Raw genomic sequence first — 106,025 nt, forward strand, 5'->3', positions numbered from 1 at the left:
CCATTATCCGGCCGCAGGCACCACCGCCAGGTTCGACTTCCACATCAGCGTAGGCGCCGTGCTTTGTATCTTATGACGGACGGCCCCCGTCGGCAACTACGCTAGAATAATTGGTCCTGAGCAAGGTTGACCTCTGCGAGGTAAGCGTGAGCCGGCTGCCCCGCCCGTGCGTGCCCGAACCTCAGGATTCTCCGCAGGGAGGATATCATCGACGCCGAGCACACACCGTCGTAGGCCAACATACACGCCTTTCGCACTTCCTTCGAGGCTTGTGCGCCCTCGCTGGGAGATCTCCTTCAGCCTGATCCTGTGGCTATGCGGCTTCGGTGTGTCACCATATCACCACCCGCGCTGCTCAGATGGGAGATGGAAAGCTTGGGGAGGCTCGCCGACGTGCTCCGTGCTAGCATGGAATACCCGATGTTCTTCTAGCGATATTCCCGAGGGGACAGCCCGATCGTACCGTGGTAGTATTCGTTCGAGACTTAGAACATGTAACATATGGCTCCTAGGCTGTCAAGCTTGAGGGAGTCGAAGGTGGAGATATAGTCGGCAAGTGAGACATCATAGGCCGAAGCGTTAGGGAATAGCATGCATCGGCTCGGGAGGTTTACGGTATAGGCGTCATCACTGCTTGGTTGGGGGGTGGGGGGGTTTCGAATTCACACCGGTAACCTTCTCAAACGCACGCACAACCCTAATTATCACTAATAGCCTTTGACTCGCCTGAGCTTTGATGCTGCTATCCGTACGTCGTGTGGAAAAGGAGGGGAAAGAAAAGGATAAAGCGGGGAGAGTCCCCGCACAGGCTAAAGGGGGAAAAAAAGGGGAAGAGAGAGAGAGAGGAGATCATGCGTGCGCAGCTTGGCTAGTGCTGGGGTGAAGCTGTATGGCCCGTCAGCTGACAATGGCTTTCAACTCACTGGTGGCGTCCTTAGCCCTCCTAGGGAGTAGTCTTTCGTTCCTAGCAACCTCGAGCGCTTTAATCTTGATTGGTCTTCACCATACTCGACGCCGGTCTCTACGACACACCCTCGTCCTTAACCTCATGGTTGCTGGTAAGGTGTTCTCCTATCAACGTCAATGTTAAGCGGGATGAGACACTAACCAAGACGACCATCAACGCAAAGAAGTCATTAACTCAGCTAATAACACTATATCGGGGATCATCTACGTTAGGGACCAGGAATTACAACGCGGAATAGCGTGCGTCTTGAACGGCGTGTTTAGTCAGCTCTCAACGCAAGCATCCGACTTTCTCCATCCTCGCCATCGCTATAGCCACGCTTCTGGTGATATGGCAGAGAACAAGTATGGCGGACAGCTCATCACTTAAGAGATTCTCAATCTGCTGCTGCGTATGGCTTATTCCGATTACTACTAGTGCCTTGGCTGCTAGGATCGGTGTGATAGAGCCAGCTGGCGGGAACTGCTGCTGGATTGCGCGGGACCGGCCCAACCTTCGACTTGGCCTCACCTATGTCTGGCGTCTGTGGATCATATCCACTACCGTTTGCATCTACACTTTCGTCTGGTGCTATCTCAGCCAACGTCCTCGCCCCGCCGCTAGTACGTCCTGGCTTTCGTGCGATACCGGATCACTAACAGTACGCCCGACGACAATGGCCATACTCGAGCCACGAGGAAGAAACTTCCCACCAACCAGGCTTATGTGGGGTACGCCTATGAGGTGCTTGCAAGACAGCCGGGCAAAACGTACGAAGTGTTCCCTTTCCCGCGCCTCAGAGTACGCTCTAACTAGGTATTTAGGAGAATCGGATAGCAGATGCGGCAGTGCTGCTGATGATCAAAGTGGGCAGCAAGCTGGGCCGTTGGCTCCGCGTGCTCCTTCCGCGGCCAGAGTCCACAAGGAAAAGAAGCCACACACGACGGTACGCTCGGAGACGTCGCGGCAGAACGAAACCAGTCCGGATACGAGCCAGGTATTCGGACCGAGGGGGGCGGGCATTGGTCGATTAGGCACCAGGGAGCAACAAACACACGTTAGGGCATTAGGTGAACGACGTCCTCTACAAACTACACAGGCACTTACAGCAACGCTTCTTCAGAGAGTCAGGGACTGCTCAGATTTCACCAACGGAGAAGATACTGCGGAATATAACAGCGGAGGTGGGACTGCAAGCCAGTCATGTATTCCTCAACCGTGGGGAGCTTCCCGCCTCCTGGAGTACAGATGGAACCCCAGCAGAGACACCACCGTCGCAAAAGACGGTGTATCGTCAAACGTCACGGCTGCAATGATGGCTAATCTTTCTACCAAAAAGCAGACCCAGACGTCAGAGCGGCGCATTAAGCGCATGATACTGCTGAAATCCTGTCCTATCTTATACATAATTCTCTGGATGCCCAGCCTGTTGAGCGGAATCATAGAGACTTCTGAAGCTAAGACGTTTAGCTCGGTATCAGCAGCGCTGCAAGTCTCCAGCCAGTTTGTTGGTCTTGCTAATGCAGTGACGTACTGCTTCCATGAGAGCGTAGCGTGTATATCATGAGATTGTAAAAGTTATTGATCGCATCAAAGGCTGTAAGCATAATGGTTCTTTCTTTCTTCTTTCCCCCTCCACTCCCCTGGCTGATTTGCTTTCGCGGTTTCCTAATCTACCTTACTAACCAAGCAACCAACCAACCAAGCCACCAGCCAACCAGCCAACCAATTGACCAAGCCCTCACCATTCTCTCAACAGAAAGAAAAGAAAAGAAAAGAAAAACGGAAGAGTCGTTACAACTACGTGGGGTTGGTTAATATGTGCATAATTTACTTGTTCTTCGTTTTAATATTGAACCTCTCATATGCTTTTGCCCCCTTTACCTTCCTCTGTATGTGGCCGGCTTGATTCTCATGATAGGTCAGTATTAATATCTTGGGTGTCTATGATTAAAGCAAGTGTCTGTCTATGCTCTCTATCATAAGTTAAAGAGATGAAGAGAGTAGTCAAGTACACTAAGGACTTAGCACGTGAAGCCATAGTGGCCTTGGATAACTCTAGTACCGCATCGAATGAGTATATGAGGTGATTTAGCTATGGATAGTCTCTCTAATTATGTCTACTGCTCCCCTTAGTATTATTGCCTTATACTTAACTTATTTTCAAGAAGAAATAGGGCGCTTACCACAGCGAGACCAGATGCTAACGCTAACAGAATCCAGCTCTTCGTAGTAAATACTAGCAGCTTCGAGGTAATGGAAAGATGCCTCCAAGCACCCTCAGTGTTACGCCCACACCTACACCCAGGGGCTGACCACGAAGCCATCACAACAACTATCCCTATGAGTAGGGCCCAGGAACAGGGACGCCAGGATAACCAGCTCTCAGTCCCGGAGTCAGCCCTACCACGGCTGATCGACCTAGTAAAGGCTGGGGCTACAGCCTTACCTACTCTAGGGGAACTGCCCAACCCAGCAGAGCTGGACACCCTAGCTGCCCAACTGGTCAGCCTCTTCCATACAGCTATTCAAGCTGTAGGCAAGAGACGGACTAATCAGGGTAGGGGAGCCCCCTGGTGGACAGAAGAATGCTCAGTAGCCCACCAAGCTGCTATTAAGGCTAGGCGCCAACAGGCCCAAGAACCTGGGCTGGTCATACCTCCCCCTATCCTAGAGGAGCAAAAAGTCTTCCTAACAACTGTGAGAAGGGCGAAACGCACCTACTGGACTGCTAAGATCGAAGAGGCTAAGACAGACCAAGACCTATATAAAATTATAGGCTGGCGGAAGTCTAGCCTAGCAGTTAAAGCTCCGCCTCTAATAGTGGAAGGGCAGACGATCAGCAATACCCACGATAAAGCCCAAGCCTTGCGAAAGGCTCTACTTGAGCGATTTAGTGCTACAGACGACCTATCTGGGAACCCTTTTAGTACCCCAGTGGTTGTAAGTCGTATTATACCCTGGCAGAATACAGTTAGCATAGAGGAAGTACGCCAGGCTACTCTGACAAAAGCTACAACCCCTGGGACTGATAGGATTACTACAAAGTTGCTACAATGCACCTGGGGATTAGTAGCCAAGCCTATACAACAGCTCTTCCAGGCCTGCGTTCAAGTAGGCTATTTTCCTAGACCCTTCCGCAATGCGGAAATTGTCATGACCCAGAAGCCAGGGAAAACAGATTTCTCTAAGACTGGGTCTTGGCGCCCAATATCCCTGCTGTCCTGCTTAGGCAAAGGCTTAGAGCGGCTGATAGCAAAGAGGATGGCCTACCTTACTATCCTAGAAGGGGTTGCCAGCCCACAGCAGGTTGGAGCCCTACCAGGGAGGGCTGCAGTCGACCTGACAACCTGTCTAACCCATGAGATTGAGAGGGCTCTAGATACAGGGCTTACTGCGACGCTAGCAACAATGGACGTCAAGGGGGCGTTTGATTCCGTCTTACGAAACCGACTTATTGTCAGGCTACGACAGCAGGGCTGGCCTAGTAGCCTGATCAGACTGATCTACACCTTCACCTCTAGCCGAACAGCCTGCGTCAGGCTAGAGGATACTACTACAGAGGACTTCCCTCTATCCTGTGGACTACCGCAAGGCTCTCCACTATCCCCTATCCTCTTCCTGCTCTATATAGCTGATATCCTAGCTGATGATCGGAAGCTACGGTTTGGCTATGCAGATGATATAGGCTTAGTAGCTACTAGCCCCTCGCTAGAAGAGAACGCTACAGCCCTAGGCCAGGAGATCAGTAGCATCCTCAGCTGGGGAACAGAAAATAAAGTCGCCTTTGACCCAGCTAAGTGTGAGGCAATCCACTTCAGCAGAAAACATCAACAGACAACAGACCTACCAGATATCCAAGCCAGAGGCCTAACTATCAAGGCCTCAATAAAGCCTATAAGATGGTTAGGGGTCTGGTTTGATAGGAGACTCACCTTCCAACACCATGTAGGAATAAAGGTAGCAGCAGCAAAGAAGGTAGCCTATTTCCTACAGCACCTTACAAACACAAAAGGGGGGCTCCCAGCAGCTGCAGTTCGAAAAGCAGCTATTGCTTGCGCCCTCCCAATAGCCCTATATGGAGCTGAGACCTGGTATGCAGGCTTGACCAGACCAGCCCTGAACAGCAGCACCAGTATAGTCGGCACAGGACAGAAGGGTTTAGCCTGTAGAGTCGGAAGAGTTATTACAGCAGCAGCAAGGGCTATCCTACCTGTCTGGAGGACCACACCAACCAGTGCCCTCATCCGAGATGCTGGCCTACCAACAGCAGAGGTGGCCCTTGAGGCAGCGCGACTACGCTTCGCTACACGCCTACAGAAGGTTGACCAACAACATCCCTTGGTCCCAAGGCTTCTACAGCCAGGGCGGCAGCAGACCAGGCTCCAAAGAACAGCTGGCCTCTTACCTAGGTGCCCAAGGCCAGCACTCCTACAGCCGCAATACCCCCTAGGGTCTCACCACCCTATAGTCACACAGACGAAGGAAGCAGCAGCAAGGATCTTCCAGGCCTGGCTTAAGACTGTGCCAGATAAGCATACTATTATCTACTCAGACGGCTCTAAGGCCCCTGATGGCGCTACAGGGTTTGGCTTTGTTATATACCGTAAGAACAAACGTATAGCCCAGGGCTGCGGCCGCCTCAGCTTAGCAGAAGTGTTTGATGGGGAGGCTGAGGGGGCGAGGGCAGGGCTCCGACGGGCCCTCCTTACCTCCCAGGGCCAGCCTATACATATCTGTATCGATAATACCAGCGTTATCCAGGGGATCCGAGGCAGGGTCCCAGACTCCTCACAAGCGGCCTTCCTTGAGATCCAAGAGGCAGCTAGGACGTATGACATACGAACCCATTGGTCCCCAGGGCATGAAGGCATCAAAGGGAACGAGGAAGCAGACAGCCTAGCCAAGGAGGGCACAACCATGCCAGCCCCTAGGGGCCAACTAGCCACCCTGTCAGGGATCAAACGGCTAGCTAGAGAACGTATATGCCGCCAGTATAGAAAATGGTGGAAGCAAGATGCAACACCCCGCTATACCCAACTAGGGCTTAAGGCTTCCCTTGCCTGCCCCCCTGAACTAGCCCTGCCACGGGCTATACTCCATCATCTCCTAGCAGCCCGGTCAGGCCATGGAGACTTCGAACAATACCATCAACGCTTTAACCATACAGAAGCACTGCTTACCTGCTCCTGTGGGGAGGCAAAGGAGGCAGACCACCTAGTCTACTGCCGAAAGACCTTAGCGAGGAGGCTTCAGTGGCCCACCCTCCACCCCTCTAGTCCACAGGAGCCTATAGGACCAATAGGATCTCTGGATCGATACTACAAGGGGCTAATCACTGATCATGAAGGCTTCCAGGCCTTTCTCTGCGTGACAGATTTCTTCCGGAAGATCTGCCCGCGGTACTAGGGCCTAGGTCTGAACCTAGGCCTTAGTAACGAACCCCCCCCCCCTCGTAGAGGAACTGACGAGTATAACGGAACCAGGGAACCAGCGGGAACTAGGGACGGATAGAACACATAGTAGCCTATGGGCAAGATTTGGAGGACGTTAGGAAGAGGCGTGTACTGTAGAGTATATAGCTTGAGCCTGCGGCCCTCCACGCCATATACCCCTCGGGAGGTCGGCCGCAAGGGCGGCTGCGCCCTTGCCGCCACGGCGTTAAATACAACAACAACAACAACAACAACAACACTGCGATAGACGCAGCTGAGACGAAACGCAACGGTTGTTCGGTCTGTTTCCAAACGGACGATATCTGGATTGAGCTGCAATGGGCGGCGAATGCTAGCAAGATGGTGGCTTTAATGCGACAGATAGGGAAGAAGGGTGGAAGAAATTATTAACAAGATATGGGGAGGAAGAAGGGCACGTGGTTACTCCATGAACGAGGGTACTGAGATTGGAAAGGCAAAAATGAATGCAGTTTGAGGGTAGTGTTCCCAGACTGAAAAGTGCAAACGTCATGTTCAGCGACGGTAGAATAAATAAGCCAGAAGTAGCGATCAGGCTTAGCATGCTTCTGGGTATTATTGACGTGTCTTTTGCTGCAAATCTGTATAGGTGTAAGACTGTGGTAGGGAGTGAGGACGTCGTATGAGTGTAGATCGGTTTCTACCGATTTCATTGGCCACGAAATGGTGTGAATGGTATCACGACCCACCGCAGCTACATAAGGTTCTTATCCGGTTAAGGTGTCGGCTCCTTCGGGAACAGAACGGTGTCGGGAGTTGTTTGATTGAGTGGGTTTCGAAAACCGTACGTGACGAATGAAAATGGTTAAAAGGAGCGGCTGCGGCTGAGACGTTGGAGATTGTGAACATGGGATAGTGATCCCTGAGAGCTTGGCTGGAGGGGCAGCAAAAGCAATAACTGGGAACCATTTCGGGCCAATCATTTCGGTCATATCTCAGGAAGAGAAAAGTGGAAAGACACGGCTCTTTTGGGGTGGTCTGCACACCTACGCCACCATATTCAACACCAATTAATCCATCTCGTCTTTTCGCAAATGGTTCTTCATCCTAGTTTTATCCATTAATTACTATAATACACTACACCTATGCACTGCTGCCAACTCATTCTCCGCGGTTTCAAGCGTATGTGAGAATAGACTACGGCACATATGTGTGGTGGCGTTACTTAGCTTCAATCTGGGGCTTTTGGATGGCTTTTCGCATATCCTCTGCGTGCTGAGGTTATCGTAAAGCAGGTTGCTAATCTCTATGAACCTCTCAGTATACTATAGCGATGACCTGATGTACCTCGCCACACTGCGGAGATTCCTCACTAGACCCCTCTTCCTCTACATTCCTCAATCCTCTTCGGCGTTGCGAATTTCAATTTAACGATTGGAACTCTGCTGGGGCGTCGCTTGATGAATACTACGAGGATAGGGCCGCACCTATCATACTAACTGCGTAGCCAACGGATTAAATACACCGCTATTCTTAACCTTTTTCGATAGAACATTATAACATAGACGGATAGAGAGGGCCTTCAGACAGGCACTGTTGTTGCTAGCGATGTGGAATATTACTGCCACCCTAACTCGTTCTAGTGTCCTGATATTGTGGACAGGTAAACTTACCTCATCGTAAGAACGAAGTTCTTTTCGACCTAGGCACTAGGTTAACAGTAGAAAATTCATTGTATGATATTCGGTTGACTCGATTGTTAATGAGGTGACGTATTAAGATAGTAGTTGCATAACTGTTAGGCGAGATCTACATATTAAACAAGAAGTAACTCTATCTGGATATATCCTATGTCCTTCTTCTCACGACCAATCGCAAGCTACATTCAAGAGGGTCTTCAATCACTGTAGCATGATGGTTCTGATGATCGACAAAGTCTATACAATAACGATATTATACTACAACTTCATATAGAAGGGTTGCTATGCTCACGAATCCCTTTCTCCTGCTGTAGGGGTCGTACATGACAGCTCTGGTGAGTAAGGTACAGGTGTTATGGGAATCTGTGACTTGAACGAGACGGACGACTGCGAGGACCCGGGTCCAGGTGAATGGCAATCGCCTTGTGCAAAGGAGGTAGTGGTGCAAAATAGTTCAGGAGAGGCCTTGACGCATTCTCGGAAAGGGAGGGAAGGGCATTCTGCAGTGTCAAGAGCTTTACCTAACCTGTTAGCAAGTCCATTTTTAATATGAACTCTAATGTGAGTTACAAAAACATAGCAAGAATGCATTACACATACCATTTATTTGCATCATTGCTCTAGGAAGAGCTTCGCTGTCCCTGGACGGTGGGTAAATGTGAGGGATTGTCGACGAAGATATCTTGTTGATGGGATGAGATAAAGTAGATGGCGAAGTAGTGGGACCTACGCCGGCGGCAGGAGACGTGGGACCTGCAGGGGCTGGTTTGGAGATATCTTTCGAAAACGATAAACCAGGGCCGGAGTCTGTGCCGGTGCCATTTCGTGCACTATCGACAGGCGTTTCGGGTTCAGGTGAGGAAAAAGAAGAATATTTTGGATAGATGTAGTCGAGGGATAGGTGACGAATGTGACGGGAGGGGGAGAAAGATGGGTCTGGTGAAACTCTGGGAAGTGGTTTTTGTCCAGACGGTGGGGTCGCAGTGGGAGGACTAGCCTGAGGCTTCCGCGACCGACCGCGTCGGAGCTTCACATGATGACCAGTTTGCTCCAGCGGAGGACGCTTTCGAGGCCGACCACGTCCACGCTTCGGCTGAGGCGTATCTTCGGGCCTCAATGGATGCTTCCGCGGACGACCCCGGCCACGCTTCAGCGTCCCCTCTGAGGTGCCTGTCATGGTGATGTTGATGTATGGATTTAGGAAGGGATGCTTGATATTACTGATAAAAAAAGTGAAGGTTGATGTGGAATTAGGATCACATCTTCATCAGAGGAATGTACTACTTTATATAGAAGAAATAAAGGCAGTAGAACTTGAGATAGTCCATTCAATACAAGGCTTAAAGTCACGGATTTCTAGGGTGAGACCACGGTTAGGTTAGTGTGATGATTTACATCCGGAACGGAGACCGCATACGTGGGTTAGCCAATAAAAACGGTAACTTGATCACAACACCGAAAATGATTATGCGGGTTTCAGTGTGGGTCAAATAATACCACAACTATTGGTTAGACATACCTAGAGAACGTGAGGGGAACAAGGATTATGGGACTGTGGTGTAGCTAACAGGTTCTATGAGTACCTGTAGAGGAGTTTAGGTGGGCAATCTCTGTGTAAGTATATTGGACTTACTGCGTCGGTCTAGTTCGTGCGATATCAATTATGAGATAGATGGAAAAAATCTAGAAAAAACAATGGAAGATGTAGTTTGTAGTCATCATGTAGCTGAAGCTCTCTAAAAGCGTGCATCGCAGACATCAGGACGTCGAGTACTGGAGTTCATACGATTGGAATTATCATGAACATAGATACATGTATCTAGGGCTATTATGCAGGTACATAATGACTTGTTAATGCCTGGGCTGAAGGGGTATTATAACCGTTTCTAAGGTGGGAATCTGGTTACTGTGCTGGATTGCGTGATTCGAGTTAAGAAATGAATGTGTGATTACGTACAAGGTCACTTGTGAGAAGGAAATGTATCTCAAGGACCGTTTTTACTATAGGCGAACCATTTTTTTGGTGTTGTACCTTTTCTGATAAGAAACCAGGACCGTGCGCAGATTTTTTCGACCAATCCTGACCAATTGTCAAACCAAATTTGGTTTAGGGATTAGACTCCTAACTGTTAGGCTCAGGGTTATACTATATATAAGTCTAATCCTAAACATATTCCTTTATACCTTAGGTCGATCTGGATCATTCCGATCCAGAATGATCGTTTAGCCCCTAAGTCGTGTTGGATCATATTGATCCAATATGATCGTTATCTTATCGTCACATGACTTGGACTATAGTTCTTCTGTTACCGAGTGAGTCCCTGTTGTTCCTGTGATCCTGCAGTACAAATGTCCTGTCCTAGCCGCCCGACGCCCAAGTGGGGTCGGTCAACTGTTATCCATGCATAACAGGTCGTAACACTAGGTTTATATTTAAAGCGTGAGATATATAGATAGAGTGTTAAAGTTAAGCTAATAGTTAATTCATATTGCCTTCAGTAGGTAGCTATATAGATCAGTCTTATATACACTATAACAGTATACTTCCTAGCGCTCACACGCATATCGGCTGTGCATAACGCCTGGCAGATGCTTGCAGAGATAGTCTCACATAGCTTGATGAACATGCTGGAGCAGCCTGATACTTTAACAGATGATGAAGTGAAGGAGCTGGCCTGGGAGTAGCTTGGCAAGGAGACGGCAGCGGGAGATGGGCTTTTGAGATATCGAGGCGGGCGGGTTGGCTTTGAGTCTATCTGATAAGACCTCCATTGGAAACGTATTTTAAATCTTAGAAAGCATACTGTTCTTAAACCAGTCCAGTTCGGAGTGATGTGCCACGCTCGTTTTTCCGCCTAGCTCATTTCTGTGCTTAACCTGTTGCTCAATGCGCGCCTTGCCCTTCCAGCCCCATGCTTCGTCTTTTTCCGTTCCGTTGCTTTGACCTTTGAGAACGTTACATATGTACTGGCCGACAATAGGCATAAATCTTTCACACATTATAATCAATCTCTGAGTCTTATTACACAAAAGATAACTCACTTGTAGCTACTAAAGTTCCCCCCAGCCGCGATATGCAAATTCTGAAGCTGTGCGTGTGGATGTCTGGATAGCAGCCAGTCGCCCGTCGGTGTCGCAGCATCCCAGCATATCCGCCATCGGTCTGGCTTCCGCTGTGATACGAAGGCTGGCATCATTGCCTTCAGTAAGCTGTCCATCTCCTTTTGAAGCTTTTCTGGGATATTGTTTTGGCCCCGTAACTCGGGGACAGAGATCCGCTGGCCGGAAGACGTCGTTTGGGTATTAACGAACTCTGTGCGCAGGTCGTTGATCTTCAATATGCGATTGTCGGGAGAAGGTGGAGTCAAAATCCCCCAGCCTTTGTAGACCAAGATGGGCAAGTTGTCTGCACACATCATTTGCGTCTCTTGCGATGTCAGCGTGTAGTAGGCCGACAACCTCCCCACTGCTTTCAACTGTCGCTCAATGCGGTCATCGACCGCGACATCGAGAGTGTCTTCAATCGGCGCGAGAAGTTTGCTCGTCCAGGCGCCGGTTGCCAGTACAATTTTGTCGGCTGTTATTTGGTTTCCGTCTGCTGTACGGACACCTATCACTCTCGTTCTTCCTGTGTCGAGTTGGAGTTCCTCAACGTCGGCAGTCACTTTCTGCACGCCTCTTCTCTCAGCAGCTGCCATGAAGCTCGAGGTAGCAGACGCAGCATCGCACCATCCGGCTTCCGGATTAAGGTAAGCGTCGCCCACCTCAGCAGTGTCTATTCCCTGGAACAATTTCCAAGTGTTCCCCACGCTGGATACATCCACGTCCCTAGTATAGTCCGAGCCTCGCAGTCGAAACGTCCGTCGGACAGCTGCCGTAAACTCGCTGTTTTTCTCATCAATGACCACCCAACCCGTTTTGTGAAAATGATGGCCCAAGTCAATGTCCCAAAACCAAGGATGGATGGCTTCGTTGGCGAGATTACAGTACAAGGGGCTCACGTAGTCTGTACGAATGATGCGGTTGACGTCTATAGCGGCTGCAGGGCTGGGGCCCGGGGACGAGGCGTTCCAGCGGTCGATTACGGTAATTCGGCTTGGGTTATCGTAAGACTTTGCCAGGTGATACGCAGTGGATGTGCCGAAGGTTCCAGCACCCACAATGAGAACGGTAGGCTCAGTCATGCCTAAAGTTCGTGCCTGGAGTACTGAAGTACTATAGTATGAGAACAAAGATGACGTCGCATGAGGAAATCCCACGCTGGAAAGCTGCCATAACTTTATAATTCCCAGGTCGTACACAACTCTCGGAAATGCGGCATTCGGCTTCTCAGATTCAAGGTCAATGGCGTCTTCCCCGCGTTTGAACCATGAGATCTCCCGGCGTCCCCGCAGGAAGATCGCGGGGTCAGTCCCTGAGCATCCAGTACGGATGCGGCGGGGTAGCCTTGGAAAGACACTATTGAGTCTGTGTGAAAGTTAGTGAAACCTCATTGCTATCGCGGTAACCTTAACAATAGGCAAACTGCCGATTGTCAACGACATGTATCCTTGTAACTGTGTCACTTTGGATCATAAGATGAACCTCAGCTACGTACCACTGTTAGACGTCTCCAGCCGGATAACTAAGCTAGTAAAAATCCATGTTATCGCTTGGCGTTCGCAAGAGGCTTTATCTCTAAAACATTGAAATTTCTGGTCATGTAATAAGCAGCCTAAGTCATTACAAAACATTAAAGGTCGATTTGACGTGATATTAGTTGGTTAAGATGAGTTTTCGTTTCTTCGTCGTCCTAACACCCTATGTATTAGATATTGACCCTTCCTCTCTGGTAACTACTAAGTCCACACTCCTTTTAGAGTACCTATTATTCTGTGGCATTTGCTCTGATAACCGTTTAACTAAAGGGTGTACTTTATATTCATAATACTTAAGTAATATTATATAGCAAAAGCACCAGTGCAAGGGATTGCTTCATTCATAGTGGATCACATTCAAATTATGCTATGTGACGGGTGAACATTTCGCAGACGTAGCTCGCACGAACCAGGATTTGTCTTTGGACCAGACACGGTGTAGAAATCCGCGCCTGGTATTTTTGTCATAACAGTGCCCTAACCATTAGTTTTCCAAGCCCGAGTTGACTCCCTAAGTAAGCAGCAGAACAGCGCATCTAACCTAGTTGGGTCTTCATGTGATGGGAGCTGAGTTTCATATCACTCATAGTAGCATTTTAGAAAGCCAGGGCGGTGAGCCTTCGTGTCTGAATACAATGTAATCAGGCATACGATTATCGTGCCTGAGATTGCCACTTCTCGCGCAGTGACGTGGCTGTGTCCGTCCGCCGCTGACAGAAGCCCAAGTCCTCGTAGTATTGCCACGTATCCCGCCTCAAAGTGTATTATTTCTATCAAAGAATTGCTACGTTCTCAAGGTGACGCGCGGCCGCAGATGTGTCTACTGCATACGAACTTACCTGCATGTATTGTCTGATATTAATTTAGAAAATGGCATGGCGGTGGATAGTATCTCTCTCCGGATGACCAAATCAATGTCGGCACCGTTTATCAAGACAGGGCGATCTGCATGTGTGATTTCTTACCGCAGAAGAGTCATTTCCCCGTTTCCTTTATCGCTCACGGTTTACTTGTCAGCCTGTACTAACCCGTCTGATTCTCAGTCCATTTCGGGTAATTCTGCTCGTCTCGTCATGCATGTGGTCATCCTCGGCCCGTTCACCGGTTACGTGTTTGGAATTGGGCGTTGCATTCGATAGGGAATCATGCAAGACGTTCGACTTTATTGATCCATTCACAGGCTAAGACGGTTTTAATTGGACTCGTCAACTCTTGGTTAATATAGAACTGCAGGCTCCGTACATCTCAATCTGCATGTAAGCGCCCTCGGCCCTTCGTGATATCTTGATGTGACCTCAACAGTTGAGACGCACCATTCATCCGCCGTAAATTATATTCTCATACCTGACAAAATACACAGGTCAGGGTCTGTGATTACTGCATTGTCGATCTCGACGGACGAGCTCGGGATGACTGCATGCGCGTACCCAATGAGGGCCCATGAGTGGGGAGTTAGGTAGCCTCGTTAGACCGCTGTCTGATAACGGCATTGGAACCTTGTGTCGGGATCAGAGTGCCCGTCTGCCATAAGCCTCCAGCGCCCCTATGTATCATCATGCGAAAAGTCTTTGGAGAGAAGGTCTCTGAACAACCACACAGATTGTTGCTTCCATCCTCTCAGCCGTAGAGATGGCCCCGCCGAAAAAGAGAATCATTTTCCTGACAAACAGTGACTATAGACAAGCTAACGTTATTCTATCCGTCGCCCATGCTCTGGTTCCTAAGTCTCAGGATCTCGAGGTTCACATTGCATCGCAGGCTCGTTTGAAGGGACCGACATCCCGCCTAGTCAAACAGCTGACTGCGGACCTCGGCTCAGCGGCGGTGGACGCCGTCAAGTTTCACGAGGTGGCTGGTTTGTCACATTTCGACTCTGTCGATAGACCTGGAAAGACTACGATGGAAACTTGGCTGGTGAACCCAAACTTCAGCAATGTCACTCGCAATATGCTCAACATTGCCGACCTTGCTCTTCCATGGAGCCCCGAAGAGTTTGTGGAGATCTATCGGGATCTCGAGCGCATTTGGAACGACGTTAAGCCAGATGTCACAGTTGCACAGGCATTCTTCGCGCCGGCACTCACCTTTTGCAACCGCATCAAGATGAATTGGATTGTACTTGCTCTAAACACGATCAAGGACTTTGCTCTGCCACTTCAGCCAAAGATGGCAATGCTGTGGAAGTATCCTGTGTAGTAATCATCTTTCATGCTTCTGCATGCATTCTAACGACGTTGGCGTGAAGCATATGCTCGAGCTTGCCGTTCCCAGTCCCACTACACCTCATTCCTTTCAATGTTTTCTACAACGTGTTGGCTGGCGTGACAGTCTCAACCAATAAGCGGCACACTAGAGTCCCTGGGTATCTGCATAAGGTCATTGGTCCGGACACTCAACTCTTGACGATGAACCAACTTGGTTTGGTAAAGGCACCCCCCGAGGGTCTTCGTCTTCTCGTGGCCAATAGCCCAGACATCGACTTCCCTTTCGAAGTGCTCGCGGAGTTCATTACCCCTTGCGGCCCCATTACTCGCGCTGCTCCAACAATATCAGATACCACACAGGATCCCGAAACGTCAAGTTGGCTTAGCAGAGGCCCGACAGTCTGCATGAACCTAGGCACGCATCACTTCTTTGACGTTCCATAAAGCCAAAGAAGTAGCCCTAGTATTCCGTCGCCTATTCGATCTTGCCAAATGTTCCGAGCCCTTGGGCCAGGGCAACTTGCAGGTTCTATGGAAGATGCCTCGGAAGACTTCAGACGGAGATGATACCGATCCCTCAAGCACCGATTTCCTGGGTCCTTGGAAGGAGATCAAATCTATTCTGAGCCCAGAAATGGACAACGATCAAATCCGCATCTTAGACTGGATCATCGCCGAGCCGAAGTCTGTCCTTGAGTCAGGAAACGTGGTCTTGTCAGTGAATCATGGCGGCTCGAACTCATTCCATGAAGCATTGTGGTGAGTCTTGTTCAATCCCCGATGCATAACACTTCCAGTTGGGATAGCTGGCTAATGCTTGCAAATATAGCACCGGTATACCCCAGGCTGTTTTACCTGGGTGGCCAGATTGCTACGACTTCGCTCAGCGTGCTAAGATTCTTGGCATAGGGAAATGGGCCAACCGTAAGGCGAAGCCACACTGGAATGTGGAAAGGAGAATCGTAATGTAACTCAACGGATTTTCAATCCAACGCTGGTTGTATTATCAAGAAACGAAGCACTTTCTAAATATGAACCAATTCGGATGCTGGTTTCACGGACGATGACCGTCAGCGTTTGGCATGAGCACGTCTATTCGGAATGGCTTTGACAGGCCGGAAGCCATGGCTGCGAACGTCTATCAACGCGCGCCAGTTATCCCACACATTACTGCCCATATATGCGCCTGGCGATATTCATACAATATCATGTCGCTGATGTGCAGGCTTACAATACGATGCCAATGGTCACATTGTGAATGTTGTGTCTCCCATATTCTGGAGATTTTGTGGTGATCGTGAGCTGTTTAAGCTACGGCTTCGTATCCCGAGCGGGTGTTGTGTGCGGCGCGATTCGAGAACAGCCAGTAGATGATCATGCCGATGATGGGGAAGAGGAAGACTACCAGACACCACAGGACCTTGTGGCTCACGGGACGGTTGGACTTCAGAACCTCGACTGGGAAGGTAGTTGTGAGTATATTGATCGACCTGTATCAAAGACGCAGGTGGAATAACTTACTGAAGACAATGATATCCAGGACAAGCACAATGAATCCAATCACACCACCACCCGTTCCATATTGCCAGCTGTTCTGCGAAGTTGTGGACAGGGTAGGGTCAAGAGGGGCGGCTGCTACCAGCAAGGCGAAACAGAGCTGGAGGAAGAGGCTCGGGGAGAAGACGGTCTGAAACATCGTGTCGGTTGACCTTGATCTGAGTTATTGGGATTTTCTGTCGTTTCTGGGGTCGAGTATTGGCTGTGAAGGCGGGGTAAAGGCGAGAGATGTGGTGTGCAGCTCGTGTCGAGTTGAATGTTGCAGAACAACGCGTTTAATACCAGGCGGCCGCTGAGCTGCTCGTGACGTCATACGCTGGCGTTGCGCGTTGTCGTCTGACCAGCCTGTTCTGTGCGCTAGCCCCAGCCAGGCATCCTGTACCACAGCGCAACGGCCGGTGATAGGCGGAAAACGCTCTGCTGACCCAGCCCCCGACGGCCTTGGCTGCAAAGTGCGTCAACCGTGCAGGCAGGTCTCAGTGACGTACCTTGGCATTTCGACCAAGCAAGATCGAGATGGAGGCACTCCGATCCAACGGGGAGCACAGCAAAGGTTCAACGGGCAAGGAGTGGAAGCATTAAATAATAAAAATAAAGTCAATTTCATTATTAAGATTATGATAAAAGATTGTCGTTATGAAAGATTGTCGTTAGTGGCTTCTCGTCGATGCGTTATTCCTAACACCAGCCTATTATGTCTCAGCCTAATTCCCATATTAATCTTCCATCCACATTAATTTCTTGAGTCGTTGCCGAGAGAATAAAGTCTCATTATGTTGCGTTCAGAAGTTTTGCTTTGCTGATTGTTCGATTAGACGCCGTAAACGGTGACTTGGGCCCGGATGAGTCCCTGAAGAAGGTCGGTAACCTGTTGAAGAGTGGACTGGATTGTAGGCTGCACTCGCTGGAGAATAATGCTGACTGCACCGAGGAGGTTGCCGTTGTTGTTGAGGGTAGTTGAGAGCCAGTTTTGGACAGTGCTGACCGGAGTGGCGGTGCTGCCGGTGCTGCCGGTGCTGCCGGTGCTGCCGACCAAGCTCCCGCCGAGAAGGTTCTGTACCAACCCAAGAAGACCACTTCCCGATGCCGTAGTAATCGCGGGCTGGGCGGCCTGCAATTGCCCCAACACCTGGGGTAACAGAGCCTGGTAGGTGGTGAGAGCGCTGGCAACCTGAGCAGCTTGGGCTTGCGGAAGAGTGATGCCTTGGCTGTTAAGAGTGGCAAGCTGGCTCAAAGCAGTGGTGTATGCAGTCTGAAGACCACCGTTCCCAGTGAGCGATTGCAGAACAGGTCCAAGGACTCTGTTGAGTAAATCGTTGACATTGCTTCCAGTACCAGTGGCCTGGGATTGCAAGTTTGCCGAGTTGAGCCCGGTAAGGCTGACGTTCAACTTAAGAAGCTCGTTGTTTACAGCTCCCAAACTCTGCACCAATGAGTTGGCCGTTGGGCCAGTGCCGAAGAGACCATTAAGGATAGAAAGCGGGAGTGCTGAGGTTGCAGTGGCAGATGCAAAGATGGCGAGGACGTTGGTGAAACGCATTTTGAAGTATTCGGCGGTTATTTCGAGTGTTTCTGGGCCAAAAAAGATCGGAGTCAAAAGTGTCAGGGTAAGATAGTGCAAAAGCTTGGATGTGATGATTTGTTGGTGTTGAGTTGATTGGATTGTGGTGCAATAAAAGATTTTTTGGAGTGAAGCATTTGGTCGCTATTTATTATTTTTCGCTTAATGTATGTTGTCTCCAAGTCGCTGCCATCGTCACATTTGCCATTGAAGCCTTCGCCGCAATGTCTCGCCGTGTCTCACTTGTCACTGAATCACTTCAGCGTTGGGATTTCTTACCCTGAGTTTACCGACTACTCGGTTGCTGTTTCTGGGCTGGAGGGGCCTTTTTTCCTACGCAAGAGGCGGCCCGATTGGGGTCTTCACCGTTTTCAGATTACAGCCAAGGGATTGAGACCCGCATTCAGCCATCCGTAAAGCAAAGTCGAGGTGTGGAGTATCCGACCCATAGACAGGACTTAGCGTTGAATTGAGTCTGGACCTGTCTAGGCAGATGAGAGATTCCAGGTCGGGGTCTTCTCCCCCCGTTGTTCGTTTGTCGTTGGGGTCTCAGCCTGCCGTTTTCGTTTTCCAGCCCACCGCCTCGATCCTTCGGCCCGCGAGGGTTTGGCTCCCGATGCAAGTCAACGCTAATAGTAATTTGCCTCTGCCGTCATTGGGGCTAACGAGATGCTGCTAGTTTGCCAACAAGAAAGCCGTCGGATCCGTCAAGTGATTGAAGGCGATATCATCACGCAACTGGCTTTGGACTCCCAGAGCCGCAAAGCCAAACTCTCTTTGTTGATAACTCGGCAGAGCGACTTGAAAATGCTTTGCGACTCTTATTACCGTCTTCGTCCATCCATCTTGGCTCTTTCGACAATTTGATAATATGCCATTACGCAAATCCATTCTGCATTCAGACAGGTGCCAGCTATCACATTGACTCGAAAGATCCACTTTCGAGCAAAAGATTGCTGTGCTTGGCATAGTCGTCTATTAGCTGAACTCCAGCGTAGACTGTGCTGTGTCCACGTCAGCAGACGGCGATGTCATTCATGGATATCTAGGTCTTCCCCAAAAGGTCTCTATGAAGACCCCATGCCGGGCCGGACCACCATCATTCTCATTTTCGTGAGATTAGTCACACTCAGTTATTGCTAGCAACATGGTGGACGTTTAGCTGGTGCTTTATATCGTTTTTCACCATCCTACGCACCAAGTCGTCAATTTCTTGAGCTGTACTGAGCTCTTTGGCATTCCAATGGGTCAAATTAAGTTGCAGTTCCTCAATGGATGTGGAACATAGACTGAAGATGAACTTCTACAACCCGAGGCCTCGCAACCACTCAAATACCAACAGGAACCGTGCGGTCGAATACAAACATATGCGCTGCAACGATGAGAGCCCCAAATGCTTCGCATGCACAGATGGCTGGACGGGATGCTTTCGCGCAACTAGGAAGCTACTCTGGCTATCTTGTCTCCCAAGGGGTCATGCTGGTAAGACGCTCAAGACTTCAAAATATGCACACGACAAAAGCCCCGGTGAAGTGAAGATAGTTGGTTTTCACATGACCTGCTCTTTGTATTACATTAGATTATATTAAGCAATAGCTTTTCTCAGTGTGTCCATGAATCTCCACACATCGTGGAATGTGCAGTAGAGAGGCACTGGAGCCACACGAATGACGCCCGGCTTTCTCTTATCACACACCACGCCCGCGGTCGCAAATTCATCGACTAAACGATCCAACAGCCCGTCCTTGAGCAGTACGCTAAGCTGCGCACCTCTCTCATGTGCATTACGTGGCGTAATGACGCGGAATGATGGCTCACTTCCGGTGTCGTCCGCGAGAATACCATCAAGTAGGTGCTCTGCATATGCCGTAAGAACAAGAGACTTTGTCCTCAGGTCAGACATGGACGTCTTTTCGAACACAGACAAGGCGCCAGAGAGCGCGGCAAGGTCGAGAGCCGAAGGGTTCGACACCTGGAAGCCACCGGCGCCTACTGTGGGCAAAAAGTTGTTGTCCATGTTGAACCGCACCGACTTATCACCTCCGTACCATCCCGTCAGTCTGTGACGGAACCTGGGCTTGCCTTCACTTGTGTCAACCTTCCCATGTCTCTCATGGACGAATGCACCAGCCATGGCACCAGGACCCGCATTCTGGTACTTGTAGGTACACCATGCTGCAAAGTCAACGTTCCAGTCATGGAGCTTCAGCTCGACGTTGCCCGCGGCATGTGCCAAGTCCCAACCGACCACGAGTCCCTTTGACTGGGCGTATTCGGTAATGCGGGGAATATCGAAAAGTTGGCCACTGTAGTATTGGATGCCAGGAAGTAGAAGCAGGGCTGTCTCTTCGGCATGCTCATCAATGGTCTTCAGTATCAACTCCGTTGAGATGTAGAAATTCTCGTCGGGTTGGATCTGCACCATCGACTTGGCCGGGTCCAAACCATGCCACTGGATTTGAGACTCGATAACGTACTGTTTCCATGTGAGTATTCACCTGACAGCTGGGTTTTAGGAAAGGGACGTTTCTTACATGGTCGCTAGGGAAAGGCCTCCATTCCAGGATTATCTTGTGCTTCTTCTCTGTCGGGCGGTAAAAGCTTGCCAGCAGAAAGTGCAGGTTCGCCGTCAAGGTGTTCATCATGACAACCTCTTCAGGAAGACCGCCCACGATAGGTGCGCTCTTCTTCGCAACATCCTCGGCCATGTCCTGCCAGCAGACCAGAGGTGAATTGCCAAGTCCATTGAAATGGCCGTTGACGCCGATCGAAGCCCATGTCTCTAACTGAGCATTGACATATTCCTTGACTGCCTTGGGTGGGACTCCGAGAGAGTTTCCGCAAAAGTAGACAGATGGAGTATCGTCATCAGCCGACGAGGAAACACCATTGGCGCCGTTTACGTGGCCGTTCACGGCCTGCTTGTCTGTCGAGGTCGTTAGAGCCCTGTCTCCCACAAAACTCTCATATGAAAACTCACTAGGGAATGTGCCGTTCAACTCCTTCTTCCTCAAAGAACCTTTGGTTGGGATGATGAACTCATCGCGAAGATGCCTGAGCTTGTCTTGCGCATCGAGTTGCCGAGCATACTCGGCAGTGTTGGCATTCGTGGGGAACTTGGCTGGATGGCCGGACCGGATCTGCTCTGCAAAGGCGGCAAACTCCATGGTGAATCGTACGAGAGATTTTGCTTTTGACTGCTTGATGAATCGAGAATTCACAATTGTGGCACAAGCTGCACGGTAGCCTGGGCGTTTTCCTCGTCTTTGTACCCGACGCCGCCCCAAGACCCCCAAGATAGCGTGCATCGTCATTCCGCACACCTGACGCACGGCCCCACCATCTTCCGCGATCCGTTTCCGTCTCCGATTCATTACTTCCGCATGTAGCCGACGGGTCTCGGTTTGGCCCACTTACACCGGATAGGATGACGAGATCCCTCAGTCGGGTCCGCGACAAATGGACAGGTGATAGGCGATGGGAACAGTTTTGTGGAAGACGTTGAGGAAATACTTCTTCATCTAGTTGTTCCCTGACTCGCATTGACCTTGTCTTTCTTCTCTCCATCACAGCCAACTTACTCACACTCTAGTCAGCCATTCTCGAAGCTTTCAATTTGACTTCCGTCTCTTCTTGTATCGCCTGTTTCACAGTCTTCGCTAGTTGCAATGTCGCCCCACGCTCTCCCAGTGTCAGCAGAACAATCGCCGGAAGACGTGTTTTCATTCGAGAAATATGCTATTACTCAGAACGGTTTCCTTCCCGCAGACGCGCCGCTCAAAGTGCTTCCGAATTCGTACTATGCACCATGGGAAAAGATCATCCAACATCTCCCGCAACTGCTTAAGGCTGGGAAGTTGCGACGAGAGGTCGATGCTCTCTCAGTTTTGAGCACAGACAAGCTCATGGACGAGGCCGAATGGAGGAGAGCATACGTGATCTTGACCTTCTTCACGCATGCCTATGTTTGGGGTGGAGAAAAGGCCGAGGAGGTAAGGAAGTCGTGGCATCCAAAACAGGACCTTTCTAATAAGTGCCTAGATTCTGCCCACCTCAGTCTCGATTCCCCTCTTGGAGGTTTCCAGGCATTTGGAAGTCCCCCCGGTTGCCACCTACGCTGGTCTCAATTTGTGGAACTTCTTATCGACTACCGACGACTTTACCGATCTCGAATCATTGGAATCCCTTCACACTTTTACCGGTACCAAGGATGAGGCTTGGTTCTACCTAGTGTCGGTAGCTATGGAGGCACAAGGCGCTCGCATTATGACAGATATGTTGAACGCCCTGGAATCAATCAAGACAAGAGACTACGCCACAATCACTACGGCTCTCGAGGGCTTGTCCGAAAATATCCGAAAGATCGGTGCTCTGCTGGAGCGCATGTACGAACACTGCGATCCGATGGTTTTCTTCTATGAAATTCGTCCATACCTTGCCGGCAGCAAGAATATGGCAGCAGCAGGGCTACCGAATGGCGTGTTCTACGACGAAGGAGATGGTCGTGGTAGCTGGCAACAGCTCAGAGGTGGCAGTAACGGCCAGAGCTCTCTCATCCAGTTTCTCGATATTGTCATGGGTGTGGAACACAAGTCGGAAGGCAACAGCAACCCTCACGCGAGTAAGACCGCACCCGCTCAGAAGGGTACACCCGCATTTCACGAGGAAGTGCGTGACTATATGCCGGGTCCTCACAAACGCTTCTTGGAGCATGTTACTCGTATGGGTAGCATCCGCGAGTTTGCCAAGCTCCCTGCGTCCACGCCGCAGCAGGAGAGATTTCGCGACGCGTACCAGAACGCGACAAAGACCATGACGGAGTTCAGAAACAAGCATTTGCAGATCGTCACACGGTACATTGTTCTGCCATCCAAGAAGGCTTACACTGCCGCCAAGGTCGACTTGGCCAGTGCTTCTGCTAGCAAGGATGACCAACTTACGGGGACGGGCGGCACAGCATTGATGCCGTTTTTGAAGCAAACGAGGGACGAGACCTTGCAGGCAGGGCAGCTGGATCAAGGACGGAAGAAGTGAATTTTGCTTTGAGACAAGTTTGTGATATCCATAGAGCGATTGACGACATCAGCATGGCGGTTTAGACAAATACCAAACTAATGCAAGGGGATGAAGAATTCTGTTCCGCGTGTAACCTGGATGCTCCATTCAGGAGCTAACTGGTCCACTAATGGGGAAAGTTGCATCCGAGAGGCGTTCTGGGTTGTGTGGGCGGAAGAGGGCTCGGATGTCGGAAGTGTCTATGCTCTAGGACCCATGCGAGCCCACATGATCCGAGGAGCATCGGGTTATTCAGGAAGGGCGAATCGATCACTAGCATGTCATCGGCCATGTGACATCGATCATCCATCATGACCAATCAACTTGTTTAATGCCTAGTTTCAATGAGCTAATCTATAGTTGAGTGCCACGTCTCATTTGTTGAATTAAAGGCACGGCTGACATGCTTAGTGAAGGCTCAAGTCTCGTTAATAAACATAAGTCTTTTCACTCATTACTAATTCATAATCCGTCGCGTGGATTCTGACAAGCCAACCATGTACGAACGTAGAAACTAATGACCATTTCGATATTCAGTTCCACAGTCCCCAATGTCTGTGAATAGCCGTCTGGTTCGCACCCGATTGGATCCAACGGCCATGATGTTGATTCTATCGAGATCCCAGTCGCTCAAAGTGAATTCGAACGTCGCGAGGTTTTCCTCGACATGGCTAGAAACCCCAAGCCGTGTCCCTACAATGATCGCTCCGACAGCCGGCTGCTGGAGAACCCAGCGAGCTGCTACATTTGAAAGACTCACCCCGTGCTCCTGGGCCACGGTCGAAAGGATCTCTAGCAAGTCCTGGAAGTCTCGCCAGGTTCCCCAGTGCATGATCATGTCGTGATACTTCAGAGGGCGGATCAGCTAAATCCTAGGTTTCAAATGCAATTCTCCGTTCTCCTCTGCTTACCTTTCTTTGCGACGGCGTCAGGTTCGCTGATTCTGCATAGATATCAGGGGCAGGTTTCCCAAGCCACTGAGACGATAAAAGTCCGCCACACTTCTGAGATTCGTCATCTTGCACTGACACGAGGGATGTCCAGAAACTATCAGGCACTTACCAGAGAACCATATGTCAGGAGGTTCAAACCGTATCTTTGGCAAACACCGGCCATCAGGTGAAGTGGTCTGGAATCGAGCACCGAAAACTAGAGGTTTTGGAGCGTTGGCATGATCTCGAAGAAGTCAAAGGCAACACATGGGATCAAGACGAAATGACAAACCTGAACTTGATTTGACACAACTCCGACAGAGCCTGTTTTTGCTATCAGATACTCGCAGGCTTCAACAGTGTGCTCCGCATCGAAATTGCAGAGCCCGATCGTTGATATCAGGTTCGGATGGACTGCTGTCAGACGGACTAGTTCAACCAGTATGCTGAGATGCTGTTTTGAAGAATAATAATGCAGCGATGGTATGAACTACATGTAAATAGCCACAGCGTAACTCGGGTCCGAACTTACGTCGTGCCAGTGAAGCTGAAGCAATTCAATCCTGCCTCCAAGTCGTCGATACCTCTCTTTTACAGCATCGAGGACAGATTTCGCTGTGACAGCCTCCGTGGGAGGTGCAAATACGCACCATTTTGTTGCAGCGAGAACTTGTGACCTAACACTTGGCGACAATCGGTTCCTGAAGGCGCCGTAGACTAGCTCAGCATCGCCCTAGAGACATCCAGTCAGTTTAGGAAGTAGGGAGACTCGGAATAACAAGAACATAGTGATCAGCCATGTCAGCTGCCGTGAAGCCCGCCTGCACAAGATGGACCAGCTCTTCTTCTTGCCTGCTGGTACTTCCGCTTCCCCACGCTGCGGATGAAAGCTGCCACAGACCATTCAATACTCTCGGAAACTCATACGGCCCAAGATAAAAGGTCTCAAAATCAGGTTTAGTTGCAATTTTCAATGACATGAGCGTCTTGGCGCGTGACCTAGGAGCTGTGGCCGACATGCATTCTGGGAACAGCGCCACAAAGGCGTCTCTCACCTGCCGCTCACTGCGATTAAAGGGGTATTCTGCACACTCAGAGTCCTTACTATCATGCACCCGCTTGTAATTCTCCAATGCAGGAATCAGATGGCGGAGTTGGTGCTCAAGGTCTGGCTCGGGACTTGGTTGAATCTCCTTCAAAGCCTGTATGGCCTGGACGATGTCGCCATCAATCATCTGTAGCGAGGATTCTAGAGCCTCTGCTGGGTTCGGATTTTCGTTTTTCACGACAGTCATTGCTTGGATGATTTTTGCGAGACTTTTGGCAAGTAAGCAGAGCCTCAATAACATACACAGCAGATGGAACTTACTTTGGCAGCGACTGCTTGGGTAGTTTGGCAGAGAAGAGGCATCTGTTCCAATTCAAATAATCAAGAAATGACCGAGAAAGCCCGCCGTCATCCCCCAAAAGTGCATGCATTCGTGGAAATGACACAGGAGATTCAACTAATCTGGTCTGCACATGCTTCACGAAGATATTCTGTGTTGAAGGGCCTTGGGAAATTACTAATCGCAGGGACGATCGAAGCAAGGCCGTTGTTACTTGTGACGGCTGTCAGTACAGGCGAAGCTATATTCCACTGTCCGGCATACAATTTGAAATGAGAACGTCGTCCATCATGGTCCTAAAAGCACGAACTCAGTCATTTCTTCGAAAAGGCCATGTTTTTGAAGGTCCCAAGGTAAGGCATGAGAAGAGGAACAGATGCACTCACACATGTCCAGCCATGGTAGGCCGTCTTCCGCCTCCGGGCGGTTTCGGATGTGCTCACGTAACAGAATGCGTCGACGTTTGCGGTCTACGGGTCATGAGAAACACACAGCATGCGGCTGTGAACGGCCGGGTTGCTGGAAGTATTACAAGAGCATCCGTAAGCCGAGTCGTGTGTGGGCGGCTAAGGAAGCGAAGGATCCGAGGATCAAACTGGGGGTTCGCGTTTCGACATGGGAAGCACAGTGCATCCGATAACGTGTCCTTTCTCGGAACTACTGTGAGCACTGCCGTCATGAGTTGCTCACGTACACCATCCTGGAAGCCCGACAAGGTTTAGCGCCGCAACAGTTGCAGTGCGGAAAACCTTGACCCCTCGGCAATTGGCTTTCTTGCTCCGCGTCCGATCTTCCTTCTTCCGCGATTCGACTTTACTTCAAGGGACATCGGCGGTTGCACCAGAATGGACGATGTCTCGGTGCGGGAGGCATCACCGCACACTTATGTTCGCACAAGGGTCGCGAATGCTTGCGATAGCTGCAAAGCAAGAAAAGGTACCTGCCCCTAACATTGTGCTTTTCTGATGCTGCTCAAGTCCTACGGCGAGCAGCACACAGATGCAGATGGCAATTGCAAATGGATTCAACGGCTATGTTGCTAGGACGCACTCTGCTTGAGACGTTATCTCTGATAAATCAGGGCATGTATCTAACCACGAGAATAGTCAAATGCGATGGAAAGTTGCCATGTAGCTACTGTTTGAGACGCCAGCGTCCAGCAACTTGTCGATACTCACCACAGCAGAGACGAAGAGCTCCCGCGCCAACTCCAAGAACACCGTCACCGTCTGTGCACAACGGCGCCGATCAGGCCCATGTTGCGACGGAGGCTGGCCACGATTCCTTGGCGGAGGAGGAGACAGAGGTTCCTCGTGAAGCGCGCCTGCTGTGTGATGCTCAAGGCAAGCTAAGTATGTCTCGTCTCCCCTAATTTGACGTCTTCACGAGTTAATGAGACCTCGCCAGTCTTTATTGGAGATTGTGCGCCATTATCTTTCTTCCAAACAGTACGGCAACTTGTCCACACTCGAGTAGACCCTCAGGTCTTCGCTCATCAAACCGAAAATCCCTCTTTTCGACCACCTGCGCATTATTCCGGCAATGGCGAGCCTGTTCTTCACCCGGCTACCATTACTCAAGCCATTACCACGTACCGTGCCGTTGTAAGACTATTTGAACTCCACTAGCTTGATTTCCAGTTGACCGATGCTTTCACTCCAATGCAGACCAGTGGTTTGGTTGACCTGTTCGATGACACTCGTCTCGTGAACGAGGTGTGTGCCTGGGCTCAACAAGACCATAGATCGCAAGACGTTGCTTCCGCAGCTTTCTACCTAGTCCTTGCGATAGGATATCAGTCTGCAGAGGAAGATCTGGCATCTTCTTACTTCGAGTATGCGCGCAACACTGCACTTACCAATCTCAGTGGCAACATCAACGTCCCAACTATCCAGACCTTTATTCTAGTTACTCTATACATGTTAGGCTCTTGCCAGATGAATGGGGCATTCTTGTTCTTTGGTTAGATAACCCCAGGCATAAACCTTAACCAAGAAGTCTAGACTGATACTTTTTGAAAAGGAATCGCGGTAAGGGCGGCATATTCAATCGGAATTCACCGTACAGAAATCAACTCTCGCTTTGGGCCCGACATTCAAAGACAGCGGTAAGGCAACTTGATAGGACCTGTCTCCTTAACGACTTGTTGCGCTGACAAGACATGACCACAGAGATCGTCTTTGGAAGAGCTTGCGTGTACTGGACCTCTTTCTGAGTACATCCATGGGCAGGCCCCCAGCAACGTCTGATGTTGACTGTAGCGTTCCATACCGCGGAGCGGACGATACAACTGGACAAGAAGCATTCGACCTTCTTAATGCCTCAGCTCAAATATTTCTCATCACTGAAGGTATTGTCGTCGAAGTGTATTCGCGGAAAAAGGTCTCCTACCAGTTGACAGAGGGTATCTCAAGACAGCTGCGGGATTGGTCTGTCCGGTGGCTCCAACGTTTGAAAGACGTTGTGTCCAAATCGTTGGACGGGGAGGACCCAAGCAAGGTCACCGGTGCTAGCCAAGTATTATGCTCATACTATTACGGTAAGCTCGTCGCCCGTCGACGGCTGAGTCAGTTCACAGCTTAACTTACACTTCTCAGCTGTGATTCTAGTCTCGCGACCATTTCTTATGTACGAGCTTCACAAGCGCTTGACGGAAGGATCCGCTGGTGGCTCGGCCAGTCGATCTGGTCTGGTCTCTGGCAAATCGAAGCTCGCCGATGCTTGCATAGATGCCGCAAGCTTCATGGTCGACATACTGGTTGGCTTGACTGAGAGGCAATACTTGAATGGACAAATGCCACTTATCGTGTGAGTAATGCGGCTTGGATTTATTGTTGCACGACGCTAAAATTGAAATAGGTCGTGGCTTTTTGCGTCCTCCCTTATCCTGGGTGTCGGTCTACTGGGGTCCTTCGGCCGCATCCTCGAAAAGTACACCCGGAACGCAATCATGGTGCTAGAGCATTTCGCAAAGAAGGATGCCCATGCTTCGCAGTACTCTCTTATTGCAAAGTCGCTTCTCAACGCTGCACTAGATTACCTCGAAAAGAAGGAGCTAGAGGAGCGTCTTCAGAGGACGGAAAGCTCGTCACAGCTGTTTGGGCTAGTACCGCGGGACAACGTGGACTCTGAGCAAATCGCCCATTCTTCTGTTCATGATGCTGTTCCGGGACTGGGGCAAGACCGCCAATCGGCAGTCAAGACCAATCCCGTCTCTGGCTTTTTGGGCCTAGGTTCGCCGTCTTTCGCAGACATGGATACCTCGTTTTTGAGTCTGTCAAATTCGCTCCCGAGGACACCAGATTTGTCAATCCTTGACGGGAGGAATGACGGAGATCATGGATTTGGAGACCTTAATTTGTTCCAGCTTCTCGATGGGGACGGCCACATCGATCTTGGTCCGTACATATAGACTCATAGTTCAGACCTTCCAACCTGAAAAGTCAAAATAAGCTATTGTTACAGCCTGCTTTATGTACGGCCGAAATTAGCAAGATTTGAGCATCAGATGACCGTGGATGGGGGCTCTTAAGTGATGTATGTATTGGCGAACTCCTGACTTTAGCAAATCTTGGCTCAGAGCCTGTGGCTTAAAGAGGCCTGGGCTGCAAGGTCTGCTGTATTTTAAGTACATTTGGTACGAGCAATACGAAAAAAGAACATCCAGCGTGATTGGTTTTGCTCATGTCGCAAGCATGGCACTGACTCTGTAGATTTGAACAGAGTTTAAGCGAGACTGCGAGAGAGCTTTTTGTCCGCCGAAGTGGGTTTTTGCCGATCACAGACGACAAGTCAGGGCAAGGCGACGAAACCGCAAGCCGTGCCATGCATATCAGAGCACGATTGACTCGACAGCATGCATAGTGATGGCACTGGGCAGTTGCAACCAGTGTCTATAAAGAAAGACAAGCTTAGGAGGAAAGTTCACACGGGTTTCAAGTTGGCTGGGTCTTGCCCATCCGTAGGTGAGTCGTACGCATCAATTACGGTGATTTCTCGCTGTTTTCAGACCGCCGGCGGAATCCATTACAGTGCAATTAAGTAAGGCAAAGTTTTCTTGCTTGCCTAGTAGTTCATCTCTTGGGCATGTTTCGCCTAGCCGTGGGGATTACTGGCCTTCGAAGACAAGCAGACCTTGAACAGCCGACCGCCCTGTGGCCACGGACCTGGTGCAATCCCATGCGCCATTTGGTCCTCTGCGCAGCAAACCGCTACAAAGCGCTGGGTTCGGTTCTGGTCTATCGCTGCCAGAGACCAGGCGTTTGATCTAATTGGGAATTGCGCCATAGCGTCACTGTGTCGTACGCGCGCCTGTACTGAGACAGGCATTCGAAGCCGAGCGTGCCGCCGAGCTAGGGCACTGATTGGACCTTAAGGTTCCCAGCCCCTTTTTCAAAGATAGAGGCTTGTAGGCAGCCCATGTCTACTACTGCACTGCGTGCACACGACAGCAACGCCCAAAGTTGCAGCATCTAATGATACGCACACCTACATGTGCGAGAGCAGGAACAGCAAGGAGAGATTCCTGCCTTGGGAAATATCGCCTATCGGACGATCTGTGACCGACTCCCGACCGGCCTGCTGTATATACCCGTCCCCGCTGTTGGCAAGCCGGATTACTCCAGATTTTAGTCGGTGTACTCCTTTCTACGCGTCGCTGTCATCGTTGACGTCCTGCGCGCCATGTCGGCATCTCCATCGGAAAAGTCCTCGTCCAAGTCATCGCGGCCCCTGGCGTGTGTTCTATGTCAACGCCGCAAGGTCAAATGCGACCGGAAATATCCATGCTCGAACTGCATCAAGGTATGTCACTCTTACCCTCGAGCTTCAAGTTTCAACATCTTGTGGTTCGCCGTCAACGGCGGAGCGCTGTCTTTTGCCCACCTTGACGCGCAACGATTCGGCCGTGTCGCCGCTGGTCTTTTCACACCGTGCCCAACATCTTCCCCTCACGATGAAGCTTACCAGTCACGGCACCAGTCCAAAGCTACGTGCAGCCCTAGCATTCCAGCCCCAGTGCGAAAAAGGAGACGTCCAAATGCAGAGCTCCAGGCGAGACTCGCGCGATGCGAAGAACTCTTGGCCAAATATGCTGCTGCAAGTAAAGAACCCTTGGACCACGAGAGCACCATAGCACCGCCTCAAGCATCCAGTATTCCTTTTTATGAAAACATTCAGATCAACTGGAAACCCGCTGGCAAGGTGATTGTTGAGGATGGCTCTGTTCGATTCATTGACAACTTCCTCTGGGCAACGGTGTACGAAGAGGCAAGTTTTTCCACTGTCATCTGCTTACTACACTGGCTGACTGATGACCTGCAGTTGCGTGGGATGAAAGAGCTCGTCGAAAAGGAGGATGAGGGGCAAGAGCCTGAGCCACAGCATGAATGGGATCCCGGAGCTTCCATGCCCGATTACAGCGATTACTTGCTTGTAGGCGGCGATTCTCCTGTTGATCAGCACCCCGACGATTTGTATCCCACCGCAAGTCAAATTTTTCGGCTCTGGCAGACCTTCTTGGAAAGGGTGAATTCCCTAACAAGAATCGTACATGCCCCATCTTTGCAGCCATTTGTTGTGGAAGCCGCGAGTGGTCCTGGACATCTTCCGAACAATGTGGAAGCCCTGATGTTTGCAGTTTTCAGCATGTCAATTGTCACCTTAACTGAAGGCGAGTGCATGGCGATGCTTGGCTCCTCATGCAATGCTGCTTTCCGGAGATTTTCGACCGGGGTCAGGCAAAGCTTGCTGCGCGCCGACTTTCTCAAGTCGCACGACATAACCACTCTTCAGGCGCTCGTGCTTCACATGGTAAGCCGCTCTTCAGTCCCAAGCTAGATGTTTACTGACTTCGGCAAGATGTCGATCCAAGGCCGCTGTAACATACACGGAGCTTGGATCTTGAACGGCATATGCGTGCGAATTGCGCAGAAAATGGGTCTCCATCGAGACGGAGAGCTTCTCGGCCTGCCCCCATTCGAGACAGAGATGAGGCGCCGCATCTGGTGGCAAATATTCATGCTCGACTGCAAGTTTTCCATGATTTCCGGTTTGAGCCAGTCACTGCTCCCTCGTCCGAGCGACTGCAAGCTGCCGAAAAACCTCAACGATGCAGACTTGCATCCGGGCGCTACAGACAAGTATCAGGAGCGTGAGGGTCCCACGGAGATGGTGATACCGCTGTTGGTCTTCCAGATCGGGCATTGCATCCAGCAGCAGCCTGATATCGAGGCTCTGATGCTGTACAACGAACTAAGTACCCTCAGCTCGGGACGAAAGAGCAAAGTTCAATCGGCGCAGATCAGCTCGTTCATCAAACAACTCCAAGACCGGTTGAATGGAGTTTTGGAGAAGAACTCTGACCCATCTGCAGGCCCAGTACACGAATTCGCCTCGCTTTTGAAAGCTCTTATTCTCCAGAAGGTCAAAGAAACTACACGCCCTCCTCAGGAACAGCCAGAATGGGGAAGTGAGATCTTGACGCCAAAGGACAATCTCTTCAAGTGGTCAGTCATGACTACTGAGCAGAACGTCAATGCCTACAAATCAAATAAGCACCAAGGTTTCCATTGGTTCCTGAAGCTTCTTTTCCAGTTTGATGTGGTAATCTTCATGGTCGGTCAATTGAGTCAGCGAACTTCAGGAAATCTGGTTGAGCGCGCCTGGCAACAGATCCCGGCGGTTTATGAGCATCACCCGGAGTTCCTTGATCCCTCGCAGGAGTACAACATAGCACTCGCCAAATTCGTATTGAAGGCGTGGAAGGTGAGAGAGGACTGTCTCTGTGCCGAACATGGCATTCAGCCAGACGAACCCGCCTATGTCACAAGAATCCGCGAGATCATGGTGCCTCACTGGAGTAGGTCATGGGCTGGTACGGAACCTCCGTCTCATCCCGAGGGAAGACATACTGCCATAGACCATCATCAAGGAGATCATCCTCCGATGGAACATCTTTTTCAACGATATCTTGGTGCGGGGGCGTCGTCTTGGGACCCTTTGACGATGCCAGATCAAGAGATCATCAACCGCCAACTGTCTTCGTTCGAAGGCCTTGACATGACAACTCCAACAGGATGGTAGCAAATTGCGTTGATAACCAATAAACCTTTTATATCGTTCGTCATCCAGATACCTAATGAATGCTTCAATTTCCAAGGTGCCCGTCAACTGCTTCGAGGTGGATGTTAATGGATCTGGCAAATTATTGCGCTAGAACCACACTTGACAGCGGTCGTATGCAGAGTTACGACATGCAGGCGAGTTGGCGCTTATATGTTGGAATCTGTAACCAGTATTTTTGCAAATTTCGTGATCTGAACGGCTCCTTATTGCCACTTAAGGCCGAACCTTTCTCAGTGAGAAGTCGGCTCGGTTGAGTTCTAGATTCCGATCGGTTCTCGGGTCAGTTTGACAGCCCGAGACAACGGAGCCGGGCAAAATCTTGGACACGAGCACACGGCCAAAGCTTATCATGCACGACATCAAAAGTGTTTGAGTTAGAATAGACATCCTTCAGCAAACTCTTTATGGATACAGCTATCCAAATACAAGTTCTTTAGACCGCGGGCTAGCTTTACTCCTAAGGTATTCTTAGTTCTATCTTATATAGTCTTTTACTATTGCTCCTCGCAAACCTTGCCTCTGTGAAACAGCTCCTCGCCTGACACCTTATGTGACATATTTCAGGCTAACTTTATTCGCCGAAAATCGTACAGACCTACATGTAACGCGGAAACAGCCCGTCTGGAAGCAAGATTGAGGCCTTAACGGGTCTTGGCGGGGATTTAATAGTCTTCCTCTCTGATGGTCCTGGAGCAATTTCTGCGCATCAGATGTGTTTCGTATAGGGATCGCTCAAAGGCGACGGTATCATCCTGTCACAAGCTGTAATTTTATGTGAAGAAGAAACATTCGTTCTTGCAATGTGTGCTTTGAACGACCTCAGCATGTATAAGTGCATGCTATTAGACCACATAATGTGGTGTATGGCGCAAAAAAGAATATTCTCGTTTATCTTAGCGCCTCTTTCAATCACACTACAGTAACAAATAAACACACAAGTGCTTCTGAAGTCTGCCTTGGTTGATAATTCTATCTAAGGTATTACCTGCAGACGCCCTAACTACCTATAATACTGAGGCTAGAACAGATGAAATTAAAATTTCAATAACACCCAGCTTGAGATATTCACTCCTTATATAACACTGAACGACTGATCAATTTTGATCTATAAAATTCGATAGACGGCCCCAAGTCTAAACGTTCAGAACACCTCTCAGCAGGCTTCTTGGTCTAAGACACTGTATTCCCTATTCACTCTCTGTTGGAAGTAAGGTGTAATTCAGCGAATAAATAACCATCCGCGGTCAGTTCAATCCAATTCCCAGGTTCTGTATGTTGCCTCTTAGATCTCCTATTCAACTTCCGACTCAAATTGAAACCTCAGTTTGAACCGCCATAGGGGCACAGCGCACCACAGTGTGGCGCGAATTGAAATCTCAAATGATTTGATTATGCTACCATCAAATTTATGGCCTCTACTTCATATTCGCATCAGCATTTACCTCCACAGACTGTTTTGTGGCTGGGCAGCATTTCGTTCACGCAACGGTTTTAAACCGAATAATGTCGGCGCCTGCCGCTAAAATCTCTTCTTCGGTTGACCTTCCGCTACTCATGATCACTCTGCCACCAAGGCGTTTAAGGCATCCCTATTTGGAGTAGCCTCCGCATGTTATGTATTCTACGTCCCAACTCCGACATTCATTCTCTTGTACAAATCCCATTCTTGTGTTGATAAGAATATCCGTCGAGTGCGAGCGAGTTTGCCGATAGCACACGGCTCTCGCGAGAAGCTCTTTCGGAATCGGCGATTGGAGACCAAATAAATCAGAACCAACTCAGAGACCATTCACTTAGATGTGGCACCCGCCTAGATCGACAAGTCTCCCCTTCCGGGACCTGAGATTGTTGATGCCTGGACGAAGTACCGGACAACCGCTTCATGTGCACAATGGCAGGATTCGAGGTCATTGTTCTTCACTACGGAAACAAGGTTGAACGACGTACGACTATGGAGCGCCAGCGCCACATTTGCGGACTCGAATGTTTGGCACCGGGCAATGCTACATACCAGGAATAGCTCAACAAAGGGGCATGAACGGGTGTTGACTCTCATGTCGAGAAGGCCTGGTGCTCTCGGGCGAATCGAAGTTTCGAACTTCAGGGTGTGCAGTGAACCATCTTGCAGACTCGGTCAGCGCCTTCCCTTTCCTCGGGTGAAATTATATTGCCTGACGTAGTCCCCCGGCTCGACATGGTATTCCGGGGGCGGGTCGGCGCCGCTAGCGAATGCAGCCGCGGGTACGACGTCTCTTCTGGGATCGAATCACCGTTGGGTATCCACAACCTTGTTCAAATCGTCAAATCAGATGTGCATGTTTCTCACGTGCACCTTGATGCCAATGTTACGTTGGGCGCACCGGCACGCTTGTCCGCGCAAGTCCATCGAACGTAAACAACACGATAACAGCACGTGCCCGGTAATGACCGGGCCGACGATGAGGGAGACATAGTATAATTGAAGAATGCCCTGCCATGACTCCAGACGCAAAGATGATCGTTTCTAGCCAGCCCTTCGTACCGCCAGTCAGGAAGTAATCAAGATCAAATGGCCATCTCAAAGCTCCGTCTCATTTGCTTCGCCGCTAGCTTGGTGAGCGCCAACTCGCGCTTCCTTGCGCCGGTTCAAGACATTAATCTTCCGGCTAGCGAGACTGCTGAGCACCCGTTGGAGCACCTCGGCGCTAATGGCCCTTGGTATGCAGGTATGTTGTCAACTACCTCGATCGATGCCTTCTCAGGCGTTTCCATGTCATCAGACACTGATCGTTTAATGGTCCAGGACCAAATGTCAACGAAATTTCATCGGATATTCCGGAAAATTGCTTCGTCGACCAGGCAGCTTACGTCTCTCGGCATGGCTCACGTTATCCCGATCCCGGCGCTTACAACGGCTGGGTGTCTATGCAGGAGCGAGTCAGTCAACTGAATCCTTTGCACCCCCAGCTACAACTAACAAGCTGTTTCGTAGTTTCAAGCTGGAAACTACACGGCCTCTGGTAGCCTAAGCTTTCTACCCAATTGGCGTACAGCTTTAACTAATCCTTCGTCTCAAATTGCCAACTTGAGCCCGACTGGCTACAAGGAAGCGCATGACCTGGGATACACTTTGAGAACAAGGTAAATGCCGCAGTCTTGCACGCAAGGAAAGTTTGCTGACCTGGAAAGATACCCAGATCTCTACAACGAGGGCGAAGAGTTCATGGTCTGGGCCAACAACTATTCCCGAGTTCTACAGACTGCGAAACTTTTTGTCCGTGGCTTTTTGGGGACCAACGCCACCTTGTTCGGAGATATCGTATCAGTCACTTCAAAAGGGTTTCCTGGCGGAATCGGCGATTCTTTGGCCCCGTCGGATATGTGTCCGACGTTTGCTGACACGGAAGGCGGCGACTACGTCTCTCAATGGAACGATGTCTGGATCCCCCCCGTCCTCGAGCGCCTGCAAGCCTTGATCACCAGCAATCTCACGCTCACCGAGAACGATGTGTCGCAAATTCCCTATCTGTGCGGATATGAAAGTCAGATCACCGGCCGCCTGTCACCTTGGTGTGATATATTCTCGGACGAGGAGTTCCTCCAGTATGAGTACTTCCAAGACCTGCGTTACTACTATGGAGTTGGTCCTGGCACGGACATCCCATCCAAGATGATGACGCCGTACTTGAACGCGCTTATGGCCCTGTTTGGCGAAGGCCCTTCCGTAACCGGAAAACGGACCGACGGAAGCACGTTCACGCTACCGAAGCTCATTGTCTCTTTTCTCAACGATGGACAGCTTAATGAGCTTGTGACAGCCTCTGGAGTTATGGACTCCCAAGCACCGCTTTCTCCCACTGAGAAAGATGATGACCGCGCTTGGGTCAGTTCTAGATACACCACGATGCGAGGTACCATCGCGTTTGAGCGACTTAATTGTGCTGTTTCTGGCAATGGCACGTATGGAAACGCTACTCACGCCTCTCCCCCAGTCAAGAGATGCTCCAACTCGACTGCGCCATCTCCTCCTAGCGGATCCCACAACGCAACCTATGTTCGTATCCGTTTGAACGACGCCGTTTACCCTTTGCCTTCTTGCAAGAACGGACCCGGATCTTCATGTCTACTGGAAGATTACAGGAAGTACGTGTCCAACAAGCTCGACTCCGAGGGCAACTGGATCACGAACTGCAATGTTACTGCTGCGGGGGCACCATCAACCGTGAAGGGAGCAAGCTTTTACACAGACTTGACCAGCCCGTGGTTGAGTCATGTGGCTCCTTGAAACTCTTCATATTTGAGCGCGAGTGCTTCCGTTGACATGAAGAGGTGCTGCCGGGATGAAGACATGCTGCACCATTAATAGTAATTGCTTAATATCACGCTTCCCATGATCATCATCTCAGACTATGTAATGTAAACACTCATGGAAGGTTCAGTTATGAGCAAGACATAGCACCTAATGACTAAAAGCCCTCGCTGGCCAGCAAACGTTCTTCTTCAAAGCCTTGACTGGCCAGTTCAAGAGTTTCTGACGTCTCTATAGCTTCCGACAGTGAAACCCATATAGTTAGGGAAAGCGCCCTTGTAATACCAACGTACTAGGTACGGAAAAATACCGCATAGCAGTGTGTTGTGGTTTTACAAGAATAAGCAAAGCCCGAAGGGCAATGTCTTGCTTTTGGGGTCAAACGCCGAAAGTCCTTGCCACGGTTGGTTGATAAACTGGCGCATAAAGCCAAGCCACTACCTTACATGTGTAAGTGCGAGAGGGCCGCAATTAGCAAGGGCTTCGCAACGAAATGTCAGTTTTTTTCGGTCGAAGAGGCTATTTTTCTGTCTACATGGGATGTTATATTGAGTGCCTTGCTGAAACCCCTTTCGGTTCACTCCTGAACCGACGTAACTGAACCAGTGCGACATCTCGTGTCAAGTCACTCTGACTGGAAGTTGGCGAAGCCCTTCTGGTCTGCTTCTCTGCCGAAGGAATAATGTTTTACCAACGTTCGCAGATCTGCGCTGTGAAGGAGCCAGTTGCTGAACAGCACCAGATTTAGTTGCGTCATTGTTTACACTGTCGTTATTCTAAATCACACGAGGTCGCAGCTTGGCGGGGAAACAGAAAACCAATGAAGTAAAATTGCTGTTGATCACGACGTCATTCAGATGCTATGAGATGACTGACGTATTTCACGTTCCAGATGGCTATAGATTATCAGGCTCATCTTACTTCAAAATTCGTCTATAGCATACTAGTTGCAAGGCCGTTGCAAGTGGCTTCGACCCATCTTCGAGATGCCCTCTGTTCGACAACCCCCTCAACTTTCAATCTGCGAACCTCCTTCGCCGTCCTTCACCTTGCGCCGTCGACGTCTCGTTCTGCAAAAGGTCTGCGAGGGCTGGACCTGCACATGTTCGATACATCTTACGCTATCGACATGTGGCAGACGTTTGACTCGTCAAGATCCTTACAGAACTTCAGCACGGAGAAGCAAGCGCAAAACGAGCTCAACTCTAATTATCTCCTTCTATGGCAAGGCAAGGAACTACTCTTTGTGTGCGTGGTAGCTGAAAGCGACGGGTTTCCGGTGAACTTGCCAGGGCTCGTTGACAATTGCACGTGGGCGCCAAGACAGAGAAACGCTCGTTGGATGGTGGAAACTGCCTCCGATTAGCTCCCATCTAACTTCGACATGGGTTTCTCTAAAGTATATTTCGCGGTTCTTGAAACGCCGCAAGAGACATGATGCAAACCGTGACTTTTAAACTTTGGGCTGCGCACGTCTTCCCCTCGAAAGCTAGGCCGGGCGGGATACTTCACACCAGCATGCCCTTGTTAACCGGAGCCTATTTTTCTCTTCCCCTCCCAAACAACGAAATCCAAAGACCGACCAGGAAGTTATTTAGCCCATCAAAGACACAAACTGGACAGAAATCGCCTGATCTTGAGTGCGGTCGTGGGCAAGGTTTTGCTTCCTCAGGAGTTCCGTGGGGCAGCTAAGCCTTGCGAGTAGCTCGCGTCTAGCCAATTTCATCCCTGACCACAAGGTAAAGGCTTCCCAAATATCCTGTGAGCCTGACTAGTTCACGCTCTCCTCACGAACTCTGTCCATGGATAGAGCGGAGGGGTCTCCATCCGCCCGCCGCAGCCAATATCCGGCACCCAATTCGCAGATCTTCAAAAGTAGACTGCCCCCTTATGTCATAGCTTGATATTTGACACACTCTGGTTTTCTGCCCAGCATCTCGACACTTTGCGCCTAATCGTCATATCTTTCCATGGCGTACCCACGTGCGCAGAATGATGGATTGAACCTCCAGTGCTCCTGGGACTTGGGGACGTGAAGTGCCACTACCTGAGAAGCGACGAACGACTCTCACGCGAAACTGATCCTTCCGCTCGGAAACTTCCCATGAAATCCAGAACACAGTAGTGGAGTGGCGGTGACGGGAGCCTACCAAAATGGCAGACAGCTTGGTGGAACCACTCATCGGTGCTACTGTAGCTATGATGTGCCTTACGACGCTGGTCATATCCGTACGCGTAGGCGTCAGGGCAAGTCTGAGGACATATGGACTCGATGATGGTAGGTAAAATCCTACCCTGAAGTCCCGAAGTGCTCTCTGACAAATCGTTTTAGTCCTTATTGTTACAAGTTGGGTATGTGGGCGTGCCAGCGCGGCTCTCGATCAGTGGAGACAACGATTGATTAACATGTTTCCAGGTGTTCACCATGTCCATGTGCATCCAGACTCTTGTGTGTACGTAGGGAGTGTTCTTTGCTCTTGGTGGAGCGGAAGCTAACTCCGGGACAGCGGCTCATGCAGGCTTTGGCCGCCATCATCAAGACGTCGATCCAGTAAATTACGAGCGATTCCTCAAGGTATGTTCAGACCATTAGAATTGAAGCAAGTGGGCTCGTCCTGACTGCGGTGCAGTTAACGATATCGACATCTTCAACGTACAGCTACGGTCTTGCGCTGGCTAAAATGTCTTTTGCCGTGCTTTACATCCGAATGCTTCCCGAGAGACGACTAATCATCGTCAACAAGACGATCGTTGTATTCCTGTGCTGCCAAGCGATTGAAGAAAGCATGATTCCAATTTTCCAGTGTCACCCGATTGCGAAGGCCTGGATTCCGAGCATGGTAGGAACCTGCCTGGACCTGCCTGTGCTGTGGTGGATTGGCGTAAGTGTCCGCTTGCTCATCAGAATGATCGCTTCCGTCCGGATGCTGATAAAACATACAGTTTGCTTTCAACCTTTGCACGGACTTGATCCTTTTCATTCAACCGATACCGTTCCTTTGGAGGCTTCAGTTGCCCATCATCAAGAGACTTGGTCTCATTGCGATGCTATCACTTGGCTTGATGTGAGTCAAGTATCCATAACTATCCGCCTTCTGGTTCGACACTGACGAGTTTTGTAAGGGTCTGTGCGATTTCTGTTATCCGGATGCATTCCGTGACTGAAATGGGTCTCGATGATACCCACGACCTTGCCGTCCCGATTATATGGTCAGAGGCTGAAGTCAGCACCTTGATTATTTGCTCCTGCGTGCCTTTTCTACGAAAGCTGGCCCAGAGGCTTTCTTGGTACCAACGAATGTTTGAGACAACCAACCACGACTCGCAGCTGCCACCGGTAGAAACTATAGGCCATGCTAGGAGACGCAGTCCGTTTGGGTCCAAAGAAAATGGAAGAGGGAAAGACGTGTTCGGCGACGATTCAGGGTTGACGGGATCAACTCTCACATATCCCATGAGCGTTCTGAGCCGGCCAGCGAAAGCATCAGATCCGACCAATGACGACATGGCAGAGATCCAACGCATTACGTCGGCAAATATGGAAAATCCTATCCCCCGGCCAGATTCCAACAAGGACCTCGAAGCCATTTCCGAAGTCATACAAACGCCACCGAAACTACATAGTCCGAGCAGTCCGATAAGCGACTCAAAAAGCGTCAAGGCAACATAGAATAGATACCTTTCACTAGACTTGAGTATAATCTCAACATCAATTCAATAATATACAATCAACACATCAGGGCTTCTTTAACCTGCCCATAATTGTCTGCCCTCAATGCCTACGCACCGGGCACTGCTGTGTAGTTAGAGCCGAGAACATATTCATACCGCCGGGGACTGGCCGTCTCGGGTGAAGGACTTTCGGAGTGGGGCCGATGAAATCGGGCGGTCATCACGGACCCCATCGGCGCTTGTCCTAACCCAAAAAGTCAATGACGTAGGACACTTATTTGGCGACGTAAGTGCACAAAGCCAACCAATCCAGCCAAAATCATGAGCTCATGAACCTCTATGGTATCCGGGAGCGTCGGTCATCGGCCAATTGGGAACACCGAACGTGTCATCGACATACTGGCGTACAACAGAAATGCAAGCAATCATCCATGCCTGTCTTGTAACCTGAATAAGACCACCACAATTACCCCTCTACTTTTTCCCAACACCTTGCTGTATTCTTCCTCCACCACCCAGAAGGAATATCGTATTCACCTAGTACTGTACATTAATCTCAATGATGGGTATCTCACTCTCAACCGCCAGGTGGCTCGCGCCCCTGTCGTTTATCGTCGACTTTGCCGCCCAGAATTACGGCATGCTCAGCACCCCTAATATGAAAGATGTCCATGACGCGAACCTTTCCTTCTTCTCCCCGCAACCTTTTTTCATCGCCGGCTTCTTCTTCCCTCAGCAGCTGTTCCAGCTGGCGTGGCTCTGGCGCCTGTACAAGGCCGATCCGAAGGCGGAGCAGATGGACGCCGACGTTTCCACAATGGTTGACTTTGCACCGTTCTATGCTATCGGGAACTTTTGCATCGCCAGTGAGATTTGCTCGTTTCCAATCATTTTGAGAGCAAGACTGATATAAAACACCAGCTTGGATGATATTTTGGAACAATTCGGATCTGAAGACGGCCAACATCTTTGTCGTCATCAACAGTCTCGCTCAGCTTTACTTCATCTCCAGCCGCTTGCCGAAAATGAACACCAAATCTGTCAACTCCGTCCTCACTCACATCGTAGCCAAGACCTTTGCTGGAATCGGCGTGCTGGACCTTCTGCACAATGGCTCCGTAGCCTACTTTGTCGGACAACAGCCGTCTACTGCCGTGAAAGTGCTTACGGGCGTTGGTTTTGGCCTTCTGGCGACTGCTAGCGACTGGATATTCGGCGGATGCCTTGCTTACGACTTGGTTGCTATAAGTGTCGGTCAAAACGCATATGGAAACGTCAGTTGGAGTAGACTCCTGGGCATTTATGCGGGAGGTACGGCGGCCATCGTTGGAGCCAAGAACCTGTTGAGGTAAGTTAGATCCTTCTCAAGCATCCGGTTCGAGGGTCAACTTACTGATGACCTCAGACCCCCATACGTCAGCCAAAATACCGAATACCGTCCTTTGCAATGAGCAGGAATGATTTCATAGGAGGCATGACGCGATGCGAATTTGGATCAACCTGTACCAGTTCATGTGTACGGATGGAACTGAAGGATAATCCATAGCCACAGGCGAGGTGGAGTGTTGCAGGCATTACAAACAAAATGATCGACAACGCATACTTTCTGATTTGGCTCTTCATCATTTCCCAGGTTGTGACCCCCGCCCTCTACGTAAATATGGTATCATGCTTCGCAACCTCTTCTCTATACCAAAACGCCTCTTGTACATCTATCTATACGTCAAGTTGCTTTTGTCGGCGCCCAGTTGCCAAGCCATTCCTTGGCCTTGTCAAGATCTCCCGAGGCTGCCTCACAGGCCGCTACACACCACTCGAAATCCCACACTCCTTCGCCAGCCAACATCTCTGCCAACTTCCTGCGTCTCTGGGACCCTTCGTCGACGCAGAAATGCATCGGCTCTTGCAGGTTCGGAATGCTCTGCACCAGAGGCTTCACGAGCGGAAGAGCGGCTTGCGCGCTGGCTCCCTTGGCCTCCAGCCCTAAATTGGCTCTTCCTGCACGACACCACTCGTTTCCACACCACCTTTTACCACAGCCGGTCATCAACTGGCTGAGATACCTTCGCTCGATACGACGCTTGAGCGCCTTCCCCTCAGGGTCGTGCATGCTCACATACAGAGGCCCGAAACAGAGGGAGCAGAGGCCGAGATCATTGCCAGGGCCTTGTCCCATTGCGGTTCTTGCTCCGACTGTACCCGTTGTGCCCACCCCATGAAGAGTCCTGCCACAGTTTGCGTTCCTGCAGATGTCGGGCTTGGGACGAGAGACTTTGTCCAACTCATGATGCTTCATATGCGCCGCCATGTCGCGCATACGAACAATCTTCCCGCACAAGTGGCAGTCTGTTGTGCGGGCACCGTCTGCCAGCTCGTGAGCCGTAAGACCGGATAGAATAACCTCTGCAGACGGGTTAAAGGGATCCCCCTCTTGGGGCACTTCGAGATGGCAGAATTGGCAAAGGATGAGTTTTCCGGGGCATACACTCGTACGATGCAGTGCTAGCTCTACTAAGGACGGGGCCTTGTAGTTACACGCATAGCACTCCCGTTCAGTGTGTCGGATGTCTTCGTGCTTCGCCCGGCTGAATGGCGAGTCACCGAAGGCGTTGTCATTCTCGCAGTGCCAATGCGCCTCCCAATCAGGCGAGCCCTTCTTGAAAACGCGTTTGCATTTTGGACAGGTGATGTTGTTTCGCAAGCAGAAGTTCTGATGCAAAATGATCGTCCGCTTAGGAACCCATTGCTGGCAGTTGTCACATTGCTCCTCGTCCGGCGACCTGACATCACCGTTAGTCAAATCAATTGGCCCATCCCGAGATCCGTCTTCTGAAGCAGCCTTTGCCCTTAACGAGAAACGGACCGGCGAGCCGGAGGCGCTGAATGACGGGTACGCATGCACCGAGATGAGGAGTTCCTCTGCGTTCTCGAGCTCAATGTTTGTGGGTTGAATTGTGATTGACTTTTTCCCGTCGACTGGAGGATCGAAGTTTCCAAAGACGTGCTCGGAGTCGCGCGGGAGAGCACGTTGCCGAGTTGACTTGGGACTGACGAACAAATCCACCGCATCCTCGTCGGGCAGATTCCCAAGCTCGATTGTGAGGGGCCGGTTCCGGTCCCAAGACGGAAGCTCGTAGTCGACATATTCGTCAGGCAGGACCTGTCCATCGACATTCTTCCACACGTCGATCTGGCCACCTTTGGAGCTGCCATTATCTGTCCCAGGCTGGGCTTTGGCCATGATCTGGCGCATCGTTTCCCGCGCCTGCTCTTCGTTCAGGGCTTCAATATCAACCTCCAAGTCTGTATCGACCACGCATATACCGTCGCCGTCAGGAAGAAATTTGTCGACTAAGAACTTGAATTGCTCGCCTTTGACTCCGCGGACGGATAAGATGGTGTCTTTGGTGAGAGTGGTGTAGCTTTCACGAAATTGTCTCTCGAGTAAAGACTTCCAGTCATCGGGATTATAGCCAGCTTCCAGAGGTCTGAGGCGAACGTAGGTGCCCTTGGGCAGCTGCTTCGCGTGGACAGTGACATGAGGTTGAGCATCGTGGTCCATCTCGACTGTCAAGTCGACCGGTTTGCTTCCGGTACCATCACTGTTGAAGTCAGAAGGGAGTATGCCCAGCGCGTCCATCAGATATGATCCAAGGGCGGTCTCGCCTTCCTCAGCCGAGAACTCGCGGATACCGGCATAGACGACGTTTCCATTCTTTTGGTTTACCAGGCGGAACATTAATGGATTCGGCAATTGCTGAGAGGTATCTCGATAAGCGGCTTGGTGCTGGCGTGCGTAAGGGTTAAACGGATCGTACGAGGTGAATGACGAGTTGGAGGGCGCGGGCGGTCTCGGGGAGGCTGCAAGCAGTTGCTCGAGGGCGGATTGTGGGAGTAGGATCTTGTCGCCGCGGAGATCCTTGGAAGCAGATTTGATGGGTGGGAGTACAGCGAAGGGCGCCGACCACTGCAGCTCGGGTGATGGTTCGTCCATGATGCGCTCGTCGAGTCGTCGCTCGGTTTGTTATCTTTTCGGGGAGGACGAGATATGGTCGGGATGGCGAAGTGCGAGTCGGCTTGTTGTGTTTTTGGCGGGGTGGAGGGGCAGAAATCGACAAAGTGGACGCAGGGAAGAGTTGTTATTGCGGTTCGACATGACCGTGACAGGAGAGCTTTTGGCAAAGAGAATGCGCGACCTTATCGTCTTCTTGGGCGGTCCATCCGAGGCTGATTCAGGTGGTAAACAGCATGGTGATGCGGCGAGATGATTCAGCACAATGATGGGTTTCTTTGGGATTCCACCACTGCAGAAATTGGGTGCCATTCGTTCGGCCCTGCCTTCTGGAAATTGCCGAGCGCAAAGGCAGGCGGCAGCAGGCACCAGCCACATTACGTCAAAGGCCAGCCGCGCCATTATCTTTCCCATCTGGGCCAGCTCGCGCCACACCTTATCTCCGTGGCTCACCGCCTGCAACATCTGGAAACGACCCACCCAGTCAGCATGGACCGTGCAGCATGGAGCACAGACCCGACTCCTCGGATCCGGGGCTAGATTGTGCCGGACGCCGACTTCCGTGAGGTGAGTGGCTGCCCGGGAAGTGTGGAAATTTAGTCGACGCCACTTCCTCAAGCCACAGCAGACTGGTGCATCCATTGTCCAGAGTCTTGTCCAATCAGACTCTGGCGATAACCACAATGTCTGTGACACTGGGCATTGTGGTGCAATGACAGCACCGCAACACCAACCCCCCTTCCCCGAGGACTCCGCGGCGCACGTCCATTGCCCAGCAAAAATAAAACCAAACAAAACAGATGTCACCTTGCTGGTGTCGACGATTGCTATCTTAAGCTGAATCATGATGCGCAGTTGCCAAGAAGCTTCACGTCCGAATCCAGCTACCTATCCTCCACTATCGACCAGAACAGAAATACTAGAAACGTCAAAGCTACCGAAACAAATGTGGTCAAAAGCCCCGACTGCCCCGACTCCGGACTGCAACTCCGTGACCCCCGGAGCAGGCCTGGCTAGCGGATCAACGCGCCGAAACACTCCCCAAAATAGGCATGGCGAACCCCCAACATTCACTGAGGTGTGGTGCTCAGCTGCTGCTACTGCTGCTACTGCTGCAACATGCCGCTGTGCCCGACACCTCATCCCACTGAACAACGGCGCCGCCCAGGGAATCATCATCCTGCTGCTGTATCCGTAACAACACCAAGAGCAACGTGATCAAACCCGCCAGCAGATTGAGCAGTTCGTGTCGACAACCGAGCAAGGGGCATCCCACTGTGGCGTGCCGCTTACCCCGGTTTACTGGGTTAGGTTTGGTGCGTTGTGGTGGTGGTGGTGGTGGTGGTGGTTGTGGTTGTCGTTGCTGCTCTGGGGTGCAAGAGAGATGGCGCCAGACATCGTCTGCCCTCAAATCCAGAGCGGAGCGGCAGCCTGAAGGCCCCCATGCACTCCCCTCTTTAGTCCGAGTCAAACGAGTTTAGAGACCAATCAGCACTTGAACCCTACTCGAGATGTTGATCTAGGTAGGTAGTTCCGGCAGAGCTACCCATCGCCCGTCACTGGCTGCATGACATGAATCTCAAAGTCAAGAGATTCCCCAGCCGCCGCTGCATGTAGGTATTTCGGTCGCCAATACCGAATAGCGAGCGGAGGAACCTTAACCACGGGGCGGAGGGAGGGCAGCGGACTGACTTGCCTGCAAACACGTCAGCCAGGGCAGGTTTAAGCGGTTGGAGCGGCTAATTTGGACATGTAACACTTTCAAGACACGCCCAGCTCGAACACCTTCATTGGAGCTTGGATCTAGTTTTTCCCCCTTCTTCTTCTTTACGCGGCATCTAACAAGCCCCAAGGACCGATGGGACGAGAAGAGTGTACGCGAAGGCCAGTAGCTCTAGCCTCCAGAGTCTACTAAGTAGTTGAGATGGGTGCCCAGCCGAGCCAGGGAGACCTGCCATCCGCTCTCTCCAATGGTCTGTCTCTTTTAGCCGTACGAATCTCATCTTCTAATGGCAAGCGGCCTCTGGTTATCTCGGGCCATCATTCGCGGATATGCGTATCTGGGCTCACTTCCTACAGCCGCCAAAAAGACAGATGCTCATTTTTGATGGGATCTTTGGGTGCACCGCCGCGCCGCCTGACCTGTTGCAGCAGCATCTGCTGCTGCTGCCCAGTGCCGCCTCACCTCATCTCAGCAACACACCTCACCACCTCTTCCCCCCTTTTCTCTCAGTGGTCCATGTATGCCCATCCCATCAGTCTCATCCACGCCCATCCTCGCCAACTTTTCACCACCCCTTGCCGTGTCCCCCCATCTGTTGCCTCACCTTTCGGTCCGTTCCATACTCTTGTTCTGTTACCGTTGCCGCCACTCTGCTCTCCTAGTGTACAGACAGCGACTCTTGGCAGCATAACTATGAGCATGCATGGCACGGAGACTCAGACAGAACAGCTTCGACCTCGACGTGCCAGCGCAGCGGACCTCCTCTGTTGCTCTGCATCTGCCAAGACCGCACCAGACGGCGGGTTGAAGCTCTTCCGTTTCAACCGCACTATCCTTTCCCCCCTTCTGCTCCAATGGCCCTCAATGACCCCATCCACTGGACACGGCCGATCCTTCTTTCAGGGTCCGACCCAACCGGGCCAACCCCAGATACTACTACGCTACCACTTTCCGCCGACGACAACACCTGCCCTGCTAAGGAAGGCGACATGTCACTGCCCGTTTGTACCGGGGTACATGTGGAATCCTCCCCTGCAGCTCTGATGCGCGCCTCTCCTACTCACTCTCTTCTTCCCCCTCCCTTCCATAGAGCGATTTCAGCGTCTTTGCGAAACATAGCAAATGGAAGTACAGCAGAGTGGAGGGCATGCCGCGTAGAGTACATCAGTCAGGGTATCATCTTGGTGGGCAACTTGGACGTTCATCCACTTGGATCTTAGACCGGTCTAGCCTGCTGGGCTCTAGCCCGCCCGTGCTGCATCTCTCGGCGCATCTTACTGAAGGTGCGGTCGACCCAAAGTTCAAGGTCCAAGGTCCCTTGCTCGCAGTGTACATGGCCTTGCCTTGCTTGCGCGCTTCACGGAGTACCTCTTCACCGCAAAGCTACCACCCTCACCCTCACGGTCCAGAATAGTAATTTACCGTAGCAGATGGATGGACACTCCCACGTTTCTTGTCTTGCCTTGCTTGCCCCGGACACTAGCCCGCCGTCCGCATTTCCTGTGCCTGACAAGGTTCGAATGGCGTAGATATTTAGACCGACACGTCTTCCCTCGAAGATGTGTCTCTTGACATGGTCCTTCACGTCAACTAACACTAAGCAAAGCTCTCAACACGTTCAGCCCCATGTAAACAAGTCGCCGCCAACGTCACCGTCCAGAAGCCGAGACCGAGAGATTGCGCGCCAGCGATCCCGCCCCGATCACCCTTCGAGACGACGGACATCTTCGGCTCTGAGGTTGCTGTTGCATTCTCTTTCTTTCCCTCCAACAAAACACCACAAGCAACACACCTCACCCTCCAGTCTGATCGCCGTAAGCCATCGTGGTTTCCGGCCGTCGCATAACACCCAGAACCTCAGCTCCCCCAAATCACCCCATCGCGCGCGTTCGCCGTAACATGCTCCAGGACGTCGACGACGCCTACACGCTTTACGAGAACCCACCCACAAGTCTCATCAATCTCCTCTACAATCCTCTCATCCTCGCCCACACAGCTCCCCATCTCTCTGCCCATGATCGTCTGAGTCTCGCATCCACGAGCCGAAGCTTCCGAGATCTCGTCACCCACACTCCGGGCGTGTTCAGACATCTCGACCTCACCCAGGTCCGCACAGCGCAGTTTGACATTGATGGTATCGACCGCGGTGGCGAAGTATGGCGCAACGTTCAACTTGACGAGAATCTGACCGAAGATGAGTGCGTTTTTTTTTTTTTTTTTTTTTTTCCCTATCTTTCTTTCTCGTCCTTTTCCCAGTCCAAGAGCTTCCTCCGAAGCTCCGAACGGCACTTCAACGGCCGTTCAACGGCGTCATCACCGGTCGCAAAACGGCCTCAGTCTCCACTGCGGAGGATCGCATGACACTTGAATCGCAAAACTCCAATACTGACGCGACGATGCCCCAACAGCTTCTACTCTGGCCCGCTGAGAGGCATTTTCTCGAGCATCCGCCGCCGAAACATCCTTCAAGATGTGCAGACGCTAGTCCTTGATGGCCTGTCCGTCACCGCGGAGCTCTGCCACGAAATCATTCACGACCCGAGCTACAGTGTTCGCATTCTCTCCGTCCGCGGCGCAAAGAACCTCAACGAGCGCAGGCTCTGCGGCTCCCTTCAACATGCCTGCAGGCCCTCGCGACCAGAGGGTATGCCCCGACTGAAGGGCCTGTACATCTTTGGAGCGCCAGACAGCAAGCTGCCCCCGATGACGGCATCAGGCGTCTCGTCTGCCGCTGCGGTCTCGGCCGCCGCGCAGATCAGCGCAGGGTGGAATGCCAAGTCGCAGCAGGCGTTGAGCTCCTCCCTTCGCAGCGAGGGCGATGAGTGGTACCAGAAAAAGGGCCGCATCATCACTCGCCCGCTCGTTGAGGAGTGGGCCAACACCCTGGTCGACTGCCACGGTATCATCGCCTTCGATGCCGTACCGTGTTCCGGACCTCATCATTTCAACTCCCCGGCCTACGGCAAGGTAAGGGTTCCGGGCTCGGCGCGCCACTGGGCCGTCGCGACCGTTGCTCTAGGCGGTTGCGCCGGCTGCGGCGCCGCCCCCGAGGGAATGACTATTCACAAGGACACGCCGGCAAGCCATCGCCTGCTTCTGGCTCCGCCGCCCGTCTTGACGTCTTCGATCAAGGCGGCAACGACTCCGCAAACCGGGACCGGCTCGACCTCGACCGACTCGTTCGTTGCGCGATGCCTCGATTGCCTCCGCGAACGCTACTGCGCCGGCTGCAACAAGTGGTGGTGCGAGGAGTGCTATCAAACGCCCAGTACCGCGATCGAGCTCGCCGAAACCGATGTGATCATTGTCGACGCCGAGGGAGGTGCCTGGGTCCAGCATGAGGAGCAACAGAGCCAGCCCAAGATCAAGGTACGAAACGGCATATGCTTCCCGAAATGCACCGCAAGCGAGGTCACCGATGCGCTACGCTAGGCCGGGCCGGACGGTTTTCCCTATTCTTGTCCGGCGTAGTCTGCTCCAAAGTGTATGCCACAATGCTGTCTATGTTCCTATGCATCTTGCACCTGCTTGCTGAATTTGCCACCGTCCACAAGATCGCTGGATATTACGATGCTAACCGAGACCGATATAGGCTCGTATCACTAAGAGTTGCTGGGAGTGCGGAAGCAATGTAAGTCGGAACCGTCGTCGTCGAGTCTAGACTTAAGGCTTCTGCCGATCATGGACCCAAGCTGACGACAAGAAACAGTGTCACGATTGCATCGAACGCACCCAGAGGCTCTGCAGAGGCTGCTGTGGCGGCTACTGCCTGGTTCATAATGAGGGCTCGACCTCAACTTTCGTAAGTAAACCCCTCGGCACTCGTCGTTGCGTGGCCCTGCTGACCTTGGATATCCAGTGTGACTGTACAACAACCCCTCCACCTCGCAGAATTATAAGGAAGCAACTGACGTGTTTGCGCAGGGTGTTCAAGCCGAGGACGCTTCTTGCGACACCTGTAAAATCATCGATACGACCCGGGCCCTGAGCCCCTTGCCGTGTAAGCGACAACCCATTGAAGGGGAATGCTTCCCAACGGAACCAATCCGAAAAGGCCTGTGGTTCCGGTTCTGATCTTTTCCCTTCTTTCCTGTGCCAAACATCTCCACTCCGATATGTCACTGGGACGTGACACTGTTCTCCCTCTCATTTTTCTGGCTCATCTCAAGGCTGGGCCCGTGGGCCCGAACTTTGGCGAATGCTTTCGTACCTGGCTTGGTTCCCCTCCGGCGGTGGTTGCAGAGGACGTGGGTTCTCGTCAGCGAGCGGTGATGTCTTTCTCGTGAGATACCCTTCATTGATGCGAAGCGTTTTCAAGGCGTCAAGTGCCAAGACCTATCGATATAATAGACTATCTTCTCAATTCTATTTTGGTCAAATGTGTCTTAAATCCTTGACTAGTATCTCTCCCTTTTGCAGTGTGACAGTCCGGGATGGTAGGTTTGTCGGCATTCTTCTGGGCATGAGATGGTACTAGGCCGCTTCGACCCTTCCCCCCCGCGAAAGAATTGCAAGTGGTAAACAAGGCAGACCTGGGTTCATCACGAGATATTAGGAGATGTCTCGGGCATTTGGCTCCAACTGACAGGGCTTACTGGGTGTGGACTCGAATGACTTGGAAGTCGTCACGGAAGGTCGGCGTAGCGATATGGATGAGGCTTATACGATCATGCCCTCCGCCATGTCTGTCATGACCAGCATCACGGGGTGGCTTTGACTCACATCGCTGCTGACGATTCCTATGATGGAGAGTCGGTGAGGATTGAAGATCATATATCGCATCAGCCTGACAGACCGGCGACCTCGGAGACGCCGGAGAAGGTTCCTTTTCATATCCACGTTACGTGGCGGGTAGCCTCATCCGCACTGTTAATCCAGAAACAGGGAAACGGCTCGCCTCAGACACACCAGGCTCTCAATGTCACGAGTGGCAGACCACAAGGTATACGACGGCGCCTCAGCGTGTACAAATGCTCATCTCGCCAGGAATGGGTAACCTGTCAACAACACTAAACACACACTGATCAGCAGGTGGAGTCTTTCGTACTCAACATCTTGCACTCTTCCACAAACAAATTACAGCCGAACACCGACTTGAGTAGCGAAAGACCCGTTGGTTACACCATCTTACCCGAAGAGCACCTAAGTATCCGCTTCCAATTCACCTTTTACCGAAAACCGAGTGAGCTTCTCAGGTTGCCCTAAGATGCATTTGCAGGATAATCCCATCAGCTGGTTCAAACCCTTTTCTTTCACGGTGTCATCAGATCATTTGCTCAAGGGGAGACTTATCCGCAGTACTGCGCAGCAGAAAAAGCAGTGGAACAGCTGTAAAAGTAGGGCGTGCACGGCTGTATCATCTCCAGTCAGGTCGACCGCACCCCTTGAGCTACATACCGGGATGTGACATGGCTAACCACTTTACCATGGTCCCCGTGTGCTCCTCGCTGTGCAGATGGCGGGGTGGCGAGTTGCACACTCGCCTCGTACTGAGCACCGAGAGTTCAGGGTCCTAGGCGTCCAGAGTCCTCTCTACTTCCAGGGTCTCGCGTACGACAGACCTACAGGAGCGATCGAGATCTCTGAGGAGAGCTCTGGAGGATCGGTCATCCTCATTCGTCAGCAATGGATGGATTCCTTGATCTTCAAAGATACAGAAGGATGAGAAAGTAGCACCTCGTCGCCCGAATGAGTGTGTCAGTGGGTTTTGTGCTCCGTCCGGAAAGCGTTCCGGTGTTTTGATTCGACGTCATTGAGTCTGCTTGAGTCTCTTCGCTCCCCGCGCTTCTCCCCCTCGCGCAGCTTCCATTGCTGAAGAGCGCCTCACGAGGCCAGTTGGGGCTCTAGTAACAACACAAAGCCGTCTAGGACATAGTCAGGGATCGCCTGATAAAAGGTCGCCTCGTCCTAGTCCGCCAGAGGACGAACGGTCTAGACGGGATATTCACGATTGAGTTGGTCGCCTTTCTGGTCGCCTTAACCTTGTTCACTTCGTCCAACATGATCGCCGCTTCAATGCCGCCAAAAACAGTCTTTTTTATCATTTTTGGGCTACTCGTAGCGAGTGCCATCGCCACTGACGAGGTTCTGTACCCGGATGTTGTCAAATCTCTGAAGTCCAGCCCGACGGAGCTCGACAAGCTCAAGATACTGCCAGACGACAAGGATTGGACTTTCAACTACTTTTCGCATGCATTCCACACCAACAGCCCCGGCGGTGTGGTCAACGCCAACGCGGCCACTTTCCCAGCAACTGTTGGCAACGGCATGACCATGGCCTGGATCAGCCTCGGCCCTTGCGCCATGCTGCCACCTCACTACCATGCCAGGGCTTCCAACTACGTCGTGTCGGTTGAAGGGACTACCGAGACATACATGACTCTGGAAAACGGCGCACGCGTTGTTAAGACGCTGCTGGAGCCTGGAATGATGACTCTTTTCCCGCAGGGGAGTCTACATACTATGTCCAATACTGGTAAGTTTCCGCTACTGAGGCAATGCGAGAACAGAGACTAACCATGTGTTCTTTAGACTGTGGAAACGCTACCCTCATCTCAGCTCTCAGTTCGGAGGACGCCGGGACACATAACGTCGCAAATGGCTTGTTCGATCTCCCTCAAAGTGTGGTTGCCGCCGCATTCGGAGGGAATCCTCTGTCCGCCAAGTTCGTCCAGCTCAGACGTGACATTCCGGCTGTCGGTACTGGCGCCTCTATTGGGTCTGCCGAATGCCTGAAACGATGCGAGGCTCAAGGCTCCAAGTAGGTAGTCTACAGTATGACCTCAACCCTTTTTACTCTTGAATGCTTGGGCTGACGATCGCGCTAGGTCATCCATCCAACCCTCCATCAAGTTCTTTCCTCGACCGCATGACATCGGATGGTTTACACAGCACCAGAAGTCTCTTTGGGAGGTATCGTTCGGGTGGTGGCGCATTTGAGATTCCCAAGACTGTTCTCTTTGTACACGCATAGCAGTTGGTTGTTTTTGATTCGTAGACTTATGCATCGGGGGTATTCAGCAGCTGGTTTACGCCAGAGTGAAGTGTTCCTAGGGCGGTTTTTTGAGAGGCATGTCCTTTTCGACAGTAGGGTTACCGTAATGTATCGCAGAGCACAATGGTTTATTCGGCTGTGCTTCCTGAACCGAACTTTCGAGCGATCCAGGCCCCGCCGTACTCTTCGTACTCCTGTTTTGTGGCAGAGTACTTCAAAATGTCGGGGTGCTTCGCCAGGTTGGCACCGCCGTACCAGGTGCTCGTGATGGGGTCGACAGGATGTGCGACGCGGACAATGCAGGCGTCCGGAACCCTCTTAACCAACTCCTTCTCGAGTCGCTGGATGAAGCCCGGGAATAAGGCATTGCCGCCGACAACCACAATGTTGGCCAGCAGACCTGGCCACAGGCCAATGGGCAGCTCGGAGAGTGATTGCATGACGACGTCGGCAAGACCGGGCTGGCGGAGGCCAATGTCAGAAGGTTGGAAGAGGAGCTCAGGTACGGAGAAGCGTTCGTTGCGCAAGGTAAGAACATCCTCGTTGTTGTCCGCTGCCGCCTTCCTCTTCGCCTTGGTATGATTTGCCGGGTCAAAGTCTCGGACGATGCCCTTGGTACGGGTGTGAAAGTCAGGCAGGACGTAGTCCTTGGCGATGCCCGCCCCGGTCATGTATGGCTCTCTTTTCTCGCCTCGGGTTCCCTTCCATGTCTTCTCAAGGTCACCATTGAAGTCTAGCGAAACGTAGCTGGCTTGTTCTTTGATCTCGTTGACGATGTAGGTGTCGTTTCGCATGTCGTAGTATCGGAGGGAGAGAAGGCGGGTGAGGTAGTTCGTCAAGAGCTTCCCCCCTACGTCGAGTCTGCGAACGGCCGACTGAAGGGGCCGACCGTTGAGGAGAGGAGTGACGATGGTGTTGGAGTAGCCCGAGTCGATGAGGAGGACGACTTCGGCCGGAAGCTGCGGGACAGTGTTCGGGTCTCGAGGGGTTTGGAGAATGCCTTGGATATCGTGGTACGCATTGAACGATGCACCTGAAGCTAGGCAGTTAGCTCATGGCTGACCGACGCCTTTGGGCAAGACATGGAACAGTGGAGGGACTTACCTGTGCCTCTATAGAAGCTAGCGAACTGGTACTCCTCGAAGACAACCTGGTCGCAGTTTGACTGCAAAATAGGCAGTGAGTTGGGCTGTTCTGTGAGCAGCAGCCTCGTCTCGGTCGGGTCGCACTTTTGCGGCGCCTTGTCATCGAAGAATTCGCGGTCCCAGATTTCCTTCTGGGCTTCCCAATTGACGATGAAGCCCTTCTCGACGGGTCTGCGAAACTGAATTTCTCCGAAGTCTCGGCATTTCTCGAGGTCTGACGCGACGTAGACCTTTCTTGCTCGATCGCGGGCGATGCAGTTGGGGATGATTCGCGGGTCTTCGGTGAGCTCGTCGGAAACGAAGCCAGCCTTGATGGTGGACGCGCCGTTGTCGAGGACGAGCGTTCTTGATGGAGGGGTGGGGCCCGAGGATTTGCTTTTGCGACCACCCGCCATCTTGACGATGTGCGTAGTCGTGAGCGCTGAAGCTGGAGATCGGTCGACGCGCCGCGTTCACCGCAACCTGGGTTGGCTTAAGCCGGGCGTGGAGAGAGCCGTTCGGTGTTGGAGCAGTTGGAACAGCAAAAAGTTCATCGTCGACTCCAATTGGCCACTCACCGACAGGGATACTGTGTGGGGCTCCGGAAGTGTCTCCGGACTTTCGGTGTGTCGGTGAGTCTGTCACAGCTGGTCCCAGCTGCCGCGGCAATCCTGGCAGATGCCCGTGCCCAAGCCGCCCACCTTAGGTACTAAGGTATCACATAAAACCGAACCCAGTACATAGTAGTGCCATAGTATTCGTACAACGCATAATTACTGCGTATAATTCGACGATATTGTGCACTCCGTTCTTCCTACGGCAAGTGGGCATCATGTAAGGATCTGGCACCCTGGCAAACTTTCTTCATGCTCGCGCCGCGGATTGGGCTCTAGCAGATAGTGTTTTGTAACGGAATGCAACCCTTTTTAACGGAAGCCAAGCCTTTTTCTCTAAAAGCGAGAGCGAGAACCACGTTACAAACGTCGGACGGAACTTTTCCTGTCCGATGGCAGGCGATACGTCCGTCTGTGTCTTTCATGTTGGTCGGCAGGTTCCGAACATCCACCATCTACCCATCTTTCCACTTCTCAACAAACCACTGCCGAACATTTTACCGTCGAGAGCACCGGGACACATGTTCAATCGCAGGGCTTTTTTGAATGTCCTTCCGAAGCCCTATTACGATGCAATCCCAGCATAGACCGCAAGTCCCGGAAGCCGACTCTTTCACAGCGGCCGTGAGGCTTCCATCTCTCTCGTGCTCGTCATGCCGACGTCGCAAGGTTTGATATTAGCCATTCTCTCTTTTGGTACGCTCGATGTGCCAACTGAATGATTAGGTAAAGTGCGACCACCGGAAACCAATATGCTCCACCTGCGAACAATACAGCCAAGACTGCGTCTGGCCTCAAAGAAAGAAGAACAATCCTCAGAAAGAAAAGACGTTAGTCACCAACCTGCCTGCCTGCTTGCCTATCTTACTTTCCGCGTATCCTAAAACCACAGCTAACCAACTAACCTTGATCGCCCCTATCTAGAGAGAGACTCTATAAAAATGTCACTGCAAGACTAGCTTAGATAGAGCGCTTAGTTAAAGACCTGCAGGAACTATAATTAGTTTAGGAGGCCCAGCCTTAGGCTATAAGCGAGGCCTCGTTAAATAGCGCCACTACTGACCATTCCATATAGATAAAGACGTCGCTAGCATAGAACCCACCACAGCCTGATCTAAGTCTGATATCCCTACAGCGCTACTCACTAATCAATTAAGCTAAATCTAAGGGTTAAATTTAACTAATTAACTTACTAATCATAATAGTTTTACTTAATTTAACTATTTTGATTAGTCTTAAATATAATTACCTAAATAAGAAGTTAGTAATACCTCTTTGTTACGACCCGTTATGCATGGATAACAGTTGACCGACCCCACTTAGGCGTCGGGCGGCTAGGACAGGACATTTGTACTCTGCAGGATCACGGGAACAACAGGGACTCACTCGGAATGGAAGAACTATGGTACGAGTCACGTGACGATAAGGAGGACCGACAAGAGATAGGCGGTCCTGACTTAGGACCGACACGGAGAAAGCGGTCCACACCTGGGGACCGCTCAGAAAGACATGGTCCTCAGAATAAGGAAATTACCTTAGACTGTATATAGTATGACCCTGAGCCTAGCTTATGGTCAGACTTCCATAGCTCTTCAGCAATCAACTTAGTATTCATCCTCACGGATACTCTCAGCTTACCTTCACTGCGAATCACTTAGTGAGTCTAAGACTGATCACCTTGGCCTCTGAAGACCCAATCTACTACAGCCTACGAACTACGACCTACGACCACGACCTAGTGTACTGTTAGAATGTATTAATCCCCAGCTTCTGTTAGCAGACCCTACTGTCGGATAGCTGACCGTAACACTCTTATAATAATTTTAGAGGGTAGAAATATATATTATATAATAATCTAAAGCTATATAACCTTCTTTAACCCTTCTATTTAAAATAGTAGCTATTTATAGTAATAATACTACTTTAAATCTAGTTCTAGAGGTATTAAGTTTTCTTAAACGTTAAGAGTATTATTAATATCCTCTATAATATTAATAGAAGCTTAATAAAGCTAAATACCTTCTTATAGTTAGTTATTATTGTTAACATATAGCATTCTTTTATAATAATAATAATAATAATATAAGAATAATAATAACGCTAAACTTACTTTAATATTCTATATAAAATAAACTAATAAAGTTTAAGGTATAAATGTAAGGGGCTGGCCCCTAGGCTTGTTCAACATAGAGGTGCTGTCGATTGACTATTCTAAGCTGAAGAAGGAAGAAAGGACTTTACAAGAGTAGGCACCTAACAGCAGTGAAGCAGGCCGGGTTAGGCGGCGTACTGCGGCAGAATGGTGGGTCCAACGGAGCCAGATCTCAGTAACTGCTCCGGCGAAGCCGGAGATATCAATCCGGGCTCTAGCCTGTGACAATAAAACCTTACATAAAAATACTTGATTTATTATAACTTATAACTATAATATTGATTATATAATACGTATAGTTACGTAAGCACCTTATGTAATTAGCAGTTTAGCAGGTTACGTTTCAGGTTATCTTTCCCCTCACTTTTCCCTACTAGAGGATGCAACCTGCGAACAACAACAACCAGACTCATCACAATACATCTGTTCCCTTATTCTTATCTATACAATTAAATGCTCATAAATGCTCAGAATTATTACCTTTTATCATAACATTACCACATCTATAACCTTATACTATATAGGCGCATATACCACGCCCCTGAATACGCTTATACCTGTGTTAACAATTATTATTAAAATAGTAAAGATATTAAAAATAAGTTTACTAAATATTAAGAAAGTCTATTAATATAAAATCTATTATCTAATATAATTAGTAATAAGCTAAATAATAGAGACATAAACATATTACTTAAGCTTATTAGCTTTATTAATAATAATATTATAAGCTTTACTATTTAACTATTGATAATGTTTAAAGTTTTTAGCTTTTGAAATAATAGTAATTAATGTAAATATAGCTTATAAAAACTATAGATAAAGCTATAGATTAGCTTAATTAGATATATTAGTATATTATTATTATTAGTACTTATAAAGTCTTTTTTAAGTATTATAGACTTATCTATAAGTCTCTAAAATATTCTAACGTTTTTTAAGCTATTATAAACCTTATTTAGAATATCATATCACTATAGTAGCATAGAGAAGAAACTTTATAAACTTCGTATAATATTTATTAAATACTTATTAGCTATGAATAATTAATAAATATAAATATCTATAAGAGTTAAACTTAATGTTTTAAAAAGTTAGCTATAAGTAGTTAAACTAAAAATAAATAGAAATACTATTAATTAATAAGGTTTATAATACTACTATTAAGCTTCTCTAAAACTATTATAATATCTTTATCAATTAAGATAATTATAATAACTAACTCTAAGATAATTATATAGCTATAAAGTTAATCTTTTTATTAATAAAAATATTATAGAGCTTATATTAATCCTTAAGTTAATCTAAGAGGTATTTTATACCTATTAAGACCTTTTAAAATTAGCTATACCTATTATCCTTACTTTAGCTTTTATATCTCTTAATCTATCTATAGAGTAGCTTAAATATATCGTTTAGCTTTATAAAGATCTGTCAGTTTTTATTAGAGAGAATATCTTTATTTAAAATACAATCTATATTATTAAAGAGACCTAAAGTACAAAAACTATAACTATTAATTTAACTATATTTAAGTAAAGCTTATTTAATTATATTATATATCAAGTTTTATTAAGTAGCATTATTTAATATTAGATTTAACTTTTAAAATAACTCTTCTTATAAAATAAAAGTAGCATTTTTATGTATAACTTTATTACTAATAGCTAAGAAGCTTTTAGATTATTATAGCGATATTTTAATATATTTAATAATATTTTAAAACTTTCTAATAAAGCCTTTCTACTTCTACTAGGTTACGTTATTTTAAATTCTTTTAGTATTAATAAAATAGTTAAATGCTTCTTTAAATACCTCTTTATTAACGCTATAAATAATAATATAAATAATAAGGTTAAAAATATAACTATAGTATTAAATTTAGCGTCATTAAGCGTTAATCTTAATATATAAAAGTGAGTAAAATAGAAAAAGAGCTTTAAAATAAATATTATTATTTATAGCGTTATGAAATATAGCAATACTAACCTAATTAATTAGGTTTTAGTCCTTTAGAATAATATAAATAGTATTAATAACATTTTTATTAAAGTAAGCGCTAAGTTAATAATAAAAAACTAAAACGTATTAGGTCTATTTACTTAATTAATTAATAAAATAGCTAAAAATAGTAATAATAATATATTGACTAGGGGAAGTTTATAGATTAAATGATAAATAAACCTTTATAAATACTTTCTATATCTCCTCTTTAATTTATTACTTCTTAAAGTTATGAAAATATTATAGTTAATCTTTTAGTAATCTCTTAACTAATATATTGAATTATAAATATTATAATCTAAGAAACTAAATAAGTATTATATATATTAGTTACTAAATATTAAGAAAAGGTTATTAATATTAATAAGAAAGCTTATAGCTAGCTTCTTAATCTAAAAAACCTTACTTTAAAATATAGTAATAGAGAGAGTATTAGTATTTAAAAAGAGGCTTATTATTCCTAGAATTATTACTAAATATATACATAATATAAAGCTAATTTTTATAAACATAATAAGCAGATTAAAAATACTTTTTAGTACTAAATATAATAATAGCATTTTATAACTAGGTAAAAGTACCAGCTTTATTATAATATTAATAAACTTAATAAATATCACTTAGATATATAATTCATATATAAAAAAGTAAAATAGAGAGTAAGTAGATAATAAATATACTTCTAATCCTACTAAAGAGGATTTTATAAATAGAAATACCCTTATTTTTAACTGAAAAGGTTTAGCTTTAGTTATTTTTCTTTAAAGAAGTATCAATATTAATATAATATTAGCTTTTTTAAATAATATAAAGTAAAGCTTTAAGAATAGTATACCTATTTAAGTTAATAGTGAATATATTACTAATAGTTAAAAATACATAAATCTAAATAGTAATCCCTTAAAGAAACGCTTCATAGCTAATAAAGTGATTAATATATTAAATTATATACTAATAGAGGTATTATATTAATAGATAAAATATTAAAAAAAACATTTAGAAGTATATAGAGGAAAGACTTAGAAGTGTAAAAATAAGTATAGTAGTAGTATTAATAGTAATATTAAAAAGAAGTTAATTTTAAAAACTAATAAAAAGGTTAAAACTAAACTTTTTTTAAGCTTTAATAAAAAAGCTAAAAATATATTAATTAAGTAGTATAGTAAAAAGCATATTTCTAGTATTTCTAATACTTCTTAATAATAAAGCTAGTACTATTAGAAAGTATTTAGCTCTATTTTAGTACTTATTAACTTAAAAGTATTACTAAATAAATATCTATAACTACTTATTCTTTTTTTTCAAAGATATATTATAATAAAACTTAATAAACTAGTAATAAGTTTATTATATAGGGAATTATAGAGATATTAGTTTAAAACTAACTTAAGTTATTAACTTTAGTATAAAAGGTCAAAGGATTATAACCTTAAATAGCTAGAAAAAATAATTAAGTTAACTTTTTTAACTTTTTAATAAATATTTTTTAAAATCTTAATTAGTCTAAAAGCTAGATTATATTTAATCTAAGTAATATTAGCTTAATTAAGACAGTTAAATCGAAGGTCTCATGGATTTATCTAATTAACTCCCTAAAAGCCTCTATTCAATTAGCTGATTAATTAATTTAATTAATTAGGCTTAATTGACGAGTAGCGCTGCATCCCCGTCAAGCACAACTTCATCTGGGCCGAAGCTGTTCCACGCTGACGCTATGCCCGAAGCTGCCATCGGCGCCGGTGGTACGTATCAACTTCTTGAACGTCAGCTCAGCTACGTGGGAACTAGTAGTTGACCAAGCCAACAGGTTCTTGTTTGCTTTTCTCGGCCGAGGGCATGGAGAAGATTGACACGCTGGTTGGGGACAAGCGTTTCTCTGGCGTTGCCTGGGGACTTCTGGACCAAATCAATAGCATCCCGCCTCAAAGAGCCCTCAACTATGTTTCCACAGCCACTGACTCCTTCCCATCGGACTTTGTTGTGGCGGAATGCATGAAAGGTATGCTGCCTTATTCAAAACCAAACAAGTCATCAATTCGACTGATCTGTTCGCGTCCTAGACTTCTTCCTCACTCTCAACCGGCACATCAAATTCTTTGATGAGTCGTCAGTCCGCACCGCGGTTCAGTCGTATCTATATGGACAATCGTCAAGCAGCATCGGTTGGAAGATAGTCCTATACACCATCCTCCTGCACCCTCATCGAAAACGAGATTTGCTCCACGGCACACGAGAACATGAGAAATATTTGCATAATGCCATGGCCCTCATACTTACCGCCATGCTGCATTCACCCTGCCCCATGACCATAGGGGCTCTCCTTGCGCTGGTGAGTCTGTTATCCCGCGGTATTGAGTTGCAGTATTGATGATGCAGGTGTCTCATTTCATTTTTACCGCCGAAAACCACATTGCCGTTTCTGTTCTGGCTCTAGCAACGCAGTCACTCTTTCTAGGAGGTTACTACCATAGCAACCATCCCGGCCTAAGCGACTCGGAAATCCAACATCGTCGGCGTCTTTTCTGGCAAGCCTACATCTTTGACCATGACTTGATGCTACGGATTGGGAAGCCGCCTCTAATCACTGATAACTTCCTCGTCGACTTGCCCGAAGAGTATCCCTTGGACTGCTATGGCTTCTTTTACTATCCGGGCGACGTCGTTCTCAACTACTTTCGACAGCAAGTCAAGCTAGCACAAATCCAGGGCCGAATTTACTCAAGACTGTATCTGAACAGCCCGACGTCAGCGACTGCCCTAGAATCTGAAATTGGCCTTCTGGATAGAGAGCTTCAGGAATGGCGGGATGGTATCCCCGAAATGATTCGCCCGAAGCAGTCAGGTGCCTCTCTGGATGATGACAATCATGCTAGATTGATGGCATTGAGTGTCTTGCACTTCGTGTACTTCCAGCTGGTGGTAGCTGTTCATTCGGCGACTCTAAGAATGTCATTGTCTGCGCAGGACATGGACTTTCTGCGCCCAAGCGTTGCTATCTGCGTCAATGCTGCTCGTGGGGCTGTATCCCTCTTGAACTACCACCACATCGACCATCCCTTCACAATGTCAGTAGCACCTCAATGGATAGACTGCCCGACCATACTGACTCAGGCCAGATACCTTCTTTATCAGGTAGCTTGGAGCGTCAACATTCTCTTCATCAATATCATCGAGAACAAGACGTGCGCCACAGCGGCACAGGATATCGAGCTGATCAAACTCGTCCTCTCGTTCTACGAAAGGTATGACGTGAACCACCAGAAGATTGCCTCCTACCACATCATCAAGGCATTGTACGAAGTAGCAGTATCTGTTGTCGTGGATCCACCAAACGCGGTGCAGGAACCCCTCGGCACAGCTCTCAATGGTCTGAGCTTGACCATGGACAAGCGTAATGGAAATGAAGAGTCTGTGCCTGTTCTCCCGGTCCCTGAAGCAATTGACCAGGACAACTGGGAGGGCATATCCCACGGTAGCCATAACTGGCTCTCGGCTGGATTCTTGCAAATAGTCGATTGGAACTTGCCACCAGATAGCATGATTGATGGCAATCTGTGAGGCAATCATTTACGTACATGTATTATCGTAGCTTTATGTACAAATACCACTGTAGTATGATTCTTTGGACCACCCATAGTCCATCACATACTTGCGCATACTAATATCCTTCTTCCCATCTACGATGTCTGGTCCGCCACCTTGCATAGGGCTACGAGCCAGACACCTATAAAGATTTCACCTCAGGCTCCATAGGCAGCTTTGACCGACGGCCTGGCATTGAGGCGTTCATGCCATGCCAAGAAATGAGGAAAGCGAGTCTTAATCTCATGCTTCTCCCAGAGCTCGTCTTTGAAAAACGGTGCTCCAAGAGCCACCAGGTTCCACGGGATGAAGGATAGATCGGCGTAGGTGCTAGACTGGTAAGCACCTTGTAGCAATGTCGGGGCCAATGTACCTACCACTTGCCACCAACGAGGTACTCCCTGTCCTTGAGAATTCCGTCCAAGACGCCGAATACTCTCAAGACTTGCTCGATGTACCTGTGCTTGGCGGTTGGGATGTCTTCAGTCTGTCGGTAAAACCACACCGCCTGTCCGTAATAGGGGCCTTGTCCCGACATTTGGAAGTGCAGATACTGTTGCAGTAGCCATCTGCTATTCTTGTCTTTGAGGGTCAAACTCCCCAGCGCATCGTACTTCTCGACCAGGTACTCGACAATCGCGCCAGACTCCCATAGTGTGAAGTTGTCATTGTTGGGATCTGTGATGACTGGGGTACGACCGTTGGGGTTTAGCTTGAGAAATGCTTCGCTCTTAACGTCCTCGACCTCGATTTTTTCATATGGAATGCCAAGCTCTTCCAGGGTGATCAAGACCTTGAAAGGGTTCGGGCCACCTCCTACAACCTGTTAGCCCACAGTCTTCCATCTACGCGTGTGTCTAAGGCGTACCTAGGACATATACAGTGACGGGCTTAATCAGAGACATAGCTGCGCTGCGTATAGTACCGTGTTCCAAAGCGGCCTGGAGAATGATGATCTTTGGTATCGCAACAAGCGTTGTTGGTAGTGCTGTTGAAGATGAGAGTCTCATAGCCACGCACTTTAAATATCACATTTTGCGCCTTGACCTATGCCTTGAGCTCCGCAGCGAGCTCCATCGTCATGAGGTGTTCGGATGAAAGTGGCCAAGAAGTCCGCGTCCGTCCTGTTGGAAGGTGAGCAGCAACCATTGGTAGATTCCGGCTTAGAAATGCACACTTGGTTTGAAATCGACTCCCAAATTCTTCTGTGATCCGCTCTCCGGCCACCTCCGACTCGAATATTGACCACATCTTGACAACTACGGCCAGAAGACGATCCCGCTTAGTCAACCGGAAGACAATCAGCGGACCGGCCTAGATACTGCAGCAAACGCCCCACTAAGGAGCTTCATGAGTAATCTTGTTGCGATGCCCAGAATTGATACCTTGCAACTGAAATTGACTTCGCGAAGTTCCTGCTTTGGCCTCGTTGCGATGCTTGGTCTTGCGTCAAGGAGCTTTGGAAGGCACAGCGGCGAGTCGCGCATTTCGACCATCCGAAACGTCCGAAAAGTGCGCCCGAAGTGGATATCGAGATGCTCTGGTGATGACTCTGCTGGTTTACTGGAGATGGGCGAAGCTTTCTAGCATGGTAGGAAGTAAAGATCAAGTGTTAAGCATATGCGTCACATGATATGTCGGAAAATTAGCTATAAGATAGATTCAGGATCCTCGACTTCGATACATGTATGTTGAAGTTCGACTCAGACTCGTTGTCTACATGTACAGTTTAATCCATTCATCTTTCCCAAGATTCTGTAACTTTCTTCCGAAACTTATACTTCAAGCTTCCCATCATGGTCCTCTTCAACCGAGCTGTCTGTGTTGCTGCTGGATGAGCTCTGACTGCACCGAATGCCAGCGACCCGATCCCGACACCTAAGATAACCTTCCCCACCAACGCAACCTGCGGTGAGGTGAACGTGTTCTACACGTGAGTTGAACGAGAGAAGGGTTCCCTCGACTTTCTAACGTGTCTGTCTATAGCGGACTTACCGCGTACCATCCACTTGTCCTCTCTAGAGGTTTTGATCCGGTTCAAACTGACATTGCTTTGCGCAACGATACTGCAAACCTCGTTAAGGCTGGATTCAATGTCTATGGTGCGTTATACGGGAAGAATACATGTTACTGGAACTAAAAGATGGAGCACAGTTCTCTTCCAAGGACCCGACTAACCGGCTTCCAACATTGCAGACCGCATGAAGGGCAAACGTTGGGGAGTCACTGGCGTGGGATGGGGTATTAGGAACTCGACCATGCTGGAGCTTGTCAACCACTTTGAAGGTATCATGCTGCCGCTTCCACCAAACGTTTTGGAGTCGAGTAACTGATCCTTGACACAGAGAACATCAACCAATACCGCGAGGCCGAGCCACTCGCTCCTTTGGTTTTCAATTGGAGCCCGACCTCTCTTGCTGAATCGGTCACCAGGCATGTACCTCTGAGAGACGACTGCACCGGAAAGCCTGGAACGTTATATGTAAGCAAGATCTAGAACCGAACGTATCATGTTGCTGACTCAAATTTCGATAGGCATATGAGGAAAACTGCCCCCCTGAGCTGTGTGAGAAAACCACTGTGGTTACCTCTGGTAGCCTCGAGGAACTTCTTCAGGGGATCCCCCAGTGACTTCTCGGTGGAAACCCCTGAAAACTCCCCGCATGCAACTTGTTCAAAATCCTAACTGCGCATTTTCAGATCGAGAGCATGGCGAAGAATTTCCATAGCAGAGCGAATTTCATTTCTTTGGAGGACATTGATCCAATTTAGCTAGCTGCACTCATAGATCTACAGGTCGCGTTTTGGGGGCGATCTTCGTGCCTTCCTGTAGGTTACAAATAGACTTATTCAAGTGCCATACTTCGCGTTGCTCCTGATGCTATTGTCTGTTGTAACTGTTCCCTCGTTCGTCTCTGTCAGAAAGTTTGCTGCATCCCTGATGCCAAGACGGTACTTTCGGACATTTCGTCGCACCGTATCCAGATCTTGGTGTCGCGACATCCCGGAAAGCATGAAAGCTCGGGGCAACTAGAACCAATAGCATCTATCAACGCGGCCACTCTCACTATTTCAATCCAAATCATAGATCACATCCAGAATACCTGGACTTTCAATCACCGAAACTCTTCCAACCATTCGCCCGCTCAATTCAATAGTCGCTCGAAGCAGCAGATCAAGGGTTGTTGTGCTCAGGCCCCTTGCCATCTTCCAAAGGTAAAAGAATGTTTCTCCTAAATGGTCCTGCGACAACATTGACGATGAAAGTTCCGAAGCCAATGTCATCCTGCGCCCCGTGACTGTTAATGAAAACACGGCTAGTGAAAAGCTGGCGGTGACACGTGGCAACCCAGCTGCCAAAGAAGTTTACAACATTGAATCAGTTGGCAGCAGGAGCCAATGTGCGCATTCGGAATGCCGGAGAGACGCTTGTTGCCCCGAGGCTCGTGGGTGATGACGCTTGTATACCGTCCATCACATTCTCCAAAGTGTTGTCACTAGGACGGTTAGCGACGTTCCCGAACCAGCTGATCGCCCTCAAAGGCCCTTTCCTCACCCAATATGCGGCGCTGGAAGCTGTCTTGGAGAACAGCAGCCATAGTAACCCTCTCATCCTCAGTGATCCCGGTGAACTGAGGTCACTCTTCGTTGCTATCGCGTCGCTCCGAGTCGTCATCCACACTAGTACCCTCAGACGAGTCGTTCATCTACGATCAATAATATCTAGGCGATGAATAAAGGCCAGTCCTGTGCGACTTATGGCGTTCATGGTTCGAACCTGTGTACAGTTGCGCATCCGACCTACCAGGCAACAATCTAAGGTCACAAGACTGCATATCCTAGACCCTTGGTGATTGGAATACTGCGCCTCGGACCGCATTGACCGGCGGGTATTCGTCAAAGATGCCGAAATGCATTATGTACCCGGAGCAGAGTCCCCATTCCTCCGACCTGGCGTAATGGGGAAAATCGGCGCTTGCGGTTCCGGGACATGCCCCGGCTATCGTGAGTGTCGGCTGTTGTTGTCTTGGCAGTAAAGATTACCATGGAACCATTGATTGGCATTGATTGCAACTTCTAAAGACGAGACATCTGGAAATGAAATCGAAGTTGTGCTCCGCAATGGTGAGAAAGTGGCGGAGCGACTTCACTATCAACAGGAGGAAGTCGGTGGTCAACATTGTTACCTTATCTCCCCAATACGTGATCCTATTTCTAGCTATGATTTAACCAACATGAACAGCTCCCCCTCTTGGGTGTTATCGCTAGCAACGAACAACCTCGAAAACTCACGGTCCCAAGTGATACCAGACGGCCTAAAACACGTCGCTCCAGTACAGCTGCCCACATTCGTGCTCCAGAAGATATCACTGTAGCCATTCTTTGAGTCTGGAGCCGCTACGGGATCATATTGACCATTTGAGAGCTTTGTGAATGGGACAACAGACACCTTGAATCCCGTTGCAGGGGACCTATTCCAAGACCCGTGTAGCGTGACGTATAGGTTCTGGAAAGTTTGGTCAAAGACGGACCCAATGGGCGCACTGTGGGCTTGTATCGAAAGTCGAGGCGCGATGGAACGAGACGTGCAGGTGTCATCGTTGAAGGTGCTGTTCGGCGCAACGACAAATTGTTGGCCGACCTTGAATGACTTATCCGTAATAACGGAGGGCTCCCAAACAGTGAAGCAGGTTGGGTAACCGTACCAGTCTTCATTTGGCTTGGAAGGGTCGCCAACTATCGGTGTTAGCGGGATAGAGGTAAAATGGATCATTGGTGTATGAACTTACGGAAGTTCAGCTCCTCTGCAGGGTTGTCATTGTGAATGTCGTAGCTCCTGCCATTCACTGTGCGAGCGAAGTCATCTCCACTGTTTTCCACACCCCAGATCCTAGATTACAAGTCAGCTTTATCGATACAGAAAGAGAAGAGAGAGTCTAAAACACACATGTTGTTTCCGTCGGCGGCGAGGGCCACCTCGTTGCGGAGACCCCAGCCAAGGAACCACCCCTGAGTGTTGTATGTGTAGCCTCCGGAGGGTACACTGCGCAAGTCAAACACCTTGACAACGGCCCGCGCAACGCCTTTGTTAAGTGATTCATAGTCGAAATTGCTGTAGGAGCCTTGCTGAATTACAAGCAAGTGTGGCGTGGCCGGGGGGATAAGAAGCGCCCTCGTCGGGTGTCCGCCCTGCTGCATGCCCTTTACTACCACGGTCTGCCCACCTGCTGTCTGCGATTGGGCGTCGTACGTGAACGACCAGGCGGTAGTCATGGAGCTGACATAGAGAGTCTTCCCGTCTGGCGTGAAGCCGATTCCATGATTGAGAGACGGGTTGTTGATCAAGGTTTTGGATGACGAGATGCAGCCGTCACTGCCGAAAGTATGAACTGTGACACCTCTTCCAGATTGAACCACGAGAAGGTTGCCCTGTGAGTCCACCGCAACGCCACGAGGACCAGAAAGAGAACCGGCGAGCTTGACAGCTCTCCATCCGCTGGCGGTCTGGAACCCGAACCTGAAGGCGCTCACACCGGCACAAGAATTGGGAACAGGGAGCGCGGGCTCTCTGGACACGATAGACGATGTTACCGTGGCACGTGAAGAAGATGAGACAGCTGATGCTGCACTACTGGGAGAGACTCCGGTTCTGGTGACTGTAGTCTGAAGGGTGGTTGTACTGTGGACCGTGGTGGTTGAAGTTGCTGTCGCTAGAGTCGTCACAGTCGTAGTGCCAACAGGTGGCTCACTCCCGCTGCTGCCGCTTGCCCACTCGTCGAAGTCAGCAGCTTGCGCCGGCCTGAAGTCATGATACCAGTGTCCCGTTCGCTCGTGAATCCCAAAAGTGGTCTCGTTGGATGAAGGGTCGTCGACTGGAACACCCGAGTACGCAAAGGCAAGGTAATTTTCTCCGTTGGGATCCAGGGCAGTTGGATCATTGCCGAAGGGCGCAAAGTAAGTGCAGCCTTTGCAAAGAGCGGTGACAGAGTAATGAGTGTTGTTGACAACAGTGCCTGGAAGGACAGTGTACTCGGCGTCCTCGTACGGGGGTGGCGTGAAGTAACCACTGGAAATAATGAACACTTGATTCGTCTCTGAGGAGAATTGTGGTACCTACAAGGCCATGCGTGAAGAAACGGTGACTTCGTTCCCGTTCATCCATACAATGGTGAGAGGATTGTAGGTCATGGATCCTCCCCATGCCAGTCCAGCCCAGCCCACCGCGATGGGAGCCGTAATTTGAACGATGGCATCGTAAGGCTGGCCCACGGAGGTACCCTCAGGGACAGCAATACCAAAAGTAATGCCGCCTTCGTTGGTATACGATGAAAAGCAACGACCTAGGCTGTCACAGTATGTTGACTGCTCCTGGGAAATAGCTAACATGGTCTTGAGTTGATATTGTTGCAAACTAGAAAGGACAGTGCTTACCAAGGCCAGCTAAGGCAAAAGTGCGGAGAGGGGTCAGCGACGGCCGCATGTTGGAGATCTGTCGGCACTCGACGTCAAAGAAACCGTGCCAAATCTCATTGTGGTATGTGAAGGAATCCGAGGTCTCTTGATATTCAAATAGCTTTCTCGGGGAGACACTCAGCTATCGAAAGGGAGGCCATATCGTCCTCAACTGGGAAAGCGGAATCATCGAGTGGCGCGCGTCAATACCACTTGTGGAATCCTCCTGTGCTTCAAGGTATGCCATGGTATTGGGCACATCTCCAAGTATCTTTCGACAATCCTGACAGACACTGTGCAATCAGAAGAGACCTGAATGTAAGCAGAAGAGGTCATCGCCAGCATGTTGTGTCATGAGCCATGATGAAAGTATGATTTTAATATGGATTTCCAAATGCCAAATGTTGGCCAAGGCGGATGAAATGGCCTAGTAGTATTGGCAAAACATCTTTTTGAATCAAGAGACAGCTCAAGAGGGTGATGGTACCTTGGCAGCATGACGGACGACGACATGGATGGAAAAGATATCGCATAATAGCCTCCATAAGGAAGCGGTCTGCAGATTACAACCGATCCGTCGTTTACGGTACCACGCCCACTAGACTACTACTCATGAGGCAGTCATTTGTGACGAATGCAAGAGAAATTAAGTAACATCCGGGTGACCAGTGTTGCAGTTTCCATTCCCAAACCAGGCATTAATTGGAAGCATATTTAGGCGTACCTAGTAGCAGTACGTTGTGGCGACATGGAAATAAACGACGGAGGCAGTTCGCCCTGACTGTAATCGGCATCAAACTGATGATTTAAACGGCAAGTGAAATGTATCGCAGTTTTCGGATCACATGCTCTTGAGTAGAAAGGCGTCAGGGATAAAAGCCAAACTGGTTACGGGTCTAAGTTTAGGCTATTGATCCGGTTAAGTGCACAGGAAGCGGTAGGCTATTCAAAACTTTCGTTTAATGGCTGCGAGAGACTTGACGAATGCTATCCACAAGAAGAGACCTCAGGATTGGTCACAAACAAGACCCGGCGGAGTTGACCACCATGGGTAGGTATGGAGGTTGTTGACGTCCATGAGCTTCGCCGTGTTTTGTTTGACCTTATCGATAAAGAAGCCAACCAGGGTGATATGATATGACAGACAGAAGCACTTACATAAGCATCGTTGGGAATGACGCGGAACACGAGATCCAGCTTGGCTCTTGTGTGACTGGCTGTCAGGGTCGAATGATCGATCCTTCATATTCCCCTCATTGCATCTCTTCCAGAACATACCCACGTTCCTGGATGCGAGACGTCCATTGCACCTCCATCGCGCCCAACCTCTTATGATCACGATGCTAACCATGCCCACCATCACTCACCGCCATGACCCAGAGCGGCGCCAACGCGACAGCCCCGCGTCGATAACACCAGGCTCTGCTAGATAAACCAGCTCAGAAAAGTCACTCGTCCAGCCGAGTCATGGCGTCAGCCCCATTCCCCCAGATCGAGGATGCCCCATCGCGATGTAGATTCATCAACATCGCCAAGTCACAGAGGCACCTCCATGTTCGATGAATGGCATTGTTCACAACGGAAGCAAACAACATCCAGCCAGCGAGCGAGATATGACAAACATGGCCAATCACGCATGGTAGTCAGCGGCGTCTCGGTCCTCGGAACTAACATCTCTCCTCCGCCTCCCCAGCACGACATACCTGCCTGCCGGAGCTACTACCAGCCCCAAGAATGCGCGACCCAGCCCATTCCGCTTCAAGCAAAAGCAAGGGAACACTGTCCGAACAGAGACAGAATAGCAGAAGATTAGAGTCCCTCCCCCACCTTTCCGGCGGGGCAGATCGCATTCGGGGCACTCGGACACACGCGGGGTCCCTGACTATCCATCTTGGGACCCCAAAACTAATCATTGACGTGCTCGATCTTTTTGATTTTGCGCCGATTTCTGCGACAGCCTCGCTTTCTTGTCAAAATACTGTCGACACCCCTCAAGGTTCTCTTTACCACCTTGATAATAGCCACACCAAGTTTTGCCAGTCAATTATCTCCCTAACGTGTGGTAAAAAAAAAACACAATATTCGCAACATCATGGCCGATCCGCGCCCCCTGTCCGCCGTCCTGCCGCCTCTGATCCTCGGCACGGCAACCTTCAACTACCAATACGTCTCCGACCCCTCGCAGATGCCCTCCGTCGAAATCGTCTCCCGCGCCCTCTCCCTCGGCATCACGGCCTTCGACACCTCCCCCTACTACGGGCCCTCCGAATCCATCCTCGGCGCCGCCCTGCGCACCCTCTCCCCGCCGCGCGAGTCCTACTTCCTCGTCACGAAAGCAGGCCGCATCGCGCCCGCCGAGTTCGACTACTCCCCCTCCTGGATCCGCGCCTCCGTCCTGCGCAGCCTCGAGCGCCTCAACACGTCCTACCTCGACCTCGTCTACACCCACGACGCAGAGTTCGTCTCCCCCGACGAAGTCGTCGCCGCCGTCCGCGAACTGCGCCGCCTGCGCGACGAAGGCCTCGTCCGCTACGTCGGCATCTGCGGGTACCCCGTCCCCGTCCTCTGCGAGCTCGCCGAGAAGATCCTCCGCGAGACGGGCGAGCCCGTGGACGCCGTGCAGTCCTTTTCGCACTTTTGCGTGCAGAACAACACCCTGGGCTCCGACGCGATCCTCGCCCGCTTCAAGGATGCCGGCGTCAACGTCGTCACGAACGCGAGCATGCTGAGCATGGGTCTGTTGACCACGCGCGGCGTCGACGACGGGCCCATGGCCAGCTGGCATCCTGCCCCGGGCCCTTTGCGCAAGCTGTGCAAGAGCCTCGTCGCCTTTGCCGAGGGTGCTGGCGAGAAGATGGAGGACGTCGCGTTGTACTGGGCCATGGCCAACTGGGCTCGCGTAGGCGGTGCCTTTGGCACCGAGTTCCTGCCGCCCACTTTCGCTGGACCTGGCAGGGTCGGCGTGAGCGTCATGGGTGTCACGTCTGTCAAGGAGCTGGAGGAAACGTGGGCCGACTTCCAAGCTGTGCTCCGCGATCTCTCGGGCACCCAGGCCGAAGGTGAAAAGAAAGAGTACCAGGGCTCGATGGTAAGTCGCTATGAGAAGATCCAGCGCTTGGTAACGGAACACATGTGGCCTGCCCTGGGAGAGTGGCGCAACTACAGCTGGGCCAGCCCTGACGAGGGCTTCGTGAACCAGCGGGCACAGTCTGCAGTTGACGCAACTCTTCCCGCCGCAGAGCCGCATCTGTAGTATGCACACTTCACGTGTAGATGATGTCTGGAAGGAAAGGTTTGGATGCCCCGGAAAGCTTTGGCATGTTACAGCGTTTGCATAGATACATAGAATTGTTAGCTGCAGAGATCTATCTGATCCTCGCAACTCGTCTCACTTATGGTAGAGTACAATGAGCCGGCCATTCACATGGCATGAAGAGAAGAGAAAAAAAGGAAAAGGAGAGACCACGTCTAATCCCACCAGGCCCCCAAAATCACGCTTTACGCCTTTAGTGTTCTCAGTTTCCCAACCTCCGAGTGTATGCAAAAGTGCCCGCCACCTCGCCATACCAAGATGCTGCCGTTGAGCGACTCGTATCGGGTACGTTCCTCATGGTCGTCATTTCCATTCCCTCACTGCGTAATCTCCGATGAACGTTCCACCACGTTCTCATGCCCAAGCCTCTTCGTCTCGTTATCTTCTTCTGTTGCAGGGGCGGGAGTAACTGGCGTGATCATCACCTCGGGAGTCGATGGCTCATTGCCGGAGGAAACTTCGTCTCCGCTGATTGAGTTTCTGGGCTCCTCGGGAATCGTCGGCGGTGGCTTCAGGGTGCCAGCGTTGGTCTGCACCGGCTGCTCCGTGTGCGCATCTTCAATTTGCTCGGCCTCCGCTTCGTCCTCAGCCTCGGCCTTCTTCTTTTTCGATGCAGCGCTCTGTCCCTCGCCGGCGACAGCTCCCTCCTCCGTCTGGTTGGCCTCGCCGTTCTCGATATCAACTCCGACCATCTCTGCCAAGCTCCTGAAGTTGTACAGAGGCTCCGTGTTGTCCCGGTCACCTTCGTCCCCGACGCTTAGCTCGCTAGCGCGAGGGTCAAGGTATGCCGGGTTTGTGTAGCTCCCGTTGTGGCTATCAGCAAGCGACGACGAAATCGACGACGCATTGCTCATCTGCCTAAGATGAGAAGGGCCACGACTAGGTGCGGGAATTGGGAGCGAGGGCGTTGATGAGGTACTCTGGAAGCTGCTCTCGGATGACTGCGTCTCGACGGGTGGCCGCTCCACTGCCTTGCCTTTGGTGTTGGGGGCCGAGGTAGGACCTGGACTGGGGCTGGTGGATGCTGCCACGGGGGATGTCTCGGCGCTTCCGGCCGCGGAAGTGGACTGGGCTCCTTGGACTGTTGCCTCCACCCGGAGGTTGCTGGTCGTGCTGTTTCCGCGTCGTCGCCCGAGACCAAGGGACAAGCTACTACCACTAGCAGAGCTCTGTCCAGGGCCGTACACGCTTTGGCGGTCCTGCTTCTTGAGAGCCTTGCGCTCCTCCTTCTCCTTCTTCTTGGCTTCCTTGCGGTCCGCCTTCTCTTGCTTTCGTTTTCTCTCCTCCTCCGCTGCCAAACTTAAGCGCACAGCCTCCATGAACATCATATCCTCCAATTCTTCCATTCTGCTGCGCCTGTTATTAAGTGGTCCCCGCCCCGAAGAACCCCGCGGTCCTGGCTCAGGTCCCGTTTGAGCGGGTTCATTTTCGACATTGCGATTCGGGCTTCCTTCGGCCTGAGCGTTAGAAGGCCCAGAGGGGGTGTGGTTACCCGTGTTGCGTCGGCTGAATCTGCCTGGCCTGGTGAAGGCAAAGCCGCGCTGCTGTTCGTTGTTACCCATGAGAAAGGCAGCGGTATGCAGGGCAGTCGCCGCAGCCGCCCTGCGAGCTTGGTGCGCTCGTTGCGCAGCCAGCTTTGTAGACCAATCTGGACGAACGCGATCGGTGGTGATGACGTTCGGTGCGTTGGCGGACAAACTCTGTGCTCTGCGCCTGCTAGCTGTAGTCGGCGAGGTGGGCGAGAGCGTAGAGTTCAGAGAGCTTTGAGACGACATGGCTGTGCCCTGCGATGGGTATCCCGAGATGGCATATGAAAGACCGCGGCGGAATGGAGGGGCATCGTAGGTGACGCCAAACTCCGTCTGCTGGCAGTAGGGGCACTGCGCGGGCTCGGAGATGAGCATTTCGGGGGACTCTTCGGGGTTCGTCGGCGGCTGCTCGTTGGGCTCTCCGTGGTGCTCGGGATAGTGGGGGTCCGCGCGCTTGATCTGCACGAAACACTCGCTGCAGATCGGTTGGTCACAACAGCGTGTGCGGTTCAGATACGGGGGATATGTGAGGAAGCAAATGGGGCATTCGGTAGCGTCCTTGTAGAGGAAGACCTCGAGAGGTTGGCCGTTGACGAAAGGGTCGTTGGGCAGTTGTATCTCGCGAGGTGCGACTTCGGTGGCGGAGCTGTTGCGGGAACCTCCACTGAGAGCTGCGGCAATGGCCTTTGCCCGCGGCTTGATGCTGCGCGACTGCTGCTGAGCCGCGTTGGGCGAGGTTACTCCAGAGGCCGGGCCGGAACCGCTGCGATCTGAGCCGACGGATAATGAGCGGGGGCCCATGGGGACGGTCAGGTTCGCAAGGTTCTGGGAGGAGTCGGTTGGTGAAGCGGGGGTGTTCGCCTTGGGGATGAACTCGGGAGGAGGCTGCTCATCTGCGGCAGGAATGTCTAGGCCACGTCCAGCACAGATGAGCTGGTATTCGGTCCAGTTGTCTGAATAGTCGTTGAGGCCTCTCCAGAATGGGGCGAGGCGTCTCTCAAGCTGTAACGCATGCATGTCAGTAGTGCCGAAAACACGGGTGTTCTGGCAGGAACGCTTACCTGCAGCTGGCGGACAATGGGCTTGCTGAAGTCCTCGGGGCCAGTGTAGGTACCGAGAGTGACGAGGTAGCCGCCGTCGACATGTTCCTCCCTCATGCTGCGTTCTCTTTCCTTTTCTCTGGCAACGCGCTCCCTCTCCAAGCGACGAGCCTCTCGCTCTTGCCTGGTCTCCCTGCGCTCATACGGGGCATCTTCTCTGCCTCCCGCATTTGAAGATCCGGCAGCTCCGAGACCCAATAAGTTGAGGTCAGCGCGGCTGAAGCGGCTTTGTCTCCGCGAACTAGGGCGGTCGGTGTGTGCATCGCGAGAGGAGGAAGGGTTGAGGTAGGCGGCCTGGGTTTGACGGTAGTCGGTCGCCGGATCGGACGCACGAGACTCCTTGGTACTTGAATTTCCCATGGCTATTGCTAGTGATGTACAATATGTGGCTTTGCTGTGAATCCGTCGGGGTTGACCACGGTCTGTTGGGTCGTGGCGATAAGCAACAGCAGCAGCAGCAGCAGCAGCAGAAGCTGGGTTGCGGCTGAAGGAGTGGCGGCAATGGCGGCGAGAATGACTGTCGACTCAACACAAGATGTATGGACGGGAGATACCGGGAATATAGACGGTAAGAAGGATCGGCTCGGTCGGAGGGACGGACAATGGAGGTGAACGTGTTGTCGTTGTCGTCGTCGGTCGAATCGGGGTCAGAAAGGTAGGTCGATCGATAGCTTGTTCGTGGGGGATGGGTTGCTGGGAAATTGCCGCCGCGGTGGTGGATGAGGGGGGGTTGATGGGTCGAGTCAACAATGCATCCTTCAGACGAGGGCGAGAAGGAGTGCGGGCATTGTCAAGTCAAGCGGCAGGTAGGTCGAGTTGAGGATGTGGCGGATGGGACGGATGATGTGCGTCGCCAGAACTGGGCGCGGTGCAGTGTTGAAATGCGATGTGCTGGTTGCGTTGCTGCGGTGGTAACGGGGGGGGGGGGGGGGGGGGGGGGGCGGCAATGGTGGGAGGCGGGTAAGGTGGTAAGAAATGTTGTTGATGCGCGAATGATGAATGACGGATGCTCAGCAGGTTGCAGCAGAGGTTGGCTGTGCAATGCAGTGAGGTAAGGTATGTGCAGTGAGTATCTGTACGGATACAGCGCAACGGCCGGCGGAGCAGGGGTTTGGAGGAGTGAGTGATTGATTGATGGAGACGACAAGAAAAAGAAGGTCGGGCTTGTCGGGTCGGGGAAGCTTGTGCTTGTGCTTGTGCTTGTGAAGGGGCCTGACGGACGGGGTGGAGGCCGTGGAGGCCAGTGGAAGACAGCACCAGACCTGCGGGCGGTGCGGCGGTTGTTGTCGTACGTGCGTGGCTGGTGCGCTGGGCGGACAAACTCTGATAGACAGCTTCTGTTCTGCTTCTGCTTCTGCTTCTGCTTCTGCGGCTGCTTCTGCGATTGCTTCTATGTCGCGTGGGTTTGGGTTTTGGGTTGGGTTGGTGCAGTGACGACGTCGCCAAGTCGATGTGACGTCTGCAGAGAGGGACGACGTGATTGTGGAGGTGACAGGAGGCGAGCAGCAAAAGATCAACAACCATAAAAAAAGAATTGTCAAGAATCAAGGCAGGAGGGGCCCAAGAGGAAATCCGGATCTGATGTCAGGTAGGTCAGGTAGGTCAGGTACATCCAGACGTCGGGGTGAGGTGGTGCTTTCCAGAGAGGAGCGAACCGAACAGTGCTCTACCTTGGGCAGGAAGGGCCATGTCTCTCGATGTACTCTTGCCAGAGGAGGGTGGGCTCCAGTATGGCTCTGGCGGCACGGGTACTTTGTCACAGCCAGACGGTACATGGGCCCTGGTGGATGCGGAAAGGGCCACAGTCTGGACCGAAATCGCTGGCAGGACCGGCCCGGGCTGGTCTGGGACTCTGGGCAGCTGAACATGCGACGTGGGCTCTGCGGTTCGTTCAGCATAGCACTTCTCTCTCTTCCTTTCAGTTAAGGCCCTGACTGAAGTCTACCTTTTGTTAGATTATCGGGGATGGAAAGCGCTCAGATTGATTCTCCATGTCATTGCTGCCCGGGGCTGTGACTGAGTGTAGACGTTCCGCTCTTGCTCAAGACAACGGGAAGGTGCCCTGGGGTCGGTACGTACTGCCTCACTGCTCCCGTCTGCATCACTGCTCCTGTTGCACCTGCATCAGAACGGCAGGCAGCTGGGATGAGGAGGGGACACTGGACAGGTAGAGGTAGGTACCTACCTTACTTACTAAGGTAGGTAGGTACTGAGGGGGCGAGAGGCTGGCGTGGAAGGTGGGGCCAGGCGGGACCCCTCCCCTCCACATCCTCACACTGCACCTCAGTCTGCACCTTCCGCCTTCCACCTTCCCCGAGCTGTTCTCACCGTGTGCGGAGGTACCCCTCCACGCCTTCCCCCCGCAGAACGGTACCTACATGATCCCGCAGTACGCAGGACTGCCACGGTCACTGCCCGACCGGACCTGCGCGCTGTCAATGCTCTCTCACCTTCACTTCCAGGTTGCTCGCTATCCGTTCACACACTGAGCTGCTGATATCGTGAGGCATTATTTGTATTCGCACCTTTCCTTGTGGCTTCACTGCAACCGCACCTCTGCCAATCGACGCTGGACATCCAGCTCATCTTCCCTAGTTGTGAATCACAACCTGAGGCACGGCGCTTGATGCTCTTAGCCTTTGGATGGCGTCCTGTGGCTGCATCTGACTGTTAGCTTGGTTACCTTAGCCTCGGGGACCTACGGCGGTAGGCAAGTTGTTAGTGAGTTGGTGAAGTGCCATGAGGGGCATTGGAACTTCACTCCATCGCCTGTCGGTACCTCATCCCAAGTCCCAGCCTTGGTTACTACCTAGGGCCGCCTCAACGTACAACACCACCATCAAAGACTTCAGTTTTCTCCCATCTCAGGCCTCACTCATCGTGAAGCCCAAGATGCTGCTTCCGGTCGTCCCGGCCTTCCCGCATTCAACCAACCAGCCGTCAGCAAGCCTCCCACAATTTATTAGCTGCTCCAGACCGCTGGCTTTCCTTAATTCTTCTTGTTTGTCTCGAACCCCTATCAGCTCTCATTCCCTCACTCAACTCAACTCATCCCACATGGATACCATCCCCCATCCACACCCACAATACCCCGAAGCACGTCCTCCTCCTGTCTCATCTCACCCTCCGCGGCCCCTTGCCGCCTAATGCTCCTCTAAAGCCGCAAATCGCCCCCAAAACCCTCTCGGGACTTCCACTTCAACCATCTTCCATGCATCCACGCCGTCGGTCCTTTCATGCACACCCTCCGTCGCAACTCGTCCTGCAGAGCCATGATGCCTCACGGGCTTGAGCGCCTGCTGCGCTGCACCCAACGTCCCAAATTGATCCAGGTCCCAAGGTTCCAGAATCCCATTCCACTGCCATTCGATCGCCGCCCATCCACGTGTCAACCACTGCCGGCCCAAGCATTACGCTTGGCACCCTCACAGAGACAGGCCCTGCCCTGCCCTGCCCAGCCTGGCTAGACACCATCCATCTCCTATTGCACCACACCACACATCTCTCGCTTCTCCGCCCTGTCATTCATACATCATGTTACTGCAGAGCCTGCTTACTCATTCATCATGGGCCTGTCCGACCAATTTCGACTTTACACATTCAGGAGAAGGCTCTCACATGAGCATGTCAGGATTCTACTGCCATTGCTACGTATGTAACTGCCCATCAAATGCCCCTCGATGCTCCATTCAACCGCTGATATAACCAAACATCATGCCTCTCATCTTCAAATGTGTCCCTGTGTGTCCCTGCATCTCCTGGAGGTGTCTCATGCCCGCAACCACACACCCTCTGCGCTCCGTCAAGCCCTAGCCGCCTGTCGGCTTATCTTTGTAACCAAGCCGATGACGCTGTCGCGTGATATTTCGAGACACTCATCCCACCATGCCCTCGGCGGTGAACGTCAAAACGCCATCTGCACCCCACGTTTGGCCATCTGCAAGTTCAACGGCTGGCCTCAGTATCTGCAATGCACTACCTCACCGCCGACCCCTCCCTCCCTGTCTTGCTCCGTCGCCTGGCCCGGATCATCGCCCATCGCTTATCGGCCTTCCATGCCAGTGAACGACACTAATACCAGCTAGCGATATCCACACATGCGAGCTTGTTTCCCTCGACTGTCGATCAGCTTCCGCCAGCCTTTACTCCGTCTTCATCCCAGGTCACGGCAATCGGCTCGTGATTCCCTGAGAACTTCTGTCCGCCGAACCACAGCTCGAATCGGATATCGGCCGGCGCAATTATCACCCGCACGTCAAAGTTTAAAATGTAATATGTCGTCCCCTTGGAGAAGCAGCTTCCACGTTTGTGTTTGAGGACGAGTTGGTTTTGCTGGACTCCGGTCAAGTTGCTCTTGACGTCGCATAGCTTCGTTGCTCCCGCTGGTCAAAGACGTCAGTCACTGCCCGAGTCCTTCCGCAGTCGCTGTCGCCATCTGTGTGTTGACTTACCGTGCTTCAAGCTTCTCGGGAGAAAGGTTGGCTCGTTGTGAGAAATCACAATGTTCGCGTCCCATGATCTCTGCGTGTCTCCGGCGCCCAGGGAAATCGCCAGCGAATGTACGAGTGGCGCATTTGGATCGACAATGTCGCCCTATGTCGTCGTCAGCAGCCAGACTCTCATTACCAAACCTTGAGACTTACCTTCCTAATGAGCCATCGAATCTGGTTGACGGCCCACTTCTTCTTCGGGTCGAACGCGTCATTCTGGATGTCCTCGTTGAAATGCATCTGGGGCGAATACACCTCTTTGATGACCACGCCATAGCTCGCTCTTGCAATCCGCGTCGCCAACACCGAGAGTCGCCCGGTTTCCATCTTCTGCTGGTGGTCGAGGAGCAGGCCGCGAACCACCACCAGCTGGGGATCCTGGCACGGAATCACCGCGACCTTTTCTGCATTTTGGTGCGAGTAACTCTGGAACTGGTGTTGCAGATTGTCCCGTACATATGCTGAGCCGCCCAGCCCTCCCGATAATACCATGTATTCCTGACGTTGTCAGTCTTCTTCTTGTCCAATGGGTACGGAGTATCTCATACGATGGCTTGCGGCTGCTGCTTCTGGATGAGCCTGTCGAGCTGCTCCCTGATACAGCGCATTATGCCCTCAATTTGGACATCAAACAGCGCCTGGATCTCTTGCCTGTCGCCTGTCAGCCAACCTCGTACGGCCAACTTCATTGCACCTCCCACTCACATGGTAAACAACATTCTCCCGTCCACGATCCTCAAGCCGGGGTGGTTGAAATCATGCGATACCCCTTCCAGCTGCATCTTGAACACAGGTTGCATATACGCCCTTTCCCCGAACTTGTGCTTCACCGTTTTGAAGTGGTGACTCCTCGACATCCTGAATGCGAAGTCGCGGGGAAGAAAACGCTGGACGTCCGGAAACGCAGACAACCGCTGGTTGACAAGATGGATAAACGCAACATCAATCAACGACGCCCCAATGCCCACGCCCTTGACCTCCGATATTTGCGACATCTGGGGATACTGCGGGTCAGTTGATGTGATCTGCATCACCGCGAGATCAGTCGTGCCACCGCCAGCGTCAACGGTAAGAAACAAGCTCCCCATGTGAAAGTTGACGGCGCTCGTCTTCAGGGTCGCCACCGCAGCAGCCTCTGCCTCCGTCAAGTCGACTTGCGCAAAGTGCCGCGACCCTTCCGCGCCAAATCCAGCGTCGTGGATGATGCTCTTGAACGCGTTGATAGTCTCCATCTTGGTCCACGTCGTCGGCACACTGAAGAGGAACGTCACGGCCATGTCCGTCCAGCCACCAGTGTGCTGCCTCCCAACCTGCGTCTCGATTGACTCCTTCACGTGGGCGTACAGTTCTTTGAGAAAGTCGGTCACCAGCTTCTCCGCCTCGGCGACGTTCCGCGGCGCGTTGGGAAGTCCGCGCTGCTGCCACGCCTCCAGGGTATCCTCATCGATGAAGATCTTGAAGAACTCGCGCCGCAGCTTGTTCTCCTCCTCGTCGGCACACATGAAGCCCCATTTTGAGAGGCTGCCGTCAGCGTTGTACGTCAGGACTGTCGGGACCTTGCGCTCGCCTCGGTCGCCGCTGCCAGGCCAGTCGTTGATGACTTGGATTGGCGTTCTGGGTGTCATCCAGGCCACACCTGTTATTTCTTGTTATTCTCTGTGCGCGAAGTAGCGCATTGTGAGAATACCTTACCTGTGAAGGTGGTGCCAAGGTCAACTGAGACCAATACATCCGGTTTCTCGCTCATGGTGATTGACAAGTGTCGATTGCATTCAACGCGATTCTCTTCTGTCGGGCAAGGACAGCAGACCCACGTCTTGAGGGCGTCAAGATCACAAAGTCATCTGGCAGTTCCAGATTTCTATCGTCTCGTGCTTGAAAAGGGTGTGTCGGGGGGAGAAGGCTGGCAGAACAGCTACCTCGGAGCTCTTTCCTAAGACAACCCCGCCGGCCAGCCTCGTGCGAGTTGCTTACCTGCAGTCTGCAGAATGATATCGGGCCAGGGGTCGGCGTTCCTCCAAGTTCAGCTCGTCCCGCTTGGGAAGCCATCATCTTTCCGTTGCCAACGGCAAAAAGCAACGATGAGTATCGAGCCGCCCAAAGCTGGACAAGGCTGTGCAGGCCATTTTAGGCACCATCTTTTGCTATCACGTCGATCATTCCGTTTGGGAATAGTAAGCACAGGGTCAAAGACTGCGAATGTTTTCACTCCCTCGCGACAGTTTCTGTGCTCAGCGTGGCGCGCCAGGCGTTGAAGTGGCACGAATGCGTCCCGCCGCACCACACCCTCCCCCCTGCTTTTGAACCAGGCTGCAGCTAACAAATTTCACATCCGCAACACAGCCGTCTTTTTGTGGCTTTTTGTGGAACTGGAGATGCGTTTGCCAGACATCCGTGTCTACATGCAGACCCTGCCTGTCAGCACGAGGTAGCATACGGCTGGGCTAATAGTGAGCAGACCGGGGTTTCTCCAGATGCCGCCATTTTGCGAGCGGCCGAGGGGGCGTGGTTCATAGGGATGGAAGCTCAATATGCAAATCCTTCGCTCCCACAACGGGCTATTCTTCTCGTCGGCTTTACTTGAGCTGGGAGTGCCCAGCCTTTCTCAGTACATCTCTCCAGGTCATTCCCATCACAGGCAGTTTCAATCTCTGCTCTGGTCTTTTCCGTCGCTACCATAAGCTATTGAAGTTTGTTTGATCGAATAACAGACATCATGGCTTCGTCTTTACAACCAGGATATACACTTTCGACCGTGTACGGATCCGTAGACGGCCTACCTACCCCCACGACCGTTCCGATTACTACCGCAACGCTGTCCACTCAGGATGGAGCAGGCACATCGTCGAACGCTACTTCCCCAGGAGCATCTACAGCCGGAGCAGCTACACCAACAACCGGCGCTTCAACGACACCAGGCCCGAAAGTGGCGAGTGAGACGCCCGGTCCGGGAACACCTTCAGCATCACCCACATCGACAAACAAATCGTCGTCTTCGGGAGTATCGACGGGCGCAATCGCCGGTGCTTCCGTAGGTTGTCTCCTAGCCGGTGTCATCATCGGTGGTCTCATCGCCTTCTTGCTTCTCGGACGAAAGAAGCGGAAGAGTGGAAGATACTCGCCCCAGAGTTCCGACACGGGGCACATCATCGTCGGCCCAGAGTCCAAAGCCTTGGCTTCTTCAGCTCCCGCCAACCACAGCGACAACATCCAGATCAACCAGTTCCTTCTCGACGCGACGCCAGACAAGGAGTTGGCTGGTGAACTGCAATCTCTCGGGGAGCTTATCCAGCAACATGTCGAGAACAACTACCATTCAAACCCGGTCCAAATCGATACCCACGCCCTCGCTCCCAGTCTTTCAAACTTGGGATTGGGAGAACTATCCAAGTTCAGCACGGAAGAAATTGCTTCACTCTGCATAGATCCGAAGACTAGACAGGCTGGCCTCCAACACGTCGTTTCTCTCGCGGTCTTTGGAAGCATAGACTTCAAGGCGAAGAGCCGTTACTCCATGCTGCCAGGACCCATTGCGTCTTTCCTCCAGTCCATCCCACCAGTCGAGTCGCGTGGAGGTGATGAGGAAGGCGAGTTCCCCTTCGGCGTTCAAGACAATGACCGTCTGCTAACTTTTTGAAGCAACTACACTGGCGCTTTCACAATGGCGAAGTCTATCGGCTTTCCTCCTCCACCCAAATCGCAGTCAGCGTATTCACCTCTCTCCAAATGAGTCGGAGGCATCTCCCAAAGCACAGAGCCTCGCCACCGCACTCAACGCATATCTCCGTCACTTCGTTCCGGCGGATCAAGGGAGCCAGCGTCAGCAGCTGGACCATCTGCAGGCTGTGATCCTGGAATGCACGAAGCTCGGCTACGAGATCGTGTCTCAGCCCAGTGATTGGCGCTTCACTTACAAGACCGAAGATGCAGGTGCGTCGGGTGTGCGACCTGTCGTGGTGTGCCCGGGACTGGACAAGGTCACCAGTAAGGACGGCAAGATGTACAACTCCCCTCGTCGCGTGGTTGCACCTGTTGTAACACAGGTTCCTCGCCGTAACCGATGAGAAAGGCATGCCTATCTTCCAAGATAATAGGGAAATTGGCATGAAGGAGACAGACAGTGTGGTTTGAAGTTGAAAGCAGAATAGTAACAAGATCCATAATTCATCCTCAATATCACGAACGGCTCGCCCTGCAATCAATTCGGATGTCCCAGGGACGAACGACACAGAACCCGCCACGCCATCGCCGCCCTCGAGCAACCGTAAGCCCAGCCTGCTTTTGGCGGACACCAGGGGTGAAGGACGTTGCTGAAAGAAACTGAGATGCGTGCGATAGAAAACCTAGTGCTTACTGCATGGCAGGGGTAGGCAGTAAATTGCTTGTTTCCGTACCCGCAGGCACCGGCCCTTCTAGCGCTGACCTCGGAGCTACTGTGCTCAACTTCCGTTTGTCTATTTCACCGACGGGGTTTTCAAGATGAAGCCGCATCATGGTCTTGGGAGATCATACTCACCCCGACGAAAAACGAAAGATAGTTTTACGAAATCGGTATTTCACTAGATGACTTTGGGAGGAGTCAAGACCACAGTCAATTCCCAGGTCCGTCCAGCCTGCTCTCTACCTCCAACGTTGTTGCCTACACGCGTGGGAACAACCATGAAGGTTACACTACAATCAGGCTGCGGCTACCCGCGCTGTAGCGACTCTCAACCCAACCAACGATCCTATCGGTCCCCAAGCCCGAACCGTTCCCACCGCCGACAACTTAATCTCAGTTCATTGGTTTCTCGGGAGCCTCAATTCCAATCGAAGGCTTGCTTTCTTTTGTTCAGTGGGGGCGTACTGGAAACGGCGTCAAGCGTGCGTGATCCTTTCAGCCCCCTGCAGAGCGGCTGAGTCTCTCAAGCTAGTGGATCGGCTCACGCCAAGAAGCCTGTTACCTACTGCATGGGCGTTGCTGAGCGCCCTAGCATAGTGTAGAGCCTGACGACCTCCGTGGTGCCGAATACTGGCGATCCCCATGCGTGTAAGTGACGATAAGTCCAGCCGAAGAGGGTGCATCCTCCGGAGGAAGAAGGGCGGGTTGCATTTGCCCCCTGGACTTTTAGTTCTGATCATCAAAGTTCTTGAGAGTGATGACTTTACGAACCATGCCTTAGTGATCAAGACTGGTGTCTGCCCGTACGAAGAGAGAGACAAGCCCACAACAGTTATGTGCAGTGCGCCACCATCTGTTCAGCCGTGGCTTTCCATTCTGTTCCACCTCATCGCCCATCGTTCGTCCGGTCTCCCCAGGCACGCAGCTGGCTATTCATAGCTCAGAACTGAGAACTGAGTTTGTCTTGATCCCCAGTGACCGTTGCCAAAGCCTTCCGCCCTCCATGACAAACAGGCTCTGATCTTGCCAATTTACCTGCCCGTTTACGCTCTCCAGTTCCCCAGAACACCTGACGGAGAGCAGTCGCTCGCTGCTGGTATACTTCTCTTCTAGCCAGTCGGTAAGATACCCCGCTTCCTCGTCATTGCGCCTCGTCGATTACTCCCACTCTCTTCGGTAGACACTTACTAACGTGGGCTTTAGGCATGGATCCCATCACCAGCTCCGTGTCTGCTCTCCACGCGACCTACCAACTCATTCTCTTCAGTGTCGACGTTGACCAGGTCCCATCTCAAGTCCGCCGCAGTCTTGAACTCGTACAGACATGCCATCGAGATCTTCAACATCTGATCGAAATCCGGAACGAATGCCTGCACTTGCTTGAGAAGACGCCCATCGTACTCAACCGCGTGAACGTAATCATCGCCGCCGCAGACAAAGGCCTCATCGAGGTGTGTCAGATTGTCGAGAAGTGCCGGCCTGACGCCAACAACGGCAAGGTTCCCTTCAAGAACCGTGTCGGATGGGTCTTATTCGATTCGAGAGAGTTCAGAGCACAGGAACCTGTGATCAGCAGACACCATGCAGCGGTGTTGTCGGAGCTGAACTTCTTGAGGCAAACGGCGCTTCTCGCACCGCAGCTACAACAACAGAAGCCAGCTATCACCACTGAGATCAAGAAAGGAACTGAAATCTTCGACAATGTCGCTCTTCTCGGTGGCCTCATGGGAGAAATGGCGTTCTCAGGTATGGCTAGCCACAACCTTTTTCCCAAGTTATGCTTGCTTGCTGGCAATGCTTCCGTGATCATCTAAGGTCGCTGCTAATTCTCATCAACGGCAGGGACGAACTCACATCAGAAATCATCCTTCTCATCTGAAGCAGCGATTCTGACATCGCCAATATCCGCCGCGCCAAAGTCGACCGTGTCTTTTCCTCACGTCCATCCGCCTCAGCACCTGACCTATCCATCAGCTCCGAACCCCGCCAATCCGTCCACAGCGGCCCATGAACCATACTGCGAACTTGAGGCGCCTTTCGATTCATTTCCCGGAGCGTACACTTCACGTCCAAACACTTCCAGTCGAGCCGTTCCCCAAGGCCCGATTTATCATCCAGCAATTTCACAGGCCAGGCCCACGGCATTCTCGTCGTCGGCCGACCTTGGACTGCTTTCATTTCAACACGGAAATCAGACCCGCGATAGTATCTTGGAGTATTCATCAACAGCTTCAACTCTTGGTCTTTCACCGCCGACAAGAACCACCGAGTTCGATCCTCTGAGCCAGCTGGCCCCCTCGTCGTCTTCCACCCCATCGATCCGTAGTGCCCGCGACTCAGCAATGTCCCAGCCGGTTCTTCCTGCATTTGCCGACCAGCCGAGCGAGCCCGGCGAGTTGGAAAAAGAAGGTCATAACCGGTATTCAAAGTTCTCTGGGTACTTCCGTCGGTCGAGAGAAATCAAGCCAGACTCCATAACGACTAGAGATGAAGGATCCTCGACAAATTTGCGACATGTCAACTCCGGTGAAAGCGTGTTCCCCGTGCAGACTATTCCTGCTCGGTCTAATACGAAATCCACACTGGAGACACCAACCGGTCGATGGTTCTCACCTGATTCTATACACGTCTTTTCAAACCCCAACCCGTCGAATGCAACGCTTGATAGTGAGGCGCCAACGTTGATTCCGCCTTCTCCAACCTTCACAAATCTAGGGACCATGTCGACACTATCACTGAACACATTGCCAAGCGAGACCTCGTTCAATCTCGATGACGACTTCGACAGAATAGCTTCGGGTAACCCGTCGATTTATACCATTCCTCGAGTTGCCCACCCTCGTGCTCCAACCCCAAAACACTCTCTTCCATACCAACCGCGGCAAGCTTCAACCGAACCCATCGACTTATGGAAGCCGGCCGATCGATCCGGGGTACCAAAGTCAGTAAGCTCAAGGTCCCAGAGCGAGTCATCGAATCCAGCAATCATTTTTGGGTCCGCGTTCTGGGGACCAAATGCTGTGCTGGATGCAAAGGAGCTGGAGCCTCCCCTGAAAAGGTCGCATACAGATGGTGAAGAGGGTCTTGCAAAGGTTGAAGCAAAACCCTACAGCACACTTGGCTCTGTGCCTGACTTCATGGAACAAAAACATTCAAGGTACCAAAGATCGCATTCAGAGTTGATCTATCATAAAGCAGCTCATGCGAACTCATATGAGTTGTCTCCGGCGAATTACATTCCAGACGTGGCCGAGTTGCCATGAGTGGAAATACGCCAATGTTAAAGACGGGTCAACATACAAGCAAGGATATGACTCTCATTTCATGATAATGTTCATTATGAGTACCACAGAGGCATTCAAGATACCCATAACCAATTGACTTTTTTTCCCTCTAAGCAAAGTACCTAGGTATCATATATCTATCTGGAAATCTCTTGATCTGAACTCTATCTGTTGAGACGGCGTCTCGACTGTGTCTCTTGCAACTCCATGTCTGCTTGACCCCCTGTAGCTCGGACAAAAGTGCTATCCCGTACAACGAAACGCGGAGCTTGACTTTTGGAGTTGAATGTGAAAAATGACGCGAGACTAGAAGTAGAGCGTCGCATGGATCTTTGATTCATGTACGACTCCAAGAAGCTCTCAATATCGTCATCTGTTGATGCCTTCGCTTCCCGTAGCACATTCGCCAGCTCCGGGCTTGCATAAACAATATCGGCAGTACCATCGTCTGAAGAGGGGTCGGCCGGACAGTTGCGACATAAGGCTATCGGCATGTAAGGTCGCCGGAAGTTGTTCACTCGGTCGTAGAACCATGTCAGGGATGAGTCAGAATAATACTTCTGCCATGCAGAGCCCTCGCGAGCTTCTTCAATTGTCAACTCTAGGCTTTCCTTACTGATGGTCAGGACTTGTCGGCCGTCGTGAGACATTGAACTGAAATTCTTCACGGCACCAAGTTGCTTTCGAACGGCAGTGGTGTTGTATGTCTCGTCAACTACAAGCCATACGTAATGTGGCTCAGTGCGGTTGCTCACCGATGAGGCCGATACATTGAGATGTTGGATTGAGTCCGGATAGCTGGCGGCAATGAGGAGTCAGCAGAACAGGACAGTCTATGATCGGCGTCTTGATCACTCACACAGCAATTGAGGCACACATAGTCAAACAACCCAGCAACGATCCATATTACGTGCTGGAGCAACAGCCATTCATATCTGTGGGATAACGCACTTCTCGGCCCATTCTCACTGGATGTTCGCCAAATAAAGCGCACTAACAGGGACAGGCGTCTTTAATAGCGAGGACTGACAAGGAACTAAACAGCCACAACAATTGCTTGGTGGCCCTCTTTTCCCTGATTCACTCGAAGTCTTTTCTTGTTGGGGAGTCCGCAATAGACCTGGGCCTCAAATACTCAATGTCACTTTCAAATAAGCTCAATCCTCATCCTCCTAGACTATTCTATGTCGCGTCTTAGTTTTGTTCGCGTGGTGATCCCAACTTTGACATTGTGACTAGGAAACTTCTTGCGTGTGAACCTAGAGCAGCAGACATTTGATCTTGTAAAAGGTAGCACTACGTTGAGCAGAGGTTAGAACCAAATGTTATAACACAGGAACAACAACCAAGCTGAAGAATCCACGTCCGGCTTTCCGAACCCCCAGATGATGAGAAGACGACAAAACATTGCGGCACTTTGCTCAAGAGGATGGTGCTAAAGCCTGCGCCAACTCTGCATCTGTAATCTCAACATCAAAGAGCCATCCCAATCCCTTCACAGAATCAACCAAGTATTTCTGAGACAGCTCGAACTCTGGCAGCAAATCTGCGAATCCATGTGGAACACCGGGGTACACGTCAATTTTCGTCGACACTCCGTGATCTCTGAGCACTTTCTCGTAAATGATTCCGTCATCTCGTAGAGGGTCTTGCCCGCAGACTTGGAAGTAGACCGGTGGCATATTTTTGTGTCTATTGCTGTCGTTAAAAGGAGAGAAGTCGGGCGATAAGACATCCGGCTGATAGGCAGCACGAGTGACACGTAAAGTCTCCGCGTTGATGATCAGTGTGTCGGCGTTCTGCTGCCTTGAAAGCCATAGCTCGGCGTGCTGCTCCGGCAAAATTTCTGGCTCCAGAACCCAAGGGATGGCCAGCCAGACTCCAATCAGCTTAGGAGTTTGCTTTGCAGAGACCCATTTCTGGGCTGTCACCGCTGATAGGTTGGCACCAGCGGACACCCCGCCAATGACGAAGCTCGACTTGGTATAATCACCCAAGGGGGCATTGGCTGTGTCTTTTGCGGAGAATATCCACTCCAGAGAGTCCCAAACATCGTTTGAGGGCGTTGGAAACTTGACTTGAGGGGTGAACCTGTGGGTGATGCTGATGACGGTTGTTCCAAACAGCTTTGCTATGGCTCTGGCGTAGTGACCTACATGGGTTGGGTGGCCAATGGTGAAGCCACCCCCATGAATGAGAATCACTGTTGGTCGATCTGGAACTTGCGACTGTGGTCTAAAAACTCTCGTCGGATTTTCGAAGCCGTCCCTTGTAGGAATCTTGAACTCGAATTCAAATTCGGTATCTGCGGTTCCCGGAATGGGCTGGCGTGCAGCATCGGCATGCATCACCATAGCGGAATGAATTGAGTTTAGCATGGCCACTACATCCTCTCCACCTTGTTTGAGAAGCTAGTGATCATTGTTAGTCACAGAAATCATTCGTGGGACAAACTAGGGGGTGTGAATGGATTTACCTTCTCAAACAGAGGACTGGAGTAGATCGAAGTCAGCAAAATCCCAATGAAGAACCGGATGAGACATGCTCAGTTGCCCCAGTTCTGAGGACTTCTTCTTTAGAGTCATATGATGACATGTGTGTGATACTTTTGGCTGTTTCGAATTTGAACTTAGACAGTGACTGTCGGAGTGGAGGGTGAAGGAACACGGTAAGATATACCCGTCGGTCGAAGGTGGAAGCGGAGCAGAAAAAGTGAAAGAGGCCTCTTCATGCTTTTAAGACTTATGGCCTTTGCACTACTTTCTGCAATGACCAATGAAAGTGGAACCACTCCGATGGTTTGCAGTCTGGAGTCAACTTATTTGGCTGAAGAATAGTGCAGACTTGGCGAAGCGCGGCGTTGCACCGGGTCTGCATATCCGGGATCATAGCTGGGGGCCGAGGCATGCTGCCAACACGGAAGGGCCAGTAAACTCGGTCTGCCTGCATCTGCCATCTCCAAAAGGCCCTTTGTGTACCAAAATGACGGGATGAGTGGGTTTGACAACGGGAATCGGAAAAGACCCCGCGAAGAATACCCACTATCTCCGGTGGTCATCGGGGTAAGTCGAAGTTGGTCCGCATCGTTTGTGGACCTTGCGGGGACGATATGTTCGCCGAAAAATGTCCTTCTTTAGGTACCCTCCACACATACGACAATTAAGAACTAGCTGACGTTAACAGGGAGGAGGATGAGACAGGGTCGCTGTGCATACGAGCCGTTGATAAATTCCATTAGCAAGATCATATTCACACAAGATACCACCATGCGGATCCCACGGCATCAGAGTCAACAATGATGTCTAAGAGCTCCGTGAGATATGATTCCCAGCCTAATGTATTCAATATTACATACGCTTGATATTGAACGGAAGAAAGGTTGAATATCTGCATTCTACTCGATTTCAAAATACATTGCTCTCCTGTCGGAGCTTGCTATACTATCCATTTCAATGCACCCGTGGCTGTTCCTTTTACTTTTCCCCCCTACTGTGAAGCCTCGTGATACATGGTCTCAAAAGTTCATCAAAAACCCTTGGCTTTCACAGCCCTGAAAACGGCACTCCATTCAGACTGATTAGTCTCTTCATCGAGGACCATTGTTGGTAGTTCATCTGAGTGGTACCATCATTGTATGAGGCTGAGATCACGGTCCGGATCCCGCGCGCGGGATGGGGGTGTCTCTTCTGAATTGCGAAATAGCTCCTCATCGGCAAGTAATCGGCCTGCGGACTCTAGAAGGACCAGTCAGTTTGTCAATCTAGGATGTTGCTACAATTTTCGCTTACCATCTTCCGCATCTGACACCTGCTTAGCCACACTCCCGAAAAGGGCATCCATATCTTCAAGCTCCCTGCCCTTGGTTTCCGGAAAGAACGCGGAAAGAACCTGTACAAGTGCTCTTCGTCAGATACACGAGGAAGTAAGAAGAGTTTTCAAAATTACATACCGGAATCCAGACAATGTTCACAGCCATGAAGATGAAATACACTTTGCTATGTAACTTGGCTAGACCGATGGGCCAAATCTCGTTGACGATCATGGACGCTACGGCACTGCCAACTGAGGCAAAGTTGAGGCCTCGGGCCCTAACAGCGGTGGGAAAGATCTGAAGTCTCGATTTAGCAATTGGCCAGCCAATGAACACGAGAAACTTACCTCAGTGTTGTAAACCCAGACTGTAGGCCCAAAGCCGAGACTAAATCCCGTCGCGTAAATGAAAATGAAGATGATGCAGACGATATTTGCGACTTTGTTATCTTGGTACGCAAGCGGTAAGGCGCCGTTGATCTGTGATTTCGTAGAGCATCAGCAATGACGTTACAGCACGTCTTGAGATCAGGACCGCACTTACCAGCATCGAGATGGCCATCACGATACAGCCCGCAACCAAGCAGTTCCTTCGACCAAACCTATCAATGATGAACATTTCAAGCACAGTAAATGCTATTTTCACAGTCATTTCAATAGCCCCAATCATGAGAGCTGCATGAGTGAAAATGCCTAGGCTCTCTAGAAGGAATGGCAGATAATACTTCATAGCCGATGCCCCGCAAGCTTGGCTCATGAACTGCAATAACGTTGCGCGCCACAGACGGGAGAAAAGAGCCTTCTCCTTGAACAGAGAGAGCCAGTTTCTGCCAGATCTGTGGTACTCGTCGACATCTTTAGAGATCGCAGCAAACTCGTCCTCGATTTGGTCCTCGGAATAGATGCCTTCTCGAAGTCTCCTCAAGGTCGAGCGAGCACGGTCTTTTTGGTTGTGCTCAACGAGCCATCGCGGACTGCACAGAAGTAAGGTTAGCACCATACGTGAATCAAGTCTGGGGTTGGTTAGACTTACGTCTCGGGGATCCAAGGCAGTCCGAATCCAAATACGAAGGCGGGGATAATCTCCAACATTATAGATAACCGCCAGCCATAGTAATGGCCTGAATCGGTTTGCCAGAACCGCATGCCGTAGCCAACCCTTTGAGGTATCAGTATCATGCTTGTTAGACCTGAAGTAAGACGCACCAAAGTCCAATGGCCATTCCGGCGATGAAACCAACATGGTTCATCGTCACGAAATGTCCCCTTTTCTTAGCTGGTGAGATTTCCCTGGGTCTGATCAACCACTGTACACAAACACTTCATTTACGGTTGAGCTTACGCTTGATATAAAGGAACTGAAGTCGAAACAATTGCAACGCCAAGTCCGCTGAAAAGTCTGCCGGAAATCATGGTGCCTCCCGCCGTCGAACCACCGCTCGTCGCTTGCAGTAAGGCTCCGAGACAAACAAAACCAGTTCCGGCCAGAGCAGCATAGCGCCGTCCAAGCCAGTCATTGATGGGATGAGAGATGAGAGCATAGCTGATTAAGGTGCCAATATAATAAACGCTGACAATAGCACCTATTACCGGTCTTGATGGGTCGCCCAGGGCTTCCCTCCACCCAGGATGGACGAGGATAGATGATAATATCCCAATGTTGTATCTGGTCAACAGCGTTAGTTACGCACTGTAGTTTTATGTTGCGATAATCCTCCTCTGACGGTCAAAACTTGGCTCGTCATCACGCGTCAACACAGCCACGGAAGAAGACGAACACATAGGGTTCTTAGCACTTGTGTCTTGGACCACCGCGACTTCGTAGCAGGGATACAAAAAGAGGTCAGACTCACCCCCATACTGAAGCTCCAATCCCAAAATAAAAGCAGAGGAAATAGAGGCGGATTACGCCGGGTGGGAGTCGTACGTTGATGCTGGTCATAGCTGGTGACACGACAGCGCTTAGGCAAGTCCGCGGGCGGGGAGATTCCGAGGGGTGGTAGTGTAGGGGAATTGGTTTTCTGAGTTGGTGCGCCGGCAAATATATCTCAACACGTTGGAAGAGCAAGCAGCTCCCCAAGCAGGCGTGTCTTTTGCGATTGCGAACAGCCACCAGTTGTGCGACACCGAGCATGAGCAAAAGAAGACCTCACTGACGCTACCAGCGCGACGTCGCTAATGCGGGGTGACGAGTGAGACAGATCGGAGCTTATGTAAGATTATACCGAGCGGTCCAGACTTATGCATGGTATCCATCTTATGCAACCGTCCCAGACTTGGGGATTGAGGCGTAACGGAAATATCGTGATGAAATACAGAGGCTGTTACATAGCCCAGTATCTGACACCAAGGTAGGTTGAGATACGAAGTGAATGGTGAAAGGCCTCAGACAACTGTGAAATCTGTAAACGCGAACTGAATTTAAACTTCTAGGGGACTGGATGCATCGATGGGACGACAGCGGGGTCAATATCCATATATCAACCTTCAACACTGTGAGCAATCGAATTCTAGACAAATAATATGATAAGCAAGTGAGGATGTCTTGTCATTAAATCTTCGAAGAAGGCAGCTGCGATCCAGGCTCTGCATGGCCTGAAACAACTCTCAAGACCTTTCCTATGTCCACTTGGTCGCTGCCTTCGGGCGATCTCCAGGCAACATGGCCATCTGGACGAATTAGCACCGCTTCTCTCTGCCAAATCTTGTGTACATGCTCCTCCTCAGAGAGTCGCACCGTTTTGAGCGGGATGCTGAGAGCATCGTACAAGCCTGAGAACCTAGCTAGCCAGACCCCATCTCGAGAAAAGTCAAACAGTGTGAAATTGGGCCCGAAGAGATCATGTGTGCTTGTTTCTCCGTCTGAGAGGAAGACGTGGGGAGCCCGAGCACCTGGCCAAGTTGAGGGAACATATTGCCGAGCATTCCATTCGGGCTCCGTCGTCGCCGTTTCCGGAATGATCACTGGAGAATCATTGTACCGGTACCCAAGCTCAATACCGTGATCTTTGTTTTCCCCATCGTGAGAATTGATGTGATCAAAAATCTGCTGGCGAAGAGCGCTTCTAACTTCCAAATCAGGGGTGGCACCCCGGGCACTAATTTGAGACACCCATCTCACGTAGTCCTGGTGAACCTGGTGATGAACCCCGGAACGTTCGATGTTAGTGCGCGCTACGGGCTTCCGCTCAGCTTCGTATGATCTCAAGAGGGACTCGCCGCCCCATCCTCGGATGACGGCAGCAAGCTTCCAACCCAGGTCGAAACAATCGCCAACTGCTGTGTTCATGCCATATCCCCCCGTTGGGATATTCTGGTGGGCAGCGTCGCCGCATAGAAAGACGCGCAGACTTGCCGACGCGTATCGATCTGCAATGCATATGCTCGGCCTCCAAAAGCTGCTCACTAGTATTTGATCAACCTTGATCGGGCAAGGTGCGTGAATTCCCCCCAGAGCTTTGTAAATACAATGCAGTGGGTCGAGTAACTTCCAATCCGTGTGGAGCGAGATGGGTAGATGAATGGTCCACGTGTCAACTTCATCTTGAGAGATGATGACGCTTCCACTGACGAAGAAGATATGCCAGAACTGCCCCTGACGATGAAGCGCGGTAAGGTCGCTAGACTTGAAGTGAACGAGATACATCGCACCAGGCCTGAAGACGTCAGCATAGCACAAGAATCATCAACGTTAGGCAAATTGCCTGGTCTACTTACACTGGCCCACCTATCATTTGGGAACCAAGGTCTTTGCGTACTTGACTGTTGGCTCCATCGCAGCCCGCTAAGTAGTCGCTTTGAACTTTGTGAATGGCACCCGTATTGACATCGACGACGCATGATACAATGTTCTTATCAGTTTCAAAGTAAGACTCAAGTTTGAACCCGAAACGGAGGTCAATGAGTGGCTCTTCCTGTATCCTGGTTTTCATTCGTGCCTCAAAGAGGGCCTGTGAGATACGCTGGTAAGGCTCTCGAGGACAGCTGCCGTCGTTCTGCTGCTTTATAAGGTCTTTCCACGCATTAGGCGACGCAAGATCCTGCATGATTTATTAAATATGATGGATGGTCTATCCAGCAGATGGGGGAAACCTACCCACTTGCACAGCAGATCGCCGTCTTCCGATAGACCAGTGCTGAACAGAACGTCAAAGGAGTAGTTTTGAGGAACTCCTGATGCGTGAGGTAAGCGCCTTTTCCAAGTTGATCATTAGAAAGCTTCGGAAGCCTACCGAAATCTCGCAAGTCTTTGTCAATGCCCAGGTTCTTAAAAAGCTCCATGCTTCTGCAGTTTGTGATGTCCATCTTGGGCCATTTTGTGGTATCTTGGTTGCGCTCAATCAGCATACTTCTGACTCCATAGCGTGCCAACTGCAGCGCAAGTATCAGCCCAGATGGCCCTGCGCCTGCGATCAGGACTGAGACTGCATGTTGGTTTGCTTGATAATCGGCTCTCGACTCGTTTTCGATCGTCATTTGCAGACTTTTGGGAATGCAAGTTGCACCTTTGATTGTCGTTGTTTATTCTCTGCTGTAGAGCCTGTCAATATGAATACATGTAAGATTCCATGTGCCCGAACGGGGAAGATCATCTGAAGTATGAGGCATAGATGTAGTTAACCTACTCCGCATGACCGTCAAGTACCGCGATCTGAACACATGCTGTGGGGACGGCACGCGGCATTCCATACGGCATTGCCGGCCTTGCGTAGGACTGAGTGACGCCGCTTTGACCCCCTCTATCACTGCTGTCGACAACATGGTTCGATCGAACTTTGGGCCGTCTTCGTTTCACTTATTATTCTTAGTGACATCTTGACCTTTGGGCGTGCTTTGTCAGATGCGGCCACTTCCGAAAAGAGGAAGTATATGGTTGGGTTATTATCTAACAAGGGCAGGACGCAAGTGGATGACGGAGAGCGCATCGATGATGTGAGTAACGGGGAAGTTGATTAATTAGTAATTGCAGCAGCAGCATGTCATTTACAACATGTTTTATTCTAAAATGTCCCCGCCTGTGAACCTAACTTGTCGACAGACTTTGAATATACAGCAGCCTTATATTTTTATGCTGCGTATACCTTAGAAGTAGGAGTTGGACAGGAGCAAATTGACGTCATCGTTGAAATATGCTCCCGAGATCCGCAACGCGACCTTGCCCCCTCCAGTGGCCTTCGTCTTTCTCCCCAGCTTCCCCGCATCTTTTGCCGGAGACGACTCCACTCGGGAGTCCGGGAAAGCTGTCCGGCTGGACAAATTAACATCCAGAAGCGCTATGCGTTTGCGTTGGCATTCCTCCACGCGACAATCGTCTACCTGCTCTTTTCATTTGTTAATTATCGCGGAAGGTGATCACGCTCCTGAGCTCGGCGTCTCCCAAAAAGAGGGGAGCATCGGCTTTGGCATGGATGAGAGAATGGAATGTCTTCGGTTCGATCCGTACACGGCCACTTCCAAAGTCCCGGGGGGAACGGCGCAAATAGCGGCAATTTCAGTTGTCGATAGCCAACACTGGCTTCCAGTCAAAGGCCACCGAGCGTGTCTCGAGTGCAGAAGGTACGACTTTCGTCGAACAGGAGGAACCATACTTGGGTGCCTCTTTTAGGAAGACGTCTAACAATCACTAGGAAGAAGACAAAATGTAGGTGAAGAACCCTTCTCACGACGTGGAAGGTATGTGTGAGAAAGGTGGACAGGCTGACTTTCCTAAAAGGTGATATGAGCCAGCCGGTTTGTGGACTTTGTGAGCGGACAGGGGGTTCATGCACGTTTCCCACCAAAAGAAAAACACCTGAACGCATATTGAAATCACACGAGCCCAAGAAAAAAACAAGAATTGGTCCTGATCAGCTAGGTATGAGACTCGGAATGTCAGTCGCCAAGTCGCATTTCTCAGACTAACGTATGTTGAAGAACGGATTGTGAATTTACTCGAGTCCAGACTCGGTGGTACACCAACTCAAGATGACTTGGAAGTGTCTAACACGATATCCTCGTCAAAGGACTCAGAGTCATCAAGGGAAATGCAGGATGAAAACCCATCCCCTTTAGACGAACCGTCTCCAACATCTGCCTCTCGGCAACATCCCAAAGACACCGCGTCAACGGGTCGAACCCCCTTCAGCAGCTCGGACGAATCTTTTGGGGCCTACAATGAACCCAGCACATTGGCCTCGGATTCAAATTACCTCGAGGTTCCTCAGAGCATTGCAACCGAGCTAGTCCGTATTTACTTCGAGAAAATCCAGCCTTGGCTTCCACTATTGCACCGACCCGGGTTCTATTCCAGGTACATGACCGACGAAAACAGCCAATTTGCTGTCACTTCCCTGTACTCTCCAGAAGACACTCTCATTCTCTATTCAATGTTTGCTTTGGCCGCGCATCACTCGTCAAATCCTTACTTCCAGGAGGTGAGGACCGCAGAGAGAGGTAAAGAACTCATCAAGATGGCGAAACAAAGCTACAAACAACTCCGAGAAACCGCAGATGGCGCTTCTTTGCCATATTTACAAGGGTGCGCTTTGCTCGCCTCATATATGTACACATCAGGCCCTTCCCATCAAGCATGGGTTCTCACTGGGATATGTGTTCGTCTTGCGTATGATCTCGACCTATGCGACATGGATGACGAACCAGAAGAGTACAAGGACGCCGATGAATGGGCCAGACTAGAGGAAAAGAGACGTGCCTTTTGGGTTGTTTGGGAGTTGGACACCTTTGGATCTACGCTGTCAAATCGACCATGCGCGATAAGCCGGTCGAATATGGCTGTTCAACTTCCAGTCAGCGATGAAGCTTGGTTTGCGAATCAGCCAGTCCAGTCATCAAAGCTAGATCCATTGCCATCGAAGGCATGGAAGTCCCTCACGGACTGCGACAACCAGAGTGAAAGGGCATGGTTTATTATCGCAAATTACCTCATGGCTCGAGTATTCGATCCCCATATGCGCAGGGCAAGTTCGCGAGATAGCGAACATGAGGAACTCTCGGGTTCGATCACATGCTATTATCTTTCTATGACAGCGCGGTTTGGGATCGAAATGACCCCACTCTTCTTTGACAAAAGTAGCTTTGCCCGGTGTAACTGGGTTATTGGGGCACATATTTTAGTGAACGCCGCCCGGGCTGGTCTAGCTGATCATCACGAGAGTCACGGGATCAAGATGCAGGCTTACTCACGAGAGAGAGACAGAATCATCCATCATTGGCATCCGGAGTACATCGCACTGAGTCATCCATTCTTGACTTGCGCTTTACTTCCCACATGGACGCCTCATGAACCTTTGTCCGGAACGGAAACGCAGCTGAGTGAAGACCTGGCAAAGCTGGTCTTTGAACGCTACGCGTCTCTATGGGGTCTGGGATCTATGATGATAGGTAAGATTGATGAATACACAACGAGGAGCATCGCTTGAAGGAGTAAAATATTGACTAACATAACTTTGACCTTCACAACATTATCCAACGACCTGCAGCCCTTTCAAATGACGAAGGGCGGCTTGCAAAGCGATTTGCGGTTTTCTTTCCAGCTGAAAATAAAACGAGAGGGCTACAGTCCAAGAAGGTAACAGGCCGGTCACTGCCTTCCGAAAATGAGAAAACTGTGTTTCCCTCTGAACGGCAGCAAGGTTCGGCTGTCGAGAATGCTGAGATGGAACATTTACTTGAGCTTACTTCCTCTGCTCAGCCAACGGATAACATTCCTTTGATAGTGAGCGACCTCCAAGGTCAGAGTAATGAAGAAGATTGTTGGACCTCGTTTGAGTGTCAGGATGTATGGGGAACGCCATCAGGACTAGGGAACGATAACCCTGGATTTAGTTACCTTGAAATCTAGCTCAACGCGCAATCTGAACTTCGCCAAACTTCGTTGTCTTTCCACGCCTCCATCCTCGACCATGCGCCGAACACGGTGCTCGGTGGTATTTCCGCGCAGATCACACTCCCCGGCTTCACGGAAATGGAAGTCAATTTGTCATGGTTGATCAAGCCCCAAGTCAAGAGTGGCTCAGGAAAGAGTTACAATTATTATTGCGGCGTTGGAAGGCACGTTCTGAAAAGTTACATATTCGACTACTACGTACTAATCATCTAATCATTCCTTTCCTGCTTTATCTGAAAGGCGGCCTATTTCATTCTGCCCTTGACAGTGTCCGGTCTAAGGCCGAGTCATCCTTTGATCATTGTGGAGCGTTGGGGACTATCACTTTGCAGGTGGCAATAATCTTGTTGGATTTGGAAAATGATTAGTTAGTCACTTTGAAGACTTAGCCATCCTGCGTTGCTGTCTCACTACTATTCATGCAGCACACACCATCGACTGACTTTGGAACTTGATTACAAGGCATGATCACCAATCGCAACCCAAGATTCACGGTTTGAACGCATGATGGCGGTATGGTTAGTTGTTGGCCATATGCTCACTTTCTCTTGAGTGGGAAGACTATTATGAAGTGTTTTTAGATTGTCGTATCACGGGTTAGGCCTGGAATAAGAATCATCTCCCAGCAGTGGTGTTGCATTTGGACCTGGCTTTATTTACGCTGCCTTCTTCTTCCCGTACTCCTCATCCGAGACCTCTTCGTGCCAAGTAGTCTTGCCCAGTCCAATTACAAGGTGCGTCATGAGACTAGCATCATCAGCACCGTGCCAGTGCGTCGTTCCTGCAGGGGCCCAAATCACATCACCAGCCCCGATGCGCTGTGGCGCGGCTCCTCTATCACAAATCCAACCCGACCCAGCGAGAACTCTAAGCATCTGTCCCTCCTCGTGTGTATGCCAATAGGTTCTGGCGCAAGGTGTGAACGTGACGTTGGCGATGGTGGCTTTCTCCTCGTTGTGGACCAAGTCGAGATAGACGTCACCGGTGAACGTAGCGGTGGGTTTAGCAATAGGTTTTTTGCTTTCGGAAGCTCGGAAGACGATCGAGGAAGGCATTGTGGCGGGGTGCAAGCAACAGAGTTTCAGCTGTAATCTTCAAGTCGACAAGTTGAGTTAGGAATGTTGATAATGAAAGGTCGCGTCTAGACATTCGAGAACATTGGCTGTCATCATTTATAGAATGGCCCCCGCGGGCACGCAACGTCGGCGGGGCTCCGCGTCATTGGTTTCCATCCACAGCAAACTGTCAGCAGACTGCATGAGTGCGGGGCTTCCATGTGAGTACCAGGCGATTGAAATATGCGCACAGATTCGTCCGGCGATAGCAAACCAAATATTCGGAGGTCATGTCAGCAGCTGTGGACGTGTTCGGACTTATCATGTGGAGTGTATTGATCGTACACCAACCGATGTCCCCCGAGCCGCGATCCAAGCCTAGTCCTCTATGTGGCAACGAGCCTGCGTGGAGTTCGCTTTCCGGATAAGTAACTATACTCGATCTCATGATCACCCCGTAGAACAGATTGCGCGTGTGATGCGTTAGTTTGCAAATATTATTCGGTCCTCTCCGAGCTTTGTATTGCTGTCGAAAGTGACGAGACTGAGTTCGTCCGACCTGACATTGAGGCACGGCCTAGAGACAAAACAGGCAACCCCGTCTTTCCGAAGTGCCGCGATGCCGACCCCTCCTGCTGTGACAATATAGCGTCGCGGTCGCCGTCACGGCGTTTGTCACTACCGGGTAAAACATTGACGTAGGATCGGCATAATATCGCGGCTCTAAGGTTGGTACCCCAAGAACTCAACGATGAGAAGAGGCGTAAAATATATTTGGCCCGTTGCAAGTGTTTGCGAATATCAAGCCTTTGTATCAATATTCATTCTTGGTATAGAGACCAAAAGATACTTTAAACATTTGACCCACTATTTTGACAATGAAGGTTGTGATAGTTGGCGCAGGGATTGGTGGCTTGGTTTGTGCCATCGCCTGCCGCCGCGAAGGGATTGATGTCACGGTTTTAGAACGGGCACCGAAGATTTTACATGTCAAATTCATCATTTTACCACCTGGAAAGAGTGCTTGTTAGCTAATTTCACGGCATCTAGGTCGGGGCTGGCATCCAAATCCCCCCCAACGCAGCTCGTATTGCTCGACAACTGGATTATCTACCTCAATTGATCGCCAAAGGGATTGTTTTGGATTCCATCAATTACGTGAGATACTCGAATGGAGAAGTTCTGTATAAGATGAGCGCGGGTGAGCAAATGGTTCGGAAGTTTGGAGACGCATGGTTGTAAGTGAACCTGCTTATCTTACCCAACGACAGCAAAAGTTTGCTTCTGCAGCACTGACAGTGGGACACGTCTAGAACTATTCATCGCGCGGACTACCATAAGATCCTTTGGGATGCGGCGGAGAAAGCGGGCGCTGACTTGCGACTGGGTGCACAAGTCGAACGCCTGTTCGCGGACTCTGTGGACTCTGTGGGGGTGTTTCTTGTTGGAGGAGAGTGCATCACTGTAGACGTGATTGTCGGCGCTGATGGTAAGATGAACCTCCTGAAACCTCATTTCAGCTGTCTTACACCTGAAAACATTACCTCCTTCGCGCCGCTGACGTCGAGACAAGGCCTGTGGTCAGTCACCAGAGACTTCGTACTTGGGCGGCACTCCCCTCCGGTAGAGAGTGGGGACATGGCACATCGAGCGACGTTCAAGCGAGGGGACCTTTTGGGCCTTCAAGATTCTCAGGTTGAGGAGCTAATGAATAGAGGTGCTGTGACATGCTGGATGGGTCCAAATCGACATGCGGTTTTCTATCCCACCGATGGCGGCGACAGCTACAACTTGGTCCTTCTGAGTGCGAATGACATGCCACAGGGTGTTCATGAAGAAATTGGAAACACGGATGATATGAAGCTCCGGTTCGAAGGCTGGGATACTCGGTATGCTACTTGATTTCTACTAGCATCTTTTTCGTGCCACTTTTCTAACACACTTCTAGACTGACTACGATGATCTCTTCCATCTCCCATGTACTGAAGTGGAAGCTATTCCACCACAAGCAACTGTCTGAGTGGACGAAGGTAGGCGAATCCCGAGGACTTTATCACTTGATAGGAAGCTTAAACTCTTACATTTATTCACAGGGCCCAGTTGCGCTGCTTGGAGACGCATGCCATCCTACTCTACCTTATCAAGCTCAAGGTGCCGCTATGGCTTCTGAAGATGGCGCTGTTCTAGGGAAGCTTCTCGGGCTTCTGCACAATTCAAAGCTTCCTGACACGCAGTACATACCGGATGTTCTCAAGTTGTACGAATCGCTTCGAAAATCTCGAACCACCACCAACGTTCAGGGAGCCGTGTCGAATCGCTCCACATATCATCTACCCGACGGGCTGCAACAGCAATGGCGGGACGCATGTTTGGCAACTGCTAGCCTGTATCCCGTCCAGACGGAGTTCAAAATTGCAGACGAGGCGTACAAAATGGATATGCTGGGAAGTGATTCTGTGCGGGAGTGTGCAAGTGCTTTCGAGAACTGGGTTGAGAAACACCGGAGGGATTTTAGGGCATCAATGTAGGTGTGTTTTGAAAGAGTCATGTGGTTTCAGCCCCAAACGTCTCGATCGACCAATTATGAACTTCTTCTCGCAGCCAGCAATGCCAACTACCGGGCGAGGTACTATCAACAAGTGATCATTAAGGTTCTTACATGTAATTATTATCATGACCATCATACAATACTCGTACAGCCCATTCTATACAATTAAGGGCTTCACCGCGGCACGGAATATCCGGAGAAGTCGTACAGTCCATTATGGTCCTGAAGTGCGCTCCATTCTAGGAACTGAGTCTGTTCAGCCGCATCCGTAGTTGGGACAAACATGCCCATATCTCCAGGGGGCGGTGTTGGCGCGACATTGCTGCTCCGGTAGCCCCACAGCTGTGCGGCTATCTCTGGTGTGATACCACCAGCCATCGGCATGAAGGAGGCCATCTGTTCCAGGTTCTGCTGCTCCAGCGGCAACTGCTGCTGCTGTGTCGGCGACGAGTGCTGCTGAGGGAAGGAGTTTCCTCCAAGACCGCAAGACAGATCCGAAGCCGGGAGCTGCTCCATCAGGGGCTGCAGGGTGCGCGACGGAACGGAACCCCTGAACTCCGACGAGGTCGATGACACTCTCCTCACTGTCCTCACGCTATCCGAATGGCCCAGCATGCCCTGGTCGTCGAATCCTCCACCAGGGAAGACCGCGACCGAGCCACTGTCCTCAGACCCGTCGTCAACGTCCACACCAGAGTCAGGGCGGGGCGCGCGAGCCATCTGGCGGGGAACCAACAGACGCGATGGCGACGGCTCGTTTTTGCGGTTGCTCCTGTTGGAGTAGGGCATGTTCTGGGCGTTCGCAATGCAATGCTCGATGACCTGGATGAAATGGTTCCGGTAGATGTTGCCGATCGTCTCTAGCGTGGGCTCGTTCAGTCCCTTGTTACGAAGGCTACCCTCTACAATCTTGAGGCTGTTCATGAACTGGGTCTGTAACTCGAAGTGCTCAATGACAGGGCAGAAGTCTGACGAAAGTTAGTCAACTGGACGTCGTCGAGACAGGTGTTCCTTCTTACCAAAGGGCTTGACACGGTAGTCATCGTCGTCGGGGAACAGGAGATTCCAGATCTCCTTCCATTGCACTTCGGGAGTCATGCCACTAGCCCGTTTCCTGCTGAGGAGCTTCGTCATCGTGGGGCCATCAATACCAGACTCTGGGTCGTGGTCAGCGACGTCGCACATCTGCTCTTTAGGCAGACGCTGGTGGTCTCTGAGATCCTTCTTGCTTGGAAAGTCTCGGTTGCAACGATCGCACATGAAGGCGGAAGGGTCATTGCGCTTGTGCTGCTTCACAATGTGTTGCCTGATGATGGTCAGGTCGGGTGCAACGCGGTGCAGGAGGGTAAGATGGAATTACCTCAACTCGGCGAACTTGGGAAAGTAAGTCATCGCACAGGAATGGTGTTCTCTGACGTTAAACCGATGAGGATTCCTCTTGCGGAACGGGCAGCTAAGCCGCAAGTTCTCGTCGGCCTCCCGTGGCGAGGGTCTCGCCCTCTTGAAAGGGACACCCGAGTCGCCATCATCATCGGTGAGGTCATCTCCGTCTTCGTCACCATCAATGCGACCAGTGTCACCCTTCTTGCGTTTACCATTCTGGGATCCTCGACCGGACCCGGATCTCCTTGCCAAAGGTACCGACCCGTTGGAAGACGTTGATGTAGTGTGGGTCAACTGCGTTACCGGCAAGCCGCTGAAGGCGACTCTGCCAATGTCCTGAATGAACCGGAAGACGAACTGGCGGAGGATGGGCGGTGGCATGTTGACTTCGTCCAGCTCGACCCCGTACGTTACCTGCAGGACATAGTTGAGGACGGCGTCGGCTTCCTCGTTAGAGAAGTCTATTGGTGTGGGGGTGACGGGTTCCCAGGCACGCGACAAGCGTTCGGAGCCGGAGTCAAAGCTCAAGCGCCCGTTCAACGGCCGTTCCGGAACAGGCTCCGCACGGGGTGAATCGGGCGCCTCATCGGTGCTTGGCGGCCTTATAGTGGCATGAGAACAAGCCTAGCGCGTTGGAAATAGACGTACCTTGGAGTGCCGGTGGAGTGAGGCAGCTCATTTGATGAGTCGTTGCTGTCGTCTTCTGGTTCCTCGATATCCATACGCGGCGGCATCATCTCCTCCTTGAGTCCCAGGCCGATGGATTCTGGGTACGAGTCCGGATACGCCGGAAACCTTTCTTCATTGATTGAATTCACAAAAGTCGAGCCGGAATCGCACGACTCCCGGACACGGTGCCCACTGGACCCGGATCTCGTCGCGAGGAACGGGGTGGGCAAGCGCTCGGGCCCGTCAAGATCCGGGGTAGTCGCTCGCGTAAACGTCGATGATGTGGGCGACATGGGCATGGAGCATGTTGTTGCAGAGTCCGGCACATGGGTCGAACTCATCGTGGACGACGTGGGCGATCGATCGCGACTTCCCTTGTGGAACGCGCTCGAGATGATCTTCAAGCCCTCCGGACATCTTGTCGAGTGGTGCTGGGGTTGAGATAGGCGAAAGTGGTGTTCAAATGGGGAGTGAATAGCCTCTTCGATCTTGGCCTGCGTGGCGATGGTGGCATCGCGGTGACGCGGCTCCCGTGGCCGAATGGGAATCTCAACAGAGAATGGGCGTTCTGTGCTCATCGTGACTGTTGTTTCGCGCGTCGTCAAATTACCAATCGTGGAGGTGCCGGGATGGTGTGGTTGAGAGCCAGGTGTCACTTGTCCAGTCGGCAGTGCTGGGTTGACCTTGTCTGTCGTGCCTCGTCGCGAGGAGCCCGATATCAGAATCCCGTCCGTTACTCGTCGCAATTATCGCAATGAAAGCAGAATGAACGATCGCGAAAGAAGAAGAAGGCAAAGATGATTCGAACCGTTGCGCAACTTCGAAGAAAGGGTCTCCCCCTCGCTCATTACCGCTGCCTCATGGCTCAGCCCCCAAACTATGCGGAGGGAAATGCGAACCATCTCAGCATAACAAGGGGGGCGGAGCGGACAGCTGTGATTGGATCATGACGACGACCGTCGTTGGCGCAAGAAACAAGTCTTCGTCATTGGACAATCCGGCCACGTTGGACAGGATGCCTCCCCTATTTCTGGCGCGTCGCCTGCAGCAGGCGGGCATCACCCCTCCAGCGCACGTCGAAACTTGATTTGCTTGTGGTGGGTGCTTCTCAGGATCTGTGACAGCGTTGTTAGGCAGAAACATGTTTCTGGCAGCCTCTCCTGTTAGAGCGCGACTCGTAATCGGCGCTGTTTGATGCGGATTGATGAGCCATGTGGAGGTTTCTTCTTAACCGAGCAACCAGACATCAGACGATTGGCCTCAGGGGCAACGGAGGCATTCGAGCCAACTAGGCACGCCGAGTCCGTGGTCAAGCTGCCAAAACCCGTCCATCAGCCCTACGCCGATGGCATGTGTGTAAGATTGCGATTCCATTAATGCACGCCATCGCTCCGTGGAGTCGGAAGGGACTCGTCTGGACCTGAAGCGTCACAGCTTCAGT

At 50.7% G+C, this 106,025-nt stretch overlaps 29 protein-coding genes across 29 annotated transcripts; 14 read left to right on the top strand and 15 right to left on the bottom strand.

Annotated features, from left to right (window-relative positions):
- Positions 1–4,357: 4,357 nt before the first annotated feature.
- Positions 4,358–6,355, top strand: RTase-10 (putative RNA-directed DNA polymerase from transposon BS; the record flags this gene model as incomplete). The annotated part of the gene is made up of 1 exon (XM_037329089.1): positions 4,358–6,355. One exon carries the CDS (start codon positions 4,358–4,360, stop codon positions 6,353–6,355), a length of 1,998 nt encoding a protein of 665 aa, XP_037172415.1.
- A 4,743-nt stretch (positions 6,356–11,098) lies between these two features.
- On the bottom strand, positions 11,099–12,244 carry fap1-3 (L-pipecolate oxidase; the record flags this gene model as incomplete). Its single annotated transcript, XM_037329090.1, has 1 exon — positions 11,099–12,244. The coding sequence occupies one exon, from the start codon at positions 12,242–12,244 to the stop codon at positions 11,099–11,101; it is 1,146 nt and encodes a 381-aa protein (XP_037172417.1).
- A 2,082-nt stretch (positions 12,245–14,326) lies between these two features.
- CGCA056_v013849 (uncharacterized protein) lies at positions 14,327–14,893 on the top strand (the record flags this gene model as incomplete). Its single annotated transcript, XM_037329091.1, has 1 exon — positions 14,327–14,893. The coding sequence occupies one exon, from the start codon at positions 14,327–14,329 to the stop codon at positions 14,891–14,893; it is 567 nt and encodes a 188-aa protein (XP_037172416.1).
- A 1,314-nt stretch (positions 14,894–16,207) lies between these two features.
- CGCA056_v013850 (uncharacterized protein) lies at positions 16,208–16,597 on the bottom strand (the record flags this gene model as incomplete). The annotated part of the gene is made up of 2 exons (XM_037329092.1): positions 16,208–16,359; positions 16,423–16,597. The coding sequence occupies 2 exons, from the start codon at positions 16,595–16,597 to the stop codon at positions 16,208–16,210; spliced, it is 327 nt and encodes a 108-aa protein (XP_037172061.1).
- A 672-nt stretch (positions 16,598–17,269) lies between these two features.
- On the bottom strand, positions 17,270–17,998 carry CGCA056_v013851 (uncharacterized protein; the record flags this gene model as incomplete). Its single annotated transcript, XM_037329093.1, has 1 exon — positions 17,270–17,998. The coding sequence occupies one exon, from the start codon at positions 17,996–17,998 to the stop codon at positions 17,270–17,272; it is 729 nt and encodes a 242-aa protein (XP_037171555.1).
- A 1,606-nt stretch (positions 17,999–19,604) lies between these two features.
- Positions 19,605–21,186, bottom strand: kyn-1 (Kynureninase 1; the record flags this gene model as incomplete). The annotated part of the gene is made up of 3 exons (XM_037329094.1): positions 19,605–20,495; positions 20,554–20,945; positions 21,000–21,186. 3 exons carry the CDS (start codon positions 21,184–21,186, stop codon positions 19,605–19,607), a joined length of 1,470 nt encoding a protein of 489 aa, XP_037172062.1.
- Positions 21,187–21,687: 501 nt separating this feature from the next.
- BNA2-1 (Indoleamine 2,3-dioxygenase) lies at positions 21,688–23,053 on the top strand (the record flags this gene model as incomplete). The annotated part of the gene is made up of 2 exons (XM_037329095.1): positions 21,688–22,011; positions 22,061–23,053. The coding sequence occupies 2 exons, from the start codon at positions 21,688–21,690 to the stop codon at positions 23,051–23,053; spliced, it is 1,317 nt and encodes a 438-aa protein (XP_037172063.1).
- A 535-nt stretch (positions 23,054–23,588) lies between these two features.
- Positions 23,589–25,686, bottom strand: RSP5-1 (Flagellar radial spoke protein 5; the record flags this gene model as incomplete). Its single annotated transcript, XM_037329096.1, has 8 exons — positions 23,589–23,921; positions 23,986–24,075; positions 24,137–24,223; positions 24,299–24,475; positions 24,539–24,739; positions 24,792–25,323; positions 25,376–25,607; positions 25,659–25,686. 8 exons carry the CDS (start codon positions 25,684–25,686, stop codon positions 23,589–23,591), a joined length of 1,680 nt encoding a protein of 559 aa, XP_037172058.1.
- A 1,369-nt stretch (positions 25,687–27,055) lies between these two features.
- Positions 27,056–28,806, top strand: CGCA056_v013855 (putative transcriptional regulatory protein; the record flags this gene model as incomplete). The annotated part of the gene is made up of 5 exons (XM_037329097.1): positions 27,056–27,356; positions 27,417–27,501; positions 27,566–27,933; positions 27,992–28,202; positions 28,254–28,806. The coding sequence occupies 5 exons, from the start codon at positions 27,056–27,058 to the stop codon at positions 28,804–28,806; spliced, it is 1,518 nt and encodes a 505-aa protein (XP_037172059.1).
- A 2,234-nt stretch (positions 28,807–31,040) lies between these two features.
- On the top strand, positions 31,041–32,477 carry aurR2-1 (Aurofusarin cluster transcription factor aurR2; the record flags this gene model as incomplete). Its single annotated transcript, XM_037329098.1, has 2 exons — positions 31,041–31,205; positions 31,254–32,477. 2 exons carry the CDS (start codon positions 31,041–31,043, stop codon positions 32,475–32,477), a joined length of 1,389 nt encoding a protein of 462 aa, XP_037171423.1.
- Positions 32,478–35,067: 2,590 nt separating this feature from the next.
- Positions 35,068–36,783, top strand: PHO1-0 (Acid phosphatase PHO1; the record flags this gene model as incomplete). The annotated part of the gene is made up of 4 exons (XM_037329099.1): positions 35,068–35,224; positions 35,302–35,435; positions 35,491–35,639; positions 35,688–36,783. 4 exons carry the CDS (start codon positions 35,068–35,070, stop codon positions 36,781–36,783), a joined length of 1,536 nt encoding a protein of 511 aa, XP_037172060.1.
- Positions 36,784–38,961: 2,178 nt separating this feature from the next.
- CGCA056_v013858 (Satratoxin biosynthesis SC1 cluster protein 4) lies at positions 38,962–40,477 on the top strand (the record flags this gene model as incomplete). Its single annotated transcript, XM_037329100.1, has 7 exons — positions 38,962–39,085; positions 39,140–39,159; positions 39,224–39,260; positions 39,315–39,382; positions 39,438–39,689; positions 39,751–39,872; positions 39,931–40,477. The coding sequence occupies 7 exons, from the start codon at positions 38,962–38,964 to the stop codon at positions 40,475–40,477; spliced, it is 1,170 nt and encodes a 389-aa protein (XP_037172334.1).
- Positions 40,478–41,041: 564 nt separating this feature from the next.
- Positions 41,042–41,930, top strand: CGCA056_v013859 (uncharacterized protein; the record flags this gene model as incomplete). The annotated part of the gene is made up of 3 exons (XM_037329101.1): positions 41,042–41,345; positions 41,401–41,827; positions 41,885–41,930. The coding sequence occupies 3 exons, from the start codon at positions 41,042–41,044 to the stop codon at positions 41,928–41,930; spliced, it is 777 nt and encodes a 258-aa protein (XP_037172335.1).
- A 272-nt stretch (positions 41,931–42,202) lies between these two features.
- UFD1 (Ubiquitin fusion degradation protein 1) lies at positions 42,203–44,473 on the bottom strand (the record flags this gene model as incomplete). The annotated part of the gene is made up of 1 exon (XM_037329102.1): positions 42,203–44,473. The coding sequence occupies one exon, from the start codon at positions 44,471–44,473 to the stop codon at positions 42,203–42,205; it is 2,271 nt and encodes a 756-aa protein (XP_037171781.1).
- Positions 44,474–48,113: 3,640 nt separating this feature from the next.
- CGCA056_v013861 (uncharacterized protein) lies at positions 48,114–49,646 on the top strand (the record flags this gene model as incomplete). The annotated part of the gene is made up of 2 exons (XM_037329103.1): positions 48,114–48,412; positions 48,623–49,646. The coding sequence occupies 2 exons, from the start codon at positions 48,114–48,116 to the stop codon at positions 49,644–49,646; spliced, it is 1,323 nt and encodes a 440-aa protein (XP_037171780.1).
- A 2,568-nt stretch (positions 49,647–52,214) lies between these two features.
- SR1A-0 (Spherulin-1A) lies at positions 52,215–52,978 on the top strand (the record flags this gene model as incomplete). Its single annotated transcript, XM_037329104.1, has 2 exons — positions 52,215–52,689; positions 52,746–52,978. 2 exons carry the CDS (start codon positions 52,215–52,217, stop codon positions 52,976–52,978), a joined length of 708 nt encoding a protein of 235 aa, XP_037171783.1.
- Positions 52,979–53,336: 358 nt separating this feature from the next.
- On the bottom strand, positions 53,337–54,748 carry arp-6 (Actin-related protein 6; the record flags this gene model as incomplete). Its single annotated transcript, XM_037329105.1, has 2 exons — positions 53,337–54,241; positions 54,313–54,748. The coding sequence occupies 2 exons, from the start codon at positions 54,746–54,748 to the stop codon at positions 53,337–53,339; spliced, it is 1,341 nt and encodes a 446-aa protein (XP_037171782.1).
- A 6,068-nt stretch (positions 54,749–60,816) lies between these two features.
- Positions 60,817–62,660, top strand: fsdR-5 (Fusaridione A cluster transcription factor fsdR; the record flags this gene model as incomplete). Its single annotated transcript, XM_037329106.1, has 5 exons — positions 60,817–60,844; positions 60,910–61,101; positions 61,163–61,431; positions 61,479–62,167; positions 62,219–62,660. The coding sequence occupies 5 exons, from the start codon at positions 60,817–60,819 to the stop codon at positions 62,658–62,660; spliced, it is 1,620 nt and encodes a 539-aa protein (XP_037171492.1).
- A 182-nt stretch (positions 62,661–62,842) lies between these two features.
- gedE-1 (Glutathione S-transferase-like protein gedE) lies at positions 62,843–63,589 on the bottom strand (the record flags this gene model as incomplete). The annotated part of the gene is made up of 3 exons (XM_037329107.1): positions 62,843–63,014; positions 63,062–63,500; positions 63,553–63,589. 3 exons carry the CDS (start codon positions 63,587–63,589, stop codon positions 62,843–62,845), a joined length of 648 nt encoding a protein of 215 aa, XP_037171491.1.
- Positions 63,590–64,480: 891 nt separating this feature from the next.
- CGCA056_v013866 (uncharacterized protein) lies at positions 64,481–65,315 on the top strand (the record flags this gene model as incomplete). The annotated part of the gene is made up of 6 exons (XM_037329108.1): positions 64,481–64,483; positions 64,568–64,617; positions 64,671–64,786; positions 64,881–64,970; positions 65,030–65,166; positions 65,220–65,315. 6 exons carry the CDS (start codon positions 64,481–64,483, stop codon positions 65,313–65,315), a joined length of 492 nt encoding a protein of 163 aa, XP_037171672.1.
- Positions 65,316–66,903: 1,588 nt separating this feature from the next.
- On the bottom strand, positions 66,904–69,071 carry CDH-1-4 (Cellobiose dehydrogenase; the record flags this gene model as incomplete). Its single annotated transcript, XM_037329109.1, has 4 exons — positions 66,904–67,421; positions 67,475–67,575; positions 67,633–68,751; positions 68,803–69,071. 4 exons carry the CDS (start codon positions 69,069–69,071, stop codon positions 66,904–66,906), a joined length of 2,007 nt encoding a protein of 668 aa, XP_037171494.1.
- Positions 69,072–71,229: 2,158 nt separating this feature from the next.
- ARA2-2 (D-arabinose 1-dehydrogenase) lies at positions 71,230–72,390 on the top strand (the record flags this gene model as incomplete). Its single annotated transcript, XM_037329110.1, has 1 exon — positions 71,230–72,390. One exon carries the CDS (start codon positions 71,230–71,232, stop codon positions 72,388–72,390), a length of 1,161 nt encoding a protein of 386 aa, XP_037171496.1.
- Positions 72,391–72,767: 377 nt separating this feature from the next.
- SIP5 lies at positions 72,768–75,439 on the bottom strand (the record flags this gene model as incomplete). The annotated part of the gene is made up of 2 exons (XM_037329111.1): positions 72,768–74,981; positions 75,041–75,439. The coding sequence occupies 2 exons, from the start codon at positions 75,437–75,439 to the stop codon at positions 72,768–72,770; spliced, it is 2,613 nt and encodes an 870-aa protein (XP_037171495.1).
- Positions 75,440–79,204: 3,765 nt separating this feature from the next.
- On the bottom strand, positions 79,205–81,316 carry CGCA056_v013870 (uncharacterized protein; the record flags this gene model as incomplete). Its single annotated transcript, XM_037329112.1, has 6 exons — positions 79,205–79,461; positions 79,531–79,672; positions 79,723–80,067; positions 80,118–80,220; positions 80,275–81,205; positions 81,262–81,316. The coding sequence occupies 6 exons, from the start codon at positions 81,314–81,316 to the stop codon at positions 79,205–79,207; spliced, it is 1,833 nt and encodes a 610-aa protein (XP_037172391.1).
- Positions 81,317–82,285: 969 nt separating this feature from the next.
- CGCA056_v013871 (uncharacterized protein) lies at positions 82,286–85,764 on the top strand (the record flags this gene model as incomplete). The annotated part of the gene is made up of 3 exons (XM_037329113.1): positions 82,286–83,144; positions 83,209–83,499; positions 85,154–85,764. 3 exons carry the CDS (start codon positions 82,286–82,288, stop codon positions 85,762–85,764), a joined length of 1,761 nt encoding a protein of 586 aa, XP_037171674.1.
- A 2,891-nt stretch (positions 85,765–88,655) lies between these two features.
- Positions 88,656–89,588, bottom strand: CGCA056_v013872 (AB hydrolase superfamily protein; the record flags this gene model as incomplete). The annotated part of the gene is made up of 1 exon (XM_037329114.1): positions 88,656–89,588. The coding sequence occupies one exon, from the start codon at positions 89,586–89,588 to the stop codon at positions 88,656–88,658; it is 933 nt and encodes a 310-aa protein (XP_037171673.1).
- A 1,273-nt stretch (positions 89,589–90,861) lies between these two features.
- Positions 90,862–92,294, bottom strand: qa-y-2 (Quinate permease; the record flags this gene model as incomplete). Its single annotated transcript, XM_037329115.1, has 7 exons — positions 90,862–90,968; positions 91,023–91,122; positions 91,184–91,342; positions 91,393–91,524; positions 91,589–92,018; positions 92,078–92,203; positions 92,251–92,294. The coding sequence occupies 7 exons, from the start codon at positions 92,292–92,294 to the stop codon at positions 90,862–90,864; spliced, it is 1,098 nt and encodes a 365-aa protein (XP_037172390.1).
- Positions 92,295–99,585: 7,291 nt separating this feature from the next.
- Positions 99,586–99,984, bottom strand: CGCA056_v013874 (uncharacterized protein; the record flags this gene model as incomplete). The annotated part of the gene is made up of 1 exon (XM_037329116.1): positions 99,586–99,984. One exon carries the CDS (start codon positions 99,982–99,984, stop codon positions 99,586–99,588), a length of 399 nt encoding a protein of 132 aa, XP_037172388.1.
- Positions 99,985–102,706: 2,722 nt separating this feature from the next.
- On the bottom strand, positions 102,707–105,162 carry CGCA056_v013875 (uncharacterized protein; the record flags this gene model as incomplete). The annotated part of the gene is made up of 4 exons (XM_037329117.1): positions 102,707–103,500; positions 103,552–103,838; positions 103,893–104,516; positions 104,564–105,162. The coding sequence occupies 4 exons, from the start codon at positions 105,160–105,162 to the stop codon at positions 102,707–102,709; spliced, it is 2,304 nt and encodes a 767-aa protein (XP_037172389.1).
- Positions 105,163–106,025: the final 863 nt, after the last annotated feature.

Source organism: Colletotrichum aenigma (assembly GCF_013390185.1).
Source record: "Colletotrichum aenigma strain Cg56 chromosome Unknown KSG_Cg56_contig10, whole genome shotgun sequence".
Taxonomy (NCBI): domain Eukaryota; kingdom Fungi; phylum Ascomycota; class Sordariomycetes; order Glomerellales; family Glomerellaceae; genus Colletotrichum; species Colletotrichum aenigma.